The following is a 144,179-nucleotide window of genomic DNA, read 5'->3' on the forward strand; positions in this document are numbered from 1 at the left end:
CCGTTATAGTGCAATTAATGTATTGTTTAGTGTTGTGTTGTGTAGTGGCTTTACTGGCATGCATCCCACTTTTATTTAAAAAAAAATCCCCACCAAGAAGTACAAGCTGAAATAGCCACTGCACTTGACAGAGAGGACTTGTTGAAAAGGGGATGCACCAGAGAGAGTGTACTTTGTTACAAAATAAAGCATTGAAGCAGAGAACATTAAAATAATCCTTAAAAATAATTGAGGAATCATCTAAAGTGATACGCTACTACACTAAGTCTATCCTGAGCCATAAGCTTTACCCTAAATGACAAATTAGTCCACAGTTATCTTCCGGGTGACTCTCAAAAAACTTGGCTAGACCACAAACCCAGTGCAACCACTGCAGAAATAATACATATTTTGTTGACAGCTTCTAAAATGTAGTTTCAAGTCAAGCATTTCATTAACTGCAAATACACTCATGTCATCTGCACATTGGAATGTCCACAGTGCAAGGTGTTCTATATTGGATGAATAAAGAGACGCCTCCAAGACTGCTTAGCGGAACACAAGTATACCATATGGGTAGGCAATGAAGACAACACTATGGCAAGACAGTTCTTAAACGATGGCATCCCAGCCTCCCTACAAGCTATGGGTTTTGATCATGTTTAGGCCTCAATTAGATCAGGGGACCATCTTAAACAGCTAAACCAAAGGCAATGTTTTGTGACTTACAAACTACAGAACACGAAGTATCCTGGCTTAAATGAAGATCAAATCAAATTTATTTATATAGCCCTTCTTAGATCAGCTGATATCTCAAAGTGCTGTACAGAAACCCAGCCTAAAACCCCAAACAGCATGCAATGCAGGTGAAGAAGCACGGTGGCTAGGAAAAACTCCATAGAAAGACCAAAACCTAGGAAGAAACCTAGAGAGGAACCAGGCTATGAGGGGTGGCCAGTCCTCTTCTGGCTGTGCCGGGTGGAGATTATAACAGAACATGGACAAGATGTTCAAATGCACATCCGGTGAACAAGTCAGGATTCCATAGCCACAGGCAGAACAGTTGATAAGATATGGATTTCTCACCTTTCCTGTAGGGTCGTGAGAAGTCCCTTTGCTGTCATCTAGTGGACATATTGCTCTATTGCCCTCAGCCATGTTTAGACTCTTGTGGTCCATGTAAAAACATTTTTTGATTTAATTTGACCTTTATTTAACTAGGAAAATCAGTTAAGAACAAATTCTTATTTACAATGACGGCCTACACAGGCCAAACCCGGACATCTCTGGGCCATTTATGTGTCCCCCCAAAAATTAATTACAAATCAACCCTTGTTACTGTTCCCGAGACAATCAAGGCCCTGATTGGTGAACCATTGATCCATTCAGAACTCTTTGTTTGTCGGCAAGGTTAGGGATACACACACAGTGCTTCTAAAATGTAATATTTGACACACTTGAGTGCATTTACAGTGCATTCTGAAAATTTTTAGACCCCTTCTCTTTTCCACATTTTGTTATGTTACAGACTTATTCTAAAATGGATTAAATAAAAACATTTCCTCATCAATCTACATACCATACCCCATAATGACAAAGCAAAAACAGGTTATTAGAAATGTTTGCAAATGTATTAAATATAGAAACAGAAATACCTTATTTACATAAGTATTCAGACCCTTTGCTATGAGACTCGAAATTGAGCTCAGGTGCATCCTGTTTCCATTGATCATCCTTGAGATGTTTCTACAACTAGATTGGAGTCCACCTGTGGTAAATTCAATTGAGTCGACATGATTTAGAAAGGAACACACCTGTCTATATACGGTTCCACAGTTGACAGTGCATGTCAGTGCAAAAACAAGCTATGAGGTCAAAGGAATTGTCCTTAGAGATCTGAGACAGAATTGTGTCATTGCACAGATCTGGGGAAGGGTACCAAAACATTTTTGCAGCATTGTAGGTCCCCAAGAACACAGTGGCCTCCATCTGTCTTAAATAGAAAAAGTTTGGAACCACCAACACTCTTCCTAGAGCTGGCCAAACAGCAATTGGGGGGGAAGGAGCTTGGTCAGGGAGGTGACGAAGAACCCGATGGTCACTCTGACAGAGCTCCAGAGGTCCTCTGTGGCGATGGGAGAACCATCCAGAAGGACAACCATCTCTGCAGCACTCCACCAATCAGGCATCTATGGTAGAGTGGCCAGACGGAAGCCACTCCTCAGTAAAAGACACATGGCAGCCCACTTGGAGTTTGCCAAAAGTCACACAAAGGACTCTCAGACCTTGGGAGACAAGATTCTCTGGTCTGATGAAACCAAGACTGAGATCTCTGGTCTGGTGGAAACCTGGCGCAAGCCCTATGGTGAAGCATGTGGTGGCTGCATCATGCTGTAGGGATGTTTTTTAGCAGTAGGGACTGTGAGACAAGTCAGAATGAAGGGAACAATTAATGGAGCAAAGTAGAGAGAGCTCTTTGATGAAAACCTGCTCCAGAGCACTCAGGACCTCAGACTGGGGCAAAGGTTCACCTTCCAACAGGTCAACAACCCTAAGATTTAGGTATCGTTAGAACAATAAAGAAGTAATAAAACTGGCCTTCTTTAGACTAGTTGAGTATCTGTAGCATCAGCATTTGTGGGTTCGATTACAGGCTCAAAATGGCTAAAAACAAAGAATTTTCTTCTGAAACTCATCATTTTATACTTGTTCTGCGAAATGAAGGCTATTCCATGCGAGAAATTGCCAAGAAACTGAAGATCTCGTACAATGCTGTCTACTACTCTCTTCACAGAACAGAGCAAACTGTCTCTAACTAGAATATAAAAGAGGAGTGGGAAGCCTTGTGTACAACTGAGCAAGAGGACAAGTACATTAGAGAGTCTAGTATGAGATACAGACGCCTCACAAGTCCTCAACTGGAAGCTTCATTAAATAGTACCCGCAAAACACCAGTCTCAATGTCAACAGTGAACAGGCGACTCCGGGATGCTGGCCTTATAGGCAGAGTTCCTCTGTCCAGTGTCTGTGTTCTTTTGCCCATCTTAATCTTTTATTTTTATTGGCCAGTCCGAGATATAGCTTTTTCTTTGCAACTACGCCATCCCATCTGGTTTGCACTTAGTAGGACAATCATTTGTTTTTCAACAGGACAATGACCTAGCACACCTCCAGGCTGTGTAAGGGCTATTTGACCAAGAATTAGAGTGATTAAGTGCTGCACCAGATAACCTGGCCTCCACAATCACCTAACCTCATCCCAACTGAGATGGTTTTAGTTGAGTTGGACCGCAGAGTAAAGGAAAAGCAGCCAACAAGTGCTCAGTACATGTGGGAACTCCTTCAAGACGGTTGGAAAAGCATTCCAGGTGAACATGGTTGAATGCCAAGAGTGTGCAAGCTGTCATCAAGGCAAATGGTGTCTACTTTGAAGAATCTCAAATATTAAATATATTTTGATTTGTTTAACATTTGTTTGGTTACTATTTGATTCCATATGTGTTATTTTGTAGTGTTGATGTCTTCACTATTATTCTACAATGTAGAAAATAGTAAAAAAAGAAAGAGAAACCATTGAATGAGTCGGTGTGTCCAAACATTTGACTGGTACTGTATATTTAAGCAAAAAGGCACAAGTGGGTGTGGTATATGGCCAGTATAACACATCGTGGAGTGCCTGGACACAGCCCTTAGCTGTAGTATATTGGCCATATACCACAAACCCCTGAGGTGGCTTATTGCTATTATAAACTGGTTGCCAACATAATTAGAGTAGTAAAAATACATATTTGGTCATACCAGTGTTATACGGTCTGATATACCACGGCTGTCAGCCAATCAGCTTTCATGACTCGAACCACCCAGTTAATAAATATATATGATACGCTGGTAGAGATATGCTACTGAAATTAATATAAAGGATTACTTGAAAAAGTAACTTTAATAATATTACAGTATTTGAAGACAGTATCTCTTTATATTACTCTGTTACTGTAAGTAATATATTACCCTCAACACTGGTCCCAAGTCAATCTGTTGCAATTTGTCTCATTTTCACATTAAAACTTGGAGATTGAACTCTGTGTTGTGTATTGTTTTGGTATCGATGTTATCATCATTGCTTAAATGGTAAATGTGAGAAAGGACATACAGGCTATTGTAAATATACACATTTCAGATATTCTGAGAATATGGCAACCATGTTCTTGGTATGTTTCTATCAGAGGCAACACTACCACCTGGGCCATTTTACACATAGAAATGCAATGATGAGAGCTAATGTGATTCCTTATCTGAGACACATTTGTTTTACATGCTATACTGTGGTGTGGATTTCAAAAAGACGAGAGATGCTCACCTATCTAGAATTCTACTGATTCCCATCTTTCAAAGATAAATTCATTTTAATTAGATAAGATAGGTGTTCTGTAACTGTTGCCAAATAATTACATTAACATACAGTCGGAAGTTTACATACACCTTAGCCAAATACATTTCACAATTCCTGACATTTAATAAAAGTAAAAATTCCCTGTCTTAGGTCAGTTAGGATAACCACTTTATTTTAAGAATGTGAAATGTCAGAATAATAGTAGAGAGAATGATTTATTTCAGCTTTTATTTCTTTCATCACATTCCCAATGGGTCAGAAGTTTACATACACTAAATACGTATTTGGTAGCATTGCCTATAAATTGTTTCACTTGGGTCAAACATTTCGGGTAGCCTTCCACAAGCTTCCCACAATAAGTTGGGTGAATTTTGGCCCATTCCTCCTGACAAAACTTGCGTAACTGAGTCAGGTTTGTCGGCCTCCTTGCTTGCACACGCTTTTTCAGTTCTGCCCACAGATTTTCTATAGGATTGAGGTCAGGGCTTTGTGATGGCCACTCCAATACCTTGACTTTGTTGTCCTTAAGCCATTTTGCCACAACTTGGAAGTATGCTTGGGGTCATTGTCGATTTGGAAGACCCGTTTGCGACCAAGCTTTAACTGATGTCTTGAGATGTTGCTTCAAGGTTGGGATGGTGTTTTTCGGCTTGCAAGCCTCCCCCTTTTTCCTCCAAACATAATGATGGTCATTATTGCCAAACGGTTCTATTTTTGTTTTGTCAGACCAGTGGACATTTCTCCATAAAGTACAATCTTTGTCCCCATGTGCAGTTGCAAACTGTAGTCTGGCTTTTTTTATGGCGGTTTTGGAGCAGTGAGCTTCCTTCCTTGCTGAGCGGCCTTTCAGGTTGTGTCGATATAGGACTCGTTTTACTGTGGATGTAGATACCTTTGTACCTGTTCCCTCCAGCATCTTCACAAGGTCCTTTGCTGTTGTTCTGGGATTGATTTACACTTTTCGCACCAAAGTATGTTCATCTCTAGGAGACATATCGCGTATCCTTCCTGAGCGGTATGACGGCTGCGTGGTCCCATGATGTTTATACTTGCAAACTATTGTTTGTACAGATGAATGTGGTACCTTCAGGCATTTAGAAATTGCTCCCAAGGATGAACTAGACTTGTGGAGGTCTACATTTTCTTTCTGAGGTCTTGGCTGATTTCTTTAGATTTTCCCATGATGTCAAGCAAAGAGACACTGAGTTTGAAGGTAGGCCTTGAAATACATACACAGGTACACCTACAATTTACTCAAATGATGACAATTTGACTATCAGAAGCTTCTAAAACCATGACATCATTTTTCTGGAATTTTCCAATCCGTTTAAAGGCACAGTCAACTTAGTGTAAGTAAATTTCTGACCCACTGGAATTGTGATACAGTGAATTATAAGTGAAATATTCTGTCCGTGAACAATTGTTGGAAAAATGTCTTGTGTCATGAACAAACTATAGTTTGATAACACAAAATTGGTGGTGTTGTTGAAAAATGAGTTTTAATGACTCAAACATAAGTGTATGTAAACTTCCGACTTCAACTGGATATTGCTAAGAATATGAGAGTAGAGAGAGTCCTCTTGCAGCTCTCGGATTCTGGCCACCAGCACCAATAACAAACACCCTAACCACTGTCCCAATAGGGAATATTTCTAGGGCATGTGCTTATTGGGCCAGTATAGTTACGTGTGAGCAATAGGGTGAATGTTAGCTCTGTTAAATCAAATCATATTTTCTTCATCAAATTAATCAAATTCAATCAAATGTATTTATAAAGCCATTCTTTCTTCAGCTGATGTCACAAAGTGCTGTACATAAACCCAGCCTAAAACCCCAAACAGCAAGCAATGCAGGTGTAGAAACAACGGTTGTAGCCTTCCCGTGAAATGCTTGTTTACGTGTCCTTCCCAACGATGCATATGAGCCCTTCCCAACGACACAGAGTAAAATACAAAAAAATAATAATAATGTGCCCCACAAACATTAGACAACTATACAGAAAGCCCTTAAATTGTTGAAATATGTGAGAGAGTAGTAAAATTAACTGATAATGGACACAGACATGGTGACGTAGCAGGAATATCTAAATGACGTAAACCAAGAGGTTGTGAAGTTAAATCCCAGCTGAAGATATGTTGAATAATAATTACTGTATAAATGAACATGCATGACATTTTTTGGGGTTGGTGAGAACGTTTCTTTGGGACCATCAGGCGACATCTTGACAATTCTTGCAATGTTCCCATGAAACATGTCTAGTTCATTAATATATTTCGTACGTTCTGCGAACATGGCAACCAGTCCCTGAATTTCTACCCTCAAGTTTTCAGAGCAAGAGAAAACAATCTGACAATTAAGACTTAAAGAAGTCACAGTAATACCATCAGGGGGCACTGTAAAGCCACAGAGTTGCAGGTATTAGGCATTGTAGGTCTATGTAATTTTAACAGCTGTCATTTTCACAACAATCTTTGTATCTGATATCCATCTTCTTCTTTTCAGAAAATAAAAAGAATCCAAATGAAATTAATGATAAAAAAGTCTGGTTGATAGGTTGGAATCAAAGGTTATGGTGTCTGGAATATGCAAATCTGTCATGCACTGGCAACTCCCTGGGTGTGGATCACTTATTAAAATAATAGTTGGGAGGGTTTATGCAAATGAAGCCAAATCAAAGCAAGCATTCCCTTGGCTGGTTCCATTGCACAAGAGAGGAATGTGTGACTGAAACTGTGCCTGATATTGCTGTGTGGTGTAGCTACTACACTACTACTGTAGATAATCAGAGATCACCTGTGCAAGTATTAAATTAGGAATTCATGTTTTTTTTGCTGCCAGGGTGTTCCGGACAAAAGCTTCTCGGCAAGTTTCATTTCCCGTTGGGTGGATTGACAGATTTGTTGGAGAGAAAGATGGATAATATCCGTTGTGGCCAAAGGCTGCTGTGAAGTAGTCTAACACAGACCCTGATTAAGCCTCTTGAGATCTAAAGAGATTGTGGGTCTTAGCAGAGAGAAAAAAACTAAGAGAATTGAACAGGCAGCAAGAATGGGGCTAGGCTACAAATTGGATTGCATGAGATGCCTGTGGCTTCTGGATGTACTATATTGTATGCCGAGGTTCCAAAGTGCTGATCTGGAGTCTGTTTTGCTTTCCTAACCTTCTATCATTTACAATTAGTATTTGGGAAGGGGATAGTGATCTTAAATCAGTTTTAGGATCAACCTCTGCCTTGAGTTATTGTCCGCTGTGTATTATAATTCTAGGTGATTTATCCTAAATAGGGAGTGTCCATGAGTTACAGTATGGCTTTGTGTATAAAGTATGACATTGAGGTCTAAATTGGACCTCTTGACTTGGGTTTGTGTTTACTCAAGAGTCTTGATGCTAATGTGAACACGACTGACATATGAAATCAACCCTGCCATCCACATCACATATTCCAATGCCAATTTGGAGAGCAAAGGTGAGGCCTTGGTGTTCAATATTTATATTTTGACAGCAAATGAAGTGAAAAGAGCAGAGGTCAATGTATTTCTCACAGACAAATATGCTAAATATGCAGTTTTGTAGGCTAAATGTCACTAGCCAGTCAAGGCCCCCACCATACATTTCCTCAGTTTGGAAACGTTTAGGTTTTGAACAGCAGTGAAAATAGTAACAACATTTTACCAGTATCAGTTGTTGCTGATTAAATATTGTTGGTATTTAAATAGGAAATGTAGGGTCTTATTCTAGAGAGTGTGTCTGTGATGTGGGCAGTTTACATTACGTGCAATTGCCGTCATTAACAGATCATGCAATAAATGAAATGAGCATAGATTGTATTTCCGTCATTGCCTCTCAAAGCATTTTCAATCAAGAAATATGTAGACATTGTAGAAACGCAATCTCCATGCCTCTTTCTGTCTGTATTATGGCAGCAAGGTTCAAGCTTTAACAAAATCACTCAAACTCATTTCAGTATTTAACCCAATCAGAAACCACATTAGAACAATAGATCCAAATGGACACTTAGACTGTCATGAAGACAGACTAACTTCACTTCCTACTTCAATACTTTCTAATGTGGAAGCAGAGGCGCTAATACTGCCTAATGTGAATCTAAGGGGCTTCCAAATTACAAAGTCTGATTGAATTGTTAATCAATTACAGGAATGACAAGTCCACTTTTATGAATGCACAAAATAAAATGTCTAGGGGCTGCAAGTTTCCTGATTCAATAGTATGCAGTTAGCAAGCTCATTGTTTAGCTATTACGTAACAATATAATGCCTATTCCCTGACATCCCTTGTTACTCTGCGAAGTAGGCTACTTTATGCATTATTGTTTATTGAGGTAGCATATTGTATAAATCTACAAAACAGTTGATTTAAGATGCATTACGTAAGTATAATGTCCTTTTTAAAAAGAGAAGATTCAAAATCGGATAAAAAAACAATGTCCTGGTACGCTCAAATGGGTAAAAACTGTAAGACCATAGAGACTTGGTATAAGGTTCTCCTTTTCTTCAAGAATTCCCTGAGTTCGCTGATTCTTCAAGAGTTCCCTGATTTTTCATTTAGTAAGTGGTGGCCATTATCCCCTTAGTTTTTCTGCCAGATTATTAAATCATTTAGAATAATGTATGTTTTGATGTCTTTTGCGATAGTAAATTGCATTTATAAAGGTTGGCTTTTAGATAGTTCTCAGACTATGCATGGACCATAATACCATCATCAATGAAGTTTAAGTTATTGAGTACAGCTCAATAATGGTTTGGTCTTGATGAAAGCAGGACCTCATAAAAACCTTCAGAGGAGGGCAATCAATGGGCTTTCATCCCAAGGCCGGATATTGCACTCACACTGCTCAGACGATATGAAGGTACCCCCCTAGAAAGCCAAATCATTAACATCAAACTTGTACAAAGAAATCTAAATGTCAGTCTGCCATGGACAGACTAGTACTGGAGCCTTGCACCTTGTAATTCTATAAACATCTACTCAATGTACTGTAGGCCTATTTTCAATACCTGATTGAACTTCATTGACATTTTACCATAAATCGAAACAGGATCATTGAACGTTTTGGATTATGGCATTTGAAGTGTATTTAAATGGCATTTGGATCATTCTTGAATTGTGGAGGCATGTGCATCCCTTTGCTTTGCAACCATTAAAAACACTTTATAATGACAGTTACACATCATACACACAGCAAATTCTCCAGTGTTAAAAATAAAAATGTATATATAACACTGAGAGTGTTGAATCAACACTGAAAGTGTGGAATCTGTGGACCCTTCTACACACTGGAACAATATTAAATTAACACACTGCTTAGTGTAAAGCCTTATTCAAATGTTTCCCAGAGAGCCTTGCCTTTCGAGTAGATTGTAGAGGTACCATCCATGACTGTATTTATAAGTGACAGAGACATGGTTGTTGCATTCATCCACTTTTGGTGCAATGGACTTCAGCAAGTCAGATCCTAAGCGAATATGTTTAATATATCTATTTAACATAATACCATATATATTTCATAAGGCCTTATTTTGAGGGCCTAGTTTTACCCTAATACATGGGCCTGAAGCTCTTACACATCACTTTGAACCAAAACCACCCATCATTATCATATTTCCCAGCATACTCTATTGCATGTAGATTTTTTTTATTGTCTGTTTCAATATCTATGTTTGTGCATGTACATTGATTAATTAATCTTATTTTAAACAAAGGTATATAACATAATATAACATATATTTTAACAAGGCTTTACACTAAGCAGTGTGTTAATTTAGCACTGATTACGTGAGTATATGGGTCAGTGTTCAGTGTTGATTCAACACTCTCAGAGTTATTTTTGTATTATTTTTTAACACTGGAGAATTTGCTGTACATATTTTGGTTTATATTGAACTGTTTATGATTTATAAAATATAATGCAAGTCCTTCATATGGTAAAACCTATAAAGTACTAATGACAAGACATTTGTCTTGTTGCAGTAGTGCTGAGTAGAGTTGTAGTGACATGTTGTGGGGATGTAGAGATAGAAAGTAAACCAAATCAGTAAATATATTGTATAGATCCACAAAAACAAAGAATGCTATTAAAATACTTGTTTAGTTATTTAATACTGTATGTGTCCCTTAGTATTATGTCATTGGTGGTACCGCCATGAGAATCACTAATTACAAAGATATACACAGACCTTGAACATTCTCTCCAGTGGCAAACTGTAACCAGGGAGGGTCTATATTAAAGAAATGTATTAGCTAATCACACCCTTTTAGTGTGTTATAAATTCGAGGATTCCAAGATAATTTGGTGTCTAAATTCAAAACTGTCCTTGGTGTTACTCAGGAAAATTACACTGTGAGCAAAATGATGAGCCACATCACACCAGCCCAGGATGTCCACATCTGGCTTCTTCACATGCGGGATCGTCTGAGACCATTCACCTGGACAGCTGATGAAACGGAGGAGTATTTCTCTGTAATAATTCCCTTTTGTGGGGATTTTTTTTAAATTATTGGCTGGGCCTGGCTCCCCAGTGGGTAGGCCTGGCTGCCCATTCATGTGAAATCCATAGATTAGGGCCTAATGAATTTATTTCAATTGATTGATTTACTGTAACTCAGTAAAATCTTTGAAATTGTTGCATGTTGTGTTTATATTTTTGTTCAGTATACATTAATTCAGAATGAGATGATGTACCCAAATACATTTTAAATAAAATTAAACTACAGCCAAACTGTAACTACAGCCACGGTAATTAATAGTAAACCAAGTCACATTTTTTATCCAATCTGAAATACATATTCCATTAAGCATAATCTACATTTAAATCATATTGACGAGATGTTGATCAATGAATTAGTCTGTTCTCCTTGATATTATACCTTTGACCGAGGATTTAAAACAAAAAAGGCCAAGACATGTTTCTGATTGTTTAATTTTCATGTTTGAAGAGAGATCTACATTGATCTAATCATCTGACTGTGATATTTTATATTACACTTTCAAACACTCAGTTGTCTACTTACAATAAGCTTACAATAAGCTTCATTCAGCCAGCTTGCTGTGGCATCAAATCCTTATATTTGCAGCATTGACTGCCACCTATTGAATTTTCTCAGTGAGTTTGTTCCCATTCTATTGATGTGACAGATGTGAAAGTGTTGTTATTTTCAGAGTACAGTTCCCGGAAAAGTATGAATCTCTATTTAACAACTGTGTCATGCACATTGTTAAAGGTTTACATAGATATGATGTTATTTGTGAAGAGCAAGTCACTCCGTTTCTTTGAGATGATCCAAAAAGTGTTAAAATAAGATGACAGATGTGGACTCACTGTACTGAAGATGGAAGTCTAAAGGCAAAATGCTCTGGTTGTGAACTGCATTAAAGCTTGCTTGAAGTTGATGAAAGCTGTAATGAGGGAAGTACTAGCCCCACTACTACTAAATAGTGTAAACAAATTCAGCAAAAAAATAAAATGCTGGAGGGTCATGTCAGGATGAGCCTGCAGAAGGGGTACCACATGGGGGAGCAGGATGTCTTCCCTGTTATGCACAGCGTTGAGATTGCCTGCAATGACACCAAGCTCAGTCCGATGGTGCTGTGACACACCGCTCCAGACCATGACGGACCCTCCACCTCCAAATCGATCCCACTCCAGAGTACAGGCATCGGTGTAACGCTCATTCCTTCGGCGATAAACGTGAATCCGAAAATCACTCCTGGTGAGACAAAACCGTGACTCGTCAGAGAAGAGCACTTTTTGCCAGTCCTTTCTGGTCCAGAGACAGTGGGTTTGTGCCCATAGGCGACGTTGTTGCCGGTGATGTCTGATGAGGACCTGCCTTACAACAGGCCTACAAGCCCTCATTCCAGCCTCTCTCAGCCTGAGCACTGATGGAGGGATTGTGCGTTCCTGGTGTAACTCGGGCAGTTGTTGTTTCCATCCTATACCTGTCCCGCAGGTGTGATGTTCAGATGTACCGATCCTGTGCAGGTGTTGTTACACGTGGTCTGCCACTGCGAGGATGATCAGTTGTCCGTCCTGTCTCCCTGTAGCACTGTCTTAGGCGTCTCACAGTAATTTATTGCCCTGGCCACATCTGCAGTCCTCATGCATCCTTGCAGCATGCCTTAGTCACGTTCACGCAGATCAGCAGGGACCCTGGGCATATTTCTTGTGGTGTTTTTCAGAGTCAGTAGAAAGTCCTCTTTCATGTCCGAGGTTTCCATAACTGTGACCTTAATTGCCTACCATCTGTAAGCTGTTAGTGACTTAACGACCGTTCCACAGGTGCATGTTCATTAATTGGTTATGGTTCAATAAACAAGCATGGGAACCAGTGTTCAAATCCTTTACAATGAAGATCTGTGAAGTTATTTGGATTTTTACAAATTATCTTAGAAAGACAGTGTCCTGAAAAAGTTTTTTTTTTTTTTGCTGAGTTTAATATTTTTTGTTATAAAAGGTAAAGACCGAGCCAGTTTCACAACTGAATGCCTTCAACTGAAATGTGTCTTCTGCAATAAACCCAACCCTTCTGAATCAGAGAGGTGCGGGGGCTGCCTTAATCAACATCCATGACTTTTCTGCCCGGTGAACAGTGGGTTAACTACCTTGCTCGGGAGCAGAACAACAGAATTTTACCTTGTCAACTTAGGGATTCAACCTTTCGGTTACTGGCCCAACGCTCTAACCACTATGCTACCTGTCGCCCCTAAAAACTATTTTTGTTGTCTCTTGGTGTCTTTCCAATATACATATGTATACACTACCGGTCAAAAGTTTTAGAACGCATATTCATTCAACGGTTTTTCTTTATTTGAACTAGTTTCTACATTGTAGAATAATAGTGAAGATGTCAAAACTATGAAATAACACATATGGAATCATGTAGTAACCAAAAAATGTTAAACAAATCAAAATATATTTTATATTTGAGATTCTTCAAATAGCCACCTTTGACCTTGATGACAGCTTTGAACACTCTTGGCATTCTCTCAACCAGCTTCACCTGGAATGCACCAGAGTCCACACCGCTCCAGCAGGCACTTGGCACTGCGCATGGTGATCTTAGTCTGCTCGGCCATGGACGTTGCTGACGTTGCTTCCACAGGCAATTTGGAACCAAGGACTGACGTTTTTTATGCACATCAGTACACAGCAGTCGTGCTCTGTGAGCTTGTGTGGCCTACCACATCGCGGCTGAGCCATTGTTGCTCCTAGAGGTTTCCACTTCACAATAACAGGGGCAACCGGGGCAGCTCTAGCAGGTCAGAAATTTGACAAAATGACTTGTTGGAAAAGTGGCATCCTATGACGTTGCCACGTTGAAAGTCACTGAGCTCTTCAGTAAAGCCATTCTACTGTTTGCTATGAAGGTTGCATGGCTGTGTGCTCAGTTTTATTCACATGTGAGCAACTGGTGTGGCTGAAAAAGCCAAATCCACTCATTTGAAGGAGTGTCCACATACTTTTCATTATATAGTGTAAGTTCAGGTGTAAAAATGTGCTGAACAAGTCACATAATATATTAAATGGACCGCAATAATTGTGTTCAACATGATTTTTGAATGACTGTATCTCTGTACCCCACACATACAATTTTCTGTAAGGTCCATCAGTCGAGTAGAGAATTTCAAACACAGTTTCAACCACAAAGACCAGGGAGGTTTTCCAATGCCTCGCAAAAAAGAGCACTTACTGGAAGACATTGAATATCCCTTTGAGCATAGTCAAGTTATTAATTACACTTTGGTTGGTGTATCAATGCACCCAGTCAGTACAAGATACAGGCATCTTTTCTAACTCAATTGCCAGAGAGGAAGGAAACCGCTCAGGGATTCACCATGAAGCCAACGGTGACTTTAAAACAGTTACAGAGTTTAGTGGCTGTCATATGACAAAACTGAAGATGGATCAACAACATTGTAGTTACTCCACAGTACTCCACAATACTAACCTAATTGACAGAGTGAAAAGAAGGAAGCCTGTACAGAATAAAAAATATTCTAAAACATGCATCCTGTTTGCAACAAGGCACTAAAGTAACACTGAAAAAAATGTGGCAAAGCATTTAACGTTTTGTCCTGAATACAAAGTGTTATGTTTGGGGGAAATTCAATACAACACATTGCTGAGTACCACTCTCCATATTTTCAAGCATATTGGTGCCTGCATCATGTTATGGGTCTGCTTGTAATAGTTAAGGACTGGGGAGTTTTTTAGGATAAAAAAAGATGGAATGGAGCTAAGCACAGGGAAAATACTAGAGGAAAACCTGGTTCAGTCTGCTTTCCACCAGACACTGGGAGATGACTTCACCTTTCAGCAGAACAATAACCTAAAATACAAGGCCAAATCTACACTGGAGATGCTTACCAAGAAGAAAGAGAATGTCCTTGAGTGGTCGAGTTACAGTTTTGATTTAAATCTACATGACAATCTATGGCAAGACCTGAAAAAGGCTGTCTTGCAATGATCAACAACCGATTTGACAGAGCTTGAATAATTCTTTAAAAATAATGGGCAAATTTTGCACAATCTAGGTGTGGAAAGCTCTTAGACACGTACCCAGATAGACTCACAGCTGTAATCGCTGCAAAAGGTGCTTCTTCAAAGTATTGACTCATGGATGTGAATACTTATGTGAATGAGATATTTCTGTATTTAATTTTCAATACATTTGCAAACATTTCTAAAAACATGTTTTGACTTTGTTGTTATGGGGTATTGTGTGTAGATGGGTGAGATTTGTTATTTATTTAATCCATTTTGAATTCAGGCTGTAACAAAACAAAATGTGTAATATGTCAACGGGTACGAATACTTTCGGCACTGTATCTCTTATATTATTTTTTATTTTCAATTTAATGTAATAACTTATGTTGTTCTTGTCTATAACTGTTCTGTACTCTGTCATGTATTTTTGTATGTTTTATGTGGACCCCAGGAAGAGTAGCTTCTGCATGTGCAGTGGCTAATTGGCATCCTAATAAACTAAACTGAACTACTGATAGCTCCCAATGCACTGGATCTATCAGCTCCTAATGTTTGATGTTTGGAGAGACGATTAGCTCCAGGTTCTCTGTGTTTATTGACTCTGGTGGCAGAGAGTCTGTGATTCAATACACCAGAGGTGCTGAACTGGAGAGGAGTGCAAGAGTGCCCTGTCACCAATCAAGCTGGGCTCTATTCACTTACAGCCATTTTGCAATCCATCCACTACGCTGCTATACAGGGAGCGAGCTCTAGGTACCCAAGTGAATTAATGTTGTCATTGTCTTACTTCCCATGCATTAGCTTCAACCATCTCAGGAATGGAAGCGAATGGAAATAGTAAATGAGCTCTAAGGCCAGACTGATGCTAGCCTGAATCAGTTGACTGAGTCAATAGAATTGAGCTGCCTGAGACAGGAGAGTAACAGGAGAGAAACAGAGAGGAGCTGGAAGGGGGGGGGGGCAGACATCTCCAGATCAAACGGCTTGATCTGTAAAAGGACCTGACATCAGATACAGATTGACTCAGGTACAGAGATGAGGGCGCCAGTCAGATAACTCACAGCTCATAGTGGGTGAGAGGGACAGATATTGGGCCGATGCCAAGGCCATTAAATCCAGGTACTTTTGTATTCTGCAGGCAGTCTGGTAGAGATTATGGGCGCCATACTGATAACATAGGAGGACTCACCTTTGCCCTGTTGAACTCCTATCTTGTGGATGGGGAGAATGATGCTATTATGGACCCCAAGATAGTTGTCCGTTCTCATTGTCCTCCCGGCCAATGATTAAATACCTCACACTATCTATTTCAGAATGTGCCACTGCTAAATCTACTGTTCATGCAGTGGATTATTTGCTTTCCATTTAGAAGGCTGTACTTTACATTAAATTACTGTAAAACACAGCATGGGAACTGTCTCATGAACAATTCTTCTCCCCTTTGAGGACTGGGAGAGGTTTCACGCCTGATTAAATTCCCAACGCAACAATTTCATAATCAGTGATCTTTATTGAGGGGTTGAACACCTGTGACGTGAAATATTTGAAAATGTGTTACCGAAGATTAGAATCAATTTGTTTACACGTGTAGCTCCAAATTGGCAATCTCGTCGTTTGAAATGAAAAGTGAACCTAGCCACAGCCCAGAATCTTAAACACACATCAAAGTAAGATAGATCTGTGCTCTGGCCACAAAGTGAATCTAATGCTGTGATAGATGCTGAATAAAGGCCCTAATGTGTTGTGGTACACACTGTCTGAATAGGACTCGTCAAAGGGAACATAATTTCCTTTCCCCATGACAGCCAATATATGGTAATGTCTTGGCTTGTTTGTGTTGTGTTTGGGGAGACTGCTTTGAAAGGGAAATGATAGGGATGTTTCCCTGTCAGGCGTGGTGACTTCCCATTAAGCCATCTCCAAAGTATATAATAGAGAGCCACTGTGCATGTAGATTAGCATCCGAGCCGGACAAAACATACCCATTAATTTAACTGTACTTCAAAAGCAGAAGGACTTAGAAATTACGCCTGGCCAGCTTTATGTACATTTTTTTGTTTAAGCTTGTATCAATGTTTATACTGTCAAATATTAAGACACATGCTTCAAACTTATGAGCACACACAGACTGTGATTTCAATTAAAAAAAATACTGAACCAAAATTCAACCATAGATTTCACTAACCACCTGTTACAAGTAGCTTTGGAAGAAGTTTAACATGAACTAAGAGATGCCAATTATGACACACAGCCTTTTGTTATTTCCTATATCCCATTGTGTAAACTTGTTTCTTTTTATCATTTCCTGAACACAAAAGATACATTCCACGGATACATTTCACTACTTACTTTCTGTAACATTGTATACTTACAAGTTAACAATTTGTCTCCCACAATGTTGAGACAATGAATTAAGTATTTGTTCTCTCCATGACTTGTTTTTACTGTGAGTGGGACATCAGTGAAAAATCACTATGCACCTCACATCTTTGGATTCATGAAACATACATTTCTCCTTGTTTGCAAAGCCATATTGTACTGTAGATGGGAATGCGATGATAGCGTGTAATCAATTGACTTTGGGTTAAAGCAATGAAATAATTGCAGGTTGACGTTTTTTGAGATGGGTCTTGTCCTGGAGGCAGAACTGAGTGATTTCTACTAGAAGGGTCAGCTGCAAAGTCAAAATTTGCTATATTGTTAAAATTCATGAAAAACTAAAAATATATGTTTGATCTTAATTTAAGGTTAGGATTAGGCATTATGGTTAGCAGTGTGGTTAAGGTCAGGGTTCGGTTTAAAATACGATTTTATGACTTTGTGGCTGTGCCAGCTGGTGACCACTCCGCAGTGCTGCCTCCAGAACAAGATTCATGATGAAAAATGCTAACCTGCGAAATAATTGTGAAAGCCATTATAAAATGGATATGTGGTTCAACTGACAAAGTGATGAACATCTACTATTCGTCTGACTACTAGTTTCAGCTGTGACATTTTTGCCTAATTTTTGAATCTCCTCTCTTATTCTAAAAAACAAACAAAAGTACTGGCAGCAAAAAGGGTTTCACACACACACACACACACACACACACACACACACACACACACACACACACACACACACACACACACACACACACACACACACACACACACACACACACACACACACACACACACACACTCTCTCTCTCTCTCTCTCTCTCTCTCTCTCTCTCTCTCACTCACACACACACACAAACACACACTGTGCAGGGTAATTGAAATTGAATAGTCTGACAGAGCTGGCCTTGTGTAGTGACTCAGTGACAAAGTTAAATCAACTTTTAAGGCAGAGATATAACACCATTTCACCAATGACTCTGTGCTTCTGTTTCATCTTTGCTGGTGAATTGAAATACTTTGCTGCGTGACAGGATAGAAGGACTATAGGAAAGGAATGATAATGAAATATGCACACATGATAACTTGCCTTGACTTCATATTTATTTGTTTTAAACTTTAGAGAGTTGACAATTTTAGTGATATTTTTCATGAGATCAAAAAGTAGTGCAGTGGTTGTAACTTTCCACTCAGCCAGAAAATGGAAGATGACAATTTGAACCTGAGTTACAAAAATAAAGCACATAGACACTGTTGAATGTGTGCTGACCAAATAGAATACTAAGCAAAGCATTGTGAGTGGTTCAGCAAAAGCAACAAAAGTACTAATTTGCCTGTTCTTTGTCTGTGGGCTTTATACTCACTCTAAGGTTTGTACTTCAATGACTTTGCCATCAGAGAGGCCCTGTGCCTTACAAGACGCCATAATGCACTATAAAACAGCTTGGTTTGTCTGGTATGTCTCTCTGTGGCATATAGATACAGCGATTACCCCACACGTAAGAGTCCCATAGACAGTGTGGATTGCCATGCTGGTCAGACACAGCAGTGTAGTGAATTTCTGATTGCTGTTGTTTTTAAAGGTCTTTTGGATCATTGCATTCAAACCCCATTAGGTAAATAAAGTCTGCTGCTGACTTGCATTCAAAGATGTTCATATCAATAATGTATAGAGACTATAGTTGAGATATACCTGGACAATTGTGAAATTGCAACCTAACATGCTGATATATTCATAGCTTTATTTCCACATAGGTTACAGAGATACCACTTTCATTTTCACCATGATATTTCTGTTTAGTGACATGCAATTTTCTCCATAGGACTTGAATTTCCTTTCGATCATGTCATACTGAGGTCATTCAGCATTGAACATTGAGCCAAGTGGGAAGGATTTACTGTCACTTACATCTTAATTCTACAGAGTTCTGAAAGACATAGAGTGGCAAGAAAAAGTATGTGCACCGTTTGGAATTAACTGGATTTCTGCATAAATTGGTCAACAAATTTGATCTGATCTTCATCTAAGTCACAACAATAGAAAAATGCAGTCTGCTTAAACTAATAACACACAAACAATTATAAGTTTTCTTGTCTTTATTGAACACACCATGTAAACATTCACAGTGCAGGGTGGGAAAAGTATGTGAACCCTTGGATTTAATAACTGGTTGACCCTCCTTTGGCAGCAATAACTTCAACCAAACATTTTCTGTAGTTGCAGATCAGACCTGCACAACGGTCAGGAGGAATTTTGGACCATTCCTCTTTACAAAACTGTTTCAGTTCAGCAATATTTTTAGGGTGTCCAGTGTGAACTGCTCTCTTGAGTTCATGCCACAGCATCTCAATCGGGTTGAGGTCAGGACTCTGACTGGGCCACTCCAGAAGGCGTATTTTCTTCCGTTGAAGCCATTCTGTGTTTTGGGTCATTGTCCTGTTGCATCACCCAACTTCTGTTGAGCTTCAACTGGCGGACAGATAGTCTAACATTCACCTGCAAAATGTCAGCTTGCTCTCCGTCAATGATAGCAGGCTGTCCAGTCCCTGAGGAAGCAAAGCAGCCCCAAACCATGATTCTCCCTCCACCATATTTTACAGATGAGGTTTTGATGTTGGTGTGCTGTGCCTTTTTTTCACCTCACATAGTGTTGTGTTCCTCCCAAACAACTCAACTGTAGTTTCATCTGTCCACAGAATATTTTGCCAGTAGCTCTGTGGAATATCCAGGTGCACTTTCGCAAACTTCAGATGTACAGCAGTGGTTTCTTCCATGTTGTCCTCCCATGAACACCGTTCGTGTGTTTCGTGTTTTACGTATCGTAGACTTGTCAACAGAGATGTTAGCATGTTATTTATTCTGCGCTGTGCTCTTGCAGTCATCTTTGCAGGACGGCCACTCCTCGGGAGAGTAGCGACAGTGCTGAACTTTCTCCATTTGTAGACTATTTTTTCTTACCGTGGACTGATGAACATCAAGGCTTTTAGAGATACTTTTGTAACCCTTTCCAGCTTTATGCAAGTCAACAATTCTTAATCTTAGGTCTTCTGAGATCTCTTTTGTTCGAGGCATGGTTCATATCAGGAAATGCTTCTCGTGAATAGCGAACTCAAATTTTATGAGTGTTTTTTATAGGGCAAGGCAGTTATAACCAACATCTCCAATTTCGTCTCATTGATTGGACTCCAGGTTATCTAACTCCTGACTCCAATTAGCTTTTAGAGAAGTCATTACTCTAGGGGTTCACATACTTTTTTCAAACCTACAATGTGAATGTTTAAATGATGTGTTCAATATAGACAAGAAAAATACAATAATTTGTGTGTTATTAGTTTACGCAGAATATGTTTGTCTATTGTTGTGACTTAGATGAAGATCAGATCAAATTTGATGACCAATATATACAGATATCCAGGTAATTCCGAAAGGTTCACATACTTTAACTTGCCACTGTATGATCAAACCTCCATTAAGCAGATGAAATGGGCTTCCCAGGGTTTATTTCAGTCTTTGATAGTATAAGTCACATGTTCACTCAATTTAGAGACAATTTCAAGTACACTCTTAGAAAAAAAGGTGCTATCTAGAACCTAAAAGGGTTATTTGTCTCCATAACCCTTTGAAGAACCCTTTTTGGTTACAGGTAAAACCCCTTTTGGGTTGCATTTAGAACCTTTTGGGCCCAAAAGGGTTCTACCTGGAACCCAACATGGTTCTACCTATAACTAAAAAGGGTTCTACTATGGGGACAGCCAAAGATCCCTTTTTGGAACCCTTTTTTCTATTAGTGTAGCATACAGCATTTTCACATTTACTATTAATATAAGGTTTGGCGGATCAATAAGTTGTGATTTCTTTGCGTTATTTCAGGCGTACTTTAGAGATGTTGTTGCTATTAGATAAAAAGCTAGATGCATCATGCATGAAATAATAATGCTTGTCCCGCTTGCAATCAGCATCAAACTCTACATGAAGGCCACAAACAAACTGACTTCTAGTGTTCATGCTAGTTCAAGCTTCTTCACTGCTTGTCATGTGCATACCCCAGGGATAGCTAGACCAGGTTTACCTTCAAAAACTCCCAAATGAGACAAAGAAGAACATTAAATAAGCATTGTTAGTACGCTCATAGTTTCTGTGACTAACTAAAATGCAGAGTAGGTTGAGAAAAAGAGTAGGTTGAAAATTTGTACAAGAGAAAATACATGATTAATTTGTCTTATAATTTTACATTCTATGTATCTGGACTTATCCTGTTGCAGTATACAGTGTATACAGGAACAAAAGGGTTCCAAAAGTGTTCTTTGGCTGTCTCCATAGGAAAACCCTTTTGTGGAAAAGGTTTTACTTGGGACACAAAAGGGTTCTACCTGGAACCAAAAGGGTTATACCTGGAACCAAAAGGGTTCTTCATGGGGAGAGCCGAAGGAACCTTTTAGGTTATAGATAGCACTTTGTATGACAATTACCACCCTCAATGCCCCGTGGGTTTCTGTAGGCTTTGTATGACAATTACCACCCTCAATGCCCCGTGGGTTTCTGTAGGCTTTGTATGACAATTACCACACGGAATGCCTTGTGGGTTTCTGACATCAATAAAACCAGATTTAAATAGTTAGAAAACATTTAATAAAAAAGTTAACAGTTTGCCCCTTTGTAACCTTGGTGTAATTATTCATATAAGAATAAAACTGCAGTGCATAACAACTCTGCATGCACAGTTAGTTTAATTTAGTGTTGCGAAGGGAGGTTCTCCTCAGCATGCCTCTGTTTGATTAAGGCGCTATCACCCTGAATAAGAGGAATGATTATCACAACAACACATTCATAAGCCTGCTATTAGATTAAGGCCCATTTTAATAGACTCCCAGCAAGTGGGGGAGTGGTAGCTTTATGTAATTGGTTACAGGGCAACACGCAGGGAGGCGTCAAGGAAAATGAACCAAATTTATAGTGCTTTGTTTTGCTTGCTTCATTTTCCAATGCAGCAAGAAGCTTTATTTGACCATTTTAATCTCTCTGTCTTGTGATCCTGTAGTGTTTCATATAAATGGTTTGTGCATTTCGTTTATTTTTCCCATCCATAATACATGGGGTATCTAAATCCTGCTGGTGCGTGCAGGGGAGAGAGAGGCTGGCTCGCTAGTGCTGTGAGGCATGGAGGCACAAAACAAAGTGGTGGAAATATAGAAGCGACTAAAGACAGAGAAAAAGCCACTCAGGACTGACTGTTATTTTGATAGTTGACTGTTTTGTTTTTTAGTTTCTCATTCATCTGCACTCATATATATATGCAACAGCATATGAATATTTCAACTGTGTTACCCAGAGCTAGACAGTATCAGCGCAACATGAAAGTCGTCTGTTTCAAAGAGATTTTTAAAAAAGTATGCCTGTCTTTAATATGTCTAACAGGAAACACAAAGAGGATCCTTTGCAATTGTTTTTCAATTTGTGGGAACAAAAAAAACTCTGTTTCTAGTAGAATTTGTTAAATGCTGTTATATGAAGATTGTCTATGAATATAGCCCACCTTGGGGGCTGGAGAACAGCTGTCCATTTAAAGAACGAGTTAACCATGACACTCCGAGTGGAAATTACCCTGATTCTTCCAGAGTTCAGGTAAAGTAATAAAGCTATTCCTCCCCCTTGCCTTTTAAATTAACTAGAGTACTCCGACTAAAGAAAATAGGAAATCACAAGGCAATTACACTGTCTGCTGCAGTCCTTTCGCTTTAATATATCTCTATCTGATCCCAGCTGTGTCCAAAGGCACTACCTTGAATAGAAAGTGCTGTCAAAGTTACATGAAAAGACGGATAGGGATTATGACAGATCAAAGAGCATTTCTCACATATCTAGGCGAAGCTAGTAAGAACATTCAGGGGCCATGCTTCCTGATACTAGTTCTTGGAAAATATCAATTATTTTTGGCATATGCTGTTTAAAAAAAAACATGCTCAATCCTTCACAGCATCACAAATGTGATCTAGACTGCCAACTGACAACCGAGTGAAAAGCTTTAAAAAAAGAAGAAGAAGAATGTTGACATAAAATGAGATGGAAGTTGCTGTGGTAGGAAGATTCCTCGTCCTCTCTGTGGAGAGCTGTCACGACAGTCCTCATCATCTGCTCTGGGAACAGCTAGGAGTCGCTGTGAAATGTGTCACACCTCCTTCACTCTGTTTCGGGCACAGTCAGGAGTCTGTGCAAGTCTGCTACACAGCCGTGGCGCTGTTGTAAGCCACCCTGCATCGAGGAAGAGGAGCCGAGTAAATCCGGGCGCAGAGAGGAGCAGCCTTTAATTTAGTCTCCCAGGAATTGTCTCAGCCTCCATCTTAGCAGGGAAGAAAAGCATCATGAACTACCCCGTTGCCTGAAAGAGTTTACCCAAATCACATCCATGTTATCCTATGATGGGGACTGACTGTTCATGAGTGTGAATAAATCATTTTTTGCTGTTGATGTTGTTACGCTTAGCTGTATTGTGCCACGGGTTTGTTTCCCTCCCTCCCTATCGGACACAGAGGAGTATCCTCACTGCATGAGAGTAATGGTGAGTAGTTCAGGGATTCAGGGAGTATACTGCAACTCATGTCATTCTGGATTAGACTCAGCCTCACATTCTACATGAGTCAGTTTAAGTTTTAGTAATTATAAATGGCCAGACTCTTAAGGCCATGTTTGACTTCAAAAAAGCACTTCGCTATATATTATTCCATGATCTGATATCTACTACAGTTGCTTGTACTTTGTACTTTGGGGGTACTGTTTGTTGTTGAATACAGACATAAAAGTGTTTCTTCCTAATTTATTTATAGCATTTGCTGGCAAAGATTGTTGAGATGCTATTAATACTATGTGGTGATGGTATAGACGTGGCTTTTCAATCAGCTGCCTTTTCAGTCACTGTTGCTACCATCCATAACTTTACCACACCAGGTGCTAATGTGAAATTACAAATAGGCTGAGCTGTTGAAAACACTATCTGCCATAGAATGAAACATTATAAACACCTGGTCTTTCCATGACATAGACTGACCAGCTGAATCCAGGCAAAAGCTATGATCCCTTATTGATGTCACCTATTCAATCCACTTTAGTCAGTGTAGATGAAGGGGAGGAGACAGGTTAAAGAAGGATGTTTAAGCCTTGAGACAATTGAGACATGGATTTTGTATGTGTGCCATTCAACGGGTGAATAGGCATGACAAAATATTTAAGAGCCTTTGAAAGTGAGTCAAGAACTGCAATGCTGCTGGGTTTTTCACGCTCAACAGTTTCCCGTGTGTATCAAGACTGGTCCACCAGTCACCATGGGCCAGTGTCCCTGTGGAACACTTTCGACACCTTGTAGTCTATGCCCTGATGAATTGAGGCTGTTCTGAGGGCAAAAGAGGGTGCAACTCAATATTAGGAAGGTGTTATTAACGTTTTGTACAGAGTAGTAGGCCTACATACATCTGCCACACGATTATCCTTTGTTTCCATTTTAATAATCAATTACCCTCACCAACCGGGAATATATGACTCTGAAACCGCATTTACATTTCTAATCTAAGTATGGAAACCCAACATAAAAGGGAACCTTCCAGCCGCGTGCTGGTACTCAGCATGTTTTTGCATATCCAATTTTGATGTGTCTATCTCCTTCACTCTATCTCAAATGTATTCATCCAGTCTCTCATACCCTCCTCCACCTTCTCTTGCCACTACCAGGCCCTGCGTTGACCCCAGTTACAGAGCTAGCTGTCTGGAGCAAGGTCCATTGGTGGGAAATGCTGTGTCCGTTTCGGGAGAGCTGCGTTCCAGTCATCATGGTACCACAGGGCACTATAGGATGGATGATGAGAGACATGGCCAGACCCTATTTTTGAGACTGTCTGTAGCAAGGCATTAAACTTCCATGCATGCTTTTCCCCTCAGAGAATTACAGGACAGTGCCCTTTCTTACCCTGAACAAGGTGCGAACAAGACCTTTGAACAATCTTTATCTCAAAGGAATTGGGTCCGTTGCTACAAATAAATTATTCTTCCCATCTGCCCATACAAGTGTCTCTGATTCCATGATCAAGGAGTTCTGAATCTATGCCCAACAGTTGATTCGTATAAACAGACAATTTTGCCTAAATGCATCAGTCCTGCTACTGTTTTAGGTAACATCATTTACAGTAATATGACTAGATATTTTCCCAGAAGAAGTCATCCATTTCTATTGTGGCTTCGGTTTTAGGTCAACTAATGCAAATCTAGTGTTTCCATGAGCTGGAGTTACATTATGGTTTGTTATTCATTCTGCATATCCTTTGGTGTTTGTTTCCAAATGCCCTACTACATATTATTCATAGAGAAATGTGGACCGTATATCTTCATATAGAAGCGTGCATAAATAAGCCAGCAGTGACAGATTTAATGCAAAGTCATTTTTTTACAACATGTCACTCTACGTAGCTTTAGCACAATATATATGATTAACAACTACAATTGAAATTTGGGCCATTTTACACTTTGGGCACCCATGGTTGATCAAAAGATATGATTGTGTTTTCATGTTTTGTACAACTGCAGAGAGAAAGGGAGAGAGAGAGAAAAGGCACTGCATCTGTTAGACCAGAAAACCAAGAGAGTAGAGATAACACATCACCCTTTGACCAGTACTAAAGTACCCATTAAAACAATCTGAAATAGTTGCCAGAGGTTTAAAAAGTATTGATTTTTCCCTTCAGCTTGTGTTGAAAGGAAAGACACAGGAAAAGGCACTGTAGAACTGAGCTGTTGTACAGTCAAATGGGAATTTATTCTGAACCGTTAAAGGGAATTTCTTTTTTCTGTTTTTGGTAATTCCAATATCCATTTTATAGCTGTTTTGCTTTGCACAGTTAACATGGATTTGTTATGTTTTTAGTCTCATCTTGGAAACTCCCATCCACAACCTTTTGGTTGAATAGGGCCTAGTAGTGTTTGGTTTGGTTTTTGAATCAATAGGTAAACCTATTGACATACTTGATCTAACACATTAAAGAAGGATAAAGCTGAAGTTCTGTCTTGAAGTTTATTTTTCTAAGTGGGTCAAAGAGATTTCCTTTGATTATTAACAGATGGTGTTTGCTTTCCAGTGGCAATAAACAAATGTGTTATGTAGAGACACATACTCCTGCCCTACAGTAGTGGTATTATGCATGGGTGGTCCCCTGCTAATCACGATAATCCTCCCTGATTAGAAATGATAAAGCTAATAGAGAAATATCTAGACTTTATTTAAAGGAAATACATACTGTAGCCTCACTCTGGAAGACAGATTATAATGAAGGAGGAATCGTATACTTTGATCTACATCTCAGGTACAGGTATTTTGATCAATCACATTAAGGTTTTTGTTTAATGCTGGAACACATTGTCCTCCTCTTCTAAAATGGTATTGATGTATGCTGGAAAGAAAAACGACAAACATTTTCTCGGGAACAAGAAGAACCTTCTTGAATATTCAACATGGGTAAGAGGAGTTACAATATAGTGCCCGCCCATATAAACTGAGAGGATGACAGTTAGGATATAGAAAGATAGACTTCAATTATCTTACAGAGGAATTTATTATCAATACAGCCAGGTACAAGTTACAAAAACAAAGGTTTACATTGCTGTTCATACAGACATACAAAGAATGATGCAGAAACATGATACTATACCAGATATAGTGGTAAAGTGCGCAGTCAACAAGGAAACCCTCTAAAACCAGGTCATGACTCATTTGGAAGATCTCTTAAATTGTTTCTCCCACCATGTTTTTTTTCTCCATCTGCAGTAGTTAGTTTTTTTTGTCTTTAATCGATTGACTAAAGTCTGTCCATCTAATTAACCAAATAACAAAATACGCATCAAAATCCATCTGTTTAAGTTTGTTTTTGTATGAGCTCATTTGTATGGGCTCAATCATCGGCCTATGTCCACCTTCCACATCAACGTTGGAAAGTGGCAGAGCTACAGAGCTGGTTGTCAGACCTGGAGACATCCCGAAAATCGGTCTTCTTACAAAAATGTCTGTAGTGTCATAACAGTTTGGCCTTTAGACTAATATGAACACAAACATGGTGTTCTCTGTTTTGCTCTACATCCCCCCCTAGTGTCACGGGACTCGTTTCAAGGTAACCCAGTACCGGAGTTAAATATACAGTATGTCCAAGAAATGTATATACAGAAGGTATTCAGACCCCTTGACTTTTTTCACATTTTGTTATATTACAGCCTTATTATAAAATTGATTAATTGTTTTTTCCCCTCATCAATCGACACACAATAGCCCCTAATGACAAAGGAAAAACAGGTTTTTAGAAATGTTTGCTAATTTATTAAAAATGAAAAACAGAAATATCACATTTACATAAGTATTCAGACCCTTTACTCAGTACCTTGTTGAAGCACCTTCGGCAGCAATTACAGCCTTGAATCTTCTTGGGTATGATGCTACAAGCTTGGCACACTTTTATTTTCAAGCGGGCTGTCATGTGCCTTTTACTGAGGAGTGGCTTCCGTCTGGCCACTCTACCATAAACGCCTGATTGGTGGAGTTTTGCAGAGATGGTAGTCCTTCTGGAAGGTTCTCCCATCTCCACAGAGGAACTCCAGAGCTCTGGGTGTCCAGAGCTTGGTGGTTCCAAACTTCTTCCATATAAGAATGATGGAGGCCACGGTGTTCTTGAGGATCTTCAAACCAGCAGAAATATATTTCTACCCTTCCCTAGATCTGTGCCTTGACATAATCCTGTCTCGCAGCTCTATAGACAATTCCTTCGACCTCATAATTACATGGTTTTTGCTCTGATATGCAATCTAAACTGTGGGACCTTATTTAGACAGGTGTGTGCCTATCCAAATCATGTCCAATCAATTGAATTTACCACAGATGGACTCCAATCAAGTTGTAGAAACATCTCAAGGATGATTAATGGAAATAGGATGCACCTGAGTTCAATTCCGAGTCTCATAGCAAAGGGTCTGAATACCTACGCAAATAATGTATTTCTGTTTTTTAAATTTTATACATTTACTAACATTTCGATAAACCTTTATTCACTTTGTCATTATGAGGTATTGTGTGTAGATTGCTGGGGATTTTTTTAAATGTTTAATCCAAATTTACATTTTTGGACCGTCGGTTTCGCCATTTTTTTAATGTGTTATTCAATGTATTTCTATGGACTATAGAAGTAAAGAAGTTCAAAATTTTGTCAAATCATTTTTGTATATACTTTTTTGATACCTACAGGGGTCCTAAAATTCCAAATCAATTAGCCAAAGGATACATGGTATGACCATCGTTAAACAATTCCATGTCAGCACCAGCCGAACCGAAGCATACGGAAGACTTTAGATTTTTAAGGGTTAATGGCATGGCGATAGTGCACCTTGTTGTTCATCTCCATTGCCGGACTGTGAGTTGTCTGTGTGGCGACCATTACTGTTACTGTTACTTCCAGTGTGTCTGCTCTGTCAGGATCAAGGAAGTGTTGAAGCTAGCAAGCTTGGAATGCAGACAGTGGATGCACAAATGTGATTTTATCCTGAGAGCTTCTGGGCTGCTCCTCCTTGTCTAGGCTCGGTTGGCTGGAGGCTGAGAGGAGCTGCTGTTTTCAGGGCTCGACTCGGCAAACCTACTTAAATGAGAGGATTTGATCTGATAATCGAATTAATCATCTAATCAGGGGAGGGGAGTGAAAAGCGTAGATACACACACGCAGAGTTGGAGTCTGGGAGACTCTTTTTCTCCATCTCTCTCTTTGTCTCGCACGCAGACACATGCACACGCGCACACACACACACACGCTAGCACACACTGCTGCACCCCCTTATTCTTTCCTTCTGTCTCTCTCTCTCTCTCTCTCAGTCCCCCCTCCTTCACACACACACACACACACACACACACACACACACACACACGCTCACACACACACACACACACACACACACACACACACACACACACACACACACACACACACACACACACACACACACACACACACACACACACACACACACACACACACACACACACACACACACACACACACACACACACACACACACACACACACACACACACAACAACAACAACACATGCTTGGAATGGCTCAAGGTTAGAATAGATTAAAAGATATGTCATTGATGGAGGTGGTTTCCCTTACTGGTCTGCCATGGTCAGTTTGGGAACTGGCCACTTCATTTCAGGTGAATAATCGGTAAACAGAGTCTCATCAGTCCAATTAGACTTCCATGTCAGAGGGGTTGTGGTGGCAGGATTGGCCCACATAGTGTGTGTGTGGTTCTGTGTGTGAGTGTGCGTGTGTGTGTGTGTGTGTGTGTGTGGCGTGCGTGCGTGCTTGCCGGTGTACAGCGTCTGCATGGGGCTGAGTTTGAGAGCCACAACAGTAGCACCTGCTGCCCAAGCTTCCAGTTCCATGAATCTCAATTTGTTTGTACAGCCGTGCAGAAAGGAGTGGCCAAATGCAAAACTCCTGAGACACGGAGTCACTAGATTCTCTTTTGCTTTTTTGTACATTACACTCTATAGGGATCTACTGTGGCACTGTCATAGGTTGTATCAGCCACAAATTGATTTGCTGTCACTTTCATCCATTATGTCAACAACTCGTGTGTTGTGATTTTAAATTAAACTTTCAAGGACACTGAGTGAGTGTTACATGTGATTTAAAACATAACTTGAGCTGCTTATACAGAGTGTATTTCATAGCAAGTTGGTCATATACAGTAACTACAGAACAACCATGATATATGTAACCGATGTGAAATGGCTAGCTAGTTAGCGGTGGTGCTCGCTAATAGCGTTTCAATCGGTGACGTCACTCGCTCTGAGACCTTGAAGTAGTGGTTCCCCTTGCTCTGCAAGGGCCACGGCTTTTGTGGAGCGATGGGTAACGATGCTTTGAGGGTGACCGTTGATGTGTGCAGAGGGTCCCTGGTTTGAGCCCAGGTTAGGGCGAGGAGAGGGACGGAAGCTATACTGTTACATATACACTGAGTGTACAAAAGATTAGGTACACCTTACTGATATTGTTTGCTAGGGCATGGACTCTACAAGGTGTCGAAAGCTGGCCAATGTTGATTCCAATCCTTCCCTGTTGTGACATGTTTGCTGGATGTCCTTTGGATAGTGGACCATTCTTGATACACATGGGAAACTGTTGAGAGTGAAAAGCCCATCAGCATTGCAGATCTTGACACAAAACGGTGTGCCTGGCACCTACTACATATCGCGTTCAAAGTCACTTAAATCTTTTGTATTGCCCATTCACTCTCTGAATTGCACACATGCACAATCCATGTCTCAATTGTCTCAAGGCTTAAAAATCCTTATTTAACCGGTCTCATCCCCTTCATCTATGCTGATTGAAGTGGATTTAACAAGTGACACAATAAGGGCTTTCACCTGGATTCACCTAGTCAGTCTATGTCATGGAAAGAGCAGGTTCTTAATGTTTTGTACACTCAGTGTACATGTAAGTGGCAAGAATAGTTTCTTACGTGAGTTTCACAACTAGCATATTACAGTTTATATTGCAGGTTTTGCTACGTTATTGTCATTCATTAGCAAGAATAGGATAGAAACATAATTGTAAAAATAAGTCATAAGAGATCCAAGTTGGATAAAGTGGGAGTAATTGCATAGCCTAATTATTCTATGTAACGGTTGCCCTCTCTTTTGATGCAGCAAAATGCTTTGTCTCCTTCCTTTGATGCAAAGACACTTTGGCCTTGAAGGAAATGGAAATCTTTGTTCTAATTTTTCTATCAGAGCGCGATTGACAGGTGATGTAAATATCACATACATTTCAGTCACTATCTCCTGCATAATTATGTTCTTCATAGACCTCCTCCCCACTTTGCTCTCCTGTTTCTCAAATCAACTCTGCCATATCCTCAAAGATTGAGATACAATTATAGGGAGCGCTGACTGACACTGACAAAAGGAAATGACTCTTGATTTGCTGTGCACCTCTAATTGAACTTAATAATTTTCAATTAGCATATCATTATAAAGAATGCTACTTCTCCTCAAATGTATGTAAGTAGGTATAAATACATTGTTTACTTGATAAGGAAAGTGTATGCACATTACCATACTTTTCAAAAACAGGCTATATGGCTGGACTTACAAACAGAACATTTAGAACACCAGAATAGGATATAGTATTGCTAGTGGGCATAGAAATTCTTGAAAAATACAGCAACCATACAGACTGAATATAATTTCAAAGCACATTGTTTGTTTGGCCTATTAAAAAAATTGTACATTCAAATATGCACAGATAAGTTGGGTAAAGATCAACTGCTGTTTTTTTCTTCAGTTTTCAGTTTTCTGTAGCACAGTGATACACAGCAATGAGAGTTTTCCCTGACTCCGCACCACCTCTGAAGAACAGCTAGACTGCTGTTCTGAGCTGGTTTGAGCCGATGACAATACTGTCATTCTTGAATACTTCTTAACACAAGGCGTTCCTATTGTTTTCCTGGCATAGTTCACCCAAAATAAACATTTACATGATTTTCTACTCAATTTATGTTGCAGAGGTTTGGAAGGAACTTCCATGCTAGGATATACCTTGTTGAGAGCCATTTATTAGAGGTCCGAGGAAGCTAATGCCAGCCAGAGGCTGCTGAAATGAATGAAATAACCTAAATATGCACAACATATAAACTGTCTAAGTCAAGGTTAGAAGAAAATCATGTACATTTGTATTTTCGGTGAACTCTTCCAAATGTAGGCCTAAATACACATACATGTCAGAAAATTGGCAACATACTCTAGATGTTTTTTCCTTCAAATCTACAAAATATATCCAAAATGTGCCTATTATGTGAATTTGCACATGGCTTATTGGTTGTCTATTAAAGCTGTACACTCACCTGCTCTGCAGAAGGAAATTCAATGGTAAAGATTGCCTATACTGAGATTAATGTTTTGTCGGGTGAACCAATGACGCACTGGAGGAGGCTATCCAGTTTGCCGGATAACTATTCCATATGGATTTGGCAAATAACGATACTGCCACTAATTCATGTTGATTTAAAAATAAATAAACAAGTTTAGATATTTAATGCGTTATTAACGTAATTCTTGTCCTACAAATCCCTCCAATTGCCACAATCACTTTCTGTCGGGCGCATTTTGTCTGCTGTGCAGCGCCTCCCCAACTGGTTGTTGGTCACTTTGACAAATTCCTGGACGTGAGCAGATCAGTTTAAGCGACTCTTGATTGTAACGGTAACGCAGTGAATATTTCACAAGTTGATCAATCTACTACCACCGTCAAACGTATTTTTATTGTTTAACATATTTGGCAACAGTGAGTTGAAAACAATGGTCTCATCGGGGTCAGTTTGGTGTTGGGCTCTTTTGACTTGCATTTTAATCTCTTTTTACAATATGTTGACGGCATACGCTGAAATAAGTTCGCCATCGAGTTCCACGACGACGAACGTTTGGTTTAACCGTATGGATAAATTGCCCCTGGAGCTGCGCGCAAACCTAAAATCCGCATGGGTCAAAGTCCCAAAGTATATCGACAAGGAATCCACATTTTCCAGAGATTTTAGAATGGAAACAATTGATGGAAAAGCCGTAGTTCCAAAAGGTGAGGAGAAATTGCCAAATGACTTGGACGGAGTTATTGGGAAAGTGCCACCAGACGCTGTATCTACTGTCAGAGATAAAAAGGCGCCAAACCGTTCCAAGCATTTTACTGCTGACAGCAAAAAGTCTGACAGTTCCTTTGAAGTTAAAGACGGTACATTTGCTTCAAGTAACCGTACGAGGACAAAGCGAAGCACATCATTTGGCGAATATTCGGGCAGGAGTCAAATTGGAGGTCCTGGTGACGCATTTTCAGCCGAGAAGCTTGTGGAGCCTTTACAAGGCGTTTACAGTTCGAGGACAGAATACCGACGAACTGGGGAGGACGCAAGAACTAGCTCGAGGCAAAGTGAGCCGCTTCTGGTTACCTCCACTTTCCCTCTGTCCGGAGACTCTGCGCACAACCAGGCAATGGGGCACTGGGTTGGAGAAAACAGCAGCGTGAGTTAAAATTAAAGTTAATCATGTACAAATGGTGTGCATTTCTAAAGACGATTTTTAACTCAACGTTTTAGTCTTTTACTCAATGTATCACCTGCAGTATATTTCAAAAGCCTAGCGTTCAAGTTGCGCATCATTACGCACAGCTTTCTCACCCCCGCGAAATAATGCATGGTTTTATTGTCAATTAAACTCAGAGGGAGCATTTCTCTGAATCATTTAAAGACATGAGATTATTCATGTATAACATGTCTGTCTCATGATTGAGGTTACTTTGCTTTATGGCTAATTAATTATTGGAGCACAGGGGCAGACAGTGACCTGTGAAACATTGTCCTCCTCTTTTCAGCCGCTCATGTCTAAGACAAATACAACATGTAAAAACTCTGCTGGTGATAGAACTCACCACTATAATTGGGCCTCTGTTGCCTCCCTGTTGTGCCATATGTCTCTGCATCTTCTCTGTCTGTCTGTCTGTCTGTCTGTCTGTCTGTCTGTCTGTCTGTCTGTCTGTCTGTCTGTCTGTCTGTGCTTCTCCTTGTTCTCCTCTGTTGTCACTCTGTCTGTCTTTGCTTCACCTTGTACTCTGTCTGTCACTCCTAAGTGTTAATGGCTATTACATATAGAGCCAACATATTAAGAAACTGGCAGTACATCTGTGTCTCTCTGTTTTCTTCCTACCTCCACTGCACTCACCTCTGAGCTGTCTCTGCTAAGCCTAGCATCCTTTCTCACATCACTGGTACCAGAAGACCAGGGGACCACACTGCCTGTACTGGGCCCAGCAACATCCTGGTTGTGAATTAATAAACATATTTATTAGATAAAGACGAACAATTACTGAATAAATGCCTAATAGATGACCATTGACCCATAATACCTTATGAAAGCTCCCCCCCCCCATGCTAAGGGTTAATTACTATTACATATATAATACAGAGCCAAACTATCAATAAACTGGCAGGACATCTGTGTCAGTTTGTGCGTTTCTCTCTCTGTTCTCCCTACCTCCACTACACATGACTGCTGCTGCAGCTGAGATGTCTGTGCTGTAAGCCTAGCATCACTGAGACCAGAAGACCAGGGGACAACACTGCCTGTGCGGTGCCCAGGAACATCCTAGGGTAACACTTTATTTTAAGGTCCATATTAAACCATTTGTAAGGCATTATAAGGCATTTACAAACCATTTGCTCATCACTCATTGACCATTACTCCCACATTTGTAAATGTTAGTAAGCTAGTTATTCACACATGTATATAGATTTTCTTAAACATCCTGTGTTTTGTGCTTATTCTTTTACCAAGTACTGCAGGAATGTCTACCAATGGCATGCGCAGCTTTTTTGGGGAGAAATTACACTTGTCACTCAAAACAGTGTAAATAGCACTCACTTTAGATTAGGGGCTGCAAAAATGTTTTACTAATTATTAGTAAATTGTATACTCATGTGGTAGTAATACTTCATAAATGATGAACACACAGTTTATAAATCCTCATAAATGGTTTATTCTGGACCCTTAAAATAAAGTGTTACCCATCCTAGTTGTGAATGAATAAACACAAATATTAGCCAAAGAACAAAATCACAGAATTAATACCTTATAGATCACCATTGGCTCATTTAGTACCTTATAACAGTATAAATTCATATTTCAAATTAGTGCCTGACGCGTTCCCCCCTGCCTACTTTGCTAAGTGTTTAAATATTAGGCTACATATCATTCAATAGAAGACAACAGAGCGAGAGCGAGGAGAGAGAGAGAGAGAGAGAGCCAGATCCTTAATGCTTTGGCTGCAGCCAATGGCTACATTAAGGACCTGGCTATCTCTCTCCCTCCCTCTTTATCTATTTTATTATATTGAATTCAATACAAAACCTTCTGTGTTTGTCATAGAGTGACGCCGGAACTAGTTTATGTGGATGCGGATGGATTCCCCGTGTATGCGTATCTTTCTGCAAAGAAGTGACAGGCCTTTCAGCAAATGAAATCGGCGGGAAATATGCAAGGACTTTCCAGCCTCCAGTGGCGGTGGTTATGCTCTGTGATTCAACAACAGAGTCACTTGTTACTACAGCTCCTAAACTACGACCCACTCGCTGGCTGAAGACACTGAGATTTAGAAGCAAATCAACTTTAATAGAATAATTAAAATACACAGATTGTCCCCACTGATCAGGCAAAAGCTCAAATATATTATTATGGCAACAGAAAAATTGGCAATTTTTTAAAATAAAAAATCTTAACAGGCCGATGGGCCGCCGGCTGTGTCCCTTTTTTTGTTGTCAATTTTGAACAACCCACCCAACACAAAGATGGTTCGGCGCTTCTGGAATTTGCCACTATTTCCAAATGGCCAATCTGACCATGTTAGTGCGTAATTATAGGAGAGGGGTTAGAATCAGCAAATGTGAGCGTACCTGTTGGAGTGGACTAAATGGGTAGGCTTTTTGTAGGTGTTGTCTGTGAAGTATTGGTATTTCCATGAAAAAGGAATGAAGAAAATGTGTTGCAAGCATACAGTGAAATATTACTCCATACAACTAAAGCTCAGAATGAGCACTGTGCCTCCAAACCAGAGACAAATTAATCAGTTTTTGGCACTGATATGACTATTCTATCTCATTCCATTATAGAGAAAAACATATTCATAATAGATTAAATACTCTTATAAACAACAATCTGCACAGACAACAAACAATCATTTTGTGCAAAAATAATCCAAGTTACACAGGCCCACTGGGCTAAAAATGAAGCAGCCCGTCAGGCATTTGCCCAAAATGCCAAATGACCAGTTCGCCCCTGGGCTGTTGGCTACCCAGGGTATACTCTGCAGAGTATTTCAGCTTTATACAATTTATTTAATGCCTCCTTTGTCCATGGCATTTGGCCCACTGTTGTCATTTCAAAATTAGTCCAAGTGTCATCATCAGTAAGGTATGGCAATAGTAGGATAAATAGGTGTGGTCTAATCTACACCGAGTGTATAAAACATGAAGAACACCTGCTCTTTCCATGACAGACTGACCAGGTGAATCCAGGTGAAAGCTAAGATCCGTTATTGATGTCACTTGTTAAATCCACTTCAATCAGTGTAGATGAAGGGGAGGAGACAGTTTAAAAGAAGGATTTTTAAGCCATGAGACAATTGAGACATGAATTGTGTACTGTATGTGTGCCATTCAGAGAGTGAATGGGCAAGACAAAATATTTAAGTGCCTTTGAATGGGGTATGGTAGTAGGTGCCTGGCGCACCTGTTTGTGTCAAGAACTGCAACGCTGCTGGGTTTTTCATGCTCAATAGTTTCCCATGTATATCAAGAATGGTCTACCACCCAAAGGACACCCTGCCAATTTGACACAACTGTGGGATGTTGGAGTCAACATGGGCCAGCATCCCTGTGGAACATTTTTGGCACCTTGTAAAGTCCATGCCCCAACGAATTGAGGCTGTTCTGAGGGCAAAAGGGGGTGCAACTCAAAATTAGGAAGGTGTTCTTAAAACCAGTTAAATGTAACTAAATATAATCTACAATGTAAGCTACATAGTCCCCCAAAGTAATTATTTATCTTGAGAGGGCCATAAACAATAATTAGTAATGCTGCATACTCCAAGAAAGGTTCAAATTTCACCTTTCTGGTAAATGTTTTGGGGGTGTAGTCACTTTGGAGGACACACGCTCAAATACACAGTAAAAATATGATACAAATATGAAATATTTTATATGATGTATTTCCTATTCAATACAACTGTATGATTAATGCCTGAAATTACTTATATGCTTTCTAAATATATCACCTTCCTTATAACTGTAAAATACATATATGTATGTTTAGTGTTAGAGAAAATGTGCATATTTGCTAAAGATCTCTCTTGATGAAAACGTCTGCCCCCATCGCAGTGAACGTCTCACATAGCTGTAGCTTGGCTTCCTGAACTCATTAGGAACACGCCTTTCATCACATATTAATATTCTCCCTCTATGACAAACAAAAAGTGTTTTATGTTTAAAATATATTAATTATCTTAGATTGCTGGCTATAAATTGATCTATGAACGTGCTACTGCGACGAAACCACTCTCTCCTGCTGCAATACTTTGCTAGTGGACTCCCAAGTGGTGCAGCAGTCTAAGGCACTGTATCTCAGTGCTAGAGGCGTCACTACAGACCCTGGTTCGATTCCAGACTGTATCACAACCGGCCGTGATTGGGAGTCCCATAGGGCGGCTCACAATTGGCACAGCGTTGTCCGGGTTAGGGTTTGACTGGAGTAGGCCATCATTGTAAATAAGAATTTGTTCTTAACTGACTTGCCGAGTTAAATAAAGGTTAAACAGAGCATGTGAGTAGTGTTCAGCCAGGAGTTGATGGACAGTCGGAAGAGCTAACGAAATGGTAGAAGGTACATCCCAGGTTCAAGTGGTGTCAAATTTCACATTCCTCTTCACACAGGCCAAATATACATACGCCTGTGTCCGTGAGAATCAGGGCTATCGCTCAATGCAATCCATTTAGATATATGACGACTTATAAGCAAAGATGCTGGTCAGAACCGGTACCAGAACCATGCAGGTTCCCAAAACGGGACATCATATCTAAGATGTTTTGATGTTTTTTTATTAACTGTGTGGTTTGAGCCCTTAATGCTGATTGGCTGACAGCCGTGGTATATCAGTATACCACGGGTATGACAAAGCATTTATTTTTACTGCTCTAATTACGTTGGTAACCAGTTTATAATAGCATTTAGGCACCTTGGGGGTTTGTGGTATATGGCCAATATACCACAGTTAATGGCGTTGCGTCTTGCCTAAGAACAGCTCTTAGCGATGGTACATTGGACATATACTACACCCCCTCGTGCCTTATTTCTCAAGTCTACTCAGTGTATAATAGCTTACCGCAGTATGTAAGTGTGGCAGTCATTGACACTGTAGTCCAAACTGTTTAGGGGTCTATTGGAACGTTTCACTTTCTGTAGTCTCTGTGTAGCAGATGTAGTTCAGTGAACTACACCTTTCCTGGGTAACTTTGCCAGAGAGCTGAAGACTCATGTTAGAGCTCAGGGATATTGCCATAGCTCAGTGGGCTACCGTGGTATAGAGGCGCAGATACAACCGGGGGTTGGATACCTGATTGATTACATTATACACCACTGTGGAAGGCTGTAATGAAGACCATGTTACTCTGTGAATGTTCCCCCACAATGTCTTAATGACATAGTGTTATACCTTTGTGGGGTTGATGACAGACTGCTTTGCGGTTATTGAATAGTGTTAGTGTAATTATTCCTGTCAGTACAGTGTAACAAATATTGTGATTACTCACTCATTATTACACTGCACTTGCCATGTGTTTAGGGTTAGTGTTAAGATTAGAGTTAGGGGAAGGGTAAGGACAAGGGTAAGGATTACAGTTGTAAGTGCAGTGTAACAATTTGTAATTACAATACTTTTTACACGGTACTTACAGGAATACTTATACAGTAATAAGGGCACTTAGAGTGTTAGCCTTCCACTCCTATAACTATATTTGTACTCCTCCAAATGACACTTCTATTTGCTTTTATCATGAATGATTTGTGTGAAGGGACCATAATGCAGAACATCACTGTGGGGCCTCAGCACTTCCACAGCACTCAGATTCATTTGGCTTCACAAAGTGCATTTAAAGTCAATGCTGCACTTCTGTTGCACGCAGACACACACACAGACACACACACACACACACACACACACACACACACACACACACACACACACACACACACACACACACACACACACACACACACACACACACACACACACACACACACACATAGGCACACACACTCATTATGTTATGGACTTAATCAGAGATGAAGCAGGCGGTGAATCAAATTTGACAAGCTTGCATGTAAAGAATTAGGAATAACTGTCACAGCATAGTAATATTGAGGAGTATAGCCTAATTTGTTGTTATTGTTTATCTATTTATTTTCATTGGCGGGAGATATTATGATGTTCCCCATCTTTTTTTCACTCAAATCTCACCTTCAGTTAAATCATGATTCCTTCAACATAAAATTGCAGAGGTTTTGACATTATATAATCTCAAAATGCAACTGTTTGAATGTACAGGTACTGTATATACCAAATTCTTGTACTGACACCTTATGGATGCCAGAATCTACAGAACCTTGTTAACTAAAATATATGTGGCATCCCTTACCATGGTGCATGAGCCACACACAGGCACCTGCCTAAAGCAAAACAGATAATGCTATCATGTTCGAAGCTGAGCGAGGTCGTGAAACACTACTCAGCCGATGTCTCGTAGTGACATTCATACATCCATTATTTCTCAGGTGCTTGGAATGCAAGGGACTTATTATGGAGTAAGGAATCCTCATACACTTTGACGTTTTAAACATAGCAAGCATGGCTGTGTGGATTGGGGATAATGGAGTGTTGGCCTACAGCAAGCATTTAAAGACTAATGTTGTTCGCCAAGCTCAATCAATGCATAAGGGCTTTCACCAGAGTTATGCTTGGATGAAATTGGTACTTCACAGAATAACTTGTCATCACTCACAAAGACAAACAATCAATTCAATCCATATTTGTGATTAGGAAAGACCAAGGTCTTTCTATAGCTAAGCAATATATGTTTTGTTTGTCATTTGCTACTGTGTTTTTTTGTAGATGTCCTTTTGTAGATGTCCTTTTGATTACAATCAAGATGGTGGGCTTTTAGCTAACTAAATGTAACCAATCAATATTTCACTGCAGGTGTTTGATGAAAATGATTTCTTATGAATATATGAATACATTAATCCTTATTCATGAGAGCAAAACTTGTCACATATTGTTCTGTCATAGGTGTTTATCTTAGTGATTGCACAACTTGCTTTCACAGTCTGTTATTAATGTGTGCCTGATTATTAGGTTACCACAAAATTCAAATCTCTGAAAAGTTTGAGGGGTGCCTCAAAACAGCAACAGTAATCAGAGTGAGCATCACCAAATGTGTTCAGCTAATGAAAATACAGCTTTTCTAAATTACTTATTTTCTGCATCTCTTTTTATGCTATTCCAATCCGAGAAGGCAATGTACCAGTTTTAACAATGAATCAACTTGAGATGTCTTTCAGTGGCCTCTGAATTGCCTGTGTTGCCAGTGCAGTGAAATGGGTTGCAATCTGGAGAGAACAACAGAGGCACAGTCACAGTCTTTCTTCTCCTGCTACCTGCCAGCTTTGTGCTGTTTGACAAGTCTTTCTCAGTGGCACTGCAGATCCAACTAGTGTTGTGCATCAGGGGCCCAATTAAATGAATGTGTTTGCCACGATGTCTAGACCAGGGCTCTCCTACCCTGTTCCCGCAGAACTATCATCCAGTAGGTTTTCATTGCAACCCTAATCTAGCACACCAGATTCTAATAATTAGCTGGTTGATAAGTTGGACCAGGTTAGTTACAACTGCGGCTGGAGTGAAAACCTACAGGAGGGGAGCTCTCCCGTAGTGGAGGCTGCTAAGGGGAGGATGGTTGAAAATAATGGCTGGAATGGAGTGAAAGAAATGGTATCAAACACATTCCATTCACTCCATTCTGGCCATTATTTTGAGTTGTCCTCCCCTCAGCAGCCTCCTCTGCTCTCCAGGAACAAGGTTGGACACCCCTGGTCTAGACCTATGAGCCATATGATTTTCAATCTTTTGATGCATTCAGACCCCTCCCTACCTCATCTTTTAAGGAATCAGGTCACGACTGGCCTCTCTCACGATCAAGTCTTTTTTTCTTCGTGGAGATGTTTGATGGCTATAGAGTAAAACGTAGTTTGGGGAAAATGCGGTGGTGTTTAAAACCTCGCCATTAGCTGGTGTATGTTAATGGATTGATTTAATTGTTAATGAATTAACCTATTACAGTGAAATAAGGCTATGCCTGCTGGGAAAGCTAATATATGTGAAATCAGGATATTTAGGCACCATACACCAGAAGGTCTTTCAGACCTTTTCAACATTTACCAACTTGGATATTTAAAGGTAATAAAGAAACAAATCAACAATTATTACCAGGAATGAATATACAAGTAAAGGTGGGTAAACACACACCACGGTGGCCCAGTGGACTCTTTTTACTAGAGGAGTATGCTAGTGGAGGTGGGTAAACACACACCACGGTGGCCCAGTGGACTCTTTTTACGAGTGGAGTATGCTAGTGGAGGTGGGTAAACACACAGCACGGTGGCCCAGTGGACTCTTTTTACTAGAGGAGTATGCTAGTGGATGTGGGTAAACACACAGCACGGTGGCCCAGTGGACTCTTTTTACTAGAGGAGTATGCTAGTGGAGGTGGGTAACACACACCACGGTGGCCCAGTGGACTCTTTTTACTAGAGGAGTATGCTAGTGGAGGTGGGTAAACACACAGCACGGTGGCCCAGTGGACTCTTTTTACTAGAGGAGTATGCTAGTGGAGGTGGGTAAACACACACCACGGTGGCCCAGTGGACTCTTTTTTACTAGAGGAGTATGCTAGTGGAGGTGGGTAAACACACAGCACGGTGGCCCAGTGGACTCTTTTTACTAGAGGAGTATGCTAGTAGAGGTGGGTAAACACACAGCACGGTGGCCCAGTGGACTCTTTTTACTAGAGGAGTATGCTAGTGGAGGTGGGTAAACACACACAGCACGGTGGCCCAGTGGACTCTTTTTACTAGAGGAGTATGCTAGTGGAGGTGGGTAAACACACATAGCACGGTGGCCCAGTAGACTCTTTTTTACAAGAGGAGTATGCTAGTGGAGGTGGGTAAACACACACCACATGGCCCAGTGGACTCTTTTTACTAGAGGAGTATGCTAGTGGAGGTGGGTAAACACACAGCACGGTAGCCCAGTTGACTCTTTTTACTAGTGGAGTATGCTAGTGGAGGTGGGTAAACACACACCACGGTGGCCCAGTGGACTCTTTTTACTAGAGGAGTATGCTAGTGGAGGTGGGTAAACACACACCACGGTGGCCCAGTGGACTCTTTTTTACTAGAGGAGTATGCTAGTGGAGGTGGGTAAACACACAGCACGGTGGCCCAGTGGACTCTTTTTACTAGAGGAGTATGCTAGTGGAGGTGGGTAAACACACACAGCACGGTGGCCCAGTGGACTCTTTTTACTAGTGGAGTATGCTAGTGGAGGTGGGTAAACACACACCACATGGCCCAGTGGACTCTTTTTACTAGAGGAGTATGCTAGTGGAGGTGGGTAAACACACAGCACGGTGGCCCAGTGGACTCTTTTTACTAGAGGAGTATGCTAGTAGAGGTGGGTAAACACACACCACGGTGGCCCAGTGGACTCTTTTTACTAGAGGAGTATGCTAGTAGAGGTGGGTAAACACACACCACGGTGGCCCAGTGGACTCTTTTTACTAGAGGAGTATGCTAGTGGAGGTGGGTAAACACACACCACGGTGGCCCATTGGACTCTTTTTACTAGAGGAGTATGCTAGTGGAGGTGGGTAAACACACAGCACGGTAGCCCAGTGGACTCTTTTTACTAGAGGAGTATGCTAGTGGAGGTGGGTAAACACACAGCATGGTGGCCCAGTGGACTCTTTTTACAAAAGGAGTATGCTAGTGGAGGTGGGTAAACACACAGCACGGTGGCCTAGTGGACTCTTTTTACTAGTGGAGTATGCTAGTGGAGGTGGGTAACACACAGCACGGTGGCCCAGTGGACTCTTTTTACTAGAGGAGTATGCTAGTGGAGGTGGGTAAACACACAGCACGGTGGCCCAGTGGACTCTTTTTACTAGAGGAGTATGCTAGTGGAGGTGGGTAAACACACACCACATGGCCCAGTGGACTCTTTTTAGTAGTGGAGTATGCTAGTGGAGGTGGGTAAACACACAGCACGGTGGCCCAGTGGACTCTTTTTACTATAGGAGTATGCTAGTGGAGGTGGGTAAACACACACCACGGTGGCCCAGTGGACTCTTTTTACTAGAGGAGTATGCTAGTGGAGGTGGGTAAACACACAGCATGGTGGCCCAGTGGACTCTTTTTACTATAGGAGAATGCTAGTGGAGGTGGGTAAACACACACCACGGTGGCCCAGTGGACTCTTTTTACTATAGGAGTATGCTAGTGAAGGTGGGTAAACACACAGCACGGTGGCCCAGTGGACTCTTTTTACTAGAGGAGTATGCTAGTGGAGGTGGGTAAACACACACCACGGTGGCCCAGTGGACTCTTTTTACTAGAGGAGTATGCTAGTGGAGGTGGGTAAACACACAGCACGGTGGCCCAGTGGACTCTTTTTACTAGAGGAGTATGCTAGTGGAGGTGGGTAAACACACACCACGGTGGCCCAGTGGACTCTTTTTTCTAGAGGAGTATGCTAGTGGAGGTGGGTAAACACACACCACGGTGGCCCAGTGGACTCTTTTTACTAGTGGAGTATGCTAGTGGAGGTGGGTAAACACACACCACGGTGGCCCAGTGGACTCTTTTTACTAGAGGAGTATGCTAGTGGAGGTGGGTAAACACACACCACGGTGGCCCAGTGGACTCTTTTTACTAGAGGAGTATGCTAGTGGAGGTGGGTAAACACACACAGCACGGTGGCCCAGTGGACTCTTTTTACTAGAGGAGTATGCTAGTGGAGGTGGGTAAACACACACAGCACGGTGGCCCAGTGGACTCTTTTTACTAGAGGAGTATGCTAGTGGAGGTGGGTAAACACACACAGCACGGTGGCCCAGTGGACTCTTTTTACTAGTGGAGTATGCTAGTGGAGGTGGGTAAACACACACAGCACGGTGGCCCAGTGGACTCTTTTTACTAGAGGAGTATGCTAGTGGAGGTGGGTAAACACACACAGCACGGTGGCCCAGTGGACTCTTTTTACTAGAGGAGTATGCTAGTGGAGGTGGGTAAACACACACAGCACGGTGGCCCAGTGGACTCTTTTTACTAGAGGAGTATGCTAGTGGAGGTGGGTAAACACACAGCATGGTGGCCCAGTGGACTCTTTTTACTATAGGAGAATGCTAGTGGAGGTGGGTAAACACACACCACGGTGGCCCAGTGGACTCTTTTTACTATAGGAGTATGCTAGTGAAGGTGGGTAAACACACAGCACGGTGGCCCAGTGGACTCTTTTTACTAGAGGAGTATGCTAGTGGAGGTGGGTAAACACACACCACGGTGGCCCAGTGGACTCTTTTTACTAGAGGAGTATGCTAGTGGAGGTGGGTAAACACACAGCACGGTGGCCCAGTGGACTCTTTTTACTAGAGGAGTATGCTAGTGGAGGTGGGTAAACACACACCACGGTGGCCCAGTGGACTCTTTTTTCTAGAGGAGTATGCTAGTGGAGGTGGGTAAACACACACCACGGTGGCCCAGTGGACTCTTTTTACTAGTGGAGTATGCTAGTGGAGGTGGGTAAACACACACCACGGTGGCCCAGTGGACTCTTTTTACTAGAGGAGTATGCTAGTGGAGGTGGGTAAACACACACCACGGTGGCCCAGTGGACTCTTTTTACTAGAGGAGTATGCTAGTGGAGGTGGGTAAACACACACAGCACGGTGGCCCAGTGGACTCTTTTTACTAGAGGAGTATGCTAGTGGAGGTGGGTAAACACACACAGCACGGTGGCCCAGTGGACTCTTTTTACTAGAGGAGTATGCTAGTGGAGGTGGGTAAACACACACAGCACGGTGGCCCAGTGGACTCTTTTTACTAGTGGAGTATGCTAGTGGAGGTGGGTAAACACACACAGCACGGTGGCCCAGTGGACTCTTTTTACTAGAGGAGTATGCTAGTGGAGGTGGGTAAACACACACAGCACGGTGGCCCAGTGGACTCTTTTTACTAGAGGAGTATGCTAGTGGAGGTGGGTAAACACACACAGCACGGTGGCCCAGTGGACTCTTTTTACTAGAGGAGTATGCTAGTGGAGGTGGGTAAACACACACAGCACGGTGGCCCAGTGGACTCTTTTTACTAGTGGAGTATGCTAGTGGAGGTGGGTAAACACACACAGCACGGTGGCCCAGTGGACTCTTTTTACTAGAGGAGTATGCTAGTGGAGGTGGGTAAACACACACCACGGTGGCCCAGTGGACTCTTTTTACTAGAGGAGTATGCTAGTGGAGGTGGGTAAACACACAGCACGGTGGCCCAGTGGACTCTTTTTACTAGAGGAGTATGCTAGTGGAGGTGGGTAAACACACACCACGGTGGCCCAGTGGACTCTTTTTTCTAGAGGAGTATGCTAGTGGAGGTGGGTAAACACACACCACGGTGGCCCAGTGGACTCTTTTTACTAGTGGAGTATGCTAGTGGAGGTGGGTAAACACACACCACGGTGGCCCAGTGGACTCTTTTTACTAGAGGAGTATGCTAGTGGAGGTGGGTAAACACACACCACGGTGGCCCAGTGGACTTTTTTACTAGAGGAGTATGCTAGTGGAGGTGGGTAAACACACACAGCACGGTGGCCCAGTGGACTCTTTTTACTAGAGGAGTATGCTAGTGGAGGTGGGTAAACACACACAGCACGGTGGCCCAGTGGACTCTTTTTACTAGAGGAGTATGCTAGTGGAGGTGGGTAAACACACACAGCACGGTGGCCCAGTGGACTCTTTTTACTAGTGGAGTATGCTAGTGGAGGTGGGTAAACACACACAGCACGGTGGCCCAGTGGACTCTTTTTACTAGAGGAGTATGCTAGTGGAGGTGGGTAAACACACACAGCACGGTGGCCCAGTGGACTCTTTTTACTAGAGGAGTATGCTAGTGGAGGTGGGTAAACACACACAGCACGGTGGCCCAGTGGACTCTTTTTACTAGAGGAGTATGCTAGTGGAGGTGGGTAAACACACACAGCACGGTGGCCCAGTGGACTCTTTTTACTAGTGGAGTATGCTAGTGGAGGTGGGTAAACACACACAGCACGGTGGCCCAGTGGACTCTTTTTACTAGAGGAGTATGCTAGTGGAGGTGGGTAACACACACCACGGTGGCCCAGTGGACTCTTTTTACTATAGGAGTATGCTAGTGGAGGTGGGTAACACACCACGGTGGCCCAGTGGACTCTTTTTACTAGAGGAGTATGCTAGTGGAGGTGGGTAACACACACCACGGTGGCCCAGTGGACTCTTTTTACTAGAGGAGTATGCTAGTGGAGGTGGGTAAACACACACAGCACGGTGGCCCAGTGGACTCTTTTTACTAGAGGAGTATGCTAGTGGAGGTGGGTAAACACACACAGCACGGTGGCCCAGTGGACTCTTTTTACTAGAGGAGTATGCTAGTGGAGGTGGGTAAACACACAGCATGGTGGCCCAGTGGACTCTTTTTACTATAGGAGAATGCTAGTGGAGGTGGGTAAACACACACCACGGTGGCCCAGTGGACTCTTTTTACTATAGGAGTATGCTAGTGAAGGTGGGTAAACACACAGCACGGTGGCCCAGTGGACTCTTTTTACTAGAGGAGTATGCTAGTGGAGGTGGGTAAACACACACCACGGTGGCCCAGTGGACTCTTTTTACTAGAGGAGTATGCTAGTGGAGGTGGGTAAACACACAGCACGGTGGCCCAGTGGACTCTTTTTACTAGAGGAGTATGCTAGTGGAGGTGGGTAAACACACACCACGGTGGCCCAGTGGACTCTTTTTTCTAGAGGAGTATGCTAGTGGAGGTGGGTAAACACACACCACGGTGGCCCAGTGGACTCTTTTTACTAGTGGAGTATGCTAGTGGAGGTGGGTAAACACACACCACGGTGGCCCAGTGGACTCTTTTTACTAGAGGAGTATGCTAGTGGAGGTGGGTAAACACACACCACGGTGGCCCAGTGGACTCTTTTTACTAGAGGAGTATGCTAGTGGAGGTGGGTAAACACACACAGCACGGTGGCCCAGTGGACTCTTTTTACTAGAGGAGTATGCTAGTGGAGGTGGGTAAACACACACAGCACGGTGGCCCAGTGGACTCTTTTTACTAGAGGAGTATGCTAGTGGAGGTGGGTAAACACACACAGCACGGTGGCCCAGTGGACTCTTTTTACTAGTGGAGTATGCTAGTGGAGGTGGGTAAACACACACAGCACGGTGGCCCAGTGGACTCTTTTTACTAGAGGAGTATGCTAGTGGAGGTGGGTAAACACACACAGCACGGTGGCCCAGTGGACTCTTTTTACTAGAGGAGTATGCTAGTGGAGGTGGGTAAACACACACAGCACGGTGGCCCAGTGGACTCTTTTTACTAGAGGAGTATGCTAGTGGAGGTGGGTAAACACACACAGCACGGTGGCCCAGTGGACTCTTTTTACTAGTGGAGTATGCTAGTGGAGGTGGGTAAACACACACAGCACGGTGGCCCAGTGGACTCTTTTTACTAGAGGAGTATGCTAGTGGAGGTGGGTAAACACACACCACGGTGGCCCAGTGGACTCTTTTTACTAGAGGAGTATGCTAGTGGAGGTGGGTAAACACACAGCACGGTGGCCCAGTGGACTCTTTTTACTAGAGGAGTATGCTAGTGGAGGTGGGTAAACACACACCACGGTGGCCCAGTGGACTCTTTTTTCTAGAGGAGTATGCTAGTGGAGGTGGGTAAACACACACCACGGTGGCCCAGTGGACTCTTTTTACTAGTGGAGTATGCTAGTGGAGGTGGGTAAACACACACCACGGTGGCCCAGTGGACTCTTTTTACTAGAGGAGTATGCTAGTGGAGGTGGGTAAACACACACCACGGTGGCCCAGTGGACTTTTTTACTAGAGGAGTATGCTAGTGGAGGTGGGTAAACACACACAGCACGGTGGCCCAGTGGACTCTTTTTACTAGAGGAGTATGCTAGTGGAGGTGGGTAAACACACACAGCACGGTGGCCCAGTGGACTCTTTTTACTAGAGGAGTATGCTAGTGGAGGTGGGTAAACACACACAGCACGGTGGCCCAGTGGACTCTTTTTACTAGTGGAGTATGCTAGTGGAGGTGGGTAAACACACACAGCACGGTGGCCCAGTGGACTCTTTTTACTAGAGGAGTATGCTAGTGGAGGTGGGTAAACACACACAGCACGGTGGCCCAGTGGACTCTTTTTACTAGAGGAGTATGCTAGTGGAGGTGGGTAAACACACACAGCACGGTGGCCCAGTGGACTCTTTTTACTAGAGGAGTATGCTAGTGGAGGTGGGTAAACACACACAGCACGGTGGCCCAGTGGACTCTTTTTACTAGTGGAGTATGCTAGTGGAGGTGGGTAAACACACACAGCACGGTGGCCCAGTGGACTCTTTTTACTAGAGGAGTATGCTAGTGGAGGTGGGTAACACACACCACGGTGGCCCAGTGGACTCTTTTTACTATAGGAGTATGCTAGTGGAGGTGGGTAACACACACCACGGTGGCCCAGTGGACTCTTTTTACTAGAGGAGTATGCTAGTGGAGGTGGGTAACACACACCACGGTGGCCCAGTGGACTCTTTTTACTAGAGGAGTATGCTAGTGGAGGTGGGTAACACACACCTTGTGGCCCAGTAGACTCTTTTTACTAGTGGAGTATGCTAGTGGAGGTGGGTAAACACACACAGCACGGTGGCCCAGTGGACTCTTTTTACTAGAGGAGTATGCTAGTGGAGATGGGTAAACACACACAGCACGGTGGCCCAGTGGACTCTTTTTACTAGAGGAGTATGCTAGTGGAGGTGGGTAAACACACACAGCACGGTGGCCCAGTGGACTCTTTTTACTAGAGGAGTATGCTAGTGGAGGTGGGTAAACACACAGCATGCTGGCCCAGTGGACTCTTTTTACTAGAGGAGTATGCTAGTGGAGGTGGGTAAACACACACAGCACGGTGGCCCAGTGGACTCTTTTTACTAGAGGAGTATGCTAGTGGAGGTGGGTAAACACACACAGCACGGTGGCCCAGTGGACTCTTTTTACTAGAGGAGTATGCTAGTGGAGGTGGGTAAACACACACAGCACGGTGGCCCAGTGGACTCTTTTTACTAGTGGAGTATGCTAGTGGAGGTGGGTAAACACACACCACGGTGGCCCAGTGGACTCTTTTTTCTAGAGGAGTATGCTAGTGGAGGTGGGTAACACACACCATGTGGCCCAGTGGACTCTTTTTTACTAGAGGAGTATGCTAGTGGAGGTGGGTAAACACACACCACGGTGGCCCAGTGGACTCTTTTTACTAGTGGAGTATGCTAGTGGAGGTGGGTAAACACACACCACATGGCCCAGTGGACTCTTTTTACTAGAGGAGTATGCTAGTGGAGGTGGGTAAACACACAGCACGGTGGCCCAGTGGACTCTTTTTACTAGAGGAGTATGCTAGTAGAGGTGGGTAAACACACACCACATGGCCCAGTGGACTCTTTTTACTAGTGGAGTATGCAAGTGGAGGTGGGTAAACACACACCACGGTGGCCCAGTGGACTCTTTTTACTAGAGGAGTATGCTAGTGGAGGTGGGTAAACACACACCACGGTGGCCCATTGGACTCTTTTTACTAGAGGAGTATGCTAGTGGAGGTGGATAAACACACAGCACGGTAGCCCAGTTGACTCTTTTTACTAGAGGAGTATGCTAGTGGAGGGGGGTAAACACACACCACGGTGGCCCAGTGGACTCTTTTTACTAGAGGAGTATGCTAGTGGAGGTGGGTAAACACACACCACGGTGGCCCAGTGGACTCTTTTTACTAGAGGAGTATGCTAGTGGAGGTGGGTAAACACACAGCATGGTGGCCCAGTGGACTCTTTTTACTAAAGGAGTATGCTAGTGGAGGTGGGTAAACACACAGCACGGTGGCCTAGTGGACTCTTTTTATTTGTGGAGTATGCTAGTGGAGGTGGGTAACACACAGCACGGTGGCCCAGTGGACTCTTTTTACTAGTGGAGAATGCTAGTGGACGTGGGTAACACACACTACGGTGGCCCAGTGGACTCTTTTTACTAGAGGAGTATGCTAGTGGAGGTGGGTAAACACACACCACATGGCCTAGTGGACTCTTTTTACTAGAGGAGTATGCTAGTGGAGGTGGGTAAACACACAGCACGGTGGCCCAGTGGACTCTTTTTACTAGAGGAGTATGCTAGTGGAGGTGGGTAAACACACACCACATGGCCCAGTGGACTCTTTTTAGTAATGGAGTATGCTAGTGGAGGTGGGTAAACACACAGCACGGTGGCCCAGTGGACTCTTTTTACTATAGGAGAATGCTAGTGGAGGTGGGTAAACACACACCACGGTGGCCCAGTGGACTCTTTTTACTATAGGAGTATGCTAGTGAAGGTGGGTAAACACACAGCACGGTGGCCCAGTGGACTCTTTTTACTAGAGGAGTATGCTAGTGGAGGTGGGTAAACACACACCACATGGCCCAGTGGACTCTTTTTAGTAATGGAGTATGCTAGTGGAGGTGGGTAAACACACAGCACGGTGGCCCAGTGGACTCTTTTTACTATAGGAGTATGCTAGTGGAGGTGGGTAAACACACACCACGGTGGCCCAGTGGACTCTTTTTACTAGAGGAGTATGCTAGTGGAGGTGGGTAAACACACAGCACGGTGGCCCAGTGGACTCTTTTTACTATAGGAGAATGCTAGTGGAGGTGGGTAAACACACACCACGGTGGCCCAGTGGACTCTTTTTACTATAGGAGTATGCTAGTGAAGGTGGGTAAACACACAGCACGGTGGCCCAGTGGACTCTTTTTACTAGTGGAGTATGCTAGTGGAGGTGGGTAAACACACACCACGGTGGCCCAGTGGACTCTTTTTACTAGAGGAGTATGCTAGTGGAGGTGGGTAAACACACACCACGGTGGCCCAGTGGACTCTTTTTACTAGAGGAGTATGCTAGTGGAGGTGGGTAAACACACACCACGGAGGCCCAGTGGACTCTTTTTACTAGAGGAGTATGCTAGTGGAGGTGGGTAAACACACACAGCACGGTGGCCCAGTGGACTCTTTTTACTAGAGGAGTATGCTAGTGGAGGTGGGTAAACACACACCACATGGCCCAGTGGACTCTTTTTAGTAGTGGAGTATGCTAGTGGAGGTGGGTAAACACACAGCACGGTGGCCCAGTGGACTCTTTTTACTATAGGAGTATGCTAGTGGAGGTGGGTAAACACACACCACGGTGGCCCAGTGGACTCTTTTTACTAGAGGAGTATGCTAGTGGAGGTGGGTAAACACACAGCATGGTGGCCCAGTGGACTCTTTTTACTATAGGAGAATGCTAGTGGAGGTGGGTAAACACACACCACGGTGGCCCAGTGGACTCTTTTTACTATAGGAGTATGCTAGTGAAGGTGGGTAAACACACACAGCACGGTGGCCCAGTGGACTCTTTTTACTAGAGGAGTATGCTAGTGGAGGTGGGTAAACACACACAGCACGGTGGCCCAGTGGACTCTTTTTACTAGATGAGTATGCTAGTGGAGGTGGGTAAACACACAGCACGGTGGCCCAGTGGACTCTTTTTACTAGAGGAGTATGCTAGTGGAGGTGGGTAAACACACACCACGGTGGCCCAGTGGACTCTTTTTTCTAGAGGAGTATGCTAGTGGAGGTGGGTAAACACACACCACGGTGGCCCAGTGGACTCTTTTTACTAGAGGAGTATGCTAGTGGAGGTGGGTAAACACACACAGCACGGTGGCCCAGTGGACTCTTTTTACTAGAGGAGTATGCTAGTGGAGGTGGGTAAACACACACAGCACGGTGGCCCAGTGGACTCTTTTTACTAGAGGAGTATGCTAGTGGAGGTGGGTAAACACACACAGCACGGTGGCCCAGTGGACTCTTTTTACTAGTGGAGTATGCTAGTGGAGGTGGGTAAACACACACAGCACGGTGGCCCAGTGGACTCTTTTTACTAGAGGAGTATGCTAGTGGAGGTGGGTAAACACACACAGCACGGTGGCCCAGTGGACTCTTTTTACTAGAGGAGTATGCTAGTGGAGGTGGGTAAACACACACAGCACGGTGGCCCAGTGGACTCTTTTTACTAGAGGAGTATGCTAGTGGAGGTGGGTAAACACACACAGCACGGTGGCCCAGTGGACTCTTTTTACTAGTGGAGTATGCTAGTGGAGGTGGGTAAACACACACCACGGTGGCCCAGTGGACTCTTTTTACTAGAGGAGTATGCTAGTGGAGGTGGGTAACACACACCACGGTGGCCCAGTGGACTCTTTTTACTATAGGAGTATGCTAGTGGAGGTGGGTAACACACACCACGGTGGCCCAGTGGACTCTTTTTACTAGAGGAGTATGCTAGTGGAGGTGGGTAAACACACACCACGGTGGCCCAGTGGACTCTTTTTACTAGAGGAGTATGCTAGTGGAGGTGGGTAAACACACACAGCACGGTGGCCCAGTGGACTCTTTTTACTAGAGGAGTATGCTAGTGGAGGTGGGTAAACACACACAGCACGGTGGCCCAGTGGACTCTTTTTACTAGAGGAGTATGCTAGTGGAGGTGGGTAAACACACACAGCACGGTGGCCCAGTGGACTCTTTTTACTAGAGGAGTATGCTAGTGGAGGTGGGTAAACACACACAGCACGGTGGCCCAGTGGACTCTTTTTACTAGAGGAGTATGCTAGTGGAGGTGGGTAAACACACACAGCACGGTGGCCCAGTGGACTCTTTTTACTAGAGGAGTATGCTAGTGGAGGTGGGTAAACACACACAGCACGGTGGCCCAGTGGACTCTTTTTACTAGAGGAGTATGCTAGTGGAGGTGGGTAAACACACACAACGGTGGCCCAGTGGACTCTTTTTTCTAGAGGAGTATGCTAGTGGAGGTGGGTAACACACACCATGTGGCCCAGTGGACTCTTTTTTTACTAGAGGAGTATGCTAGTGGAGGTGGGTAACACACACCACGGTGGCCCAGTGGACTCTTTTTCTCCCAAGATATGGCTTATGTATTTGTTATGATATGCGAAATCCTGTACATATTCATGAGTATGCAGAGTAGCAGTACACTAGCTCCTATTACATTGAACTTTTCAGGGAACTTGAAAGGTAACTTACATGTGGTATTGCTTCTGAAGTGGATTTTTTGCGAAGTATATTACAAAGAACCTGATAGTTGACTGATATTAACTGGATGTCCCTGGAAGTTAATTTAAATTGTATGTTTGGCCCCTCAGGATTCTCTTGAATCCAACAGAAAAGTGTCTGCAGTCTTCTATCACTCACAGTGTTCCACATTTCTCATACAAAATGCCCTTTTAAGATGAGTGATCATATCGCTCCCCTACCTATCCCATTAGAATGAAGTGATATTTGAGGGATGCAATCTTCTTACAGTACGATCTAGTGGGAGAGAGAAGGATAAACTAAGTATGATTGGAGGCATGTAGTTGAAAAGCATGACAAGTCCTATATGATCCTTAGGGAGGGAGAATGTCTAGGACCTGGATCTATCACTCATATTGTTTCTAGTTTTAATGAAATAGCAGGAAACAGGCTGTCCTCTCTACCTCTGTTACAGAAGTAGGGTCATCATTTGAACCAGTTTACTACAGCAGAATTGTTTTTATTATTTTGTGGATTATAATTAATGGTCATTTGTGTGACGGTTGATAAATTCTTAGTAAAATTAAATCATGTCTGAAATTGCAAAGTGGAAATTACAAACTTCTGAAACCTTTCTAAATCTCAAATACACACCAATGTTTAGTTATCCTGCAACAGGATGCTCAAATTAAGATCCTGTATCTGTAAATGAAATACCCTGGTATTTATTGGTGCAGTCCATGCTTGACTGCTGCTTGCCCAACTCTAGCTACATGAGTTACTCTTGACTTAACCTCATCCCCAGGATAATTGCTCTTGCACATACCAGTTCAACAGATAGGGAGCCAGCTGGTGGGCGAGAATACTATTGACCAGCATTTCTTCAATCAATCATTATGCCCCTGATTAGGTGTGTTAGCGCTGGGCTGGAACAAATACCTAGGCATCCTATAGATCTCCAGGACCAGGATGTTTCTCCATTAGCACTGAATGTAGTGATTCAAATCATTTTAAAGGAAAGCGTCTGTCATAAAAACGCAAATACAAGTTAAGAGCCGACTGTAATCGGCCAATATGGAAATGTTCTGTTCTGTTTTTGATGATGTGAAGTGTTGTAAGATGTAAGAAATCAGTGTATAGGCTGGGGTATTCTGTGAGACCAAGTAATAATCTCAATTTGCCCTCTGCAGCTTTGTGTTGCCTCATCCAAGCACAGAGAACACTTTGAATTTCAGAGTTTTCGTCCTTGGCTGGAAACCAATAGTGATCTAGTAGCACAGAGAATTGATTTTGTCAGAAGTGTGCTTGTCCGTATGTATGTGTGTGTGTGATAGAGAGGGAGAGAGAGAGAGAGAGAGAGAGAGAGAGAGAGAGATGTGTCCAGCTGGTATCACAATGTATATCAAAATTAAATTATGGCTAGAACACCTCTTGTTGCCATGGAGTCTGTCCATTCAAGCATCTCCAAAGAATCTAAATCTCTGCAAACAGCTCTTTTCTTTGGTATACCTTTTATGTCTCTGTCTGCTTTCACGTTCCACAAAACATACAGGATTGGTATTCATGGTTCCATAACAAAACCAGGCACTTGGATAAGCCAATTAAAACAAAACAAAAAACAAGAATAGAATGTTAAGATAAAGGAATGACTGATCTCCACAGAGAGTGGGAGCCAATCTGAAAATGATTGGTTGACTTTCCTGGGGCAAAGTTCTCCCCACATCAATAAAACATAAACATGAATAAATGCACTGCTTTCGGCCTTTCCTGGGTCCTTACTTAATTTCATGTATGCAAGTGAGTGATGATATGCATTGAAATGTGTGTTTACCTAGAAGGCTCAAAATAATTTTATTTGCCATTATTGTTTGTTTTGTTTTGGATATTTACATAAATGCAATAATGCATCATAAAAACTCTTGAATTTGGCATGTGCCTTTTGCGACATCAATAGTCAAGCATTGCAGATACAGTATGTTAGAGGTTCATTGCTGCTCGGTCCCTGGTGGCTGCAGTATTTGCATGTATATTAGTTGTTCTCGATTGACATGAACTGCAGTTGCGCTGCCTACCAATAATGAGAGAGACGTAGGAACATTTTGTCTCCAATGATGTACCCGTGATGAATCCACTTAGCGACAATTTCTCCTTCTAGTTATCTGCCTGGGCAGCATGCTGCCCTGCGGTGGATTGCTGTTGACCCAATTCTATGGGTCAGTATAGTTAACAGTCATGAAGCCAATGGGGAGAAACAACAGATATGTGGAAAATTCTCTCACAATTTAGACAGCATTGACTAAATGGATGCTTAGCCTGAACCCAAATCTTGGCCACTTGTGTGAGGGTCAATTACACCCAAATCAACAGATCATCTCACATGGATTTGTATGATTTGTTCTTCATTAGGCTAATGGTGGGTGAAATCATGAAACTTATGCCAATGATGTCACAATGTAATTGTCACCACACATGCCTCTGGCATCACTTAAGCTGTTAAAATGAAGGACAACCAATGCCTTTTGGTATGATATGATATGGCGTCATTATATTCCCTCCAGAAAGAGGTTTAGTTGGCAGTTGAAATCTTATTACAGACAGATGTAATTTACCATGTGAAGTGTCAGACTCCGTTGCCACTGACCCATCATAACCAGCAAAACATGAAGAAACGAATACTACACCTAGAATTTTTGGGATGAGGGTTATTCCGTTGTCCCCATAGGAGAACCCTTTGAATAAGTCTTGATGGTTCTCGGTAGAACACTTTTGGTTTCAGGTAGAACCCTTTTGGTTCCAGGTACTATCCATTCTAGAACCAAAAGGGTTATCCTATAGGGACAGCCGAAGAACCCTTTTGGGTTCATGTACTATCCATTCTAGAACCAAAAGGGTTATCCTATAGGGACAGCCGAAGAACCCTTTTGGGTTCATGTACTATCCATTCTAGAACCAAAAGGGTTATCCTATAGGGACAGCCGAAGAACCCTTTTGGGTTCATGTACTATCCATTCTAGAACCAAAAGGGTTATCCTATAGGGACAGCCGAAGAACCCTTTTGGGTTCATGTACTATCCATTCTAGAACCAAAAGGGTTATCCTATAGGGACAGCCGAAGAACCCTTTTGGGTTCATGTACTATCCATTCTAGAACCAAAAGGGTTATCCTATAGGGACAGCCGAAGAACCCTTTTGGGTTCATGTACTATCCATTCTAGAACCAAAAGGGTTATCCTATAGGGACAGCCGAAGAACCCTTTTGGGTTCATATACTATCCATTCTAGAACCAAAAGGGTTATCCTATAGGGACAGCCGAAGAACCCTTTTGGGTTCATGTACTATCCATTCTAGAACCAAAAGGGTTATCCTATAGGGACAGCCGAAGAACCCTTTTGGGTTCATGTACTATCCATTCTAGAACCAAAAGGGTTATCCTATAGGGCAGCCGAAGAACCCTTTTGGAACCTTTTTTTCAGAGTGTAGGCTACACTGTTTGGTGGACATTTTTTCCTCCTCGTGTTTTTCAGAGGCAATTAGTTCGAACATCAGAGCCATTTAACTAAATCTATATTCCAAATTGATTCTGACTCTGGTCTTGGTCCTTGCAGACATGGTGCATTTAGTTATGCAAATGGTTATCTTTCTCCTTGATTGGTTAATTAACCTGGAATGGAGATAGTCCATGCCTAGCAGAGCTGTCGTTTGATGGGTAAATTGTGGGTCAATTGGGTTTTTAGCATTTTGGTGTCGGGCTGGAGGCATGGCATTGTTCTTTAACTCTTGTGTGGCTTCTTTGGTTTAATGGCTCGTTCTATGGGTCCCATAAGGTTAATGTGTTTAAACTCACTGTAATTGAGCTTTCGACCTCTCTTTCAGTCCCCATTTTTTATTCATGATGCTACGGCACATTGTTGATCCTCTCTTGATATTTATCTTCTACTCTCTCTATCTCACTCCCTCTCTCCCGATCTCTCCCTTCACTCTCTCTCTTTCTCTATCCCCCCTTTTACCCTCTCCTCCTCTCTTCCTCTCTCTATCCCCCCTTCACTCTCTATCCCCCCTTCACTCTCTATCCCCCTTCACTCTCTCTCTCTCTCTCTCTCTCTCTCTCTCTCTCTCTCTCTCTCTCTCTCTCTCTCTCTCTCTCTCTCTCTCTCACTCACTCACTCACTCACTCACTCACTCACTCACTCACTCACTCACTCACTCACTCACTCACTCATCTATTTAGGGCTCCCAAGTGGCGCAGAGATCTAAGGTACTGCATCTCAGTGCTAGAGGCGTCATTACAGACCCTGGTTTGATCCCTCTCTCTCTGTAAGATCCACTTCCGGCCAAGTTTCAGACTCCTGGTTTTTGACTCAAATGTCTTGGTACTTGGTCAATTTCATGATGCCGTTGGCAGTGTTGGAAAAAGTAATTAATTGTCATACTTGAGTAAAAGTAAAGATACCTTATTAGAAAATGACTCAAGTTAAAGTGAAAGTCACCCAGTAAAATACTACTTAAGTAAAAGTCTAAACATATTTGGTTTTAAATATACTTAAGTATCAAAGGTACATGTAAATCATTGTAAATAAGAATTTGTTCAGAACTGACTTGCCTGGATAAATTGAGGTTAAATAAAAAATAATTGCTCAAATATACTTAAGTATCAAAAGTAAAAGTGTTCCTTATATTGAGAAAACCAGACGACACCATTCGTTTGTGTTTTCAATTTATGGATCACCAGAGGCACAACACTCAGACATAACTTACAAACAAAGCATTTGTGTTTGTGGGTCCGCCAGATCAGAGGCAGTAGGGCTGATAAGTGAGTGAATTTAACCATTTTACTGTCCTGCTAAGCATTCAAAATGTAACATGTACTTTTGGGTGTCAGGGAAAATGTACGGGGTAAAAAGTAAACAATTTTCTTTAGGAATGTAGTGAAGTAAAAATAAAAGTAATCAAAACGACTTAGTAGTACTTAAAGTATTTTTACTTACTATAATTTCTATTTTATATAATATATATATATATATATATATATATATTTTTTTAAGGGGTGGATCAGCTTCAATATTGCGGATAGATTGTGGCTTCCATCAATGTAATTGTCTGCATAATTTCCAATCCCCCATTTTTTTTTGGGGGGGGGGGGGGGGTGGTAGATATGCACATACCTACAGATTTTTTAGAATATACCTTCACTTTTCCCTGCAAACCCTACCACCCCTCCCCCAATTGGAATAAACTAATAAACAATAGCACTTAGGCTTCTACCTTCGGTTTATACACATTTTACAGACACAATCTATTTTGTAATAGTTATATTTTGTTTGTTTTTAGTCCTACCTCTATTTCTGATGTCCATCCAGTTTGATTTCTATTTGCTGCTGTGCTATTTCACAAAATATCTGAACCTATATACATTTTACATTGGTTATGTTGTTGTTATTAGTCCCACCCTTCAGCTCCATTCAACCCCTCCCATCTAATGTATCTCTTAACACCATCCATTTTGGATTTCTATTTGCCATATATTTTTCAACTGTGCTGTGATGCTTCACAAAAGTACTGAACCTTTCTATTCTCATAGCTTCTACAGATTGTAAATTAAAGATAAACATTTTTGCTAAAATAATTATTATATTATTGATTGATTGACTATGACTTTTCAAATCACCCAGTATTGCTATCTGCAATGTTAGTTCAAGGTAAATGTTGCAATTCTTCAGCCATTCCTGGACCTGTGACCAAAAACGAGAAACATATGGACAATACCAAAATAAATGATCTAATGGCTCTGCCTCCTCGCAGCAAAATCTTGTATCCCCCATATATACTACCTTTCAAAAGTTTGGGGTCACTTCGAAATTTCCTTGTTTTTGAAAGAAAAGCACATTTTTGGTCCATTAAAATAACATCAAATTGATCAGAAATACAGTGAATTTTGTAAATGACTATTTTTTATGGAATATCCACATAGGCGTACAGAGGCCCACTATCAGCAACCATCACTCCTGTGTTCCAATGGCACGTTGTGTTAGTTAATCCACGTTTATAATAATTGTAATAGTCTAATTGATCAGAAAACCCTTTCGCAATTATGTTAGCACAGCTGAAAACTGTTGTTCTGGTTAAAGAAGCAATAAAATTGGCCTTCTTTAGTCTAGTTGAGTATCATGAGCATCAACATTTATGAGTTCAATCACAGGCTCAAACTGGCCAGAAACAAAGACCTTTCTTCTGAAACTCGTCAGTCTATTCTTGTTCTGAGAAATGAAGGCTATTCCGTGCGAGAATTTGACAAGAAACTGAAGATCTCGTATAACGCTGTGTACTACTCCCTTCACAGAACAGCGCAAACTGGCTCTGTCACACCCTGATCTGTTTCACCTGTCCTCGTTATTGTCTCCACCCCTCCAGGTGTCGCTTTTTTTTCCCAGTGTATTTATCCCTGTGTTTCCTGTCTCTCTGTGCCAGTTTGTCTTGTATGTTCCAAGTCAACCAGGGTTTTTCCCGTTCTCCTGCTTTTTGCTATTCTCCTTTTTCTAGTCCTCCCGGTTTTGACCCTTGCCTGTTTCTGGACTCTGTATCCGCCTACCTGACCATTCTGCCTGCCCTGACCTCGAGCCTGTCTGCCACTCTTTACCTCCTGGACTCTGATCTGGTTTGGACCTTTTGCCAGGTCCACGACCATTCTATTGCCTACTCCTTTTGGATTAATAAACATTGTAAGACTCCAACCATCTGTCTCCTGTGTCTGCATCTGGGTCTCGCCTTGATACTAACCAGAATAGAAAGAGGAGTGGGAGGCCCCGGTGCACAATTGAGCAAAAGTACATTAGTATCTAGTTTGAGACAGATGCCTCACAAGTCCTCAACTGGCAGATTCATTAAATAGTACCCGCAAAACACCAGTCTCAATGTCAACAGTGAAGAGGCAACTCATTAGATACACTAATGCACTTGTCCTCTTGCTCAGTTGTGCACCGGGGCCTTCCACTCTTTCTATTCTGGTTCGAGACAGTTTGCGCTGTTAGTAACAAGTTTCAATACATTTTGGTAGCATTTCTATGTTGAAGATTGAAAAATAATTTGGTGCATTTTTCCCCATATTCCATCCAGTTTGCTTTATTTTTATAATATTATACTGGATCTTGAATAAGTTCCTCCATTTATTTTTATTTTTCCTCTGACTTATTCTGTGCCTCTATGGTACAGTTTTTACTGCTATCTAACTGGACTGTTAGTCCTTCAATTTCCTTTGTTGATATGGACTCTTTTAATCTAAATTGCTTTGTTTTATAGATGAGTACTGAATTGCATGGCCTCTAAAGGCACATTTAAAAGTGTCCCATACAATGTAATGATCCGACCGCATTCTGTCCCCTATCAACACTTTGACTTTTGATGACAGAGAGAATGACATAAGAAGGTAATCAAGACGACTAGCTTGATTAAGCCTCCGGCCATGCATATCTCACTAGGTCAGGATATGTAAGCCTACATATCCACTAATTCTAATATATCCATGACATTCCTGATTTCCTTAAGTGCCTGAGGGTGATAGTTTGTAGTGTGATTTCCTTTACGGTCCATAGAGGTATTAACATCCCCCACCATAGTGTAGAGTTGATAAATTCTTATATATTTTCAAAGAAGCTTTGATCATCATTATTTGGACCATATAGGTTAATAAGCCATATCTGTTTATTGTCCAAAAACATATTTAAAATAATCCATCTACCTCGATGATCTGTTTGGACAATTTAAACATTTGAATCAAAATGACTGTTAATTAGTTAATTAGTATCCCCCCCCCCAGTCCTTATTCCACAAAACTTCATCTAAAATTGTTGAATGAGTTTCCTGGAAACAATACATATTATATTCCTTCTCTTTTTGTTGACCTTTTTGTTGACCTGATTAAAGGTCTTACTCATGTTGGCTATGGGGAATGTGATCACACAGTTGTCCGGAACAGCTGATGCTCTCATGCATGCCTCAGTGTTGCTTGCCTCGAAGCGAGCATAGAAGTGATTTAGCTCGTCTGGTAGGCTTGTGTCACTGGGCAGTTCGTGGCTGTGCTTCCCTTTGTAGTCTGTAATAGTTTGCAAGCCCTGCCACATCCGTCGAGCGTCTGACCGGTGTAGTATGATTCAATCTTAGCCCTGTATTGACGCTTTGCCTGTTTGATGGTTCGTCGCAGGCCATAGCGGGATTTCTTGTAAGCTTCCAGGTTAGAGTCACGCAACTTGAAAGCGGCAGCTCTACCCTCTACCCTTTAGCTCAGTGTTGCCTGTAATCCATGGCTTCTGGCTGGGGTATGTACGTACAGTCACTGTGGGGACGACGTCCTCGATGCACTTATTGATAAAGCCAGTAACTGATGTGGGGTATTCCTCAATGCCATCAGAAGAATCCCGGAACATGTTCCAGTCTGTGATAGCAAAACAGTCCTGTAGTTTAGCATCTGCTTCATCTGGCCACTTGTTTATAGACTGAGTCACTGGTTCTTCCTGCTTTAATTTTGCTTGTAAGCATGAATCAGGAGGATGGAGTTGTGGTCGGATTTACCAAATGGAGGGCGAGGGAGAGCTTTGTACACGTCTCTGTGTGTGGAGTACAGGTGACCTAGAATTGTTTTCACTCTGGTTGCACATTTTACATGTTGATAGAGATTTGGTAGAACTGATTTAAGTTTCCCTGCATTAAAGTCCACTAGGAGCGCCGCCTCTGGGTGAGTGGTTTCCTGTTTGCTTATTTCCTTATACAGCTAACTTAGTGCGGTCTTAGTGCCAGCATCTGTTTCTGGTGGTAAATCAACAGCCACGAAAAAATATAGCTAAGAACTCTCTAGGCAAGTAGTGTGGCCTGCAATATATCATAATATACTCTACTTCAGGCGAGCAAAATCTAGAGATTTCCTAAGATTTCGTGCACCAGCTGTTGTTTACAAATATGCACAGACCCCGTCCCCTGTCCCCCGTCTTACCGGAGTGTGCCTTTCTATCCTGCCGGTGCAGCATATTTCCCGCTAGCTGAATATCCATGTCGTCATTCAGCCACTATTCTGTGAAACATAGGATATTACAGTTTTTGATGTCCCGTTGGTTGGATATTTGTGATCGTACCTCGTCTAACTTATTGTCCAATGATTGCACGTTGGTGAGTAATATTGACGGTAACGGCAGCTTTCCCACTCGCCTTCTGCGGGTCCTGACCAGGCATCCGGCTCTTTGTCCTCTGTACCTGGGTTGCTTCCTCTTGCGAATAACTGGGATGTTGGCCCTGCCAGGTGTTTGGAGAATATCATGTGAGTCTTGCTCGTTGTTGACAAATTCTTTGTCTAATCCGAGGTGAGTGATCGCTGTCCTGATATCTAGAAGCTTTTTTCTGCCGTAAGATACGGTAGCACAATAGGTTGGGCGCCAGTAAAACTGCTGCCATTTCTTCCAGCGCCATCTTACATCTAATGTCAATTGCTTCTGTTTCTTGGCCCAAGCAAGTTCCTTCTTCTTATTGGTGTCCTTTAGTAGTGGTTTCTTTGCAGCAATTCGACCATGAAGGCCTGATTCACTCAGTCTCCTCTGAGCAGTTGATGTTGAGATGTATCTGTTACTTGAACACTGTGAAGCATTTATTTGGGCTGCAATCTGAGGCTGGTAACTAATGAAGTTATCCTCTGCAGCAGAGGTAACTCTGGGTCTTCCTTTCCTGTGGCGGTCCTCATGAGAGCCAGTTTCATCATAGTGCTTGATTGGTTTTGCAACTGTACTTGAAGAAACTTTCAAAGTTCTTGAAATTTTCTGCGTTGACTCATCTTCATGTCTTAAAATAATGATGGACTTTCTTTTCTCTTTGCTTATCTGAGCTGTTCTTGCCATAATATGGACTTTGTCTTTTGTCAAATAGGGCTATCTTCTGTATACCACCACTAATTTGTCACAACACAACTGATTGGCTCAAACGCATTAAGAAGGAACGAAATTCCACAAATTAACTTTTAACAAGGCACACCTGTTAATTGAAATAAATTCCAGGTGACTACCTCATGAAGCTGGTTGAGAGAATGCCAAGAGTGTGCAAAGCTGTCAACAAGGCAAAGGGTGGCTCATTTGAAGAATCTCAAATACAGAATATATTCTGATTTGTTTCACACATTTTTGGTTACTTAATTATTATTTTTTTAACTAGGCAAGTCAGTTAAGAACAAAATGTTAACTGCAGTACATCATTCGATGTATAGAATATACCTTTATCAGAAAATGTTGAGACATCCATGCTTTTCTAAATGGAAAAATACAAACCACCATGACTTTTTACAGAAGGGGGGTCCTTAGAGGAGCCAATGATGTGCTTTGGTGAAGTCACATCACATGCAACTCCTCTGTGTGGTTCCCTTTCCCTCACATGCAGTAAAGCTCAGAGCTAGCTACTTAAATGCTCAGAAAGTCGTTAAATAATCTGTACATTTCTCCTTCAATAAAAAATGGAAACTCAATCTCTGGTAAATGAAGAGTTTTATTCAACATTAAACCAAATGTTCATGGAATTTGTTTGTAGTAAATTGCTCAACTGTGAAACTACAATTCAAGTGGGAGGGACCTGAAAGTCATAGGCAAGAGACAAGGAAGGCATTATTTTCTGTAATTCTTCAGTCATTTTGGCATGACTACTAATATGATCTATTTAAATATATTTTTGTAAAATGGCAGGAATGAATTATTCTTTCCAGAAAACATAATTTCAGGTACTGTGAATTACTAAAAACAATATAATTTTGAATTCAAACACCGCATTTCTAGTAGAAAACACGCGTTTGTATGATTTTAGTAATTGCCGTTGTATAGTCCTCCTCTCTCATGTCTGACCCCTCTATCTGTCATGCACCTTAAGCATTCCCAAAATAAATGTATAATGCCATTGGAGTGACAATAATGCATTTGAACACCATTTCACACTGCCCTCTGTGAATGTGTAGACATTTATGGCCCATATTTCCCTTCCCACAAACACTTTGTGTGCCCATCCACTGTGAAGACAAAACAACATAATAGCAAAATAATGTACTTGTAGAGTACAACCATAACTAGTACTACAGCAATTGAATGCTTGTAGAACTAGAAAACCTAAATCAACACATTATTGGTTGAATACGGACTGTTTACATTTTTATGTTGCAGTCTGCACTATGAAAAGTTATCTGATTTTATATATTTGAAGGATAGAGAGAGAAGGAGAAAGAGAGGGGAGTTAGAGATTGAGCGAATGAGAGAAAGATAGGTGGGAGGACTAGCTGTACTTCATTTTGTTGTTCACTGAACAATTTTCTGAATCCGCTGAGGGACTGTCACAAGACTTGACAGCTTGCATGGCTGTTCAGATCATTGCATCCAACAGACTGGCAGATCTAGACAACTTGTGGATCATTTGTCATTGTGCTGTCTTACGAAGATTATATTTTATGGTAATGTAGCAATCATAGTGCATATTCCATGCTGTTAGACACAGGTAATAAATGTTGTAAGTGAATTTGATTGCAGACGTACAGTAGATGTGCCTGCAATTGCATATAATTAAAGTGCTTTTGTTGTTATTTTTAGGTGATCCTGACCTTGACGAAGCAGTATGACTTTAACTTGGGTGCTTTCACTGAGAGTTCTCTGTGGAGGTAAGACTTCATGAACATGTTGTAATTCATATGTGCTGAATCTACTGTAGGGCTCTGTTCTAAAACAATTAGGGTTGCAAAGTTACTGGTAATGTACCAAAGTTACCAGAATCGTCTGTAATGTTGGTAATTAACAGGTAATCTAGGGTCAATTTTGTAATTTATGTATTCACATATAATATTACTATTTTTTTATATCATTGTCCATATTGTCCATACTTATTTAGTGGATAGACCATATGGTTCAAGATAAAGTAGTGCAATTAATTTAAAAAGCATGTAATTATCAATGGCATTATTTTCAATTAACTGCATCTCTTCCAACTATTTACTTTTTCCAGACCTGCCACCAGTTTGGAGCCGAAACATTTACAAAAAAGACATACTGACATAGTAAAATAAATTAAAGTGTGTAAAAAAATAAAATAAAGGATGTTGTTTGCTGAAACCCTCATAATAAACATCAATGTTATTCACTAAGTTGATGGTTTATATTTAGCATAATGTTTTACAGCTTTATCATTCTATTTTAAAAATAATTTCATTTTAATGTATTATTTTATACATTTTATATATTTTATTTGTGATAAGGCTACAAACTTCTTGGAATAACCCTGAATTGTAAACTGTCCAGGTCAAAACATATTGATGCAATGGTAGCTAAGATGGGTAGTGCTCTGTCTGTAATAAAGTGTTGCCCTGTTTCTTGATATTGCTATCAACAAAACAAGTCCTACAGACCCTAGTTTTGTCACACCTGGACTACTGCCCAGTCATATGGTCTAGTGACACTAAGAAGAGCATAGGCACATTACATTTGGCACATAACAGAGCTGCCCAGATAGCCCTTAAATGTACACAGAGAGCTAACATCAATGACATGCATGCCAATCTCTCCTGGCTCAAAGTAGAGGAGAGATTGACTGCATCACTACTTGTCTTTGAGAGAAGTATTGACATGTTGAAAGTACCAAGCTGTCTGTTCAAACGACTAGCACACAGCTCGGTACTCACCGTCTACCCGACCTTCCCAAATTCCCGGAGACAGTGGAACAATGGTTCTCATGTGAGGCCCCGGGTTGCCTGGGAGTCCTACCGGAGAATAGGAAACGAAGATGCTGTAAGAGAGGGAGATGGGGGGCTTAGTGAGATTAAGACACTGGGCGACTCGTCCTTCATTACTGAGCATACTACTCACCAATGTTTCATCATTGGGAAATAAACTTGAACTCAGTGCGAGGATCTCCTTCCAGAGGTACATCAGATTCTTCAACATACTCTGTTTTTCAAAGAGCTGTCTTTCCTCCAACATCCAAATTAATTATATACAACCAGCTGGATTTACAGTTCTTTGAGCGGATAGGAAGAGGACTCTCTGGCAAGAACAAAGACGGAGGGCTCTGCTTTATGACCAATAACAAGTGGTGCAACGGGGAAAACGTGCAGGAACTTGAGAGCTTATGCTGTCCCGACATGGAATACTTGGTCATCAAATGTGTACATCCCGCCACAAGACTACAACAAAAATGCTCTCAAAGATCTTCATTGGACCCTGAACAAACTGGAGACCGGGTACACGGAGGCCGCGTTCATTATTGTGGGGGACTTTAACAAAATAATTTAAGAACTGTGCTGTTACTGTCCAACTAGCAGAGATTCTATGCTGGTCCACTGCTACATGGCTTTTTGATATGGGTATAATCTCCCATCCTCCTTTCAGCAAATCTGACCATGACTCCATTTTTCTTCTTCAAACAAAGACTCAAGAGGGGGTTTCAGGTCTGTACAATACTGGTCTGGCCAATCAGAATCCATGCTCCAAGACTGCATTGATTACGTGGATTGAAATATGTTCCGGATTGCCTCTGGGGATAACATCAATGAATACGCCAACTCAGTCACTGGATTCATAAAAAATGCATAGACGATGTGATACTGATGCTGTCTTTCAAAATGTATTCGAATCAAAAACTGTGGATTGATGGCAGCCTTGTCGGGAAACTGAAGGAGAGAGATGCTGCTTATGAACACGGCAAGGTGAACGTGGACAATTGTATGGTTAAACAGTACAAGTACGACCTACGCAGATCTATCAAGATGGCGAGAAACAAGTATAGGGTCAAAGTGGAGGAGCAATTCAGCTAGTTGGATGCAAGGCGTATGTGGCAGGGGCTTCTAACAATCACTGCTTACAAAAAGAAAGCCAGGCACGTCACAGACACCAACACCGCCCTACCAGACAAGCTAAATACCTTTTTCTCACGCTTCGAGCAAGAATATTCTGAGCTGTCGAGGAGAGTTCCTGCGGACAACGAGGACTACTTACGGTTGTGCTTACGGTTTCCATGGAAGACATATGTAAGTAATTCAAATGTGTTAACCCTTGCAAGGCAGTCGGCCCAGACAGCATCCCTAGCCGCGTCCTCGGAGCATGTGCAGACCAGCTAGCTGTTGTGTTTTCTGACATTTTCAATCACTCGCTAACTAAGGCCATTATCCGCACCTGCTTCAAGATGTTCACTTACCCTGTGACCAAGAAAGGGAAAGTAACTGAACTGAATGACAACCAACTGTTAGCATTCACTTCCGTCATCATGAAGTGTTTCGAGAGGCTAGTCAAAGACCATATCAACTCCTTCCTCCCTGACACACTCGACCTCTCCAATTTGCCTACTGCCCTCACCCCTGGACAAGAGGAATGCATATGTAAGGATGCTGTTCATCGACTACAGCTCGGCCTTCAATACCATAGTGCCCTCTAAGCTCACCACAAAGCTCATGGCCCTGGGACTGAACTCTTCCCTATGAAACTGGGTCTTGGACTTTGTGACGGGCCACCCCCAGGTGGTATGCAACATTACCTCCTCCACACTGATCCTCAACATGGGGCCCCACAAGCATGCGTCCCCTCCTATACTCCCTGTATACCCATGACTGCGTGGTCTCACACAGTTCCAACTCCATCATGCTAACGACAGTAGTAGGCCTTATTACCAACAACAATGAGGTGGTCTACAGGGAGGAGGTAGGCCCTCTGATGGTGTGGTGCCAGTTAAACAACCTCTCTCTCAACATCAGCAAAACAAAGGAGCTGTTTATGGACTTCAGGAGGAATCAGGCTGGGCACGTCCCCATCCTCATCCACGGTGCCGCCGTGGAGGCGGTCAACAACTTCAAGTTCCTCAGCATACACATCTCCAAGGAACTGAAATGTTCAAACCACACGGACACCATGGTGAAGAAGGCACGACAGTGACGCTTTAAACTCTGGAGGCTAAAGAAATGTGTTCTGTACCCGAGAGCCCTCACAGTGATTTACAGGAGCACCACCGAGAGCATACTGTCGGGCTGTATCACAGCATGGTACGGCATCTCCACCGTCACTGACCATAAGGCACTACAGAGGGTGGTACGCTCAGCCGAATGCACCATTGGGTGCACACTGTCAGCCCTCCAGGACACCTACAACATCAGGTATTGCAGGAAGGCCAAGAAGATCATCAGGGACCTCCCTAGTCATGGCCTGTTCTCCCCACTTCCATCACTCAGACTTGGGTGGTACAGGAGTATCATGCCTAAAACTAACAGACTAGCCAATAGCTTCTACCCGCAGACCATCAAGCTGCTGAATAGTCACCACTAGTCAGCTACCTGCTTCCACTGACCCCTCCTGACAGCTTATGTAAATAAAGTATTTATGTTTTTATTTTTAATACATTCGCAAACATTTCTAAAAACCTGATTTTGCATTTTCATTATGGGGTACTGTGTGTAGATTGATGAAGAAAAAATTTAATTTAATACATTTTAGAATAAGGCGGTTACCTAACAAAATGTGGAAAAAGTCAAGCAGCCTGAATACTTTCTGAATACACTGTGCAAGTTTTGGAGAGGTGCGGGGGGCAGGAGCCTGCCACCCTGGGCACCAGGGAAGCAGCAGTAATAAAATAGCCGGATAAACTGAGATCGCCAGTCCAGGTGAAAAAAGAATTGGAAAAAACTCTTCCAATTCTTTCAATGCATTTTTCCGCAAAAGGTGGGTAAACTATTGGTGGGGAAAGTGGGTAAACTGTGTTCTGTGTTTACCCTCCCGGAGAGCTGTTGTGGGGGGTTAAGTGCCTTTCTTCCAGGGCACAACGGCATCAAGGATTAGATACCAGCAACCCTCCGGCTGCTAGCTCTCTTCCCCTCAGATTTTTCCCATCGGATCCGGGATTCAAATCGACTCTCTAACTACTAGGCCACCTGTCTTATCTTAACTACCTTGCTATTGGTCAATGTTGATTTTCCTAATCCAGGAAATTCCCTGATGTTGGTTTTGATTGAATAATGCCCCTAACCATTTGTTGCAGAGCCAATACACACAGTACATGCAATAACTGCAGGCCTACCAATCCATTCACCCTATATCGTATGTTGAGTTACTGTATGCTGTCACATCATAAATAAGAATGGAATTCATGAAGGATTATATGGAGGCTGATACAGGCTCTTGTATTTCTTCCTCTCACCTTTTCCTAAGCCCACAGGAAACTCATTTCATTTTGAAATTACACCTGACAAAAAGACCATCAGTTCACCAAGCAGAGAGACTCAAATTAATTTCTGTTTCACTAGAGGCACCGCTAAGATTTACACCCGACTTGACACGTTTTGAAGGCCCATATTGTGTACAGGTCTTCCATCATCAAGGTGTCTGGTTAACAATAGCACCGCCAGTAAATTAGACTGTACCTCGGGGGATGCTGCAAGGCTCTTAGTATGATATTAAAAAAGGAAAGCATTTGAATGTTATGAAAAGAAACAGAGTAAATGATATCTGTAATAATACGATAAAGGATTTATGGATATAGCCCCTGGGCACTCTGGATGGCAATGGGAAGATCAATTGGTGCCTCGCGAAAGGTATCTTAACAAGCATCTCCCGCAGAACATGTTTTAAAGTAATGACTGCTTCCCTTAGTGAAGGAACTTCCCACTGTAATAGCTTCATATGCAATGCCGTCTTTCCAGCTACAGTTGAGGATATTTGTCAACCGCAATGAAGAGCTCTAAGACACAAATACAAAAGAGTTGAGGAGGAAACCTTTGCAAATGATCTCAACGGCCAATGGAATGATCCAACTTAATGCAAAAGCAGCGATAGCAGACCCGGGGTTTCTATCCAATTATGCAATGAAATTACATTTGGAGGCGCTCAGGTAGAACTGAGAGAGACGAGTGGGTTGTGTGTTTGGTGAGTGGTAATAGAGCTATGTAGAATAGAGAGGGAGGGAGACATATTTACCCTTGTTATAGAACAACACTGGGAGTTGTAGATAAGGGACAGAGAACGTTCAGAGAAGCAAATGTCTTTTAATGTCTTTCATTTGTTTGTTTCTGGGGGGCAATTCAGCATAGCATACTGTGTGGACATAGGCGCTTAAATATGTTATCTCATAAAGCGCTTCAGGGATTTAGGTCAATCGTACACTCATTCAATTAAATAAATTACCAGACAAAATACACTTCATTCACCAAGTTGAAGCACAACAGAGTTTAACTGGATTCTGAAAGGTACTTCATTATATGAAACAATGTAATGTAATCAAATGTAAAGAGACTGTCCTTACATCTTTTTTTTTTGGCACACAAGGCGCAATTTAGAAATGTGGTTGTGCATCAGCAGTTGTTCTCTTGTTATTTCAGTCACTAGCTAGTCACATCCAATGGGCAACAGATTTTCATGCGAATATTCTAAAATGCGCATGAAGAAAATATGCAAATTTCCCCACCAGTGGTGTGTTTCCACCAAACTGGCAGATAAAAATGACTATGTGATGACTAATGGACACAAAATGTACTTTTACGTGTACGTTTTCAAGTACCGAATACAAATGTAAAGTTCAATGTGTTTCCATCGCATTTTCAACATTTACCAATAGCTTTGTCACAAAAACTGTTTTAACTGCGTTAAATAGCAAATGTGCCTACTCTGGTCTGGGAATGTGCGCTCAACAGCTGGCAGATATAGTAAAGAGAGTCTGTGCGGCTAGGCTACTCTACATTATGGGATTATTATGGATAATAATATACAGTATATGGAATATTTTTTTTTTGTCAGCAGCAAGTTTACTTCGATATTACTTCGATATGATGGTTATTATCAATATTTGCGCATAAAGGCGTATTGTCCCATCACTGCAACTCCATATGGACCTTCCTCTAACCCGGACGACGCTTGGCCAATTGTGCGCCGCCTCATGGGTCCCCCGGTCGCTGCCGGCTGCGACAAGCCTGGGATCGAACCGGAATCTGTAGTGACCGCTGCGCTACTCCTGAGACCTATCAGACGGCTTTTATAAAATTGTACCGAAACTTCCCGTTTTCATCACAGTTGTTGTGATTTTTTTTCAAATGCTATTACTTTATTCACATAAAACTGTGGATAGAAACCATGGCAAAATGAGTAGAATTGCATGAAATTTGTTATAAAATTGAAAATCGTCTCTCCTCCCCATGGCAAAATGTGTAAAATTGCAGGAAATCAAATCTAAAATGTTTTTCTCTCTACTGTCAAGAAGACGGCCGCTAAAGTGGCTACATGTGTGGGTATGGATGTGGGTATGCTGACCTGCTTTTTTGTGGCCCCCATCAAAGTTGCCCATCCCTGATTTAGACAGCAATGTAACAGAGGGGGAGAGGTATGTTGGAGAGAGAGTCAGAAGGGAAAATGCAGGGATTGAACTCTGGTCTTCGATGGGGTGCATTCGGAAAGTATTCAGATCCTTGACTTTTTCCACATTTTTTTACATTACAGCCTAATTCTAAAATAGATTACATTATTAAAAATCCTCATAAATATATACACAATACCTCATAATAACAAAGAAAAAATAGGTTTGTAGAAATATTTGCAAATGTATAAAAACAAAAACAGAAATATCTTATTTACATAAGTATTCAGACCCTTTGCTATGAGACTTGAATTTGAGCTCAGGTGCATCCTGTTTCTATTGATCATCCTTGAGATGTTTCTACAACTTGATTAGAGTCCACCTGTGGTAAGTGTAATTAATTGGACATGATTCAGAATGGCACACACCTGTCTATATAAGGCCCTTCAGTTGACAGTGCATGTCAGAGCAAAAACCAAGCCATGAGGCCGAAGGAATTGTCCGTAGAGCTCCGAGAGGATTGTGTCGAGGCAGAGATCTGGGGAAGGGTACCAAAAAACATCTGCAACATTGAAGGTCCCCTAGAAAACAATGGCCTTCATCATTCTTACATGGAAGAAGTTTGGAACCACCATGGCTCTTCCTAGAGCTGACCACCTGGCCAAACTGAGCATTTGGGGGAGAAGGGCCTTGGTCAGAGAGGTGACCAAGAAGCCCGATGGTCACTCTGACAGAGGTCCAGAGTTCCTCTGTGAAGATGGGAGAACCTTCCAGAAGTACAACCATCTCTGCAGCATTCTACCAATCAGGCCTATATGGTAGAGTGGCCAGACAGAAGCCACTCCTCAGTAAAAGGCACATGACTGCCCTCTTGGTGTTTGCCAAAAGGCAACTAAAGACTCTCAGACCATGAGAAACATCTCGTCTGATGGAAGCAAAATTGTACTCTTTGGCCTGAATGCCAAGCATCACGTCTGGAGAAAACCTGGCACCATTCCTACGGTGAAGCATGGTGGTGGCAGCGTCATGCTGTGGGGATGTTTTTCAGAGGCAGGGACTGTGAGACTAGTCAGGATCGAGGGAAAAATGAAAGCAGCAAAGTAGAGAGAGATCCTTGATGAAAACCTGCTCAGGACCTCAGACTGGGGTGAAGGTTCACCTTCCAACAGGACAACGACCCTAAGCACACAGCCAAGACAACACAGGAGTGGCTTCGGGACAAGTCTCTGAATGTCCTTGAGTGGCCCAGCCAGAGCCCGGACTTAAACCCGATCTAACGTCTCTGGAGAGACCTGAAAATAGCTGTGCAACGACGCTCCCCATCCAACATGACAGAGCTTGAGAGAATCTGCAGAGAAGAATGGAAGAAACTCCCCAAATACAGGTCCGCCAAGCTTGTAGCATCGTCCCCACAAGACTCGAGGCTGTAATTGTTGATGAAGGTGCTTCTACAAAGTACTGAGAAAAAGTCTGAATACTTATGTAAATGTACTATTTCAGTTTTTGTAAAAAATAAAACGCTTGGTCATTGTGTGTAGATTGATGAGGGAAAAAATAATTTAATACATTTTATAATAAGACTGTAACGTAACATAATGTGGAAAAAGTCAAGGGGTGTGAATACTTTCTGAATGCTCTGTATGTGGTAAGAGCAGCAGCCGGGCACATTTCTGTTAAACCACGGGCTCTGCACTTAAAAAAGATATCTAAGTATTAGACTTACTCCAGCCATATCAATGGAGAACAACTCATACTGTGTTCCTTACATGGTCTTCTTTACTGTTCACAGATCAGTGGACTATGGGAGCACTTATATAAAACTGAATAAAAAGGTTGGGTCAACCTTGGCTTGCCTATACGTCTGCCCAACCAACAAGAGAAAGGTTTGTATCACACTCCAGTGAAAACCAGAAAGCTACATGTTTATTCAGCTGTTCCTTAGCCTGGGTCTCTCTCTCTCTGCTTTAATAAACTCCTTTGTTTTCTCAGTAGCGTTGGCTAAACCAGAAATACTCTGGCATCCAGTGAAATAAGTAAACTGATGGTGGCTTGTAGGACCATGTTAAAGTAAAGTTTATGGACTATTGTTGAGTAAAGACTCAAGTTTATGGACAAGGACAAGGTCTCCAAAGAACATTTCAACATTTAGTATCAGCATCATTCTTGGTATTTTCACATTGAAGAACACAGAACACCCAGGTTAGTTACTAGTGCCAATCGATAATCCTACTCAGACACCAGTTTATACAGATTTCTGCTACCTCACCTTCGTAACTACCCCACACTCACAGTATTCTACTATACCCCCACACTACCCTACTATAACTACACCACACTCACTACAACCCCACAATGACCTCACTAAAATTACCATACTAAAAACCACTAAGATAGTGATGGTCTGTTGATCAGTTTATTATTGAAAAGGATGTTGGTACGTCATGTCGTTTTTACTTTAATCAAAACTGCTTTAATGCTGCTGTTTATTCCTAATGCTGCACAATGACATCATGCAATCATATCCTCCGTTGAGCACTATAATCTATACTCTGTTTCTCTTCCTTTTGTACTTTAGATAATGATGCTTAGCGACCCAGAGCTGGAGCAAAGTGTACTCATCAGCTCAGATGAAGGTGCCAGCTTCGAGAAGTATCCCATTAACTTCTACATGGACGGTCTGCTGTTTCATCCAACTCAGGAAAACTGGCTGCTGGCTAGCAGTCCTGACAACAAGGTAGGCTAAGCAGCAGGACTTTTATTTCCATGTTGAATGGAAAATAAGTCTTTCAAGTTGAAATAAGTCCAAAGTTGAAAGATTGTAATTCTGTTTTGTATTTTGCGCTTTCATCACTTGTTCTGCATAACATATTTGTAAAGGTTGAATATACAGACTTGATGTAACAATGTTTGATCAAATTCATGTTTTGTCAGGTGTACAGCACAATGGATTTTGGAAGAAAATGGCAGTTGGTTAGTGAGAATGTGACTCCTGGCCGGTTCTTCTGGTATGATTTCATTCCTGCCCATGTTTGTCAATATTCATTTGGAAACACTCCTTTCGGAAACACTCCTTTAGCATTTGTATCTTATATAGAATCTCATATGCAAATTAGAAATGCTATCTTGCAGCTATCTTGAAAAATATTATCGAAAGCACATTGTCTTTTAGCCCCGAATTGGTGAAGATAAAAACAGAAACTAAATCATAATGTAAATTGAATGACCAACTGCAGTGTGTGGTCAAAGTAATTTTCCTCATTAGTAAATGGAGGTTATGTATGGATCCATACCGAACTCTGTCAGATGGATTTACTAGTGTCTGTCAAAACAGGTCTTGACAGATTATGACAACCAACCTCCAGTACTTGAACCCATATCACGTAGCCGGGAATAATGGACTCCTCTTTCTAAAGCCCAAGAATAACATGTTGTTTTTGCTAGTTGTCATTCTGTAAGTTCAAGTGCACATACACAAGGCATATTGATGTGATGCAGTTTACCACAGTCAGTCACGTTATGTGTCAAACCCAAGTGCTTCTCAAGCTGAAAAAGAAAGGACATTGTTTGGAGGACACCCTCCTCACATGAACAGCAAAACAATTGATGAATAAGATCAGCATGAATGGACTAATAGCACCCCACACAAGACTATAATGTGCTTGGAAAATGTATGGTTTCACGGATGAATTGTTTAACTGTTTGTATTTACTGAATGCATTACATGTTTTTGCCTCTATATAATGTTTTTAGAATAGTAACATATAATATAGTTTACCTTTCCTTTATGCCATGTTAAAAACGAGAGAGAGAGAGGGAGAGAGAGAGAGAGAGCACCACAAACCTAAGTAATTGTGTAGTGTGGAGGCTTTCCCGCTTCTGTCTCCCTTTGTTTACGCTATCACAAATTAAGATGAATTGCTGAGGCTGGCGCAAATTGGAAGTTGGCGTACAGGAAATGGAGATGTGTTGTCTGTGCTGTAAAGCGAAACACAGTATAAGGCTGTCCATCACAGGCTACCACTGTCCTCTTAAGGCCATCCCCCTACTTCTAAATTGCTCGTCTGCCCCCTCCTCTTCCTCATCCTCCTCCCCCTCCTCTTCTAAATCCTCTCCGCCCCCTCTTCTTCCTAATCCTCCTCCCCTCCTTTTCCTCATCATCCTCCTCCTCTTCCCCTCCTCTTCGTCCTCCCCTTCCCCATTCTCTTTTTCCTCCATCACCTCCACCCCCTCTTCCCCATCTTTTTCTTCTTCTTAGTCCTCCTCTAAATTGCTGTCCTCCTCTTCCTCCTTTTCATTCTCCTCCTCTACCTCCTCTTCCTCCACCTTTCACCTTCCTCCCCCACTCTTGTCCTCTTTCGTCTCTGTTTTCCATCAACTCTCTTTCCTATGTTGCAGGGCACAAACTGGGCTAGACAGAGAGGCAGATGTGGTCCACATGGAGACCCACATCGCCAAAGGACGTGAGTGCTGCTCTGTAGCTTGCCTCCCTCCCCCACAGTAGCAGGACCCCAAGGACCCCTTGCCTCCCATTTAGAGCGAGGTCACTGGAATATAAGGCTCATTCTGGGCTGCAGGATAGGCCCCGGAAGCACTGTAAAGCAGAGTAGGAGTCTCTTGACAAATATAGAGCTTCATATAATAGATTGATAGAGATTTTTTCCCTTTAATCGGACCCTTGTGCCCCATATCAGAGCCTTGATTCTCCAAAAACACTAACACTATAGACTTTATTCAATCAAACCAGTTACTGAGATTCCGGGGTGGGACAAAATAGTATTACTTGTGTGATGTGAGAGACAATGATTGAATTATCAACACTTTTTTTGTTTTTGTCACAGTGCAAGAGGAATGCTATTTTTATCCTGTCCTCAGAAAATGTAGAATTGGTTTGGAAAGAGTAGTGCCCACCAAAGTCCATTCATTTGTGATTTCTCTTCATTGGTTGTTTTTTTCTAGGATTGTTACTGACAACTAATCTAGTTCTCTTCTGTGTTAGGTGCTCAGTATGTTAAGTGCAGAGCTCAACGATGCACAGAATCAAACAGACAATACCTGTTCCCGGGATACATAGACAAAAATTCTCTGGTTGTTCAGGACAACTATGTGTTTGTTCAGGTGTGTACTGTATCTGTCTATATCTTCGGTACATTTTATACGTTCACAAAAGGCTTGTGTTTTTCTGTGAACTCTGTTCTTCTGCTGCAGCCAATCAGTGTTGTACCGTTGAAGTCTACAAAATGGCTTTCTTTCCAAACACCTGCTACACTTAGATCTTGATTATCTATTGTCCAAGCTGCCTATGATGTTGAAGGATTCTGTGACTGCTGAAAATAATAAGTGTTTTTTTCATCACATCTGCTGAAAAGCTTTTCTTATAATTGGGCAAGGAATCTGTATGGAGTTTGGGGTTGTTATTGCCAACTAGGTTGACATGACATTGGCTCGCATTAGGCAATGACATTGTGTGTCATTATGACTGATTTGATTTCAACTGCCTCCTGTTGCCATTGATTTCCATTTACAGCTGAAGATGTCTGTCTTTCTCTGTCAGCTTTGCTCTTCCTCCATTTACACAGTTTTGCAGCACTAATGAGGGTTTAGGTTCACCTATTGTGTAACAGTATTTAATAATATGATGTAGAAATGGTTTGCTAAGACTTACACGACATACAGTAAGTGCTCTTCAAGTGTTCTCTTTTGGTTTGAATGAGACAGACATGTAATGTGGGGTTTATGGTTATGTGGGGCTGCGTCTTGCCTATAAAAATCACCTTTGTGAGTATGTAGATAAATGGTAGATTGTACAGTGGTAAGTTGATTGGTTTCAACTATGTCAATTCAGGGATTTAATTGAAAATGCGATTAATGAACAAAATAATTCTCATTCTAAATAATTAGTAACTGTCTGGGTCATAAATAATGATCCAATACAATGTCGGAATCGAATTGGAGTTGAGATGGAATTGACCCCATCATCATAGATTTTGGTGAAAATAGCTCAGTTGGACACAGCTGGCTTGTTGCAGGCATGGTCTCATAGACTAGGTGTAACATAGTAAATGCAATTCCGGACACTCAATATGTTATGCTGGGTATGGTTACATAAGACAGATGGTTACTAAAAAGCAAAAACTAAAGTAGGTTGGTTGGTCGGGGTGGATGGTGGGTGTATAACGTGAATCACATCACGGGCAACTTTAACATTTGAGCTAATTAGCAAATTTTCAACGGCTTACTACATTTTAGATACTTTGCAACTACTTAGCATGTTAGCTAAACCTTCCCCTAACCCTAACCCTAACCTCAACCTTTTAACCTAACTCCTAAACTTAACCATAACCCTTAACCCCTAGCCTAGCTAATGCTAGCCACCTAGCTACAATTCGTAACTATCATGCATTTAGCAAATTCGTAACATATAATTCACATTGTAATTCTTAACATATCATACAAAATGGGTGATGGACATCCACAAATTGCTACATACCATTCGAAACGTAACATATTATACTAAATGGAGTGTCTTGGATTTCTGTATAGAATAATATGAAATGCTCTGAGACCAGGTTGTGCAGGGAGCTGTGGCAGTACAGATGACTTTCTTGTGACTTTCATTGCTTCGGGCAGTTGGATTTAACTTGACAAAGAGTAATGAGGTTATCGATTGGGCTACAACGAAATAAGCAGTCTTCAACACCTCTCGAATGTCTCTTGGGGGAGAAGGAACAGCCAAGTGCAACATCCTCAGAAATCTGGCCTGTGAAAATGTAGCCCATTGATTTTCGATAGATTATTCCATTAGAGCTCTAATGTAGTCTGTTTGGAGACAATCGCCATCCCTCTAGTTGATTAGAAAATAAGAAATCAAGTGGTGTGGGCCATAGAGTGGAGGGGTGGTAGTGGTACATCTAAGACATGTAGAGAAGAACAAAACCATTTGTTCAGCAACTGTAAATACAGTAGTATTTAATTGGGATGTTGGTGTATAAACTTGTATTGCCTACCGTGTTGTAGCATCAAGTCCCTAAATTACACAAAAACAATTCTGATTTTAAATGTATTTCTTCATTATAATTTTTGTAAATTCTTGTATTGAAATGGCTAAACTCGATTTTCCAAAATTGGATTGAAGTTGTACCTACATTTTCACTTCTAGAATATTTGAAAAATAACAGAGTTCTTCTGTGGGGTAAGTCAGTCCTTCCACGACCTCAAGTCAAGGTGCAGTAAAAAATGAGTGTGTTAAAATCATTGACATTTCAAATTGATTCATTCTAATGAAGCCCAGCATGCCTGAAACATCGATGAGTTTAACATACTCAATAAAATATGAACTTGACAAGCTAGCGTTACGCTTATTAGCCCACAAGAGCTCTTGAAGCAAGATGGTTTTTTTCTTCCACAGGTTACCAAGTCAGGGCAGGCGAGTTACTTTGTGTCCTATATGAGGGAATCATTTAAGCGAATTCAGCTACCCAAATACTGTCTTCCTAAGGTAAGCATCAAACTACCCAAATACACATTGCAACAGATGCAGCTACAGTTTGAGGAACGTGAGACAATTTTCATTTCTGAAGCCTCACTTTACTCAGACTGCTGTCATGTTGTGGAGGCCGTAAGCTACTCGTCTTGAAGCACACTTGTTATTTTGCTCTCTCTACAGCATATTTCTCTCCCTCTGTCTGTGTGTCTATCAATTTGTCTCTACCTACCTGCCCATATGTTCATCCTTTCACAATCTCTCACTCCTCTAACAGGACATGCACATCATCAGTACAAATGAGAAGCAGGTGTTTTCTGCTGTACAGGAGTGGAACCAGAATGACACCTACAGCCTGTATATCTCAGACTCTCCAGGTGTCTACTTCACTCTGTCTCTAGAGAACCTCCGGACCAGAAGAGAACCAGGCGGAAATGTACTGGTCGACCTGTATAAGGTACATCTATTGTATGTGTACGTAAGACACTCAGCCTGTGGAACAACTTCCATAAGGTGTTCTTAGGTGTACCATATTACTATGTTAAGTACCGTTTGTTTAGTACCTCTGAAAGACACACTCCCTGTGTATGATTTCATCTCCACTGTAGTTTCGCACAGAGCAAAGATTTTTCAGAACCATGAAGTTATTGTTTAAAATAATGACATACACACTCTCTCTCTCTCTCAATGCGATACCTCTTTTGTTTTATCCATTTGGCTTATTGTCATTCTAGGTAGAAGGAATAAATGGCATATTTCTAGCCAACAAATTGGTGGGCCATGAAGTGAAGACATTCATCACCTATAACAAGGGTCAGACCTGGGCCCTGCTGCAAGCCCCCAACACTGATGTGGCTGGAAACAGTCTGCACTGCATCCTGGTGAGTTGAAGTTATGGGTGGCGTGGTGGATGATGACCAAATTAATTTGGCTTCTGAACAAATTCATTCATCAAATGTTCCAATCCAACCAAAGCTCATTGATTTAAGAGTTTGAGTTGTTCATGGCAGTTGCTAGTCCACAAAGTGTGTCAAAATCTCCATTAACCTCAACTATTACAATTTGCCTCCAGTAATCACTGTTCAGATACATCACCCTAATGAAAGTTACATTACACTTAATGGCAGTTAGTGGTGTTCTGGGTTAGATATGTTTGATATTCATTTAAGTGATACAATCATTTTGAATGTTAAAAGCGAGTTAACATAATATGCACATATTATGCATTAAGAAAATAATGAGAGGAATTATTGATATAACACTGTTTTTGCCTGTGTCATTCAAATGCCTGTTGTACTCTGGCCTCCCTTCTGGGTTTGTAAAAGCTTCTATTAATGTTTCACAAAGTGGCTGAATCAGAGAGATGAGTGATTCAGATTTATCAGTAAATGAAACAAGTTTGTCAGATTTATCTTTACATCTTGAGGATTTTTTAATTACATGGCTTTAAAATGGAAATGCCAGCTCCAATGTCCTTTGCAGCCAGTTTCAATCTGTTGGTGGAAAAGATTAAAAAAGTGTATTTGTTCCATAAATGGTCTTTGTAAACGTCCTTTTTAAATAGAGATTAGTTTGCGCAGTTTGAATACAGAGTCAAATATAAATGAGTCAGATATGGATCCGAATAAGATGTTTGATTTGGTGTCTTGGTTTAGGTCTATATCTAAATTGAATCCATTGTGTTTGTTTTGGCAGCCATTTTGTTCTCTGCATCTCCACCTGGATACGCCAGTGAACCCTTACCTGCCTGGACGCATCTTTAGCATGGACTCAGCACCTGGGATCATTGTAGCTACAGGTAGGACAGAAGTAGAAATAGGTTGATAATGCCTGTGTAACAGATGTGAAACGCTAGCTTAGTTAAAGGGCTGCGGCTTTTGTGGAGCGATGGGTAACGATGCTTCGTGGGTGACTGTTGTTGATGTGTGTAGAGGGTCCCTGGTTCGAGCCCGGGTATGGGCGAGGGGATGGTCTAAAGTTATACTGTTACATTGATGCTGTTGACCCGGATCACTGGTTGCTGCGGAAAAGGAGGAGGTCAAAAGGGGAGTGAGTGTAACGTATGTGAAACGCTAGCTCAGTTAGCGGTGGTGCGCGCTAAATAGTGTTTAAATCGGTGACGTCACTTGCACTGAGACCTTGAAGTAGTAGTTCCCCTTGCTCTGCAAGGGCCGCGGCTTTTGTGGAGCGATGGGTAACGATGCTTCGATGGTGACTGTTGTTGATGTGTGCAGAGGAGCCCAGGGATGGGCGAGGGGACAGTTTAAAGTTATACTGTTACACCTGTTTCTGTGTTCAACCAACAAATTAGTAAAGGTAGGCACAGCTGTTAAAAGAAAACATTGTGCAAACTGTTATATGTGGTAGAAATGTAAAGAATCTGTTAACGGAATACAGATCAATAAACGTGTTTATAATGAGATCAGGTCCTTCAATTTATAAAAAAAATATGCAGGTTTGTTATGCAGGTTTGTTTTCTTTGAAAATATGAGTCTTTACTATGCAAATATATCAGTATATGAATTCATATATTTGTTTTTGTTTTCAGGCAACATTGGTACAGAGCTGTCCTCCGCTAACCTTGGAATGTTTATAACATCTGATGCTGGAAATAGCTGGAGACAGGTGAGACCGATCTGTGCCTCAAAATGGGCTCCAACTTCAGTTAGTTTTGTCTAAAATTTGCATTTTGAATGTGAACAACTTCTGATGTAAATCATGTTTATTATCTTCTACCTTCTTTAGATTTTTGAAGAAGAACTCGGTGTTTGGTTTCTTGACAATGGAGGTGCTTTAGTTGCAGTTTCTTTAGTTGCAACAGTACCCATCCGGCACGTATGGTAGGTTCACTGTAATTCTACTACAGCGTATGGGAGTATAATAATGATATTCATTATATGGATAGATGAATTATACTGTAACTTACCAGTTGATTTCAGATACTGGTGTGCAAAACGTTGAGACTAATGCTGAAGTTCCTATTTCAGGACACAATTCATTTCATTCTGATTTCAGTTTTGGTGTTGTTGTTGCATACGATTATATTTAGCCTTTGAAATGCTGATTGGCAAGGTACGTTTGCATGGGATGTCTATCTCCAGCAACTGCAACTGTTTCTCTCACCACATCAAAACTGTCAGAATCCTTTCAACAAAAAAATGGCTGTTACCGCTTTGTACTGTTCGTGGGTATTTTCGAGAGCTTTTATGCAAATGTAGCCAAGTAGAGGTTTGAAGTATCGAGGGACTTTGTTGGCCTGGGTCCTTGTGTTGTTGGAACTCTGTCACACCAGATACTTTGATGTTCCCCGCACTGAAATAGTGTCACAATCAATTAAGATCTGTGAAAGGTGATTTAAGTCCCTCAATTGTTAGAGCATGAGTCATATCAATTTTTGTATGTTTTGTTGCCTTCGACATTTACCTAGACCCGTGAAACATTGGTTGAGTGCGTAGTTGGGATAATTTCCCACATAGAGAACAAGCTGATAAGGGTACTTCATTTTTCATCTACGTCATGGTGAGAATGTATCTTATTGTCTGAAGAACAGTAACACCAGGAATTTGGACACATTTTGTTGACCTCTGTTTGTAGAAATGGTTAGAAATATTTTCTGTTAAACTCTTTTCATTGTCACACCTTACAAAGATTACAAAGATGCCATAGAGTTACGTCTTTTGGAATTGTGGTGTACTTGGTGTGGTATACGGCCAATATACCACGGCTAAGGACTGTTCTTATGCACGACGCAACACGGAGTGCCTGGACACAGCCTTTAGCCATGGTATAATTGCCATATATCACAAACCCTCAAGGAGCCTTATTGCTATTATAAACTGCTTACCAACGTAATTAGAGCAGTGAAACTAAATGTTTTGTCATGCCCGTGGTATACGGTCTGATATACCATGGCTGTCAGCCAATCAGAATTCAGGGCTCAAACCACCCAGTTTATAATTGTAATTATACCATTACAAACATAGTCATTGTTTTGAGTTTGCAAGAAAGGCATTTCACTGTACTTCTGCATGTGACATTAAAACTTGAAACTTGAAACTAATAAAACTCATTATGTATTCAATCATTTGTTAATAGTTATTGTCCTGTGTTGTGAAACAGGGTAAGTCTGGACGAGGGTAAGAAATGGGATCGCCACAGTTTCTCTCTGGCTCCTTTGTTTCTGGATGGAGTCCTCATGCAGCCAGAGAATCACATCATCACGTAAGTGGAGTCGGGATTAGGCCAACATTAAGTAAACACAGACCTCATATTCTAGATTCCAGCTCATCTGGTGATGAGAGTAAAATAGTGTTGTTATTATGCATGAATGGGTAAATAGCATTTACACTTAATTTCTCAATTTACAATGTTTTGTTTGCCCAGAGGTGCGATACACGTCATTGTGTTGGCATATATATTATTTTTGTTTGTGTTTAGTTTGTGCGTCTCAGGCATAGCAAAATACTGGTCTGAGCAGACCCAGCATCTTAATTTTACAAGCGACAAAGACAATAAGGCTAACAACTTACCTAATGTTTTGTTTTGTTGATTTAAGTTTCACTGGACACTTAAGCCGTGTTTCAGAATGGCAGCTGATAAAGATTGACTACAAAGCCATCTTTAGCAGGAGATGCATGGATGGAGACTATCAGACTTGGCACCTACATAACAAGGTAAAAGACATTGAAAGTTATTGTTTTGATGCCAACATCAAGATGGGCATGTTGGTTTAATGTAACTGTAAACGCAGCACATAAAGGCATGCACATGCATGCTCGCACTCGCACAGGCACACGCACACACACATACACACACACACACACACACACACACACACACACACACACACACACACACACACACACACACATACACACATACAGACACACACGCTGAATCACATACAGTATAATTTCAGACTGTTGAGCACTAAGGAACATTGAATCAATGTAATGAAATTCCCCACAGGGAATGACATGTCATGTTGTTTGATAGGGAGAGCCATGTGTGATGGGAGAGAAGCAGACCTTTATGAAACGAAGGCCGGGTAACCGCTGTATGCTGGCCCAGGACTACTCACGAGTCATATCCTCAGAACCATGCATCTGCAGGACATATGATTTTGAATGGCAAGTTATGGTAGACTTCCTCATTTTTTACATCAGTGAATAGGCAAGGGCATTGTAAGTGTAACCCATCCCCCAACACTCAGCCCTCCTAATCACACATCTAACCACAAATATTAGTTTGCTCAACTTTATACCTCTTCAATTCCCAACATGTTCTCTAGTTTATTGCATATAGCCACTGTTCATGCATACACACAATCCAATTATAGTTTGAAAATTGTGAATGTGACTAACAGGCTGGTCTAATTTACATAATGTCAAATGATTTATCATCATCCAATTAATACGTAATTAATTGCTAAATTAATTAATTCTAAATGTCTTATCTTTCTGTCTGAAATTCTCTTTGATCCTACATGTCTGACAATAGTCATGTCTCTAGTTATGATTTTAAACCATGTAGTCATACTAGCACTAAGTCTTACCTATCGTTCAACTAAAAATACTTTTTCGTGACAGATAGGGGAAAGGAGACTGAAATGTCTCATGTTTTACAGTGATTATGGGTATGAACGTCAAGCCGATGGAAAGTGTACCCCTGCTTTTTGGTTCAACCCAAGCACTGTGACAAGAAGCTGTAGCACTAGCCATAACTACCTCAACAGCACAGGGTAGGTAACTTCCTTCCTTCCTTGGGCAAAATAACACTCTGTGCTGTGATTTGATAGGGCCCTTTGTTCAGCAAATTACTCTCTCTGCATTGTGAGATTACGTTAAAGCTAGTCTCACTCTCCATCCTAAAATTACATCTATGCTGTGAATGTTCAGGTACAGAAAGGTTTTGTCCAATAATTGCAAAGAGGGAGGGAAGGATGTGTACTCCCCCAGGAAAAAGCATTGTTCCCCCAGGCCTCCCAGAGGCCTCAGACTGACTACCAGCCAGGGAGAGCTCACCGCCACCGTGGGCAGTAATGTCACCTTCCTGGTGTATCTGGACGATGTGAGTTTCCTCTCCCACCACCAACTGAAACTGTGCCATTACTAGACATATGATTATTATATCATCAGTAAACTGTGGATGTTTGTCCTGGATTATCTTGTGTTGGTTGATGTGACGTCCCCAAAGCCTGAACTTTTCTCTTCTGGTTTTGGGATGAAAGCACTATGACTCACTACATTTGTCTGTGTCTTTTTGGATTTCTATCTTTATCTCTCACTTTCTCGTCTCCAGGGCCCAATTTTTCAAAAGTTATCTGATCATATTTTGGCAATCAAATAGGACTAAATGTTAGAATTGGGTTTTTACAAAACTGAAAAAGGTGATTCTGATATGGATACAGATATGGTAATCCAATCTCACCTTTAATCAGGGTTGAATGTGTGTGTTTTTCAAAACTCAAAAATAGTGATTAGGATAGTTTTGATGCCCAAAATCGGGATTATCTTGACACCACATGAAGGGTGGATTCAGGGTGGATTTAGAAAGGTGAAAGCTCTACAACCAAGAAATGTCAATGTAACGAAGGTGACAAGGTTTTTAAAAACGTTCTGATATCTGATAACCAAAGTTGAATTTTGTTTAATTGATCGCAGTATAGATATGTTGTATATAGAGAAGTTTCAAATAAATGTACTTACTTATAAGTGATATGCAGGCTCTATTATTTGTAGTCTAGGTACATTTGTTCATGTAGTTTACTCATCTCTGTTTCCCTATGACAGATTCTGTGATCTTGATATTGTGGTATCTGGATCAGAATGATCCTATCCGACTATTTTCTGAAAAAAAATGGCAAAGAAATGGCCAGATTGATCTGATCCTGGATCTGATCCTAGATCATCCGGCTCATTCTGATTCTGTTTTAAAAGTTTAGAAAAACTGGGCCCTGACTTCTCCAATGTCTAATCCCAAATCTCATCCCAAGTATTTCCATAGACAGCTCTTCCCTGTGAAAGATAATGCAGTGTCATAACATAATCTGTTTTGACTAATGATGCCTGTCTTACTTCTTGTCTCTAGGGAAACTCGTTGTGGACTTATATCCAACTAGACTTTGGGGACGGCATCACTTTCATGTACAACCTGAGCCGGAGAGGCGATGGAATCAAACACAGCTATAGAGAAGATGGGATCTTCAGAGTGACAGCACATGCAGAGAACAGCCAGGGTTATGACATTAGCTCCCTGTTCCTACACATCACCAGTATGTCAATGAGAAACACAGGTTCTCTTATGTCTAATGTGGTTTAATGACTTTTCCTGCCCAAGCATGTTACCACAGTAAACTACTGACACCAGCATAGGTTACGGATGATCATATGTCAACTATAGATTGACCTACAACAACCTTTAATGGATTGAATGTTAAGTACTTATGAAGCTGTTTGAATTGGTTGTATTGGTCAACTAACCAATTTACTGTTCCCAAAAAGACTGCTTTCAGTTTATATTGGCCAATATGGTTCTCTTGTGTGCTTTGGTGTGTCTCAGGCCCAGTGGAGCGTGTGTATCTCTCAGCTCCTATTGTTGCCATCAGGAAGAAAGAAGCTAACCTAACGGCTGTGGTCTGGCCTGTCCACCACAGAACACTCACCTTCTTCTGGTGGTTTGAAAACAGCTCCGAGGTGAGGTTCCTTCACCCAATTACTCTGACCTTGAGTTTATTTGCGGAAAGTTATTTTTGTCCTTTGTGTTTTCCATGTGTGCTGGAAAAGGCAAGGTTGTGCGGTTTTCTATGCCATTCTCTTTATCTTGCGAAACCCAGCCCTTAATAACCTTGGATGGAAGCATCTCGTACACGTTTTGGAAGGAGGGCATGAACAGGATCATGGTCCAAGTGTCTTCTGGGTGCAACATACTGCAGGATACCAAGGTCATCATTGTCAAAGGTGAGTGGGAAGGAGTCCTTTGAATGTCTTTATTGGTAATATGAATGTAACCTAGGTATGCAACTTTTTAATCACACATCTTCTATGTTCATGTAAACACTGCCTCCTTGTTAGTGACAATGTGGATGTCACCTCTACTCCCAGCTAGTCATCTCTACTCCCAGCTAGTAACCTCTACTCCCAGCTAGTAACCTCTACTCCCAGCTAGTCACCTCTACTCCCAGCTAGTCACCTCTACTCCCAGCTAGTAACCTCTACTCCCAGCTAGTAACCTCTACTCCCAGCTAATCACCTCTACTCCCAGCTAGTCACCTCTACTCCCAGCTAGTCACCTCCATGCCATGAGGAAGAAAGAATAAATTGTAAATTCATGTCAGATCAAAAGCAATTCTGAGCAAACTAAAGAATTCTAAATGGTACAGTGCCACACGGAAACACTTTGTGGTAGAGGGTTCATGGCAGCATCCTCCATGTATCACAGATTTCTTCAAATCCCTGCTGTTATCGTTCTCTCCGGCTTTGGACGAGCACAACCCTGACATCCCGGAGTGGAGAGAGGACGTGGGCCGCGTGGTGAGGACAGCTGTATCACAGGTACAGGAAGAAGTTCCCTCTGGGACGACAGTCAACATGAGGTTGTCACGCAATGTCTTTTATGGTCTTAACAATTTCAAAACATGAGACATGATGAGTATTACTTCATTCAATGTGACATATTAAGGAAGTAAAGTAAACATAGATGTTTAGTATCATGTGTTTTCCCACAATAGCAGTGTGTTTGTTTGACTGTACGACTGTTATTACAGGTTTCTGGATTTCCAGAGGAACGGCTGTTAGTATCGTTGTTTCCAGGTGTTCCAACAACAGCAGAACTATTTATCCTGCCTGAGACACAGTTGCCTGAACATGGGAAGCGGAACAAAGAGGACTTAGTGAGTGTAAGCATATTTTGCTTGACTTCTTACAAGAGTTTGTCTTTTTGGAAATCTTCTAGAACAGATCTAATCGTCTAATTCATCTGCTCAAAATCCACATTTGTATAAACAATGGGGTTTAACTGACTTAATTGGTTTTCCAAGATAATGTTATCATAAACCTTTATTCAAATTTGAAAAAGAATAATCTTTGGAAATGCACATTTTGGGGTGCCAAGTCATTTGTCTATTATGTCAAACAGATATCAAACCTTGTTATAAATGCCCTGAACCACGGATTGGTCCAGTTTGAGTTGAAAGCTGACACTCAAATAATTGTTTACATCACACAGCTAACTTTGGGTAAGTTGCAGTTTTTCTTTGTCTCTTTCACAGTATAAAGTGCAAAGTAACAATACATAAACAATTCAAAATACTATAATAAGTACTGTACTGACACTCAATTCACCAGACAATGTCAACTAATGTCAACAGCAGATATTGATGGACATTTTCCATTGAATCCCTTTTACAACTATCTTATTACAGTAGAGTGTCTTGGAGTCATTGCGATCAATAATACGATTAACAACAGGTATCTTTAGTATGCACCTTGGAAATCAGTGGGGTCATTTGGATATTAGCATCTCACCAAAACGTGTCGATCAAGCCCACATTACTTTACCCTTTTCATCCAGCGATTGATCTGTCTTCACTTGTGTCTGCACGGAAAGGTCTGAGAAGCCTTTAAAATGCTATGGAAAGGTCATCAACTTCACTGGTCTCATCTTGGAAGAGAGAAATATGGTTTGGGAGGGGTGGGCTAATACATACTCAGAATAATACGCCTCAGCACTTAAAGCCATGACTAAGCACAAACCTTTCAGATGCATGGGGAGATAGAGTGGGACCTCATGTATGGAGGCCCTTTGTATGCCTTCTTAAAATGGAACATGACAGATACGGCTCCTTCTGAACCGCTCAGACCTAATGGGCTCATACTACGTGAAAAAAATGAATATTTGCTGGTTTCTCCCCTTGTTTTTCTCCAAGTCTTTTTTTTGTGTGTTTGGCATGATTATTTTAGTTGATTAGGATCCCTTATGCAGCAGCTACTCTTCCTGGGGTCCACGCAAAACGTACATGACACAGTATAGAACAGTTATAGACAAGAGTAATACAAAGACAATACTACATTAAATAAATGATATCAACAAAGGAATTGTCTAAAGCAGAAACTGGTCTGTCTCTTTCTTTCCCCAGCACCTCTGGTTTACTCAAACCCTATTCACAGTAGCTCAGTCATGCTGATGTTGCTGTCTGTGGTGTTTGTTGGTTTAGCTGCGTTTTTCATCTTCAAGTTGAAAAGGTATGTTCTCATTATAATATTCATTGGTTGGTTATAGTCAACCTATTTTGTCTTATTTTGTCTTAGTGGCATTCGGAATGCCACATTATACTCTCAACTATTAACACATAAGTTAAGTTCTTACGGTACTGCAGGTTAAGTTTGCATGACGTCAGTCGAGTGGTGTCTGGCTTGTTAGGAAAATCCCTTGGATCCATGTCCAGGCTGAGGAGAACCAGGAAAAGGAGCCGGAGATGATTGGCACGGTCGGGCAGAACAATACCATGTCCAAGATGAAGCTCAGTGAGTTCCCCACAGAGAAGGAACTCATGGAGAAAGAACTGAAGACCAGGAGCAGAGGTAAGTTTGACGTAGCGTCTAGAACAGTAACAGACCTGCCTATTGGACCTAGGCCTTCAGAGCCAGGCTCCCAAGAAAATGATCACATGTCATAGCCTACAGTACCAGTCAACGTTTGGACACACCTACTCATTCCAGCGTTTTTATTTATTTTTTCTCTTTTCTACATTGTAGAATAATAGTGACATGAACACTATGAAATAACACACGTGGAATCATGAAGTAACCAAAAAGTGTGAAGCAAAAAAGTGTTCTTTAAAGTAGCCACTCTTTGCACACTCTTGGCATTCTCTCAACCAGCTTCATGAGGCAGTCACCTGGAATGCTTTTCCAACAGTCTTGAAGGAGTTCTCATATATGCTGAGCACTTGTTGGCTACTTTTCCTTCACTCTGTGGTTCAACTCATCCCAAGGTCGGGTGATTGTGGAGGCCAGGTCATCTGATGCCTTGCTCCATCACTCTCCTTCTTGGTCAAATAGCCCTTACACAGCCTGGAGGTGTTTTGGGTCATTGTCCTGTTGAAAAACAAATGATAGTCCCACTAAGAACAAACCAGATGGGATGGCGTATCGCTGCAGAATGCTGTGGTAGCCATGGTGGTTAAGTGTGCCTTGAAATCTAAATAAATCACAGACAGTGTCACCAGCAGAGTTGCAAAGAAAATGCCATATCTCAGACTGGCCAATAAAATGAAAACACAGACACTGGACAGAGGAACTCTGCCTAGAATGCCAGCATCTCGAAGTCGCATCTTCACTGTTGATGTTGAAAGTGGTGTTTTGCGGGTAGTATTTAATGAAGCTGTCAGTTGAGGACTTGTGAGGCATCTGTTTCTCAAACTAGATACTCTAATGTGCTTGACCTCTTGCTCAGTTGTGCACTGGGGCCTCCCACTCCTCTTTCTATTCTGGTTAGAGTCAGTTTGCGCTGTTCTGTGAAGGGAGTAGTACACAGCGTTGTACGAGATATTCAGTTTCTTGGCAATTTCTCGCATGGAATAGCCTTCATTTCTCAGAACAGGAATAGGCTGACGAGTTTCAGAACCAGGTCTTTGTTTCTGGCCATTTTGAGCCTGTAATCGAACCCACAAATGCTGATGCTCCAGATACTCAATTAGTCTAAAGAAGGCCAGTTTGATTGCTTATTTAAACAGAACAATAGTTTTCAGCTGTGCTAACATAATTGCAAAAGGGTTTTCTAATGATCAAATAGCCGTTTAAAATCATAAACTTGGATTAGCTAACACGACGTGCCATTGGAACACAGGTGTGATGGTTGCAGATAATTGGCCTCTGTGCGCCTATGTAGATATTGTAAGGCGTGCGTACTGGTGGTAGAGATGTCAGGCGCAGGAGAGAAAAGACAGTGTTTCAACGGTGCAGTTTTTAATGATAAAAATTACAGTGAACAAAACAATATATATACAATGGGACAAAACCCCAGACATAACGTGCACAAGCACTTACAATAAACAATACCAGACAAGGACATGTGGGGAACAGAGGGTTAAATACACAACATGTAATTGATGTAACTGAAACCAGGTGTGTGGGAAGACGAGACAAAACAAATGGAAAATTAAAGGTGGATCGGCGATGGCTAGAAGACCGGTGATGTCGAACGCCGACGTCACCGGAGGAAGTCATGACAGTACCCACCCCCCCCTGGACCCCCCTTGACGCGCGGCTCCAGCAGCGGCTTCAACACCAGCCTCGGGGATGACCCGGAGGGCGAGGCGCAGGGCGATCCGGTCGAAGCCGGTGGAACTCCTGCAGCATTAAAGGATCCAACACGTCCTCGACCAGAACCCAGCACCTCTCCTCCGGACCATACCCCTCCCACTCCACGAGATACTGAAGGCCCCTCGCCCGACGCCTCGAATCCAGTACGGAGCGAACGGAGTATGCCACGGCCCCCTCAATGTCCAGAGGGAGCGGAGGAACCTCCCGCACCTCAGACTCCTGGAGCGGACCAGACACCACCGGCCTGAGGAGAGACACATGGAAAGAGGGGTTAATACGGTAATCGGGGGGAAGCTGTAACCTATAACAAACCTTCACTCTCCTCAGGACTTTAAATGGCCCACATACCGTGGACCCAGCTTTCGGAAGGGCAGATTTTGGGTCGAGAGCCCGTTGCGACCACCGGGGCCTCACTGCGGTGGCGGTCTGCGTTCTCCATTTGACGCAGCATGGCCCGCTGAAGGTGAACACGGACAGCTTCCCATGCCTTCTCCGCGTGCCTAAACCAGTCGTCCACCGCAGGAGCCTCGGTCTGACTCTGATGCCAAGGTTCCAGAACCGGCTGGCACCCCAGTACGCACTGGAAGGGAGAGAGGTTAGTGGAGGAATGGCGAAGTGAGTTCTGTGCTGTGTGTGGGAAGACAAGACAAAACAAATGGAAAATTAAAGGTGGATCGGCGATGGCTAGAAGACCGGTGACGTCGACCGCCGAACTCTGCCCGAGCAAGGAGAGGAACCGACTTCGGAGGAGGTCGTGACAGATATTCCATTAAAAATCCCCCGTTTGCAGCTACAATAGTCATTTACAACATATTTTTATAAGAAACAATGTGTTTGAAATCCCAAATTGTTTGCATAGTCAACTTACACACAGCTCTGACACACACACATATCCCACCAGACATGCCACCTGCGGACTTATCATAGTCCCCAAATCCAGAACAAATTCAAGAAAGCGTACAGATTAATATAGACCCCTTATTGCATGGAACTTCCATCTCATATCGCTCAAATAAACTGCAAACCTGGTTTCAAAAAACAGATAAAGCAACACCTCGTGTCACAACGACTCTCCCCTATTTGACCCAGATAGTTTGTGTGTATGCATTGATATGTAGGCTACGTGTGCCTTTTAAAAATGTTTGTAGTTCTGTCCTTGAGGTGTTCTTGTTTTATGATGTTCTATGTTATGTCATTATGTATTATGTTTCATGTTTTATGTGGACCCCAGGAAGAGTAGCTGCTGCATTTGCAATAGCTAATGGTGATCCTAATAAAATCCTAATAAAATACCAAGTCTACCAAGTATTTCTGATCAATTTGATGTTTGAGTTTGAGTTTGAGTTTATTTTTATTTTTACAGGGACAGTGCACATTAATCAACGTTTCAGTAAAAGTGTCGGTTTTAGCCAGCCGGCTAATTTTCAACCGCAGTCCCTGGGCAGGTTATTAAAAACAATTACAATATAGACAATAGCAACATAGAACAAGCAAGACATAGCAACATAGGACAAGCAAGATGTAGCATACAGACAGAGCAACATAGAGCAAAAAGCAGCAAGACAAAATTCATAAAAGCAACAAAGTGTTTCCACACCTCACAAGCTACAGACAACAGACAACATGGAAAGCGGCAACACACAGCTAGGGACCATGTTCACAAATCTGATTGACCTTTAGCCATGTCTTCAAGCATTTTGTGAAAGTGTGATATGTGGTGCAGTTATGTGTGTCTGATGGCAGTGTATTCCAGACATGGGAAGCTCTCACAGAGAATGCAGATTTACTAAAGGTGCTTTTCCTTAGGGGAACTATACAGTCACCTCTCATGGCAGACCTTGTGGATCTGCTGCCATATGTCTGGGTTTTCTGTTTAACAAAAATATTGAGTGGAGGGGGAGCCAGGCCATTAAGGATCTTGAATACAAGACATGCGTCGGTGTATTGCACAAGATTTTCCCAACTCAAGAGCTCATGCTTTCTAAGGATGTGACAATGATGATGGCTATTGGGCTTCCTATCAAGCACTTTGAGAGCCTGTTTGTAGACAGACTGAATAGGTTTTAATGTTGTACAGCAAGCTTGGGCCCAACTAGTCAAGCAGTATGTTAAGTGGGGGAGTATCATAGAGTTGAAGTACAGTTTTGCTACCTCTGTAGTCAAACAATTTCGTATAAATCGAAATTAGCTAGGTTGAATTGAGTTATTTGAATTACCTTTTTCACATGCTTTTTAAAAGAGAGGTTGGAATCAAGTATGATGCCAAGGTACTTAAAATCGGATACCACCTGGAGCTTCTCCCCTGACACATATACATCTGGCTCAGTAGCATCTGTTGCCCTCTTTGTGAAGAACATGCAAACAGTTTTTTTCACATTGAGATGCAAACACGAGTCACTGAGCCACTTTGTAACCTGGACCATTACAGTAGTGCAGCTTGTTGTTTGCTCTTTGCATGCACATATATCACTGTATCATCTGCATACATTTGAACTTCAGACCCAGTACAGACAGAAGGCAGATCATTAATGTACAGGCTGAACAGGAGGGGCCCCAGTATTGACCCTTGGGGCACGCCCACATCATAGCTACGAGTGGGCGACAGCTCATTGCTCACTCTGACACACTGAGTTCTGCCTTCAAGGTATGATTTCATCCATCTCAAGGCATCAGGGGAAAAGTTGAACTTTGACAATTTTGTGATGAGAATCTCATGGTTAACAGTATCAAAAGCCTTCCTTAGGTCCAGAAACACAGCCCCAACAGCACCCCGTTTGTCCATCTTGGACTTCACATTTTCCAGAAGAAAGCAGTTGGCCGTTTCTGTGGAGTGTTTTGCTCTGAAGCCAAACTGCATGGAGTGTAATGTGAAGGGGCTGTTGTTGAGGTGGGCAATCAGTTGTTCTGCTACACACTTTTCAACAACCTTTGACACCACAGGTAGTATACTAATGGGCCTGTAGTTACTCACGTCAGCAGGGTCGCCTGATTTAAAGATGGTCGTTATGTTATTTTAATGGACAACAATTTTGCTTTTCTTTCAAAAACAAGGACATTTCTAAGTGACCCATACTTTTGAACGGTAGTGTATGTTGATTTGTTTGGCACTTTTTTGGTTACTACATGATTCCATATGTGTTATTTTATACTTTTGATGTCTTCACTATTATTTTACAATGTGGAAAATAGTACAAATAAAGAAAAACCCCAGAATGAGTAGATGTGTCCAAACTTTTGACTGGTACTGTATGTAGATCAGCTGTCCACACAACGTACAGAGCAGAAGACACATTTCCATCATGCTATGTAACATATGGACAATAAAGTTGTATTGTAAAATGCCGTAATATACATCAAGCTCGTTAAAAAGCCCTAATTAGCTAGTTAGCGAACTTGCACATTTTCAAAGAAATGGCGAATGCATCAAGCAAGCTGCAATAAAAACCACAGTGAAGCACTCTCTAGAAATCCATTTTACCTTATATTCTATCAGAATATACGTTTTTTTGTGTGAAAAACTGCACATTTTAAAGTGGCCTTTTATTGTCCCCTAGCACAAGGCACACCTATGTAACAATCATGCTGTTTAATCAGCTTCTTGATATGCCACACCTGTCAGGTGGATGGATTATCTCGGCAAAGGAGAAATGCTCAGTAACAGGAATGTAAACAAATTTGTGCACAGAATGTGAGAGAAATAAGCTTTTTGTGCTTATGGAACATTTCTGGGATTTGTGTCAGATGTTATGAGTTCTGTGAGAATTATGGATTGCAATGGCAAGCATTGTGTCAATCTCAAGTGTCATGAAGGCATTATCATAAGCCACTACAAGATACAGAAAGATTTACGGTATAGGCCTACTTTCCAATTCAATCTGCACCATAAGCTCCTGTAAGCATGGAGCATAAAGATTGACATAGGGAAACCATTTGGGGTTGTTAAAGCAGGGGACTGCTAACTGTTTTTGACAATTGTGGCACTGCAGTGGTCCTGATAGACATTTGGGCTGGAGGCTTTTTGGGAGGTCAGCACTTTGGCCAATCTTCATCTCACAGCAGGTCCCTCCTCCAGCAGACCTTAGTGATCTGAGACAGATTGATTTCTCTTCTGTTGCCTTCCAACTTTTTATTTTCAATTGGCAGAGCAATACAGGAAATGTTATTTGTACCATTAGATTCAATGAATTGACCACCTGTTGTCTGTCTGCTAAGATTCCATGATTACTCTGATGCCTGCAGTGGTTCCTATGCTAGTTTAGTTGGTAGGTGACACAAAGATCCACAAAATGCTGCCAACATCAAAACATTGGTGACAATAGGGTCTTTGGGGGCACTATCCATAATAATTATACTTTGATTTCTGTATTCTATCACCAGGAGAATATGGAAGAAATGGGGAGAGAGTGATCACAAGAGAATTTCCTACTTGTACTAATGTCTAAGAAATTATATTATGAGTACTGTAAGTACAGATTGTGGTGTTTCAATGTGCCAATTTAAAAAAATCTTTGTTTTCACCATTTACTTTGGTCGCTGAGAACTGCTACTAAATATGTATTTCACAAGACTTTAGAAATCTACTATATAGCAGGAGAATATATTATTTTGTGTATATACATTATTTCAGTATTGAAGAATTGTAATTTGACATCTATGGATGTTGTATTAGGCATTAGAAAATGCCATTGTTGAACAAATATATTGTGTTCTTAAGTGCCAGATTGCATTGCTAATGAATTATTTAGCTCAACATGATTATCTCACGGATGTTCTCTTGATAATGACAACTGCATCTATTGTTCTATTGCACAGGGGAGGTGGAATGTAGGTAATAAGACAAAAGGCACACTATACTGAACAAAAATATAAATGCAACAGTTTCATATCAAATGTTATTTGTCACATGCGCCAAATACAACAGGTGAAATGCTTACTTACTACAAGCCCTTAACCAATAATGCAGTTCAATAAATACGGTACTTATAAGGAATTACAGTTCATGTAAGGAAATCAGTCAATTGAAAATAATTCATTAGGCCCTAATATGTGGATTTCACATGACTGGTCAGGGGTGCAGCCATGGGTGGGCCTGGGAGGGCACAGGCCGACCCACTTGGCAGCCAGGCCCACCCACTGGGGAGCCAGGCCCAGCCCATCAGAATTCGTTTTCCCCCACAAAAGGGCTTTATTCCAGACACTTCTCAGCACAGGTGAAGATGCCGGATGTGGAGGTCCTGTGCTGACGTGGTTACAGGTGATCTGCAGATGTGAGGCCGGTTGGACAGACTGCCAAATTCTCTAAACAACGTTGGCGTTGGTAGAGAAATGAACATTACATAATCTGGCAACAGCTCTGGTGGACATCCCTGCAGTCCGCGTGCCAATTGCACGCTTCCTTTAAAACTTGAGACTGTGGCATTGTTTTGTGTGAAAAACTGCACATTTTAAAGTGGCCTTTTATTGTCCCCAGCACAAGGTGCACCTACGTAACAATCATGCTGTTTAATCGGCTTCTTGATATGCCACACCTGTCAGGTGGATGGATTATCTCAAAGGAGAAATGCTCACTAACAGGAATATAAACAAATTTGTGCACAGAATGTGAGAGAAAAAAACGCTTTTTGTGCATATGGAACATTTCTGGGATATTTTATTTCAGCCCATGAAACATGGGACCAAAACTTTATATGTTGTGTTTATATTTTTGTTCAGTGTACAAATCAGTGTGGCTGCTTGCTAAACAATCTCCGGACTACAGTTGAGGCTGTTAGGATGTGTACAGGTTGATACAAAACATGTAGGCCTGCATTTTTTCTTAAACTGATCATTCAAAAAGCTTGGTACATTGAACAGAGTTTGTATTATTTATTAGCCTACTGCTCATTTTACAATAAGTACAATAATATTGTTCACCTTTTCTAGCATGTCATCATTCACTTTTTAGCAGTAACATGTAAGATAATACGAAGAAGTAAGCAAGTGTTGATCATGGTGATTTTAAGATTAGTCAAACTATTAAACTGTTTCTAAAACATTTGTCTGATGGTCTTGTTGAACATGTAGCAAACGTTGCTGTAGCGCATGAGCTGTACTGTGTTGTTCATTTAGCTGAGCTAATATTTTAGTTTTTACTTCACCATTTCTTACTGTAAACAAAATACAATTTTCAAATTGTTCAAAATAAATGTATTTTTCTATGAAAGTATGTTGTTGTTTTTTGTGTGTTTTTTTATACATATATTGATGGAGATGAAAACAAATATTTAAAGGAAACTAACCTTAAGTTCCAACCCTTCGTTCTCCATAAGCACGGATTCTGAGAATCAAGTGTCTGGGTTCGCAAGACTTTAACGAAACCAGCATAATTATCATGACCAATGCTTCATGTTATTCACCATGGTTCGGGGATAGTCTACCTTGTAATAACTATTTGCCACAGAAGTGATAGAGAAACAAAGCTATTTCCATTACATAATGTATGCATGTTGTCTGTCTGTATTGTCATGGGGACAGCCTCTAACACAAACACCCCCCAGCTTCCTGAATCTTTGTTTCACTATTACCCCCAAAGGTATTGCAGAGTGAATCCTGGCTGGAACACATATTCCTTATATCTGCCAACTAAGGCTAGACATGCACACACGCACATGGACATGCACACACACACAAACACTTCCTTGTTATTCATCATAGGCCCTGAAGTTAGCGCTTTTTGCCAGAAGTATGATACGTTTGTGTGAGATTTCATTCCCCTGACATTGAAGTAATATTTGGCTCTGAACCAGTGCATTTCTTTCCCTCCCCCCACCCCATCTCTATTTTTCTCTCTTTACTTTTTTGTGTCAATATTTCAACACCATGATGTCAGTCACCAACCTGCATCATTGCCAAACAGCTCCATGACCCTGGGTGTCTCACTCTACCTCAGTTTCTCATTCCAAATTATTGGCACTGCATTCCTGTCGCAGGGACAGATACTATAATGCAGTACTCAATGAAAGGAAACACGCTTGTCAATTTTACACTGGGTCTAACAATATTGCTGCAAGCTATTGTGTTGTGGGATATTTTCATTCAAGGCACTATTCCACTTATGGAAATCCTGCTTGACTATGTGTTGATATCCTGGAGAGGGGATAATTAATTTGTTGAGCAGCGGGGAAAATGTGAAACTAGTCCATTAGATACACGCCAGGCTTCAATGTCCTCCCAGTCGGCCCCCAAGTATATGCAAATGAAACCTTAGAACACATTGTATGCTAAATAACACTTGTTACAGTTAAAAACAAAACTGTGGATGGTTATCTTAAAGATCCTTATCATGAGCTAATCCCAGTCCGTTTTCTCCAAGATCAGCTCTCCTCCTACTCATCTTAATAAGATCTCAGATCTACTGTAACTAACTCAGGTTTATCAGCATCTAAATCAAACTGTTATACAACCAACTGTTAGGGGCAGTTGGAATAATTACTTTCATGAACTAATCAAACAGAATGTCTATTGAAATAGGTCCCGCCTCTAGCTAAATAGTAGAAAGCAGATTATTCAGTAAAAGTTCCTATTGGTCCTAGACTATAGCCACATCTTTATGAACGCAGCTGCCACTTCATTAAAGCCATTAGATGAGCACTGCTCTTTATTACGCGCTTTATTACAATTTTTGTACTCATCACTGCATTCTCTACCAGAAAGTTGGTTGGCCCTCTTTGACGCCACGTAAATTGATGCATTGCTATGTTTTCATTTATAAAACCCTTTTGTACCACTATACAAAATGTACCTCTATACAGAACATCATTACTAAACTTTACACATATGAGTTACCACACCCGGTCTCAGGGATGGCTAACTCTGGAAAATCCTTTGGTCTCTACTGAGTTACGTAAATCAGCTTGAAGTTTTCTTGCACGTTATTTGTGTGACAGTCTTCAAAATGTTCTTAAAGGTGATGATCTGGTCCCTTTAGGGCAAGTTTAGAAAGCTGATTGAGGACCTTATTACTGATGAACGTGTTTGTTTTTTATGACTGTTTTTCTTCCAGCTTACATTTAGTATTTATATTGATGTGTGCATTTTCTGTAAAAGAGACCTCGGTCTCACTATGACTCCCGGATAAAATAAAGGTTAAACAAATACAAATAAAAATATAGTTGCAGATAATCTTGAACCAAAAAAGATCATGTTCATTATGTTTGACCCTCTAGATCTTAATATTGCCAGTATTTTTGACATGTATTCTTTCAACTCACATTGTCTGGTATGGAAGGATATCACCCAAAAAGACATCTGAATTGATGAACCGTAAGTTCCGTTTATACTTGATTCTAACATGTGTCCTTTGTCCTGATATTGTCCACATTCTGATTGTGCCCACATTTTTAAATAGGTGTAGTTGATTAAAAGAAGCATTGTGATCTGATTGTGATCAGATCTTCCTGACCACCTCCGGAGGTAGTCTAAAATGCATTGTGTCTGGATATCTTTCAAGTGTAGACGGATATTGACTGTGAAATCATCACTATCCCATCCCCTAAAGTCCTTGACAGGTGACACCATTGACTTATGGAATCTATATGTGTCCTACAATAAGTAAATATTATTTTGAAAGAATATCTGTTAAATAATTTGCATACAGAGACAGACCAGAATATCTGGTCGCAATAGGTACACAGTGGATGTCTACAAGACACATTAAACTACCATGTGTAAATGCAATGGCGCAGCGGTCTAAGGCACTGCATCTCAGTGCTTGAGGTGTCACTACAGACACCTTGGTTCGATTCCAGGCTGTATCACAACCGCCTGTGATTGGGAGTCCCATAGGGCGGCACACAATTGGTCCAGTGTTGTCCGCGTTTGGCCAGCGTAGGCCGTCATTGTAAATAAGATTTTGTTCTTAACTGACTTAAACAATGGCTACAATAAGTGCACAATCAGAATGTGGATAAGATCAGGAAAAGGGACATATGTTAGCACCAGGTATAAATGGGGCTGTAGAGGACCTACTGTAGCTATAGCCTGTTTGCAAATGGAAAGTACTTTTACATTTCTAAAAATACATATTAGCTGTAACTCTATGTGAGGTGAAAAACAAACAACATGAAAACAAATATGTACAGTTTTCTTGCACAGTATGCTTAACAAAGCGTAACAAAAGTGTTGTTTTAGAAATACCAAGCTATGAATAAAAACAAAATTGCTGATGTATGGTTTGAGTTATTGAGTTCATTTATGTGTTAGTCTGTATTGAAGGAGTGTGGAGGCAAGTGGATAGCTTCTAGTTAATTTGTCTAACTGACATGTTGTGCTGACAATACATTCAAAGAGAGTTTGATTCAGAACTTCTGTGCCTCTCTCAAAGAGACAGCCAACCAACCGAAAACTGTCAGTCATCTCAGGCTAGCAGACTGTCGACAAGAAGGAATATTCTTCCATTTCTCAGTCCCAATTTGGAAAAGGAGGAGATTGGAAGTGAATCTTTCCCCTACGATGGCAATGTGTGCAACAATACTGTAAGTTGAGTGGCAGCATCCAGAGTTAATACCATGACACATATCTACTGTGAGAATAAACGTGAAGAAAAAAGCATGCAGATACTGTATGTCCCTTTCTTATGTGCAAAACCTCTTCAGAAAATCCTAGCTTTGACAGACATGAAGTCTGCATGGTAAGTCGTGAACTATAACCTTCTCATGCAAGAACCCTGGGGTCTACCAGTTTCTTTCTGCAAGGACTGCACTCCAATTTAAGTGTGCCCTCAACTTCTGATTCAGGCAGAATCCAGCAGAGCCAACCCACTGAGCACAGACTTTCAGTTCAATGTCTCGTTTGGATTTACATTTGGTTGAGTTGTCAACTAACATGCATTCAACGAGAAATCAACAACAAATGACACCATATCATTGGATTTAGGTTCAAAGTTGGGTGAAATGCCCTTATGTTGGTGACCTTTTGCAAATCCAATCAGTTGTCCATGTTGATTCAATGTCATCACAATTTGAGTTGAAATTACGTGGAAACAACGTTGATTCAACCAGTTTTTGCCCGGTGGGAAAGATCTCGTCTGATATTGATATGTACTAAGTGAAAAGTTCCATCCTCTTACGACCAGCAGATAAAACATAGGTTCTGTCATAACGTTGTCATAAGATTGGCATAACACAGTCAATATGACAGGTCTCAGGTCACTGATTGAACTAGCGCATGCCTTATGGGCTGAAACCAAATTTGAGAAACAAGTGCAGAGTTTTGTGCATGAATCTCAAGTTAGAACTCAGGCCAATGTGATAAAACCAAACATTCAGACATTTCTTTCACATCTCATTCAAATACAGCATTTCCATGTAGTTAGTCACTAAGTACACTTCACTTACACACACCTACCACTAGAGTTGAACTATAAATGGAACACTCAAATTAAATAGATTACTGTGCATTACTGCTTTATGTCTTGAGGTCATATACACAACTGTAACCATCTGAGTCAAATCATCTTTAGTTCAGCAATTCTGTATTTACACAATTCCCATAAACAACTTCAATGTTCTTGCAAAAATACAAGTAATTTGATCAACAATTTCCTTTTTCAAGACGCATGTAAAAATCTGTACAGTCCCCCTCCCCCCAGAGTACAGGCAAAATAGTGTAAGCTGGTCTGTCCATGCATGGGTAGAAAACACCCGAGACCATCCATTGGTTCCATGACTTCAGAGTTTGCTGGAAGTAACTGCCAAAAAGATGTATTACAAGTCGGCTGTAGACTCGGAGAATTAAAACACATGGGGGGTTTCATCTGAGAGTTTGATGTCTGTGAGAGATGGCAGGTATCCTAGCCAGAGAGATAGTGACACAAGAGACAGAGCAGAAATGATATATCAGCATTAGCACACTAGCATATCTATTTTAGCATGCAAGCATATCCATCTTCGATACCAACAAATCTTGCTTGACAATGGAAAGGAGTATATCAACCACTAGAGCCCTACAGAGTCGCTTATCGCAGCACTGCTACATTATTCAGGACACTAATTTATTCATAAACACAAAAATAACTGCTGTACACAATTCAATTTAATGAGGTGTATTGGCATGGTAAGGCCGTCTTAACTTAAATGATGAACGTAAAGACATTTTCATTTCAATTAATTGATTTGATCTACCTGTGAACTTATATTTTTTTTAATCAGCCAAGCATTAAAAGAATAGTGCAACATGTTAGCATGAATGTCAGATGAACTCATGGATACCATTGCTATGTCTGTGCGTGCAGTTTGAAAGAAGTTGCAGGTAGTTTCTGGTATTATGTTAGCTGTAAGCAATGGCTCCAGAAACTACCTTCAACTGACTTCAAACTCTAAGCAGAGATATAACAATGGAATCTATGAGTTCAGCTGACTCTGTGTAAGTAGAAAAAAGGGCTTGATTGCCAAAATGTCGCACTATTCCTTTAATAGATCAGTACACCACTATAGAAAAGGTCAAATATGTGAATTTATAGCAATATCTCATCAATAAGGCATGAGTTATTCTTGATTACTTATCAGTAATTGCCCTTTTATGAAGGATACCTTACCTATGCCACGTGCATCTGGCCCTGTGTCCAAGTGCTCCAAAGAGGTCACCATGTCTCCCTCAGGATTTGGGACAGCTATGGACGCCACCGTAGGGATCACTTCCTGTTGTTTCTCTGACCTCTCCTCTGTGTATATGTTGATGCCAGGGATCTTCCTATAGGAAATATACATTGTACAAAAGAGTTAAGAGGAACAGCAAAGGAATAGTAAATACATTGTTTTCTGCTTATTCCCTTCTGTAATATATCTCTTAAAATATACTGTATTTACCACCAATGAGGGAAAATGGAGTAACACTCCCTGTTTAATTTTCCTGTTTAATTTTCTAATAATTCTGGGTTTCATGAGGCAGTTACAGTACCTTTTCATTGTGGTGATAAATGTTAAACTATGAACTACCCTCATTATGTCTTGAAAAGTGACAGATTCACACACTTAACACTTTGAGTAGTAATCATTTTAAAGCTGCAATATTGAACTTTTTGGGCTACCTGACCAAATTCACATAGTTACATAATGAGTTATAGATCTGTCATTGTCAATGAAAGCAAGTCTAAGAAGCTGGAGATCTGTTCTATGTGCGCTATTTCTATGCCTACCGTTCTTAAGTTTTGTTTTTGCGTCTTTTACTTTTGGTTTAGCACATCAGCTTCAAACAGCTGAAAATACTATATTTTTGTTATGGAAAATATATTTCACAGCGGTTTAGATGGCACAATGACTTCTTGTTTTGTCACATAAACTGAAATTAGGCAAGCTAATTCGAATTTTAGGAAATGGCAGTGCGATTTCTGCATAATGCACCTTTAACTTGTGGGAGAGTGTGGTCTTTTGCAATGTAATGGAAGCAGAGGATACTATCCATTTCATATGTCATTGCATGTTGTCTCAGGTCTTAACTTTTCAACCATTGCTGCCATTCTGTTGAATGCCTCACTGGCTCTATTTAGCATTTCAGAAAGGTCAACTTTCACATTGTCAGAAAGATTAATATTGATAAACTGCAGAATACTGACACCCATTCAGAACTTAGAGAATTGATTAAACTGTAATTCCCAGGAATATTCAAGAGGATAGGAAAGAGAAGAGTGGCTTCAAAGAAGTTCAATTGTTAGGATTACCCTAAAGATAGTTCATTATATTTTGGCTCATTTTAGCTATTGGATTTGAGTAGTAAGATGTACAGATGAATTTTCTGAATGATTGGTGTGTGAGAATGGCCTGAAATAACAATATCACTCTCATTTGAATCAGCTTCATTAAAATGAAGTCCGGGATACCTTACCTTTTGAACTTGAAGATAACGAAAACTGCCAAAACCACAAATACTACAGACACGAGCATAATGACTGCAGCACCATTGTGCCCGCTCTCACTGGTGTCCACGAGAGGAGCTTGGAAAAGAATAAAGGAGAAAAAAGGATATAGACATCAGACAAAGAGAGACATACATCTTTTAGTCTTTTACTTCTGGCATCAAACTCCCAGGTGCTGTGAGGCTTTTTACCAGGAGTGATATCTGGTCCAAGTTTTTGACATTTTCACCACCACAGTGGAACTGAATTTGACCTTAATGATCAAAATAACATGAGTTATGTCTTTCTTATATCGTTCTCATGAAGATGTTGTGGCACTAGACTTCTCTGGGATGCTGGTTCAAACCCCAGGTGCAATATCCTGCTGTTTTGGCCTTAAAGATGCAAGCGCTTAAAGATGCAGGATGTTAAGTTCTCATGATTTCGTAACATCTCGTACGAATTAGAATTCGTAACATATCATATGAATTAGAATTCGTAACATATCTTACAAATTGCGAAAAATAAATAAATGTAATTTTTTTGTGTGAAAATTTGTAACATATCATATCATTCAGGGACCCATTTTGGCTCGTGAGCACTATCAAAACTACTGGCTGAAATTATAAAAAACCTTTGGAGCATCACATGAAAGGGATACTTCAGGATTTTGGCAATGAGGTCTTTTATCTACTTCCCCAGAGTCAGATAAACTCTTGGATGCCATTTGTATATCTACTAGCATGCTATCACAGAGAGTTCAATTGACTCTGGTGAAGTAGATAATGGGCCTCATTGCCAAAATCCTGAAGTAACCCTTTAACTTAAAGATTTGCTCAGGTGTATTGCTCTTTGGCTGACCCTGTGCTAACAACCTCTCAAGTATGAGTGTGTGTGCGTGTGTTGTCTTGGGGGTGTTGAGACTGTTTCAACAAATATGAATACCTGCTGAATATTCTACTATTTTATTCTACTACATTCTACTACATAGCGTCATTCCAAAATGGCCAACATCCATAACTCTTAATTCTAATTACATAGTAGTACTGTAGGTAGGACCTTATATCTGTAACTGTCCTATAACCAGACATCAGACTATACTGTGGACACAGCAGCAGACTGGCTGACCTGGAGACAGTCGTGTGGGATAAACGTTAACCTGAACCCCGGGCCGCAGAGTAAACTGGATGAGGTCTTGGTTCAGGGCACTTAGCAGGACCTGAGAAAGCTGTGGAGGAATAAAACACAGCTCTGGTTACCAGCACCATTTCACACTCATCAATATTTAAACTTCAGTCATGAATAGTAAATACTGCTTTGTTTTAAAGAAGGGCACGTGCTGATATGACATGGAAAGGCCTACTGTAATTCAATTCCTGTCGAAAGGCTGACCAACCAATAATAGCAATAGAAATCTTATCAGGACAAATTACCTTATGAGGCAAGAGTGAGTGACATTTGAAAAGTGTATACTGTACATTATGTCGCTTTTCCAATACTTTTTTTTGTTTTGGATGTTTTTTCTGATGAATAATATGGTAGGCCACTATAAAATAAGTAACCTTCTCCTCCTTTTCTTTCCAATACTCTAAGATTTCCCCTGCTTTTCACACCTAGATGAAGCAGTCATTTCACAAGAGACCAGAAAGCCTTCCCAAAGCCCATTTGAGTCCTTAGCCATGGCTCACTTATTCCATCTCGTTCTTTCTAAACTCTTCCCATTGGTTAAAATTAGACTGCTCTACTCTGTATGAATAATTACTTTTTATTCTAGTGGCATATCAGGGTCAGTAAATCTATTACACATTTTAATAAGCTGCACCAGACATTCCACAAGCACTCATGCACACACGCATGGGCACACAAACATGCGCACACACCCCATGCCACTCACACGACACAAGAAGACGTGCAACAGTGAACTAAGATGTATTACCCCATTGTCTGTAAGGTCTTGCCAGGTAATCAGACAGTCTGTAGATAAATACATCCCCCCCCCTAATTCCCACCTCAGGGTGCCCAACCACTAGTATCCTCTCTACATGTGTCCTACCTACTACATGATGCATTATTGTTAAATACCTATTAACTCAGTTCAAGGCTAACTGATCCACTGGAATTGTGTTTACTTGTTGCAACATATGCAAATATGTCCTATGCAAATACGTGCAGCTGGGATTGTAACAGATGATGCAGACTAAAAGTGTCTGATGACGAACTGAAATGGATATCTATTTTACTATAAGCTTGAGCTGCTGAAATGCGGATGAAAACATGGTGTGTTTTATCAGTTCTATAGAATGCCAAGGATTATAGAGCTGTTAAACAATTAGAGCGCAGTGCCAACATCTTAGTCATTCTATTCAATGTGGTTCTTTTCGAAACAAACCCTTCGATATTGGAGTGAATGGTGAAGTATAGTATGTATTAGAACTATCCACTTCTCATGGTTAGAATTGAGTTATGTGAAATAAATTGTGATGCAGATTACAATGCTGTATTGAGATGAATGCAGGTTTTCAAGGCTGAGGTTCTACTATTTTGATGTGAAGACATTGCCCTCTAGTGGTGGGAATGTGTTCTGACATGTCATTTTGTTGCGCTTATATTTCAAATAAAATAACAGTAGGCTCCACATGCACGTGTGATTAAAGCAGCAAAGAGAGAAAAACTCATTATGAGCAAATCATGAAGCCACCATGATATGAATAATATAATCAAGAGGAAATGTGTTTCTACATAGTGCTGCTAGTGATGCGGTTATTATTTGCTTGTATTGAATGTTGAGGTTGGCCTAACTTTGGCATGATTCAAGTAATGGGACTATGTAAATGAGAATAACAATAATAATCAAAAATAACTCATTCAAAAAATGTGGATGTATTTGACAATGAAGCCTGGTGACACATTACCTGCTCTAAATGTGTCCCTTTTCTATTCATCGTCCCCTCTGTTGGCCTTTTCTCTGGGATGATAAACAACTCTGCTGCCGTTGGCAACCCTGGAAGCACTGACACCAGAAGCTGCTCTCCATTGATCCCTGTGACCTATAATTAAAAGTAAGGAAAAATAAATACAATTCTGGGGTCTCAGTTTCTTCTTTATTTACATAAGGTTGTGTTCTACTGTATAGCATTGCACTGTAATTAAGCATGGACAAGGCTAAATCCACCCAGTTTTCTGCTTTAGATCTCATTTGACTAAGTACCAGTCACTGTCAAGATATAATGCACAAATCAGCCCAAACATGCAAGTTCCATTTGACAGTCTTTGGTAAAGGGCAGGTCTTTTAAGTGCATTTGCGCTGTAACCAGAGGTCCCTGTCACTTTCCTGGTATAAAACGTGGTAATATCTGACAAGACAGAAGGTCAAAGTGAATGTTTCCCACTGTGAGGGGTATATATAGCTCAGTGTCCGTTATGTAACCCAATGCGCGTCTTGACATCCTGAGAGAGACGAAGGGGACTGACTGGAAGCACTTTTCCTTATATGGTGTACTCTACCTGTTATTTACAATAGGCCAAATGGTTCTACATGGAACCCAATAGGTTCTACCTGGAAGCAAAAGTGTTCTACCTGCAACCAAAAAGGGTTCTTCAAAGGGTTCTCCTATGGGGACAGCCAAAAAACCCTTTAAGGTTCTAGATTTTTCAAAGAGTGTACCATTTGCTACCAAATTGTTCGCAATGCTGTTAAAATTACTTGTGAATGAATCATCAGAGATCAATTAGTCACTGTAATCCCAGTAATTCACTGGTAAAAAAGTGCAGTAGTAGCACTGTAGAATATTAAAAGAAGGACTCACTTGGACCATGGAGTCCTTGACCACTCTACTGATGTCCTGTCTCCATTCAGCCACAGCAGGATTGAAGGCATCCAGATTAGAGGAGAATGCTAAAACGTGTGACCGGAAATATTCTACAGGAAAATACAAGACATGTTAATTGCTAATGGATACCAGATAATAAGAAAGAAACTGTTAATAGATCATAAGAGATATAAATGATTATAAACTGGGTGGTTTGAGCTCTGAATGCTGATTGGCTGACAGCTGTGGTATATCAGACCGTATACCAAGGGTAAGACAAAACATACATTTTTACTGCTCTAATTACATTGGTAACCAGTTTATAATAGCAATAAGGCACCTCAGGGGTTTGTGGTATATGGCCAATATATCACGGCTTAGCTCTGTATCCAGGCACTCTGCGTTGTTTAAGAACAGCCCTTAACTCTCTCGTGCCTTATTGCTTAATTAAACATTAAACATCTAAATGATTATAATGATCAAGTGGATGAACATCGCAATCAATATTTTATATCACAGATCATTTACCACCTGGTTGTTAGAAACCTAGCTATAACACCTCAGTAATACAGAGATGAGTCATTTCAAAGACCTCACCATAGACTGCAACAGTTATTTTGTCTTGAAGGACAGTGTTGCCTGCTGACACTTGCACGGTGACAGTATGAGTTCCCTCCTTGTAGAAGGTGAAGGACATTCCTCCCACTAAAGTCACGACAGGCTTACAGACATAGAAAATGAATGCATACATTTTTAATACATTTCCATTTTAGTCATTCAGTAGACGTGTTTATCCGGAGCGACTTAGAATTAGTGCTTTCATCTTAAGCTAGCTAGGTGAGACAACCACATATAACAATGGTAGCAAGTACATTTTCCCTCAATAAAGTAGTTATCAGCAAAGTCAGTGGTAGGAGGAAAAGACAAGCACATTTTATTTGTGTCATTTTTGGAGGGGGGCGGGATATAGTCTTTATATGTGTATAGATGATATTATCAATGATGCCTGTAGCATGTTTGACTATGTTAATTTTTTTGTATCGAAACTCAATCTTGTGTCACTATAGGTAGGTTTGTCCATACAACACACAATATTACAATTCATACTATAAATGAGGCGAGTAAGGTTCCGTAAATCTAAACAGTTTGAAGATATAGTGGAAATCTTGATTGACTAACCTCAGTGTGGTTGTTGAACCACCAGTAGTAGGTGACTGTTCCAACATAACTTGGCTTCAGGACTGTTGATAGATCCACTGCTTTATTCCTAACAACCACAGAGGGAGCTGAAAGCTGCACTTGCTCAAGTGTACCTGCAACACCAAACAACAACAACAAAAATGTGTTTTCTTTCATGGAATTGTAGTCTTTTCCTACTGCAGACGCATCATTTACAGAAAGATATTTTCAGGTAGAAATGCTGCAAAGAGCACCTGTACTGTAACTCTACAGCAAGGTAATTCTATCCGTCTTTCATTTTTAGTTTCACTTACAAGTAACATGTAGGTATAGTGAGACTCTCTCAGAGCCCAGGCTGTTAAGTGCCATGGCAGCCACTTGGTAAATGCCGACTTTACTGTAGGTATGTTTGACCCCATCCTCTATGGAGCTGATGTTAGCGTAGGATATGGCCGTCCCGTCTCCAAAGTCCACTGTTATACTTGTTGTGGAGCCATCACCCTACCAATGGAAATGCATGTTTATGGCTAGATACAGTGTGCATGTTTAACATAACAATTGAAATGCACTATTTACAGTATATTGATTTCTATACCCTACACATATTCTGCCTGTAGCGATACATTGTTATACAGACGTAGGATCTTAATTTCAGTCAGTTTGCTACAGCAGGAAAATAGTCATGCAGCAACAGGAAATGTGAATTATTAGGTGGATCATCATCATCATGGACATTTTTGGGAAAATTTAGTTTGAAATTTCAAGGTGGAAATTACAATCTTCAGAATCCTTTTTAAACCTCAAATACATTACAACTTTAAATGTCCTGCATTGCAGGAAGTTATCCTGCAACAGGCAGATCATATTAAGATCCTACATCTGTACAGTATGTAATAACTGTATGACAATGGCTACAAGTGTTACACAACAAACATCAAGGCTCTTAGATAAGGTCTATGAACCAACAAAATGTACAACATGATATAGTGCTGCTCATTTCATTCCATTGGTAGACAAATGAGTGTAGATCAATGTGTACGTAAATGTATTTTGTGCAAATGCAAATTTGTTTACAACCCTGTTCGTGAGCATTTGTCCTTTACCAAGATAATCCATCCACCTGACAGGTATGGCATATCAATAAGCTGATTAAACAGCATGATCATTACACAGGTGCACCTTGTGCTGGGAACATTAAAAGGCCACTCTAAAATGTGCAGTTTTGTCACACAACACAATGACACAGATGTTTCAAGTTTTGAGGGAGCGTGCAATTGGCATGCTGACAGCAGGAATGTCCACCAGAGCTGTTGCCAGAGAATTTAATGTACATTGCACTACCATAAGCCGCCTCCAACGTCGTTGTAGAGAATTTGGCAGTACGTTCCACCGGCCTCACTACCGCAGACCATGTGTATGGTGTCATGTGGGCGTGCAGTTTGCTGTTGTCAAAGTTGTGAACACAGTGCCCCATGGTGGATGTGGGGTTATGGTACGGGCAGGCATAAACTACAGACAACGAACACAATCACATTTCATCGATGGCAATTTGAATGCACAGAGATACCGTCACAAGATCCTGAGGCCCGTTGTCGTGCCATTCATCCGACGCCATCACCTCATGTTTCAGCATGATAATGCACAGCCCCATGTCGCAAGCATCTGTACACAATTCCTGGAAGCAGAAAATGTCCAGGTTCTTCCGTGGCCTGCATACTCGTCAGACATGTCACCCATTGAGCATGTTTGGGATGCTCTGGATCGACATGTACGACAGTGTTTACAGTTCCCGCCGATATCCAGCAACCTCGCACAGCCATTGAAGAGGAGTGGGACAACATTCAACAGGCCACAAACAACAACCTGATCAACTCTATGCGAAGGAGACGTTTTTCGCGCTGCATGAAGCAAATGGTGGTCACACCAGTCACTGACTGTTTTTCTGCTCCACACCCCTACCTTTTTTTGTTACGGTATCTGTGACCAACAGATGCATATCTATATTCCCAGTCATGTGATATCCATAGATTAGGCCTAATTTATTTATTTCAATTGACTGACTACCATACAGTGGGGCAAAAAAAGTATTTAGTCAGCCACCAATTGTGCAAGTTCTCCCACTTAAAAATATGAGAGAGGCCTGTAATTTTCATCATTGGTACACTTCAACTATGACAGACAAAATGAGAAATATATATACTTATTTTCCACCATAATTTGCAAATAAATTCATAAAAAATCCTACAATGTGATTTTCTGGATTTTTTTTCTCATTTTGTCTGTCATAGTTGAAGTGTACCAATGATGAAAATTACAGGCCTCTCTCATCTTTTTAAGTACTTTTTTTTACTTTTTTGCCCCACTGTATATGAACTCTAACTCAGTAACATTTTTGACATTGTTACATGTTTCGTTTATATTTTTGTTCAGAATAGAACCTAAAAGGGTTCTTCGGCTGTCCCCATAGGAGAACCTTTGAAGAACCATTTTTGGTTCCAGGTAGAAACCTTTTGAGTTCCATGTAAAAACCTGTTCTACATGGAAACCAAAAGGGTTCTACCTGGAACCAAAAATGGTTCTCCTATGGGGAGAGCTGAAGAATCCTCTTGGAACCTTTCTTCTATGAGTGTAGCTTTTAATAGTTTGATAAGATCTCTAAGAAATATGCCAGACCATTACCTCCTCCAGAAACACCAGGAGGGTCACGTTGTCCCCCAGGGTGGCTGTGAGTGTTCCCTCACTGGTGACCAGCTGCAGACCTCTGGGGGCCTGGTGGGGACACCTCTGCCTCCTAAGGCGGTACTTCCCAAGGGTTCCCGCAGTGCAGTTATTGGACAGAGCCTTACGGTATCTACAACATACACACATACAGACATAAATAACTAGACAACCTGTACTCCCCCTTAAATACATACGAAGAAATAAAACAAGGAAATACTCTGTCTACTTCACTGAATTATATTAAATGGAGAAGGATTTACCATACCCTGTAGTGTTTAGGAAGCTGTCTCCGGTGGTGCAGTCTCTGGACACGGAGGATGGAACAAACCAGAAGGAAGCAGTGCATCCTCCATTACTCTGCCTCTCAAAGCCAAAATCACTGTTTGGGGTGGGTGAGAAAAATCAATAAGCTACAGGTCGTGGTCAGTAATATGGATGAAGTATAGAAAGTGGATGTCTGTTTTCAAAGTTCTTTTGTTTTATTTCCTTGATTTTTAACACCAATCATTACTTAGCTTGATATACTATTCTGTTTGACATGTTCGACATTAATATCACCATAAGAAATTAAAATGTCTATATACACTACATGAAAAAGTATGTGGACACCTGCTCGTCAAAAGTCTCATTGCAAAACCATGGGCATTAACATGGAGGTCCCTCCTTTGGTGCTATAACAGCCTCCACTCGTCTGGGAAGACTCTCCACTATATGTTGGAATGTTGCCGCGGGGATATGCTTCAATTCAGCCACAAGAGCATTAGTGAGGTCGTGCACTGATGTTGGACGATTAGGTCTGGCTCGCAGTCGGCGTTCCAATTAATCCCAAGTGTGTTTGATGGGGTTGATGTCAGGGCTCTGTGCAGACCAGTCAAATTCTTCCACACTGATCTTGACAAAAAATTTCTGTATGGACCTCGCTTTGTGCACGGGGGAATTGTAGTGTTCTATTGGCAACTCCAAACCCAGATTCATCTGTCGGAGTGCCAGATGGTGAAGCGTGACTCATCACTCCAGAGAACGCGTTTCCACTGGTCCAGAGTCCAATGGCGGCGAGCTTTACACCACTCCAGCCGACGCTTGGCATTGTGCATGATGAACTTAGGCTTGTGTGTGGCTGCTCTGCCAAGGAAGCCCATTTCATGAAGCTCCCGATGAACACTTGTTGCGCTGACTTTGCTTCCAGAGGCAGTTTGGAAGTCGGTAGTGAGTGTTACAACTGAAGACAGATGATTTTTACACGCTACAGCACTCGGCGGTCCCATTCTGTGAGCTTGTGTGGCCTACAACTTCGTGGCTGAGTCTTGTTGCTCCTAGACATTTCCAATTCACAATAACAGCACTTACAGTTGTCAGGTCTAGCAGGGCAGTACTTGATGAATTGGCCTGTTGGAATGGTGGCATCCTATGACAGTGCACAAGTTGAAAGTCACTGAGTCACAGTAAGGCCATTCCACTGCCAATGTTTGTCTATGGAGATTGCATGGCTGTGTGCTCGATTTTATACACCTGTCAGCAACAGGGGTGACTGAAATAGCCGAATCCACCAACTTTTGTAGATAGTATATACAGTATATATAGTGTATGTTTACTGGCTTTGGAACACTGTTAGAAAATGTTACATAAACAAATATCGTATAAACTTGATTGATGGGCAGATGTCAGATGTCAGTGAACCTTTCAAAGTATGTTAGCTGGAATTAAAAGGTTTGCTCCAGTAAACAAATGACAGCATAATGATGAGTGGAGTGCAGACCCTTCATCAAGACACACAAACACACACACACACACACACACACAAAACACACGCACATGCACCACTTCAAATACTGACATTCAAGCACACTCAACATCCTGAGACCTTTCTACATGCATAAGCCTCCCCTATTTTGTGGGTGGAATGGATTGTACTTTACTGAGTATGAGCTCACTGAGACCATCATCAGGCAATGACACAGGAGGTGCATTGTTTGTATCTGAAAACCTGTTTATACCTGGAGCTAAATGCGTCCTTCGTCCTGATCTTGTCCTTATCTTATCTCTGTCCTGTGTGGCTCAGTCGGTAGAGCATGGCGCTTGCAACGCCAAGCGTCATGGGTTCAATTCCCACTGGGGCCACCCATATGTAAAAGTAGTGGCCCCAGCCGACTTGTAAGTCGCTTTGGACAAAAGCGTCTGCTAAATGGGATATATTATCTTGTCTGTTTACACTTACACTGAGTGAAAAAAACATTAAGAACACCTGCTCTTTCCATGACAGACTGACCAGGTGAAATTGCAATTTTTTTGTTTGTTGAAATAATGGAAATATTGCATTTCCGTATTAATTTACATAAGTATTCAGACCCTTTACTCAGTACTTTGTTGAAGCACCTTTGGCGGCAATTACAGCATCGATTCTTCTTAGGTATGACACTACAAGTGTCAGGATTTGGCCAGGGTTGTTCCGGTTTTTGGTCACTAGATGCCCCCATTGTGCTTTTTGACCTTATGTTTTTCCCTTGATCCCCATTATTATTTGCACCTGTGCCTCGTTTCCCCTCATTGTATTTAAACCCTTAGTTTCCCTCAGTTCTGTGCTCTGTGTTTGTATGTTAGCACCCAGCCCTAGTGTTCTGTGTATTCTTGTCGATTCCGGTGGATGCTCTTGTGGAATTCCGTTTTTGTTTTTGAGTATCTCTTGAGGCTTTTTTTTGTGCTATTCCTACCACCTTTTGGATTTACCATTTTTGTATTGAAGGACTTCTCCTTTTTACTTTATTAAATACACCGTCTTAAGTACTGCTGTGTCTGCCTCATCTTCTGGGTTCTGCTGACTATTCGTGGCTCAGTTGGTTAAGTGACTGTTTCTCACTCCGGAGACCCAGGTTCGTAACCGGGTCCTGACAGAAACACAGAGCCAAAAATGAACCCAGAGGCAGCCAGTTCCCAGGACCTTTTTACCATGCTGTCCCACCACCAGGAGACTGTCCAACGCCACGAAGCCGCCCTGGTTCAGCAAGAGGCCTTAATGGCTAGACATTCTCATCTTCTGTCGGAGATGCTGACTTCCATTAAGCAAATATCTGATTGTCTTACCCCGGCAACAGTTCCCGTCCCAGTACCTCAGATTCACGTACCCATGGCAGTTAACCCCCTGGCTGAACCTCGTCTTCCACCTCCCCAACGGTTCTCAGGTGATCCAAGTGCTTGTAAAGGGTTTCTCACCCAATGTTCTCTCTCCTTTGAGCTACAACCCTCGTCGTTTCCCACCGACCGGTCTAAGATCGCTTATATCATCACCCTGCTGTCGGAAAAAGCCCTGGCCTGGGCTACTGCTGTGTGGGATGCCCATAGTTCCTGCTGTGCCAGCTACTCTGCCTTTGCTGAGGAATTCAAACGAGTGTTTCAAGGCCCAAGCAGTGGTTCTGACTCAGCCAAACAGCTCCTGACTCTCCACCAAGGTTGGCGCAGCGTGACGGACTATGCCATCCAGTTCCTCACGGTGGCAGCCGCAAGTGGCTGGAACAACGAGGCGCTCACGGTGTGCTTTCTGAAAGGCCTTTCCGACACTATCCAAGATGAACTGGCCACTCGGGAACCACCGGACAATCTCGAGTCCCTGATCAAGTTGGCCTCACGCATTGACCAGCGTCTGAGAGAGAGAGAACTCAACCGTAGACCTCTAGCCCCTATCAGTCCCAGCTCAGAGTCCCCACCTTTATCCTCGCTGGCTCCATCGGAACCCATGCAGATTGGACGCATCTCCCAGGCTGAGAGAGACCGCCGGATGAGGGAGCGACGCTGTCTATATTGCGGCAAACCGGGCCATTTCCGTTCCACGTGTCCCGGGCTCCAGGGAAACGCTCTGTCCCGTACAGACCGGGGGGAACTGTAACGGGAAACATAACCTCCTCCCATCCGTCCAACTCCCGTCTGCTCATTCCAGTCACCCTCTCCTGGGACAACCACAAGCTTCACCTTCAAGCCTTGGTAGACTCTGGAGCCGCAGGTAACTTCATGGATGGTGTCTGGGCGAAGGAGAATGGCGTTCCCTCTGAACCTCTAAGTGAACCCATGAGGGTCACTACATTGGATGGAAGCCCTTTGGGATCTGGACTTGTCACTCATGTCACTACCTCCTTGCGACTTTCAGTTTCACAACACCAGGAATTGATGAACTTTCATTTGATCTCCTGTTCCAAGTTCCCTCTCGTCCTTGGATACCCCTGGCTTCACAGCCATAACCCTCACATCGACTGGTCTATGGGCACTATCAAGCAGTGGGGTCCTACGTGCCAAGCTACTTGTATTTTCCAGAATTCCCGAGTTCTACTCCCGAGTCTTTAGAATCCATCGACCTGACCCGAGTTCCCGAGTGTTACCATGACCTCAAACTGGTGTTTAGCAAACAGAGGGCCACCATGCTACCACCCCATAGACCTTACGATTGCCCCATCGACCTGTTTCCGGGCACTTGCCCCCCAGGGGTCGGATCTTTTCCCTATCTCCACCCGAACGAGCTGCTATGGATACCTACATCAAGGACGCTCTGGAAGCAGGCCTCATGCGTCCATCCACCTCCCCGGCGGGAGCAGGGTTTTTCTTTGTGGCCAAGAAAGACGGTGGATTACGTCCTTGCATCGACTACCGGGGACTCAATGCCATAACCGTCCGTAACCGTTACCCGCTACCCCTTATGGCCACAGCCTTCGAGCTGCTCCAGGAAGCAGTTGTTTTCACTAAGCTTGACCTGCGGAACGCATACCATCTTGTGCGGATCAGACCTGGTGACGAGTGGAAGACCGCTTTCAACACGCCTACTGGTCACTATGAATACTTGGTGATGCCCTTCGGCCTGACCAACGCCCCAGCGGTGTTCCAAGCGCTCATAAACGATGTGCTTAGGGATATGCTTAACATATTTGTGTTCGTTTACTTGGATGACATCCTCATCTTTTCGAGCTCCCTTCAAGAACACACTAAGCATGTCAGACAAGTACTCAAACGCCTCCTAGACAGCCATCTGTACGTTAAGCCGGAAAAATGTGAATTCCATTCATCCCGAGTACAATTCCTGGGATTTGTAGTGGAACCCGGTCGAGTCCAAATGGACCCCAGGAAGGTAGGGGCGGTAGCAGATTGGCCCACCCCAAATCCGTTAAGGAAGTTCAGCGTTTCCTGGGCTTCACAAACTTTTACCGCAAGTTCATCAAGAACTTCAGCTTGGTGGCAGCCCCTCTCTCAGCTTTAACCAAGGGTGGCAATGCAAGGTTTTTGTGGGGAAGAGAAGCTGAGACGGCCTTCCAAGGACTCAAGCAGCGCGTTCTCTCTGCTCCCATCCTGATACTACCGACTACGGATGAACCATTTGTGGTGGAGGTAGACGCATCAGAGGTTGGTGTTGGAGCTGTCCTGTCTCAGAGGGGTGAAGACAAGAAGCTTCATCCGTGCGCTTTCTTCTCACACCGGCTTACCCCGACTGAGAGGAACTACGATGTGGGGGATCGTGAAGTCCTAGCGGTTAAGATGGCATTGAAGGAATGGAGACACTGGCTCGAGGGGGCTTCTCACCCGTTTCAAGTGCTTACGGACCACAAAAATCTGGAGTATATCCAGCAGGTGAAGCGGTTGAACTCTAGACAAGCTAGATGGTCTCTTTTCTTCAATCGATTCCAGTTTATCCTCACCTATCGGCCCGGGTCGAAGAATCTCAAACCGGATGCCCTGTCCCGAGTCTACGCTCCTGCCATTCGAGATTACACGGACATGCCTGTCCTTCCTGCTGCTAAGATTGTGGCTCCGATCTCGTGGCAAGTTGAGGATACCGTGAGACGTGCTCAAGCTAGCGAACCGGACCCGAAAGGAGGTCCTGCCAATCGGTTGTTTGTCCCCAAGGCAGTGAGGACTCAGGTCCTTCTGTGGGGGCACTCCTCTCGCCTCACCTGTCATCCGGGCGTAGGTCGCACCTTGGAGTTCATCCAGCGTAAGTTCTGGTGGCCTACCATAAGAGAAGACGTTGCCACTTTCGTCAATTCCTGTCCCGTGTGCTGCCAGGGCAAATCTTCTCACCTCCGCCCTCAAGGACTCCTTCACCCTTTACCTGTTCCCCACAGACCCTGGTCCCATATCTCATTGGACTTTATTACTGGACTTCCTCCATCCCATGGCAATACTACTATCCTAGTCATAATCGACAGGTTTTCAAAGGCGGCCAGGTTCGTCCCTCTGACTAAGTTACCTTCTGCCAAGGAAACGGCTGAGTTGGTAATTAATCATGTGTTCCGAGTCTTCGGCATTCCTCAAGATATGGTTTCTGACAGAGGTCCCCAGTTCGCCTCAAGGTTTTGGAAGGCCTTCTGCCAACTCATGGGGGCTTCTGCCAGTCTATCTTCAGGGTACCATCCGGAGTCCAACGGCCAAACAGAGAGGATGAATCAAGAGCTGGAAACCACCCTCCGATGTATGACTCGTGACAACCCGTCCACATGGTCATCCTTTATTGTTTGGGCCGAATACGCGCACAACACCTTGCGCTCCTCCTCCACTGGTATGTCCCCGCACGAGTGTCAGTTTGGCTATGCTCCTCCATTGTTCCCGGACCAGGAGGCAGAAGTCAGAGTGCCTTCAGCCTTGAAGTTCGTCAGACGCTGTCGGCTTATGTGGAGGAAGACCCGTCTTAATCTTATGCGTTCCTCACAGAGGTACCAACAACAAGCCAACAGACGTCGCCGTCCCGGGCCTACCCTGCGCCCGGCCAGAGAGTCTGGCTCTCCACAAGAGACTTACCTCTACGGGTGGAGTCTCGCAAGCTGTCCCAAAAATACATCGGTCCCTTCAAGGTTGCCAGGAGAGTTAACCCAGTTTCTTATCGCCTACACTTACCCAGATCCCTTAAGATTAATCCCACATTTCACATTTCATTGTTAAAACCTGTTGTTTTTTCTCCCCTTGTCCCGGCAGACAGACCTCCCCCTCCGCCTCGTGTCATTGGAGGCCAGCCGGCTTATACCGTCCATCGGATACTGGATTCCCGCCGGGTGCAGCGGTCCTGGCAGTATCTGGTGGACTGGGAAGGCTACGGTCCCGAGGAGCGCTCCTGGGTTCCTGCCAAAGACATACTGGACCCTGACCTCATTCGTCAGTTCAGGGCCCTCCACCCTGAGAGAGCTGGTAGGAACGTCAGGAGCCGTTCCTAGGCGGGGGATTCTGTCAGGATTTGGCCAGGGTTGTTCCGGTTTTTGGTCACTAGATGCCCCCATTGTGCTTTTTGACCTTATGTTTTTCCCTTGATCCCCATTATTATTTGCACCTGTGCCTCGTTTCCCCTCATTGTATTTAAACCCTTAGTTTCCCTCAGTTCTGTGCTCTGTGTTTGTATGTTAGCACCCAGCCCTAGTGTTCTGTGTATTCTTGTCGATTCCGGTGGATGCTCTTGTGGAATTCTGTTTTTGTTTTTGAGTATCTCTTGAGGCTTTTTTTGTGCTATTCCTACCACCTTTTGGATTTGCCATTTTTGTATTGAAGGACTTCTCCTTTTTACTTTATTAAATACACCGTCTTAAGTACTGCTGTGTCTGCCTCATCTTCTGGGTTCTGCTGACTATTCGTGGCTCAGTTGGTAAAGTGACTGTTTCTCACTCCGGAGACCCAGGTTCGTAACCGGGTCCTGACAACAAGCTTGGCACACCTGTATTTGGGGTGTTTGTCCCATTATTCTCAGCAGATCTTCTCAAGCTCTGTCAGGTTTGATGGGGAGCATTGCAGCACAGATCATTTCAGGTCTCTCCAGAGATGTTCGATCGGGTTCAAAACTTTTGAGTTCCGTGAGAATGACTATCAGGTTCTTGGTAAACTCCCTGACCAAGGCCCTTCTCACCCGGGCTCTGACTGGGTCACTCAAAGACATTAAGAGACTTGTGACGAAGCCACTCCTGCGTTGTCTTGGCTGTGTGCTTAGGGTCGTTGTCCTGTTGGAAGGTAAACCTTCACCCCAGTCTGAGGACCTGAGCGCTCTGGAGCAGGTTTTCATCAAGGATCTCTCTGTACTTTGCTCTGTTCATCTTTCCCTCGATCCTGACTAGTCTCCCAGTCCCAGCCACTGAAAAACATCCCCACAGCATGATGCTCCCATCAACATGCTTCACCTTAGGGATGGTACCAGGTTTTCTCCAGATGTGACACTTGGCATTCAGGCCAGGCCAAAGAGTTCAATCTTGGTTTCATCAGACCAGAGAATCATGTTTCCTATGGTCTGAGAGTCCTTTAGGTGTCTTTTGGCAAACTCCAAGCGTGCTGTCATGTGACTTTTACTGAGGAGTGGCTTCCGTCTGGCCACTCTACCATATAGGCCTGATTGGTGGAGTGCTGCAGAGATGGTTGTATTTCTGGAAGTTTCTCCCATCTCCACGGACAAACTTTAGAGTTCTGTGAGCATGACCATCAGGTTCTTGGTAAACTCCCTGACCAAGGCCCTTCTCCCCCGATTGCTCAGTTTGCCCAGGAGGCCAGCTCTAGGAAGAGTCTTGGTGGTTCCAAACTTCTCCAATTTAAGAATGATGGAGGCCACTACGTTCTTGGGGACCTTCAATGCTGCTGAAATGTTTTGGTACCCTGCCCCAGATCTGTGCCTCGACACAATGCTGTCTCGGAACTCTACAGACAATTCCTACAACCTCATGGCTTGGTTTTTGCTCTGACATTCACTGTCAACTGTGGGACCTTACACAGATAGGTGTGTGCCTTTCCAAATCATGTCCAATTGAAGAAACATCTCAAGGATGATCAATGGAAACAGGATGAACCTGAGCTCAATTTTGAATCTCATAGCAAAGGGTCTGAATACTTATGTAAATAAGGTATTTATGTTTTTTATGTTTAATACATTTGCTAACATTTCTAAAAACCTGTCTTTGTCATTATGGGGTATTTTGTGTAGATTGCTGAGGATTTTTTTAATTTAATCTATTTACATTTACATTTAAGTCATTTAGCAGACGCTCTTATCCAGAGCGACTTACAAATTGGATCTATTTTAGAATAAGGCTATAACTTAACAAAATGTGGAAAAAGTCAAGGGGTCTGAATACTTTCCGAAGGCGCTGTAATGAAGGAAGTCACAAACTTCCAGTGTTTACTGTTCAGCTTGAGACCTGTTGCTGTGGACAGAAATCTGTCTCTGGTGAGTACAGCATTTGTTCCTTATTAAAGATTACTGATGAAGTTGTTATTCATTTGGTCCGTTTTTCGTCATTATACAGCATTTATGCAGCTCATTTTTATGCCATCTCTGTTACTACTGCTAGATTTTACTGTCATTATTAGCTGATTAGTGTCAGTGGCGTTATTTCGGCTAATTTACTGCATATCTACACATTTAAAAAACCTAAAATGCTATTTGGAGAACAGCGAAAACAAAACTGACCCCAGCCATTACTTATATCATGGCAATATTAGGTTTAAAGGTCTGTGGAATGGCATATACAATGTCAACCACAGCTCAACCTCATCATAAATTCACACATTTACTTGTGGAAAGCTGCATACAGCGCAACATGAAACAGATGCATAATACACGCTATCAAGTCACAACAAGGCTGACTTCAGATGCTGACATCCATAGGCGGCAAGTGAGTTTCAAGTTTGGGGAAGCTATTTTGACACCATAAAACTGCACCTTTATAATAAAGGATTACATGCATCTATCATCGCATTTGCAGACTAATGTAAGGTAGGCTACTATTCCTAATGTGATGAGTAGATTGCTTAGTCAGAATTTAGGCTAATAATGTGACTCAATCACTGTTAGCAAAACAGACCGTTTTGAACAACGAATGTGTTAGCGCATAGTGACAGAGTAGGTCTAATCAGGGTTTATATCACAGGGTTTCCCAACCCTCTCCTCGTCCCCCCCCTCAACTGACCATCAAACCTTTGACGAAATGTAATCAGATGTGCCAGTTTAGGGTTAAAACAAAAATGTGAAATGTCTGGGAGGCCCCCGAGGAGAGGGTTTTAGGCTGGGTTTCTGTACAGCACTTTGAGATATCAGCTGATGTACGAAGGGCTATATAAATAAATTTGATTTGATTTGATTTGGTTGTGAAACCCTGCTTAATATGACTGGAGACACAAGCAACATCTCTTTTAATACAACACAAATTAGTAGGCTACTCTGGTGACACTGACAAACAGTAAAAACAACACTTTCTTGAATACAACCTTCGAAACTAGGCCTAAGAAAAGGGGAGACACAAATTGTACAATATGACATCCATCTAGCCCGGAGGAGGAAATTATTGTCCCCAAAAAAACTTCCCAGTGACCAGTTGTACTGATCCAATGATAAAGACAGTGAATATGCCAGCACTCACCGGGGATATGGCCGATGCTCTCTACTGTTCGCTCAATTGGGTGTTGAGAATTCTAGAGACAAATTAGTCTTCTTTTTTTAGCAATAGCCATTTACTTTCTAAACAAATGTTTTCCTACGATTGTAGTTGGAAATATTGCGATAGGCTAATTTAACTACTTTTAACTGACAGCTGCTACTCATAAGGGTAGCCTAGTGGTTAGAGCGTTGGACTAGTAACCGGAAGTTCAAACCCCCGAGCTGACAAGGTACAAATCTGTCATTCTGCCCCTGAACAGGCAGTTAACCCGCTGTTCCCAGGCCGTCATTGAAAATAAGAATTTGTTCTTAACTGACTTGCCTGGTTAAATAAAGGTAAAATAAAAATAAGATATTTTAATAGGCTATTTGCCGCACGTTCTGCCCAAATTTCTAATGATCCTCTGGAGCCAAATCATGCTCTTTGGTGTAGTATTTTAAATTATTTAATTTATTTGTGTATATGCATGAGTAACGTAAACTAACCCCATTCCGTAGAAATGTGCGCAACTGCAACATTCAAACGAGGCTACAAAGAAAACTAATGGGACTGTAGCGACTGTGTTGACTTCAAAATCGGGGGTGTGAACTAGGTTTCTATTCAAGCATTGATCGACATGGTAATGGCTCTATAGTATTGGAGAAAAGTTGAATAAACGGACCTTCCGTTACATCGTGGCTTGTCATGTCGTAACGTACAGCACGCATAAAGCTACTATTATCTGTCTTACAATCTCTCTCCACCAGGTGTAGCACTTCTCTCATCCTTTAAAAACAAGAAATGGACAGTGACGGAGGTAAAGGGGGGATACCTAGTCATTTTTTGCATCATCGTTGCATGCGATCATCATTCTCAAAGCCGCTGTTTACTTCGATGATCACTTTAGCACCACCCTAAAAACCCGATTCAAATTCGACACAAACCTTCAAATAGGTATGTAATGACACATTAAATAAACTCTTTATAGTGTTTTATTTACATGTTGGACAGATCGAGTGAAAAAAAGCTATTTTCCCACACGACATCTCTCCTTCTCACTATCACATATTAGTTTCACTTCCCCACCCGCCATTTTTAAAAAGACCCGACGGGGCTCATTGCCTGCTTGAATCATGCAGAAACGGGCAGCGTTTAGGTCATGTAATTTATTCTGTTGGAAAGGGGAGAAATTGTGCTTTACAATGGTATTGACATTACAGTTGATCTGGAAGTATTATGTTTTTGGGGCGCTAAAATAAGGGTAATTGTACAGACCAAGGCGATGTACAAGTATACGTGAGTTTACGTTAATTATATAACCATTTTTGTCAAATATAATTAAATTTACTTTACGGGAAGCTTATCTTCCGCTAGCCTATTGGACACGCTGCCTATGTTGACATCGATGTGAAAATAACTAGTGTTTAAAACAGCTGGCTATGAAGCTTAAAGGAAAAATCCACTGATTTGATTGATGTGCCTCACAGAGGGGAGTCTGACATTCACAATGGCAGATATACTTTTAAGGAGATGGGAAACGCTGTCCATGCTATGTCAATGGATCGTGCGGTTCATTCTGGGTGATTCTGGGACAAGGAGTGCACTCCTTCAAATAGTGAATACAAGTCTATTGTGCACTAGCTCAAAAACCCAACATTAGCAAGAATTTCGTCAATAAGAATTACAACATTACAAGTCTTTTCTGAGATGTGAGATAACTTGCTATCTGTAATATCGTATAGCTTTGGGAATTGTGACATTACGTACTTTTGCGGAATATAGGCACGTTTCTCGATATGTACACGGACTTTGAGAAGGGATTGCGTGATGATTAGCTTAGCAACCGCATGACAACATGAACGTGATTGGTCGACAGTCTGCTGAGTGGGGCGTTATACGTTCCTAAATTCATTGGATTCCTATCTCCTTTCTATAATATCTCAGGCAATGGCACCGTGCAATGCACCCTAGACTAAAAAGGCAGACAAATAGGAAAAATGTGCTATACCCTCTGTTAAATTGCACTATTCTCAAGGTAGGAATATAACAAAAATATGATCAATGGCTCATTCGAGAGAAGACAACCTCCCGGGTTATGACATCGGCCAGTATTGAAATCTGACATGTATGATAGAAGTTTTCATGACCTAAAAGTCGTTTTCCTATTAACCGCCAGTGTAGTGAGAGCGACTTTATCACAGTTCTACGTCATACCGGACAGATTTTTGCCTGCTTGAACGCCAATAACTCAGATACACATGAAAACATGAAATGACCCAGGGAATCAATAGAACATCACTCAGAGATGCACAAAAACAATAAAACATTCAAAATGGATGAACCTTTCCTTTAAGGCCGAGATCAAATGTCAACATCAAAATCAAAACAATTAGCGCACTGCCTAAACGGCTGATCGGCAAAGCAAACTGTTTCCACTGTCTCTGCTCTCTGCTTTCTTAAAGTAATAGAAAGGCACAGGCTGGCAGCTTCTCTCTGAGCGATGCTCCACATGCTAGCTAAACAATACATTGAATTGTGATCGGGATTGGAACAAATTTAAACTGCTTTTTTTACGCCTCCTTTTACATTTTTGGTCTTGAGTCGACTGCCATACCCTGCCATACTCAACTGATGCCCCTGTTTAGCTTCATCTTGCTAGCTACAGTGGGGGGGGGGGAGTATTTAGTCAGCCACCAATTGTGCAAGTTCTCCCACTTAAAAAGATGAGAGAGGACTGTAATTTTCATCATAGGTACACTTCAACTATGACAGACAAAATGAGAAAAAAATCCAGAAAAACACATTGTAGGATTTTAATGAATTTATTTGCAAATTATGGTGGAAAATAAGTATTTGGTCACCTACAAACAAGCAAGATTTCTGGTTCTCACAGACCTGTAACTTCTTCTTTAAGAGGCTCCTCTGTCCTCCACTCGTTACCTGTATTAATGGCACCTGTTTGAACTTGTTATCAGTATAAAAGACACCTGTCCACAACCTCAAACAGTCACACTCCAAACTCCACTATGGCCAAGACCAAAGAAGTGTCAAAGGACACCAGAAACAAAATTGTAGACCTGCATCAGGCTGGGAAGACTGAATCTGCAATAGGTAAGCAGCTTGGTTTGAAGAAATCAACTGTGGGAGCAATTATTAGGAAATGGAAGACATACAAGACCACTGATAATCTCCCTCGATCTGGGGCTCCACGCAAGATCTCACCCCGTGGGGTCAAAATGATCACAAGAACGGTGAGCAAAAATCCCAGAACAACACGGGGGGACCTAGTGAATGACCTGCAGAGAGCTGGGACCAAAGTAACAAAGCCTACCATCAGTAACACACTACGCCGCCAGGGACTCAAATCCTGCAGTGCCAGACGTGTCCCCCTGCTTAAACCAGTACATGTCCAGGCCCATCTGAAGTTTGCTAGAGAGCATTTGGATGATCCTGAAGAAGATTGGGAGAATGTCATATGGTCAGATGAAACCAAAATATAACTTTTTGGTAAAAACTCAACTCGTCGTGTTTGGAGGACAAAGAATGCTGAGTTGTATCCAAAGAACACCATACCTACTGTGAAGCATGGGGGTGGAATCATCATGCTTTGGGGCTGTTTTTCTGCAAAGGGACTAGGACGACTGATCCGTGTAAAGGAAAGAATGAATGGGGCCATGTATCGTGAGATTTTGAGTGAAAACCTCCTTCCATCAGCAAGGGCATTGAAGATGAAACGTGGCTGGGTCTTTCAGCATGACAATGATCCCAAACACACCACCCGGGCAACGAAGGAGTGGCTTCGTAAGAAGCAATTCAAGGTCCTGGAGTGGCCTAGCCAGTCTCCAGATCTCAACCCATAGAAAATCTTTGGAGGGAGTTGAAAGTCTGTGTTGCCCAGCAACAGCCCCAAAACATCACTGCTCTAGAGGAGATCTGCATGGAGCAATGGGCCAAAATACCAGCAACAGTGTGTGAAAACCTTGTGAAGACTTACAGAAAACATTTGACCTCTGTCATTGCCAACAAAGGGTATATAACAAAGTATTGAGATAAACTTTTGTTATTGACCAAATACTTATTTTCCACCATAATTTCATTAAAAAATCCTACAATGTGATTTTCTGTATTTTTTTTCTGTATGTATCTGTATCTCATTTGAGTCATTTGTACAATCTTGTATGTTATTACTAATTAGTGTCTTATTCTAACCTGTCATGTACTGATACCACTGATACCTGTCATGTACTGATACCTGTCATGTACTGATGTTTATTTTTTCCTGACATACAGTATGGATATGGAGCTTGTGTAGATAAAACACAGTTTAATTGGATAATCACGGCTGAATGATATGGCAAAGACGTCTGAACATTTACGTTAACCTGCAAGGTTATAGAGCTTTATTAACTGAGGACCTGCAAACGCTCTCCAACACAATCTACATATCTACAGATGTAGGATCTTAATTTGATGCAAACTTTTAGTGTATTTGATTTTTAAAAAGTCTTCTAAAGTTTGTAATTTTCACTTTGACATTTCAGATTTAGATTTACCCTAACAAAAAATGTATCAACCCCCACAAAACTGTTCATTAAGTATAACCCACATAATAATTCACATGTCCTGTTACAGCAGGATTATTTTCCTGCTGAATTAATATTTAAATCATTATTCTACATCTGTACACATAGTCACACCAGTCACGATTTCAAGAGGCACCATCCTCTACTTCATGCTCCTTTAGAGCTGGATTGAGTAATCACGCAAAGATATGGAAAGCAGCACGTATGGACACACCTGGTCCATCTGTGCGGCCCTGTATTCTGAGAGAGAGAAATTCCCCAGTACACCTGACTGACTACGCAGTTGAATACCTCGCTCACCAAGATCAATACCTAGCCTCAACACAGGCACTGCTCTGACAAGGACGATGGAGTAGTCGAACAGATATACTAACAATGAGCAGTGTGCCCAGCTTCAGATCTAGTGCCCACTCCGTGAGCCAATTCCCAGGCCTTTCTAACTTCCAAGCAGCTATGTTGGAGGAGAAAATAAAGCTTGTGGAGCGTCAGCTGGATGAAAATCACAGTGCCGACATGGATTGTGAAGGATTAGACTCCCAGGCCAGAAAAGCTCAGCAGTAAAGGGAACAAAATCTGTGGCTACAGGAGAAAGCATAAATAAAATAAAGAATGAACTGGAGCTATTCAAGCTCTCCAGATCTTTCCTTAACGATGAAGAGGAAGATAATGATACCTCCAGGAGCACCTCTCCAGCACTATCTGACGGGTCCCTCCACACACCTTGTGACAACTTTGTGCCTTTCCCACAGGCACCACAGGCAGCACAGGCACCTCAGGCAGAACAGGCACCACAGGCACCTCAGGCAGAACAGGCACCACAGGAACCTCAGGCAGAACAGGCACCACAGGAACCTCAGGCAGAACAGGCACCTCAGGAACCTCAGGCACCACAGGCACCTCAGGAACCTCAGGCACCACAGGCACCACAGGCACCTCAGGCAGAACAGGCACCACAGGCACCTCAGGAACCTCAGGCAGAACAGGCACCACAGGCACCTCAGGAACCTCAGGCAGAACAGGCACCACAGGCACCACAGGAACCTCAGGCAGAACAGGCACCACAGGCAGCACAGGAACCTCAGGCAGAACAGGCACCACAGGCAGCACAGGAACCTCAGGCAGAACAGGCACCACAGGCAGCACAGGAACCTCAGGCAGAACAGGCACCACAGGCAGCACAGGAACCTCAGGCAGAACAGGCACCACAGGCAGCACAGGAACCTCAGGCAGAACAGGCACCACAGGCAGCACAGGAACCTCAGGCAGAACAGGCACCACAGGCAGCACAGGAACCTCAGGCAGAACAGGCACCACAGGCAGCACAGGAACCTCAGGCAGAACAGGCACCACAGGCAGCACAGGAACCTCAGGCAGAACAGGCACCACAGGCAGCACAGGAACCTCAGGCAGAACAGGCACCACAGGCAGCACAGGAACCTCAGGCAGAACAGGCACCACAGGCAGCACAGGAACCTCAGGCAGAACAGGCACCACAGGCAGCACAGCGAGACACCAACCTTGAGGAAAGTTGAGCCTACGGTGACTCACCTCCACTTCTCCCTGCCTATCCATGGTACCCTGGACCAGCAACTGGTTACTCACCCCGCTCCAGCATGGTTCCACAACCTGCCTCACGACCTGGTATGAAACAGCTAATTGCCTCATTATACAGCATCTCAAAGTCATCGTTGCCCCATTTTGAGAACGGAAGAGAGAGTGACTCAGAACAGCTACGAGCTCAGATTTGTTTCCCATGTCAACCCGCTCTTGAGCAAGATGCCACAGGACTACAGAGATTCATTTGTGGAGTACAGTTTTGACCACGGTATCGGACAGGCCAAATGTACGCCTTACCTGACTTGACAGCCAGGATCCAGAAGAAGTCCAAGGCTAAGCATATATCAAGCAGAAATGTGGCCCTCTACCAATGTGACAGTTAAGAATGACCAACGTGCCTCCACTAGACCAAAGGAGAGAGCCGCTTCAATCATTAACATCAGTGAATATCCAAACTCCTAGGAGCCTGCTCAAGCCAAGACCCCTTCCAAACCCTAGCCATTCTCTCATCAATGTGACAACACATAACAAAATCTCATCTCATGTCCAGAGTCCAAGAAGTTGAACACAGGACAGATCGTTAAATGGATAAAGGATAAACAACGGTGCTGGAAATGTGGACAACCCCATAAACCTGATGCTTGTACCCTCGAACGACCCAGCCATGCAACTAGCAGCACCAAACGATCTTTCACGATTCCTTCCATCAAAACCATAAGAGCGTTCTTATGGGGAGTGTCCCTACTACAAATATGTACCTGGACAGACCCAACAGATCACAGAAATGTATGATGAACGTTGTGAAACTTCTCCTTCACAAGGGGGATAAATGGTTACAAACAGTCTGCAATTGTGTTATTGTGCTCCAATGGTGCCTTTTTTTGCAGCTAAAAGGATTAATAAAGACTGGAATTGAATTGAATGTTAAATAAGCGACAGTAGATCGCAGGCAGTAGGCTCCTCACCACTCAAAGTCAGCCTCAGTGCATGGACAGGAGTCTGACATCTGGGAGATGTACTGATCTTTGGTTTTGACACATCTGGCGTCGGGCTTCAGATTCTGGAAGATTCTCTTCACTCCCATGATGCAGACTTTACCCTGTGAGAAATAATGCATTATTTGAATAATTAACTATAACATTTCAGAATTGACTTCCTTTTTTATTTAACGGCTTCAAAGGAAAGACACTGATTGATGGAGTTAAAAAATGCATTATAGTAGTATACACGTGAAAATGTGTATAACTTATACTTTGTTATCTGGAAGTTAATACACAGAAAATAGCCATAATATTCACACAAAATTGTGATAGACAATTGGGTGAGATAGGACATGTTCATCTTCATTGTGTCCATGTAGAAGAATAGCTTGAGCAGATGTATTCCATCAAACCAAGGTCCCCAAAGCCATTATAAATGTATCAAAATGGTTGCTCTTACATCATTGTGTAACTGCCAGGTCTGATAGTCGTCTGTGGTGCACCTTCTGTTGAAGATGGGCCTGAAGTCAATCTTGACAAGCTGCCATTCAGAACGATGGCTGAAATGGCCAAATATTCTGCAAACACAACAAGTCAGGCATGAGAAAAAAGGAAGGGGAAAAGGGTTATTAGCAAAAAATATTTTTTTAGCATACAGTCATGGCCAAAAGTTTGGAGAATGACACAAATATTAATTTCCACAAAGTTTGCTGCTTCAGTGTCTTTAAATATTTTTGTCAGATGTTACTATGGAATACTGAAGTATAATTACAAGCATTTCATAAGTGTCAAAGGCTTTTATTGACAATTACATGAAGTTGATGCAAAGCAAGCTCTGTACTTGTGGTGCCCCGATCCTGCAGCTGAATCAACTTTAGGAGACGGTCCTGGCGCTTGCTGGACTTTCTTGGGCACGCTGAAGCATTCTTCACAACAATTGAACCACTCTCCTTAAAATTCTTGAGGATCCGATAAATGGTTGATTTAGGTGCAATCTTACTGGCAGCAATATCCATGCCTGTGAAGCCCTTTTTGTGCAAAGCAATGATGACGGCACATATTTCCTTGCAGGTAACCATAATTGACAGAGGATGAACAATGATTCCACGCACCACCCTTCTTTTGAAGCTTCCAGTCTGTTATTCAAACTCAATCAGCATGACAGAGTGATCTCCAGCCTTGTCCTCGTCAACACTCACACCTGTGTTAACGAGAGAATCACTGACATGATGTCAGCTGGTCCTTTTGTGGCAGGGCTGAAATGTAGTGGAGATGTTTTGGGGGGATTCAGTTCATTTGCATGGCAAAGAGGGACTTTACAATTAATTGTAATTCATCTGATCACTCTTGATAACATTCTGGAGTATATGCAAATTGCCATCATACAAACTGAGGCAGCAGACTTTGTGAAATTCTATATTTGCGTCATTCTCAAAACTTTTTGCCACAACTGTAGAAGTGCAAGAAAAAAAGGCTACCATGGCTGGGCACAAGGGATTTTGCGATTACAAAGACAGAATAGACACAAATTTTTTTTTTCTCCAAACATCCAATAAACTTTCAGTGCATTGCATAATACATACTATATCCATATGGCATTTCCTTTGATTCTTACGTCATGATGAGGGTGTCCTCCCCTGGCTCTCCTAAGACTCCGTCTACATAGAGAGGAGAGGAGGTAAAGCTGAATTTGTTCCAGTGTCTTCCCTCATCAAAACTCAACCTGGATGGAGAAACAACATGTTGTCTCTCATACATGTGGACCCCTCACTGTGCATAGAAAGGATTGTACTGTAATTCATTTGATCACCCTGTTGCAGGAGAACATTTCTGCAATGCAGTGTATTTGAGGTTTTAAAGGGCTTCTGAAGTTTGTAATTTCCATTTAGTCATTTCTGACTTGATTTTCCCTTACGGAAAAATAATCAATCCCTACAAAAAATGTAAGTTCAGTACAATCCACATAATAATTCACATTTCATGTTGCTGCAGGATTATTTTCTTGCTGTAGTAAACTGGCTCAAATTAAGATCCAACATCTGTACATAATACAGTCCATAAAACATTTAAATGGACAAACGTAAATCAATGTTGATAATTTAACAGTGTGCATGAAGTTGAATGTTAAAGGAAACAATACCAAATGTGTCTGATGGGGAGAGGTGTGTGTCGAATGGCCACTAGGGCACCGCCCTGGTTAAGAAAGAGGATGCTATACTCCTCCTCAAATACCTACAAACAGGGACAGGATTTCATCACATTTTCACAGAGGTCAGAGATGTACATAACGTTCATGTATACTTTTGATGAGTAATAGACCATAATATTTCATGACTATACTACTATTCTACTATATCATGCAACACAGCAACATAGCACATGCAACATACTATATATAAAAAAAATTAAGAGGGCTCATCAAATGAAAAACGCTCCTAAGAAGCTGTATAGGAAAATAATAATCACTGCCCATGGCGCGTGATCAAGGGTAATGTCAATCTATATCATGCATCATTCATTTAGAGTTTGCTCCCTCCTCCAAATGATTGAGTCATAAGCCGATTGATCTTTTCTTCTATGTGTCTGTCGTCTTGATTTTGTGTCACACTTCAGTGGCGCCTGTCTCTTTCAATCACAGTACCTCTCTCCAAGTGTTGCCAGCATCTGAGGTGATGAAAATGCTGACATTATTGGCGGTCAGCTCAGGCCCAATGGTACCTTGATGTAGAAGGTATAGCATAGTTACAGTGTAAACACATTGAACAATTATGAACTTTCATTTTATGCCTTCTCAACCCACATTACAATATATTTAATGAACAATTAAATAAAAATTAAGATGCATACACACTGCAACAGGCTACAGCTCTCCTAAAAAGTGAGTATTTACTGAGACATTCAGACATTCCAATCTCCAATAGATGTGCAGGCATACTCTGATCAATTTCACAGTGCAACCAGATCTGACCAAAGGGTTTTAAGGCAGAATGCCAGCAAGATAACAGGGGTCTTTAACGGTGGAAAAAGAGCAAAGTGCAAGAGTTGTGTAAAAACTGCTAATTGGGAACCATAGGGGTATACTACACAGCAGGATCAAGGAGTTATCCAGTTAATTTGACTAATTATTTGGAAATAACCTTTTATTTTTTGGAAAGATAAGCTTAAAATTGGCATGGTCAATTTGACTCAAGAACCTAAAATACATATCTAAGTTGATCTTTCTTAATGAACCAGAAAATCTATAGTTATTTCTGGTTGTTTATCAAAGTTAGCTGGCTAAGTAATTGATCCTGCTTTGTTCTATACCCCTCTGAGGGATAGCAGAGGTCCTTGTGGGCATTGCTAAAAAAAACGAAAGTTATCAAATAGTGCTTACCTGATGCTACTATAATTCCTGGAGCTGATTCTTTGCTGACTATGTTTCCAGACGTGTACGGGTTGTCAGACACATGGAGATGCAGGTGCAATGAACAATAGGGCTAGAAAATACCAAAACAAAAAGACATAAGGTGGTTTATAAACCAAAACTGTTACACGTTTTCAGATATTGCTCACTTGCAAATGCAGACTCACCTGTACACAGTAGAGTCTGGTACCGCTCAGATCAGTGGTAGGAGCATGCAGAAGACGCCAGTCTCGCCCCTTATTGTAAGTGATAAATGTCTTCACTTCATTCTCGACAACTTTATTTGACAAGAATACCCCTTTTATCCCTGCTACCTAGGAACACGTGAGAAACAGAGACATGAAAATATATTGAGGGTCAAAAGCTACAACTGTAAATGATTCAAACATAAGTAAAGCTGAAGCCTTAGTTTTGAGGTGGAACGCGATAGCATTTCCGACAGGGAGCACTACTTTGGACCATCTGTGGGTCTCTGCAGAGTGAAAACAACATATGGCGGAGCCCAAAGACATTTCTATTTCTTTGTATTTACAAACGGAGATGCATGCACTGCACTCACACAGCACTCACTCCAGTACATCCTGCTCCTCAATCCAGAGTGCACACATTTTGTTTCAAGAAATGTCTATGACCTTTTTGTAGCATTACTGGATAGGCTTATCTCCTGTACATATTCAGAGTGCCTTTACAAAAAGGGTTCACAGTCAGTGTGTTTGGTCCTGTGAGCTTCAACACGTATTCTGGTTTTAATGGAGACAATGAGTATAATCGTTGCTGATTGCTATCTATGCTGTATGGTTGTATTAACATAATTACATGAGTAGCTTTTACTGCTAGTTCAGGATGAAGGTAATCAACGCTGATTACATGTGTGGGTTAGCGTTGCTTTGTAAGGTCGTCAATAGTGCTATACCTAGCGGTCAGTGAAGACAGATATGGGTGCAGGTTCTACAGTAGCTGAAGTTGATATAGTAGAAGTGAATCAAGAATTATTGTGTGTAGACCTGGAAATGTGCTAACGTAACAATGCTACATACTGTACCTTATAAAATGAGATCATCTTGGTTACGCATGGACCTGCTAGTTAATGGCTCACAAAACTCTATATTTCATAGATGTAGATTATAATGATCTGATATTGTATGAGTATGCTAATATATTCTAATAACGCTGCATACTTGGATATGGCAGGTCTTCATGACTGATGTACAGTATGTGTTCGCTTAAGTTACTAACATATGAAATAAGGAGGAACAGCCGGGATTGAGGCTTCAAAAATATGCATGGCTGTTACAAGGCAAGGGCACATCTGTGCCATAAAGGCTAAGACCTCTTGTCAGAAGTGGTAGTGTGCATACAAACAGGGATGGCACTCTAACTAAGCCGTTGCTACCTACCTCATAGAGGTCTATCATAACGTTGCCCTCTGGTCCCCCACTGCTCACTACGTTCTCCAGGGCCAGAGTGAAGAAGAGACCGTGGGCCTCTGACATGTACAAGTTGTAGGAGTCATTCTGGTGCCAATCCTGCACTGCTGCCACCACCTGGTTATCATCAGTGCTGATTATCTGCAAGTCCTGGAAATTAATTATTAGTTAGGATCCTATACCATACAATTACAAATGTTATTTTCCTTAGGGATTTTGTTTCAGGACTGCAGTGGAACCCAATGACCACAAACGGGTTGAATTAACGTGGTTTCCATGTTATTTCGTTTAGAAAATGCAATGTGAGGATTTTGAATCAACGTTGAAAACTGATCGGATTTGCAAAAATTCATCAACTTAAGGGAATTTCTGTGATGTTTGTCTTTTATTCACCCAACTTTTAACTTAAATCAAACTACATGTTTTTTGTGTGTTTTTTTTTTAACGTTGAATTCCCGTTAGTGTCCAGTGGTGTAATTCTGCACATAACTGTAGGGGAAAGTGGGGTAAGTTAAGCCATTTTTTATATTAAGCATCACTCCGTCAAGGGAATTATGGTATTCTTTCTAACAAACATGCAGTTTCTACATACGGTACCAGTCAAAGGTTGACACACCTACTCATTCAAGTTTTTTTTTTTTTTTTTTTTTACTATTTTCTACATTGTAGAATAATAGTGTAGACATCAAAACTATGAAATGACACATATGGAATCATGTAGTAACCAAAAAAGTGTGAAACAAATCAAAATATACACTGCTCAAAAAAATAAAGGGAACACTTAAACAGCACAATGTAACTCCAAGTCAATCACACTTCTGTGAAATCAAACTGTCCACTTAGGAAGCAACACTGATTGACAATACATTGCACATGCTTTTGTGCAAATGGAATAGACATTAGGTGGAAATTATAGGCAATTAGCAAGACACCTCCAATAAAGGAGTGATTCTGCAGGTGGTGACCACAGACCACTTCTCAGTTCTTATGCTTCCTGGCTGACGTTTTGGTTACTTTTAAATGCTGGCGGTGCTTTCACTCTAGTGGTAGCATGAGACGGAGTCTACAACCCACACAAGTGGTTCAGGTAGTGCAACTCATCCAGGATGGCACATCAATGCGAGCTGTGGCAAGAAGGTTTGCTGTGTCTGTCAGTGTAGTGTCCAGAGCATGGAGGCACTACCAGGAGACAGGCCAGTACATCAGGAGACGTGGAGGAGGCCGTTAGGAGGGCAACAACCCAGCAGCAGGACCGCTACCTCCACCTTTGTGCAAGGAGGAGCAGGAGGAGCACTGCCAGAGCCCTGCAAAATGACCTCCAGCAGGCCACAAATGTGCATGTGTCTGCTCAAACGGTCAGAAATAGACTCCTTGAGGGTGGTTTGAAGGCCCGACGTCCATAGGTGGGGGTTGTGCTTACAGCCCAACACCGTGCAGGACGTTTGGCATTTTCCAGAGAACACCAAGATTGGCATATTCGCCCCTGGCGCCCTGTGCTCTTCACAGATAAAAGCAGGGACACACTGAGCACATGTGACAGACGTGACAGAGTCTGGAGACGCCGTGGAGAACATTTTGCTGCCTGCAACATCCTCCAGCATGACCGGTTTGGCAGTGGGTCAGTCATGGTGTGGGGTGGCATTTCTTTGGGGGGCCGCACAGCCCTCCATTTGCTCGCCAGAGGTAGCCTGACTGCCATTAGGTACCGAGATGAGATCCTCAGACCCCTTGTGAGACCATATGCTGGTGCGGCTGACCCTGGGTTCCTCCTAATGCAAGACAATGCTAGACCTCATGTGGCTGGAGTGTGTCAGCAGTTCCTGCAAGAGGAAGGCATTGATGCTATGGACTGGCCCGCCCGTTCCCCAGACCTGAATCCTATTGAGCACATCTGGGACATCATGTCTCGCTCCATCCACCAACGCCACAAGTCTGTTGCACCACAGACTGTCCAGGAGTTGGCGGATGCTTTAGTCCAGGTTTGGGAGGATAACCCTCAGGAGACCATCCACCACCTCATCAGGAGCATGCCCAGGCATTGTAGAGAGGTTATACAGGCACGTGGAGGCCACAGTCTACTGAGCCTCATTTTGACTTGTTTTAAGGACATTACATTAAAGTTGGATCAGCCTGTAGTGTGGTTTTCCACTTTAATTTTGAGTGTGACTCCAAATCCAGACCTCCATGGGTTGATAAATTTGATTTCCATTGATCATTTTTGTGTGATTGTGTTGTCAGCACATTCAACTATGTAAAGAAAAAAGGATTTAGTAATAATATTTCATTCATTCAGATCTAGGATGTGTTAATTTAGTGTTCCCTTTATTTTTTGAGCGGTGTATTTTAGATTTTAGATTCTTCAAAGTAGCCACCCTTTCTTTGCCTTAATGACAGCTTTGCAAACTCTTGGCATTCTCTCAAACAGCTTCATGAAGGATGCTTTTCCAATAGTCTTGAAGGAGTTCCCACATATCAAATCAAATCAATTTTATTTGTCAATTACACAGGTTTAGCAGATGTTATTGCGGGTGTAGTGAAATGCTTATGCTTCTAGCTCCAACAGTGCAGTAATATCTAACAGTTTCACAACATATACCCAAAATAACATGGATTAAGAGTATACATACATATATGTCAGAGAGGCATTGGACTAAGATACAGTGGCATAGTATAGAGTACAGTATATATAAACTCAGCAAAAAAGAAATGTCCTCTCACTGTCAACTGCATTTATTTTCAGCAAACTTAAAAACATGTAGTTTGATTTAAGTTAAAAGTTGGGTGAATAAAAGACAAACATCACAGAAATTCCCTTAAGTTGATGAATTTTTGCAAATCCGATCAGTTTTACAATGAAGATCTGTGAAGTTATTTGGATTTTTACTAATTATTTTTGAAAGACAGGGTCCTGAAAAAGGGACGTTTCTTTTTTTGCTGAGTTTAAATGAGATGGGTGATTAGCCATGTTCTGTTATAATCTCCACCCGGCACAGCCAGAAAAGGTCTGGCCACCCCTCAGAGCCTGGTTCTTCTCTAGGTTTCTTCCTAGGTTCTGGCCTTTCTAGGAAGTTGTTCCTAGCCACTGTGCTTCTACATCTGCATTGCTTGCTGTTTGAGGTTTTAGGCTGGATTTCTGTACAACACTTTGTGACATTGGCTGATGTAAAAAGGGCTTTATAAATACATTTGATCAATTGATTGATTGATTGATTGAGTGATGCAATATTTACAAACAATTAAAGTGACCTAGATACCGTAGAATAGTATAGAGTACAGTTTACACATATGAGATGAGTAATGGAAGATACATCATCAAGTGGCTAGTGTTTAATTTCCTTAAAGTGGCCAGTGATTCCTAATCTATGTCTATAGGCAGCAGCCTCTGATGTGCTGGAGATGGCTGTTTAACAGTCAATGGTGTAGTATAGAATACAATACAGTATATACATAAGAAGGAGTATATGTATACGAAGGACGTACTATGTATGTCTTGAAGGAGTTCCCACATATGTTGAGCACTTGTTGGATGCTTTTCCTTCACCCCGTGGTCCAACTCATCCCAAACCATCTCAAATGGTTGAGATTGGGTGATTGTGGAGGCCATGTCATCTGATGCAGCACTTCATCACTCTCATTCTCCGTCAAACTAGATTGGATGGTGTTTCGCTGCAGAATGCTGTGGGAGCCATACTGGTTTAGTATGCCTTGAATTCTAAATAAATCACTGACATTGTCACCAGCAAAGCACCCCCACACCATCACACCTCCTCCATGCTTCACAGTGGGAACCACACATGCAGAGATCATCCATTCACCTACTCCGTGGAACCAAAAATCTCAAAGGACAGATTTCCACCGGTCTAATGTCAATTGCTCTTGTTTCTTGGCCCAAGCAAGTCTCTTCTTGTTATTGGTGTCCTTTAGTAGTGTTTTCTTGCAGCAAATTGACCATGAAGGCCTCATTCACGCAGTCTCCTCTAAACATTTTATGTTGAGATGTGTCTGTTACTTGAACTCTGTGAAGCATTTAATTGGGCTGCAATCTCATGTGCAGATAACTCTAATGAACGTATCCTCTGCAGCAGAGAGAACTCTGGGTCTTCCTTTCCTGTGGCAGTCCTCAAAAGTCAGTTTCATCACAGCGCCTGATGGTTTTTGCGACTGCACTTAAAGAAACTTTCAAAGTTCTTGAAATGTTCCGTACTGACAGACCTTCATGTCTTAAAGTAATGGACTGTCTTTTCTCTTTGCTTATTTGAGCTGTTCTATGGACATCCGGCGCCAACAGAGATGGCCGCCTCGCTTCGCGTTCCTAGGAAACTATGCAGTTCTTTTTGTTTTTTTACGTGTTATTTCTTACATTGGTACCCCAGGTCATCTTAGGTTTCATTACATACATTCGAGAAGAACTACTGAATATAAGAGCAGCGTCAACTCACCATCAGTACGACCAAGAATATGACTTTCGCGAAGCGGATCCTGTGTTCTGCCTTTCACCCAGGACAACGGAATGGATCCCAGCCGGCGACCCAAAAAAACGACTTCGTAAAAGGGGGAAACGAAGCGCCAAGTCATCAAGTTTGCGGACGACACAACAGTGGTAGGCTTGATTACCAACAACGACGAGACGGCCTACAGGGAGGAGGTGAGGGCCCTCGGAGTGTGGTGTCAGGAAAATAACCTCACACTCAACGTCAACAAAACTAAGGAGATGATTGTGGACTTCAGGAAACAGCAGAGGGAACACCCCCCTATCCACATCGATGGAACAGTAGTGGAGAGAGTAGCAAGTTTTAAGTTCCTCGGCATACACATCACAGACAAACTGAATTGGTCCACTCACACAGACAGCATCGTGAAGAAGGCGCAGCAGCGCCTCTTCAACCTCAGGAGGCTGAAGAAATTTGGCTTGTCACCAAAAGCACTCACAAACTTCTACAGATGCACAATCGAGAGCATCCTGTCGGGCTGTATCACCGCCTAGTACGGCAACTGCTCCGCCCACAACCGTAAGGCTCTCCAGAGGGTAGTGAGGTCTGCACCACGCATCACCGGGTGCAAACTACCTGCCCTCCAGGACACCTACACCACCCGATGTCACAGGAAGGCCATAAAGATCATCAAGGACAACAACCACCCGAGCCACTGCCTGTTCACCCCACTATCATCCAGAAGGCGAGGTCAGTACAGGTGCATCAAAGCTGGGACCGAGAGACTGAAAAACAGCCTCTATCTCAAGGCCATCATTCTGTTAAACAGCCACCACTAACATTGAGTGGCTGCTGCCAACACACTGACTCAACTCCAGTCACTTTAATAATGGGAATTGATGGGAAATTATGTAAAATATATCACTAGCCACTTTAAACAATGCTACCTAATATAATGTTTACATACCCTACATTATTCATCTCATATGTATACGTATATACTGTACTCTATATCATCTACTGCATCTTTATGTAATACATGTATCACTAGCCACTTTAACTATGCCACTTTGTTTACATACTCATCTCATATGTATATACTGTACTCAATACCATCTACTGTATCTTGCCTATGCCGCTCTGTACCATCACTCATTCATATATCTTTATGTACATATTCTTTATCCCCTTACACTTGTGTCTATAAGGTAGTAGTTTTGGAATTGTTAGCTAGATTACTTGTTGGTTATTACTGCATTGTCGGAACTAGAAGCACAAGCATTTCGCTACACTCGCATTAACATCTGCTAACCATGTGTATGTGACAAATAAAAATGTAATTTGATTTGATTTACCAAATAGGGATGTCTTGTGTATACCACCCTTACCTTGTCACAACACAACTGATTGGATCAAACGCATTAAGAATGAAATAAATTCCACAAATTAACTTTTAACAAGGCACACCTGTTAATTGCATTCCAGGTGACTAACACATGAAGCTGGTTGAGAGAATGCCAAGAGTGTTTAAAGCTGTCATCAAGGCAAAAGGTGGCTACTTCGAATAATCTCAAATACAAAATATATTTTGATTTGTTTAACACATTTTTGGTTACTACATGATTCCGTATGTGTTATGTCATAGTTTTGATGTCTTCAATATTCCAATGTAGCCAAACATTTGACTGGTAGTGTATATTTCAGGATGTTATGTATCCCTGGAAATAATCAGAATTCATGTAAACATTACAGTTTTGAAAACATAGCTTGTCCAAAAAAAAGTAGTCTCTTGGCACAACTTACCCTGGATACGGGGTAAGTTGAGTTGCGTGACAGGGTAAGTTAAGCCACCTGCAAATTTCTGTACTGAATGAAATATTACCACTACATTTTCAAAATGACAAAGCAAAAACTGGTTTTTAGACAGAAAAAAAACAGAAATACCTTATTTACATAAGTATTCAGACCCTTTGCTATGAGACTCGAAATTGAGCTCAGGTGCATCCTGTTTCCATTGATCATCCTTGAGATGGGTCCACCTGTGGTCCACCTGTGGTAAATTCAATTGATTGGACATGATTTGGAAAGGCACACACCTGTCTATATAAGGTCCCACAGTTGACAATGCATGTCAGAGCAAAAACCAAGCCATGAGGTCAAAGGAATTGTCCGTAGAGCTGCGAGACAGGATTGTCTCGAGGCACTGATCTGGGGAAGGGTACCAAAACATTTCTGCAGCATTGAAGGTCCCCAGGAATACGGTGGCCTCCATCGTTCTTAAATGGAAGATGTTTGGAACCACCAAGGCTCTTCCTAGAGCTTTGACCAAGAAGGAGAGTGATGGAGTGCTGCAGCAGATGACCTGGCTTCCACAATCAGTCAACCTTCAATTGAGATGGTTTGGGATGAGTTGGACTGCAGAGGGAAGGAAAAGCAGCCAACAAGTGCTCAGAATATGTGGGAATTCCTTCAAGACAGGTTGAGGGAATGCCAAGAGTGTGCAAAGCTGTCATCAAGGCACAAGGTGGCTACTCTTTTAAGAATCTAAAATATATTTGTTTAACACATTTTTGGTTGCTACATGACTCCATATGTGTTATTTCTTAGTTTTGATGTCTTCAGTACTATTCTACAATGTAGAAAATAGTACAAATAAAGAAAAACCCTTAAATTAGTAGGTGTGTCCAAACTTTTGACTGATTTTCTCTCTCTCTCTCTATATATATATACTAAACGTTAGGGAAATCCTCCTAATATTGAGTTGCAACCCCCCTTTTGCCCTCTGAACATCCTCAATTCGTCGGAGCATGGAGGTGTCGAAAGTGTTCCACAGGGATACTGGCCCATGATGCTTCCCACAGTTGCGTCAAATTGGCTGGATGTACTTTGGGTGGTGGACCATTCTTGATACACACAGGAAACTGATGTGCGTGAAAACCCCAGCAGTGTTGCAGTTCTTGACACAAACCGGTGCATCTGGCACCTACTATCAAACCTCTTTAAAAGGCACTTCAATATTTGTGTCTTGCGCATTCACCCTTCAAATGGCACACATTCACAATCCATATCTCAATTGTCTCAAGGCTTAAAAATCCTTATTTAATCTGTCTCCTCCCCTTCATCTACACTGATTGTTAAAACGGTCAGCTTCAGTCGGCTGATTATAGCTGTCCCTTCAAGTTAGTTCTAGTCGGTCAGCTTAGTCTCCTATTCAGACGACCCCCAGTTTTGTTAATTTCTTAATGGTCAAGGTCACGCTAAAAACGTATCACCACATCTAGTTCAGCCTATCAATAGCCTTGGTTCCCAGGACTTCAGATTCAGTTAGTCTATGACCCCAGCATGCTGTGTGGTCAGAAACGTGCTTTCCCTATCCTGATGAGCTCTTCAACAGTTTCCCTCCTGCTGAACCTTTCCTCCTGTGGACTGTATACCTGTATGTCTGATGTTTATTGTGCGTGCATCTGTGTCATATTAAGTGGAGCTACGTTTTTTTGGTCTATTTTGTATAATTACTGTGTGTTGAGTTGTTAACTAGTTGTTAACTAGCTTGTGCTCCCGCTAGCGTCAGCACTACTGTTAGCATTTTGCATTTGAATGCATGAACATTTTGTTATGACTGTTAGCGATTAGCCGTTTATTTATATCGCTAATTAATGGTGTTAGGCAATTTTCTATTATACTGTATATAGTGGTTGCTACAGGCCTTAAGTCAGCACCTAAGGTTTCTCATTACATTCATGGTTCAATTCTCCCCAACCCTAACCCTATTTTTCACTGATTGAAATGGATTTAACAAGTGACATCAGTAAGGGATCATTGCTTTCACCTGGTCAGTCTATGTTCTTAATGTTTTGTATACTAAGAAGATTAAACAAAAATATAAATATTTGAATGAGTTACAGTTCATAAAAGGAAATCATTGAATTTTAATTAATTATTTAGGCACTAATCCATGGATTTCACATGACTGGGAATACAGATATGCATCTGGTCACAGATACCTTAAAAAAAACAGGTAGGGGCGTGGATGAGGAAATCTGTCAGTATCTGGTGTGACCACCATTTGCCTCATGCAACACAACACATCTCCTTCACATAGATCAGGCTGTTGATTGTGGCCTTGTGAAATGTTGTCCCACTCCTTTTCAATGGCTGTTCGAAGTTGCTAGATATTGGTGGGAACTGGAACTTGTCTTACACGTCAATCCAGAGCATCCCAAACATGCTCAATGGGTGACATGTCTGCTGAATATGCAGGCCATGGAAGAACACAGACATTATCATCTTCCAGGAATTGTGTACAGATCCTTGCGACATGGGGCTGTGCATTATCATGCTGAAACATGAGGTGATGGCGGTAGATGAATGGCACGACAACGGGCCTCATGTTTCATTGAAATTGCCATCGATAAAATGCAACTGAGTTCACTGTCTATAGTTTATGCCTGCACATTCAATAACCGCACCGCCATCATGGGGCACTCTGTTCACAACGTTGACATCAGCAAACCGCTCACCGACACGACGCCATACACATGGTCTGTGGTTGTAAGGCTGGTTGGACATACTGACTATTTTTTTAAATGATGTTCGAGGCGGCTTATGGTAGAGAAACTAACATTCAATTCTCTGGCAACAACTCTGGTGGACATTTCTGCAGTCAGCATGCCAATTGCACGCTCCCTCAAAACATCTGTAGCGTTGTGTTGTGTGCACATTTTAGAGAGGCTTTTTATTGTCCCCAGCACAAGGTGCACCTGTGTAATGATCATGCTGTTTAATCAGCTTCTTGATTTGCCACACCTGTCAGGTGGATGGATTATCTGGGCAAAGGAGAAATGCTCACTAACAGGGATGTAACCAAATTTGAGCACCAAATTTTAGAGAAATACGCTTTTTGTGCATATGGAACGTTCCTGGGATCTTTTATTTTAGCTCATGAAGCACTTTATACGTTACATTATATTTTCTTTCTGTGTATGTGTACTTTCTATTCAATTTCTTTCTGATTATTTCATTAAAGCCTTGGGAAAGCAGGAAAAGCAACAACATTTTTTATCAGTGTTGTGATATCAAAACTGTTCAAAGGGGTAAGAAACTGTTGCTCACTGGATTCATAACAGGATAGTAGTAATACAAGTATTGTCATGTCAAAGTACTATTTCCAACCCACCTTTGGAAATGTGTACTTAGGCAGCTTCATGGGAAAGAAAGCATTTCTTTTGTATGACACATAATGGACAGGCCGGCCACCCATTGGTACCTAGAGAAACACATTTATTACAGTAAATCACTGTAAATTGGGCTGACAGACTACTAATTATGTAACAGTCTTAGTTT

General features: G+C 41.8%; 2 protein-coding genes across 2 annotated transcripts in view; one reads left to right on the forward strand and one right to left on the reverse strand.

Moving 5' to 3' along the window:
• Positions 1-32,508: 32,508 nt before the first annotated feature.
• On the forward strand, positions 32,509-97,726 carry sorcs3b (sortilin related VPS10 domain containing receptor 3b). Its single transcript, XM_064932515.1, has 27 exons — positions 32,509-33,347; positions 65,001-65,068; positions 73,514-73,607; positions 74,300-74,458; positions 74,656-74,729; positions 76,120-76,184; positions 76,721-76,839; positions 79,130-79,219; positions 79,482-79,661; positions 79,939-80,085; positions 80,900-81,002; positions 81,753-81,829; positions 81,950-82,044; positions 83,324-83,425; positions 83,760-83,877; positions 84,200-84,333; positions 84,831-84,944; positions 85,102-85,273; positions 86,294-86,477; positions 86,765-86,898; positions 87,039-87,162; positions 87,644-87,756; positions 87,969-88,094; positions 88,340-88,439; positions 89,340-89,445; positions 89,624-89,784; positions 95,905-97,726. Exons 1-27 carry the CDS (start codon positions 32,634-32,636, stop codon positions 95,967-95,969), a joined length of 3,738 nt encoding a protein of 1,245 aa, XP_064788587.1. The 5' UTR covers positions 32,509-32,633; the 3' UTR covers positions 95,970-97,726.
• Positions 97,727-101,998: 4,272 nt separating this feature from the next.
• Positions 101,999-144,179, reverse strand: part of LOC135510124 (VPS10 domain-containing receptor SorCS1-like) — a 57,187-nt gene continuing 15,006 nt past the window's right edge. The window contains exons 8-27 of the mRNA XM_064930907.1: positions 144,013-144,102; positions 134,377-134,556; positions 133,147-133,293; positions 132,950-133,052; positions 132,215-132,291; positions 131,714-131,805; positions 131,189-131,296; positions 130,034-130,151; positions 129,559-129,692; positions 112,370-112,483; positions 112,063-112,234; positions 109,698-109,884; positions 109,384-109,517; positions 108,802-108,925; positions 108,202-108,314; positions 107,308-107,442; positions 105,524-105,623; positions 104,386-104,494; positions 103,100-103,254; positions 101,999-102,355 (exon numbers count right to left, since the gene is read on the reverse strand). Of these exons, the coding sequence (XP_064786979.1) occupies positions 102,297-102,355; positions 103,100-103,254; positions 104,386-104,494; positions 105,524-105,623; positions 107,308-107,442; positions 108,202-108,314; positions 108,802-108,925; positions 109,384-109,517; positions 109,698-109,884; positions 112,063-112,234; positions 112,370-112,483; positions 129,559-129,692; positions 130,034-130,151; positions 131,189-131,296; positions 131,714-131,805; positions 132,215-132,291; positions 132,950-133,052; positions 133,147-133,293; positions 134,377-134,556; positions 144,013-144,102 (2,451 nt within the window). The 3' untranslated portion in view covers positions 101,999-102,296. The remainder of the gene's footprint in view (positions 102,356-103,099; positions 103,255-104,385; positions 104,495-105,523; positions 105,624-107,307; positions 107,443-108,201; positions 108,315-108,801; positions 108,926-109,383; positions 109,518-109,697; positions 109,885-112,062; positions 112,235-112,369; positions 112,484-129,558; positions 129,693-130,033; positions 130,152-131,188; positions 131,297-131,713; positions 131,806-132,214; positions 132,292-132,949; positions 133,053-133,146; positions 133,294-134,376; positions 134,557-144,012; positions 144,103-144,179) is intronic.

The sequence above is a fragment of the Oncorhynchus masou genome, chromosome 23 (assembly GCF_036934945.1).
Source record: "Oncorhynchus masou masou isolate Uvic2021 chromosome 23, UVic_Omas_1.1, whole genome shotgun sequence".
NCBI lineage: Eukaryota > Metazoa > Chordata > Actinopteri > Salmoniformes > Salmonidae > Oncorhynchus > Oncorhynchus masou.

Excerpts from the sequence above, each read along its gene's own strand:
- sorcs3b (XM_064932515.1), top strand. The coding sequence starts at position 32,634 with ATGGTCTCATCGGGGTCAGTTTGGTGTTGGGCTCTTTTGACTTGCATT. Across the intron at positions 86,478-86,764 it reads CCTGTTCCTACACATCACCA|GCCCAGTGGAGCGTGTGTAT; the intron begins GTATGTCAATGA and ends GGTGTGTCTCAG. Across the intron at positions 88,440-89,339 it reads CATCACACAGCTAACTTTGG|CACCTCTGGTTTACTCAAAC; the intron begins GTAAGTTGCAGT and ends TTCTTTCCCCAG.